Raw genomic sequence first — 143,267 nt, 5'->3', positions numbered from 1 at the left:
GTCGGTGCCAGGACGGAAGGTACCGTCGTCCTGAGGGAGCGACCCATTAGTAGCTGCGCTGGCGAGAGGCCCGTGGATAACGGGGCCGATCGATAGGCCAGCAAGGCAAGGTTAAAGTCCGATCCGGCATCAGCCGCCTTGCACAGGAGCCGCTTTGCGATGTGGACACCCTTTTCAGCCTTCCCGTTCGATTGTGGATGCAGAGGGCTGGATGTCACATGAGTGAAACCATATGCTGCGGCAAAGGACGACCATTCACGGCTGGCAAAACAAGGTCCATTGTCTGACATGACAGTCCTTGGAATGCCATGGCGAGCAAACGTTTCCTTGCAGGCCCCAATGACTGCGGACGACGTCAGATCATGGAGAGGCATGACTTCCGGGTAGTTTGAGAAGTAGTCTATAATAACAATGTAATCTCTGCCGAGCGCGTGAAATAGGTCAACACCCACCTTCGCCCAGGGGGACGTCACCATCTCGTGTGGTAGAAGTGTTTCCGGAGGTTGCGCCGGCTGAAACCTCTGACAGGTTGTGCAGTTGAGCACCATGTTGGCTATGTCTTCATTAATACCCGGCCAATATACCGCCGCCCGGGCCCTTCGTCTGCATTTTTCGACACCCAAGTGGCCTTCGTGTAGTTGACGAAGAATCATCTGGCGCACACTGTGTGGAATGACGATCCTATGCGATTTCATAAGGACCCCGTCTATATTGGTGAGATCATCTCGCACATTATAAAACTGGGGGCACTGCCCTTTTAGCCACCCTTCCGTCATGTGGCGCATCACTCGCTGCAGCAGAGGGTCAGTCGCCGTCTCTGCGCGTATGTGGGCCAGACAAGGATCATCAGCTGGCATATTTGCTGCTGTCAGAGTCACGTGTGCCTCAATTTGACGCACGAACCCCTCCGCATCTGGTGGTGTGCTCACTGCTCGGGAAAGAGTGTCCGCCACTATGAGTTCCTTCCCCGGAGTGTAGATCAGTTCAAAATCGTACCTCCTGAGTTTGAGTAAGATGCGCTGGAGGCGAGGAGTCATGTCGTTCAGGTCTTTGTTAATGATGTTGACCAGGGGGCGGTGGTCAGTTTCGACCGTGAATCGTGGCAGGCCATACACATAGTCGTGGAACTTGTCCAGTCCAGTTAACAAGCCCAGGCATTCTTTTTCGATTTGCGCGTAGCGCTGTTCGGTAGGGGTCATGGCTCGTGAGGCATACGCAACCGGGGCCCATGATGACGTGCTGTCTTTTTGCAGGAGTACCGCTCCAATACCAGATTGGCTGGCGTCTGTTGAGATCTTTGTAGGGCGAGTCGCGTCAAAGAAGGCCAGCACTGGTGCCGTGACCAGTTTGTGCTTGAGCTCCTCCCATTCCTGCTGATGCGACTGGTGCCAGTTGAATTCCGTCGATTTTTTTACGAGATGGCGCATGTTTGTTGTATGAGAAGCCAGGTTGGGAATGAACTTCCCAAGGAAGTTGACCATGCCCAGGAATCTTAAGACAGCCTTCTTGTCAGCCGGTCGTGGCATGGCTGTGATGGCGCTAACCTTGTCTGCATCGGGACGGACCCCGGACCTTGAGATGTGGTCCCCGAGGAATTTCAGCTCCGTCTGGCCGAAAGCACACTTCGCACGGTTGAGACGCAGGCCATTTTGCCGTATGCGGGTGAAGACACGTCGAAGACGATGCATGTGTTCCTGCGGAGTGGTGGACCAAATGATGATATCGTCCACATATACACGTACCCCTTCGATGCCTTCCATCATCTGCTCCATAATGCGGTGGAATACTTCAGATGCCGAAATGATGCCGAATGGCATCCGGTTGTAGCAGAATCTGCCAAAAGGGGTGTTGAATGTGCATAGTCTTCGGCTGGCCGGGTCCAGTTGGATCTGCCAGAATCCTTTGGACGCATCCAATTTAGTGAATATGTTGGCTCGCGCCATCTCGCTGGTGAGGTCTTCTCGTTTCGGGATGGGATAGTGTTCCCGCATGATGTTGTTGTTCAGATCTTTTGGATCTATACATATACGGAGCTCGCCAGAGGGCTTCTTTACACAGACCATGGAGCTGACCCATGGCGTGGGCTCCGTGACCTTGGATAGGACCCCTTGGTCCTGAAGAATCTGCAGTTGTGCCTTGAGGCGGTCTTTGAGAGGCGCAGGAACCCTGCGAGGTGCGTGAACGACAGGGATGGCGTCCGGTCTGAGTCGAATCTTGTACGTGTGTGGCAATGTCCCCATGCCTTCAAAAACCTCCTGGTTGTGAGCGAGGAGGGAATGGAGATTCGCGTGGAACTCAGCATCCGGGAAGTCGGATATCTCATCTGGAGAGAGAGACATGATGCGCTGTACCAGGTGAAGGACCTTACACGCTTGTGCGCCCAGTAACGAGTCCTTTGATGAGCCCACAACTTCGAAGGGGAGTGTGGCCGTGTACCTCTTGTGAGTCACCTGTAGCTGGCAAGATCCTACGGACGGGATAACGTTCCCGTTATAGTCAACCATCTTAAGCCGGGATGGTGTGATGAGTGGTTTGACCTTCATGGCCTGGACTGCAGAGTAAGCAATCAGGTTGGCGGATGCGCCGGTGTCCAGACGGAAGGCGACGCGCGATCGGTTGACCGTCAGGGTGGCACACCACTCATCGTCTGGATTGATGGCATTGACCTTGTTGACATCAATGACGGCAACTCTGAAGTCATCCTGGTCATCTGCATCACTTAACTGGAAGTCTTGATGCGTGGGCTGGACGGTCCTGACTCGTGTGCGAGGTTGTCGAGGATGCGCCGGATCCATGGGTTGAGCCGCACGACAGCGGGCTGCGTAGTGGCCTATCATGGCACATCTGTTGCACTGTTGGTATTTTGCAGGACATTGCCCTTTTAAGTGTAGACCTCCACACTTGCTGCACGTCATGACGTCACGGCGTTCGTTGCGCCACTGCGCATGCGCAGTGCGATCTTGCGGTGGGCGCGCCTGCGCAGTGCGTCCCTCGTTGTGGCCGTTATTCTTGGCGCGCACCTGCGCGGGAGACCGCGAAAAGCGCGGGAAGCGGCCGCTGTCGTCCGGGCCGTGGGGCGGGAAGAAATCGACGGCCTGGATGCGTTCAACGTCGTGGGCGGCCTGGCTTGCCGATTCGACGGCTGGGGACCCCCTCCGTGCCAACTCGGACGCCTGAAATCGGGCAAAACGGCAGGCAGCATTCTCATGGAGGACACAGGCTTCCACAGCAGACGCTAAGGTGAGGCTCTTTATTTTAAGAAGCTGCTGGCGTAGGCCACTGGAGGCAACGCCAAAAACAATCTGGTCCCTGATCATGGACTCTGTGGTGGTGCCGTAACCGCAGGACTGCGCCAGAATCCGGAGGTGCGTCAAAAAGGGTTGAAAAAGCTCCTCCTTACCTTGCAGGCGTTGCTGAAAGAGGTATCTTTCGAAAGTTTCGTTTACTTCAGTTTGAAAGTGCTGGTCCATTTTGAGGATGACCGTGTCATATTTGGCCTGGTTTTCGCCTTCCTCGAACACCAGTGAATTAAAGACATCATTTGGGTGGGGGCCTGCGTAGAAGAGGAGCATTGCAATCTTCGAATCATCCGAGACATTCTGTTTTTCGGTGGCACGGATGTACAGGTCAAATCGCTGCCTGTAGAGCTTCCAGTTGGTGCCTAGGTTCCCCGTGACTTGCATCGGCTGCGGTTTGCCGGTGTGGTCCATGTCCAGAATGGCAGGTTAGTAGGCAGGTATCGATCCACTCCTGTACCATGTGGTGTTGGGTGTTCTAACACACAGAAGAGCCAACACAGTTGCATATGGTACAACGCTTGTTTATTTAAACTCACTATTTACAACTTGGTCTTTGCACTCTGCACGTGGGGGGCTCCCTGCTTGTGGTGTTTCAACAGCTCTTTCATGCTTCCTTCTCCCCAGACCTACTGACCTCCAGGTGTCGTGCTCGTGCTTTTTATGTGGTTGGTGTTCTTGTCTGTGATTGGTTGTGGTGTTGTGTGCTCTGATTTGCCTGTTAGTGTGTCCATCATGATGTGTGTGTTTGAATATCATGACAGTCTAGTTGTCCCTTAAATGCCGCTCTCGTACCTGCTCCCACCCCCTCCCCAGGCAGCACGTTCCCTCTATCACCCTCTGTGTAAAAAACTTGCCTCACACATCTGTTCTAAACTTTCCCCCACGCGCTTCAAACCTATGTCCCCATTGAGTCTCCTACCCGAGGAAAGAGCGTCTGACTGTCCACTCTGTCCATGCCACTCAATCTTGTCGACCTCTATCAGGTGGCCTCACAACCTCCGTCTTTGCAGTGAGAACAGGCCGAGTTTATCTCAGGCAACATCCTACTAAACCGCTTCTGTACCCTCTCCACAGCATCCACATCCTTCTGGTAGTGTGGCGACCAGAATTGTCCACAATATTCCAAATGACATGAGGCCTAACTAAGGCCCTCCGTTCCACGATACTCCCTACGGTCCTACCATTCACCATGAAAGTCCTACCTTGATTTGACTTTCCAGAATGCAACACCTCACCCTGATCTGCATTGAACTCCATTCGCCACTTCTCGGCCCACTTCCCCAGCTGATCAAGATCCTGTGCAATTTTTGATAACCTTCCTCACTATCTACAATACCATCTCTTTTAGTGTCACCCGCAAACGTTTTCCCTTCTTGTGACCCCCCCCCCTGCTTCTCGCTGTTTCTTTAGTCTCTGGTTTGGTGGTGGGATGAGTTAGCTCTCCCAGACTTCTCCTCATTCCTCTTCTTGTACTGCCAATGGGTTTATAAAGTGTGTTTGAGATGAGGTTTGGCAGCCTCTGGTTTAGTGTTGGTCAGCACGCTGTGTTCGGAGGTTTGCTGCTAGTCAGCACCCTGTGTTCGGAGGTTTGGTGCTAGTCAGCACCCTGCGTTCGGAGGTTTGGTGCTAGTCAGCACTCTGTGTTCGGAGGTTTGGTGCTAGTCAGCACCTTGTGTTCGGAGGTTTGGTGCTAGTCAGCACCCTGTGTTCGGAGGTTTGGTGCTAGTCAGCGCCCTGTGTTCGGAGGTTTGGTGCTAGTCAGCACCCTGTGTTTGGAGGTTTGGTGCTAGTCAGCACCCTGTGTTCGGAGGTTTGGTGCTAGTCAGCACCCTGTGTTCGGAGGTTTAGTGCTAGTCAGCACCCTGTGTTCGGAGGTTTGGTGCTAGTCAGCACCCTGTGTTCGGAGGTTTGGTGCTAGTCAGCACCCTGTGTTCGGAGGTTTGGTGCTAGTCAGCACCCTGTGTTCGGAGGTTTGGTGCTAGTCAGCACCCTGTGTTCGGAGGTTTGGTGCTAGTCAGCACCCTGTGTTCGGAGGTTTGGTGCTAGTCAGCACCCTGTGTTCGGAGGTTTGGTGCTAGTCAGCACCCTGTGTTCGGAGGTTTGGTGCTAGTCAGCACCCTGTGTTCGGAGGTTTAGTGCTAGTCAGCACCCTGTGTTCGGAGGTTTGGCGCTAGTCAGCACCCTGTGTTCGGAGGTTTGGTGCTAGTCAGCACCCTGTGTTTGGAGGTTTAGTGCTAGTCAGCACCCTGTGTTCGGAGGTTTAGTGCTAGTCAGCGCCCTGTGTTCGGAGGTTTGGTGCTAGTCAACGCCCTGTGTTCGGAGGTTTAGTGCTAGTCAGCACCCTGTGTTCGGAGGTTTGGCGCTAGTCAGCACCCTGCGTTCGGAGGTTTAGTGCTAGTCAGCACCCTGTGTTCGGAGGTTTGGTGCTAGTCAGCACCCTGTGTTTGGGGGTTTGGTGCTAGTCAGCACCCTGTGTTCGGAGGTTTGGTGCTAGTCAACGCCCTGTGTTCAGAGGTTTGGTGCTAGTCAGCACCCTGTGTTCGGGGGTTTGGTGCTAGTCAGCACGCTGTGTTCGGAGGTTTGGTGCTAGTCAGCACCCTGTGTTCGGAGGTTTGGTGCTAGTCAGCGCCCTGTATTCGGAGGTTTAGTGCTAGTCAGCACCCTGTGTTCGGCGGTTTGGTGCTAGTCAGCACCCTGCGTTCGGAGGTTTGGTGCTAGTTAGCACCCTATGTTCGGAGGTTTAGTGCTAGTCAACGCCCTGTGTTCGGAGGTTTTGTGCTAGTCAGCACCCTGTGTTCGGAGGTTTAGCGCTAGTCAGCACTATGTGTTCGGAGGTTTAGCGCTAGTCAGCACCCTGTGTTCGGAGGTTTAGTGCTAGTCAGCACCTTGTGTTCAGAGGTTTGGTGCTAGTCAGCACCCTGTGTTCAGAGGTTTAGTGCTAGTCAGCGCTCTGTGTTCGGAGGTTTGGTGCTAGTCAGCACCCTGTGTTCGGAGGTTTGGTGCTAGTCAGCACTCTGTGTTCGGAGGTTTAGTGCTAGTCAGCACCCTGTGTTCAGAGGTTTGGTTCTAGTCAACACCCTCTGTTCGGAGGTTTGGTGCTAGTCAGCACCCTGTGTTCGGAGGTTTGGTGCTAGTCAGCACCCTGTGTTCGGAGGTTTGGTGCTAGTCAGCACCCTGTGTACGGAGGTTTGGTGCTAGTCAGCACTCTGTGTACGGAGGTTTGGTGCTAGTCAGCACTCTGTGTTCGGAGGTTTGGTGCTAGTCAGCACTCTGTGTTTGGAGGTTTAGTGCTAGTCAGCACCCTGTGTTCAGAGGTTTGGTGCTAGTCAGCACCTTGTGTTCGGAGGTTTGGTGCTAGTCAGCACTCTGTGTTCGGAGGTTTGGTGCTAGTCAGCACCCTGTGATCGGAGGTTTGGTGCTAGTCAGCACCCCGTGATCGGAGGTTTGGTGCTAGTCAGCACCCTGTGATCGGAGGTTTAGTGCTAGTCAGCACCCTGTGTTCGGAGGTTTAGTGCTAGTCAGCACCCTGTGTTCGGAGGTTTGGTGCTAGTCAGCACCTTGAGTTCGGAGGTTTAGTGCTAGTCACCACCCTGTGTTTGGAGGTTTAGTGCTAGTCAGTACCCTGTGTTCGGAGGTTTAGTGCTAGTCAGCACCCTGTGTTCGGAGGTTTGGTGCTAGTCAGCACCTTGAGTTCGGAGGTTTAGTGCTAGTCACCACCCTGTGTTTGGAGGTTTAGTGCTAGTCAGCACCCTGTGTTCGGAGGTTTGGTGCTAGTCAGCACCTTGAGTTCGGAGGTTTAGTGCTAGTCATCACCCTGTGTTCGGAGGTTTGGTGCTAGTCAGCACCCTGTGGTGTGGGTGTGAGGGTGAGGGTGTTGTGGGGTGAGGGTGGTGTGGGGGTGAGGGTGGGGTGCGGGTGAGGGTGGGGGTGAGGATGAGGGGGTGAGGGTGGTGTGGGGGTGAGGGTGGTGTGGGGGTGAGGGTGGTGAGGGTGTGAGGGTGGTGTGGGCATGAGGGTGGTGTGAGGGTGGGGGGGTGAGGGTGGTGTGGGGTGAGGGTGAGGGAGTGAGGGTGGTGTGGGGTGAGGGTGAGGGGGTGAGGTTGGTGTGGGGGTGAGGGTGGGGGTGAGGGTGAGGGGGTGAGGGTGGGGGTGAGGGTGAGGGTGGTGCGGGGGTGAGAGTGGTGAGGGGGTGAGGGCGGTGTGAGGGTGAGGGGGTGAGGGTGGTGTGAGGGTGAGGGGGGAGGGGGAGGGTGGTGTGAGGGTGAGGGGTGGTGTGAGGGTGAAGGTGGTGTGGGGGTGAGGGTGGTGTGGGGTGTGGGGGTGAGGGTGGTGAGGGTGTGAGGGTGGTGTGGGCATGAGGGTGGTGTGAGGGTGGGGGGGTGAGGGTGGTGTGGGGTGAGGGTGAGGGAGTGAGGGTGGTGTGGGGTGAGGGTGAGGGGGTGAGGCTGGTGTGGGGGTGAGGGTGGGGGTGAGGGTGAGGGGGTGAGGGTGGGGGTGAGGGTGAGGGTGGTGCGGGGGTGAGAGTGGTGAGGGGGTGAGGGCGGTATGAGGGTGAGGGGGTGAGGGTGGTGTGAGGGTGAGGGGGGAGGGGGAGGGTGGTGTGAGGGTGAGGGTGGTGTGAGGGTGAAGGTGGTGTGGGGGTGAGGTTGGTGTGGGGTGCGGGTGGTGTGTGTGGGTCAAGGTGATGGGGAGTGTTGGGGCGGGGGGGAATCACGCGTAACTGGAAACCTCAACTCAGCGGGATCTCACTTACTAACCCAATGCCGATGTCCGCTCCGGTAACTGCCCTTTCCTCGGGCCCGCTAACCACACCCAGGGCCTTCTTGCCACACTCAGGGCCCGCTCTACACACCCAGGGCCCACTCACCACAGCCAGGGCCAGCTGACAACACCCAGGGCTCTCTCGCCACACCCAGGGCCCGCTGGCCACACAACGGCCTGCTGACCTCACCCAGGGCCCACTCACCAAACCCGAGGCCTGCTGACCACACCCAGGGGCCACTCACTACAGCCAGGGCCTGCTGACCTCACCCAGGGCCCTCTCGCCACACCCAGGGCTCGCTCTCCACACACAGGGCCCGCTCATCACACACAGGGCCCACTCATCACACACAGGGCCCGCTCGCCACACCCAGGGCCCGCTGACAACACCCAGGGCCCGCTGACCACACCCAAGTCCCACTGACCATACCCAGGGCCCGCTGACCATACCCAGGGCCCGCTCGCCACGCCCAGGGCCCGCTCGCCACGCCCAGGGCCCGCTGACCACGCCCAGAGCCCACTGACCACACCCATGGCCCGCTCACCACACCCAGGGCCCACTGACCACACCCAGGGCCCGCTCACCACACCCAGGGCCAGCTCACAACACCCAGGGCCCGCTCACCACACCCAGGGCCAGCTGACCACACCCAGGGCCAGCTGACCACACCCAGGGCCCGCTGACCACACCCCGGGCCCGCTCACCACACCCAGGGCCCGCTCGCCACACCCAGGGCCCGCTCGCCACACCCAGGGCCCGCTCACCACACCCAGAGCCCGCTCACCACACCCAGGACCCGCTGACCACACCCAGGGCCCGCTGACCACACCCAGGGCCCGCTGACCACAACCCGGGCCCGCTGACCACACCCAGGGCCCGCTGACCACACCCAGGTCCCGCTGGCCACACCCAGGCCCCGCTCGCCACACCCAGGGCCCGCTGACCACAGCCAGGTCCCGCTGACCACAGCCAGGGCCCGCTGACCACAGCCAGGGCCCGCTGACCACAGCCAGGGCCCGCTGACCACACCCAGGGCCCGCTCGCCACACCCAGGGCCCGCTCGCCACACCCAGGGCCCGCTCGCCACACCCAGGGCCCGCTGACCACACCCAGGGCCCGCTGACCACACCCAGGGCCCGCTCCCCACACCCAGGCCCTGCTGACCACACCCAGCGCCCGCTGACCACACCCAGGGCCCGCTCTCCACACCCAGGGCCCGCTGACCACACCCAGGGCCCGCTCTCCACACCCAGGGCCCGCTGACTACACCCAGGGCCCGCTGGCCACACCCAGCACCCGCTGACCACACCCAGGGCCCACTCCCCACAGCCAGGGCCTGCTGACCACACCTAGGGCCCGCTCGCCACACCCAGGGCCCGCTCGCCACACCCAGGGCCCGCGCGCCACACCCAGGGCCCGCTGACCACACCCAGGGCCGGCTCGCCACACCCAGGGCCCGCTGACCACTCCCAGGGCCCGCTCTCCACACCCAGGGCCCGCTGACCACACCCAGGGCCCGCTCCCCACACCCAGGGCCCGCTGACCACACCCAGGGCCCGCTGACCACTCCCAGGGCCCGCTCTCCACACCCAGGGCCCGCTGACCACACCCAGGACCCGCTCTCCACACCCAGCACCCGCTGACCACACCCAGGGCCCGCTCTCCACACACAGGGCCCGCTGACCACAGCCAGGGCCTGCTGGCCACACCCAGGGCCCGCTCTCCACACCCAGGGCCCGCTCACCACACCCAGGGCCCACTGACCACACCCAGGGCCTGCTGGCCACACCCAGGGCCCGCTCTCCACACCCAGGGCCCGCTCGCCACACCCAGGGCCCGCTGACCACACCCAGGTCCTGTTGACCACAGCCAGGGCCCGCTCTCCACACCCAGGGCCCGCTCGCCACACCCAGGGCCCGCTGGCCACACCCAGGTCCTGTTGACCACAGCCAGGGCCCGCTCACCACAGCCAGGGCCCGCTCACCACACCCAGGGCCCGCTGACCACAACCCGGGCCCGCTGACCACACCCAGGGCCCGCTGACCACACCCAGGTCCCGCTGGCCACACCCAGGCCCCGCTCGCCACACCCAGGGCCCGCTGACCACAGCCAGGTCCCGCTGACCACAGCCAGGGCCCGCTGACCACAGCCAGGGCCCGCTGACCACAGCCAGGGCCCGCTGACCACACCCAGGGCCCGCTCGCCACACCCAGGGCCCGCTCGCCACACCCAGGGCCCGCTCGCCACACCCAGGGCCCGCTGACCACACCCAGGGCCCGCTGACCACACCCAGGGCCCGCTCCCCACACCCAGGCCCTGCTGACCACACCCAGCGCCCGCTGACCACACCCAGGGCCCGCTCTCCACACCCAGGGCCCGCTGACCACACCCAGGGCCCGCTCTCCACACCCAGGGCCCGCTGACTACACCCAGGGCCCGCTGGCCACACCCAGCACCCGCTGACCACACCCAGGGCCCACTCCCCACAGCCAGGGCCTGCTGACCACACCTAGGGCCCGCTCGCCACACCCAGGGCCCGCTCGCCACACCCAGGGCCCGCGCGCCACACCCAGGGCCCGCTGACCACACCCAGGGCCGGCTCGCCACACCCAGGGCCCGCTGACCACTCCCAGGGCCCGCTCTCCACACCCAGGGCCCGCTGACCACACCCAGGGCCCGCTCCCCACACCCAGGGCCCGCTGACCACACCCAGGGCCCGCTGACCACTCCCAGGGCCCGCTCTCCACACCCAGGGCCCGCTGACCACACCCAGGGCCCGCTCTCCACACCCAGCACCCGCTGACCACACCCAGGGCCCGCTCTCCACACACAGGGCCCGCTGACCACAGCCAGGGCCTGCTGGCCACACCCAGGGCCCGCTCTCCACACCCAGGGCCCGCTCACCACACCCAGGGCCCGCTGACCACACCCAGGGCCTGCTGGCCACACCCAGGGCCCGCTCTCCACACCCAGGGCCCGCTCGCCACACCCAGGGCCCGCTGACCACACCCAGGTCCTGTTGACCACAGCCAGGGCCCGCTCTCCACACCCAGGGCCCGCTCGCCACACCCAGGGCCCGCTGGCCACACCCAGGTCCTGTTGACCACAGCCAGGGCCCGCTCACCACAGCCAGGGCCCGCTCACCACACCCAGGGCCCGCTGACCACAGCCAGGGCCCGCTGACCACAGCCAGGGCCCGCTCTCCACACCCAGGGCCCGCTGACCACACCCAGGGCCCGCTCTCCACAGCCAGGGCCCGCTCACCACACCCAGGGCCCGCTGACCACAGCCAGGGCCCGCTCTCCACACCCAGGGCCCGCTGGCCACACCCGAGGCCTTCTGACTGCGCCCGGTGCCCACTTCTCTGCCCCGATGTGGGGCTGCAGGACCGGCAGTTCCCTCCGGTCTTTCCCCGCTCCTGCCAGCCGGGATGGCTGCCGGTATGTGGTGCAGGGTGGGGGTAATGCCACCCTCCGGGTGGGAGCGTAGGAGGGACGGGGGTTGGTACCAGGAGCACAGCGCTGCCTTCTCACCCTGGCCACCCTGAGGAGGTCGTACAGTTTCCTATGCCATTGCTGGCTGGTCCAGATGGTGTTGCCCACGGGGCTGACGGCCTCTGCCACCTGCGACCAGGCACGGTGAATGGCTGGCAACCTCCTTCTCAGGCCGGGGTGTCGGGTCACCTATCTCTCCTCCATGGCACCCGGTTGGGTCTCCGGTTGGGAGAGAGAGAGAGAAAGGGGAGTGGAGGGAGAGAGAGATAGGGGAGTGCGGGGTAGAGAGAGAGAGAGAAAGGGGAGTGTGGGGGAGAGAGAGAAAGGGGAGTGCGGGGGAGAGAGAGAGAGAGAAAGGGGAGTGGGGGGAGAGAGAGAGAAAGGGGAGTGGGGGAGAGAGAGAGAAAGGGGAGTGGGGGGAGAGAGAGAGATAGGGGAGTGGGGGGGAGAGAGGGAAAGGGGAGTGGGGGGAGAGAGAGATAGGGGAGTGGGGGGGAGAGAGAGAAAGGGGAGTGGGGGGAGAGAGAGGGACAGAAAGACAGAGTAAGAGAGAGAGAGACAGGGGAATGGGAGAGAGAGAGAGAGAAACACTGGGGAGCGTGGGACAGAGAGAGGGAGAGCGGGGAGTGGGGGGGGAGAGATTGAGAGACAGAGAGAGGGAGAGAGAGTCAGAGAGAGAAAGACAGAGAGAGGGAGAGAGAGACAGAGAGGAGTGGGGGAGAGAGCGAGGCAGAGAGCGAGAGAGAGAGACAGAGAGAGACAGAGAGAGGGGGAGAGAGAGAGGGAGAGAGGGAGGGAGAGAGAGGGAGAGAGGGAGAGAGAGGGAGAGAGAGAGAGAGGGAGAGAGTGAGAGAGAGAGACAGAGAGAGAGAAAGAGAGAGACAGAGAGAGAGACAGAGAGAGTGGGAGAGAGAGACAGAGAGAGGGAGAGACAGAGAGAGAGAGACAGAGAGAGGGAGAGAGAGACAGAGAGAGGGAGAAAGAGACAGAGAGAGGGAGAAAGAGCCAAAGACAGAGGCAGAGAGAGAGAGAGAGAGAGAGAGAGACAGAGAGGAGTGGGGAAGAGAGAGAGAGAGACCGAAAGACAGAGAGAGTGAGAGAGAGGGGGAAGGGGGAGAGAGTGAGAGACAGAGAGCGGGAGAAAGAGACAGAGGAGGGGGAGAGAGACAGAGAGATAGAGACAGAGAGACACACAGAGGAGAGTGCGACAGAGAAAGAGAGAGAGAGAGAGAGAGAAGTGGGGAGGAGAGAGAAAGGGGAGTGGGGGAGAGAGAGAGAGAGAGAAAGGGGAGTGGGGGGGGGGGAGAGAGAGAAAGGGGAGTGGGGGAGAGAGAGAAAGGGGAGTGGGGGGGAGAGAGAGAAAGGGGAGTGAGGGGGAGAGAGAGGGACAGAAAGACAGAGAGTGAGAGAGAGAGAGACAGGGGAATGGGAGAGAGAGAGAGAGAGACAGGGGAGCGTGGGACAGAGTGAAGGAGAGCGGGGAGTGGGGGGGGGAAGAGAAGGAGAGACAGAGAGAGGGAGAGAGAGTCAGAGAGACGAAGACAGAGAGAGGGAGAGAGAGACAGAGAGGAGTGGAGGAGAGAGCGAGAGACAGAGAGAGGGAGAGACAGAGAGAGAAAGAGAGGGAGAGAGAGAGAGACAGAGAGAGAGAGAGAGAGAGAGAGGGAGAGAGACAGAGAGAGAGACAGAGAGAGTGGGAGAGAGACAGAGAGAGAGGGAGAGAGACAGAGAGAGAGAGAGAGAGAGACAGACAGAGAGAGAGAGTGAGAGAGTGGGAGAGAGAGACAGAGAGGAGTGGGGGATAGAGAGCGAGGCAGAGAGCGAGAGAGAGAGAGAGAGAGAGACAGAGAGAGGGGGAGAGAGACAGAGAGAGGGAGAAAGAGACAGAGAGAGGGAGAAAGAGACAGAGAGAGTGAGAAAGAGCCAAAGACAGAGGCAGAGAGAGAGAGAGAGAGAGAGACAGAGAGGAGTGGGGAAGAGAGAGAGATAGAGGGAAGGGGGGAGCGAGTGAGAGACAGAGAGCGGAAGAAAGAGACAGAGAGGAGTGGGAGAGAGACAGAGAGATAGAGACAGAGAGACACACAGAGGAGAGTGCGACAGAGAACGAGAGAGAGAGAGGGGAGTGGGGGAGAGAGAGCGAGAGAGAAAGCGAGAGCAAGAGAGAGAAAGCGAGAGAGTGGGGGGGGAGAGAGGGGGGAAAAGAGTGGGGGTGGGGGAGAGAGTGGGGGTGGGGGAGAGAGAGTGGGGGTGGGGGAGAGAGAGAGGGGGTGGGGCAGAGAGAGGGGGTGGGGCAGAGAGAGGGGGTGGGGCAGAGAGTGGGGGTGGGGCAGAGAGTGGGGGCGGGGGGGAGAGAGTGGGGGCGGGGAGAGAGAGTGTGGGCAGGAGGAGAGAGAGTGGGGGCGGGGGGAGAGAGAGTGGGGGCGGGGGAGAGAGAGTGGGGGCGGGGGGAGAGAGAGTGGGGGCGGGGGGAGAGAGAGTGGGGGTGGGGGAGAGAGAGTGGGGGCGGGGAGAGAGAGAGAGTGGGGGTGGGGGGAGAGAGAGTGGGGGCGGGGGAGAGAGAGTGGGGGCGGGGGAGAGTGAGCGGGGGAGAGAGAGTGGGGGCGGGGGAGAGAGAGTGGGGGCGGGGGAGAGAGAGTGGATGTGGGGGAGAGAGAGTGGGGGTGGGGGAGAGAGAGTGGGGGTGGGGGAGAGAGCGTGGGGGTGGGGGAGAGAGAGTGTGGCCGGGGGAGCGAGAGTGGGCTTGGGAGTGGGGGTGGGGGAGAGAGAGTGGGGGTGGGGAGAGAGAGTGGGGGTGGGGAGAGAGAGTGGGGGTGGGGGAGAGAGTGGGGGTGGGGGGGATAGGGGGGAGAGAGTGGGGGGGGAGAAAGTGGGGGTGGGGCAGACAGAGGGGGGTGGGGGGGAGAGAGTGGGGGTGGGGGGAGAGAGAGTGGGGGCGGGGGAGAGAGAGTGGGGGCGGGGGAGAGAGAGTGGATGTGGGGGAGAGAGAGTGGGGGTGGGGGAGAGAGAGTGGGGGTGGGGGAGAGAGCGTGGGGGTGGGGGAGAGAGAGTGTGGCCGGGGGAGCGAGAGTGGGCTTGGGAGTGGGGGTGGGGGAGAGAGTGGGGGTGGGGAGAGAGAGTGGGGGTGGGGAGAGAGAGTGGGGGTGGGGGAGAGAGTGGGGGTGGGGGGGATAGGGGGGAGAGAGTGGGGGGGGAGAGAGTGGGGGTGGGGCAGACAGAGGGGGGTGGGGGGGAGAGCGTGGGGGTGGGGGGAGAGCGTTGGCGGTGGGGGGAGAGCGTGGGGGTGGGGGAGAGGGTGGGGGTGGGTGAGTGTTATAACCTGCCTACTTACCATTGGCTGGGGACTAATGACTATCCCACAATCCTGTGGGAGTATGAGCTTCCCCAATCAGGGGGGTGGAGAAACCATTAGTAAACTCCCTGTACAAATAAAGCTGGCCAGTTCAGGAACCAGCAGGAAGGAGTATGTAGCAAGGGAAGTTACTGCTACTGTTATGTGTATATGTTATTGTAAATAAATGTTATTACTTTGTATCTTTAAAACTCATGCTGGATTCTTCGTGGCCCTCACAAAACTGGCGACGAGGGTTAAAGTGAATAGCTGTCTACACTGCTGAAGCCACCTCCCTGGATTTTTGTTGGATACAGGTTGGAAGTTTTCTATTACACCATGCCTCTGTACGGACGTTTGGATGTTTTTGATGCTGCGCTGGGAAGCTGGAACCAGTACGCACAACGGATGCGTTACTATTTCCGGGCAAACAATATCACCGAAAATGAGCGCCAGGTGGTCATATTGCTCACCGCCTGCGGGCCGCATACGTTTGGGGTGATTAGGAGCCTTACGTACCCAGCTGCGCCGGACACCAAAACGTTTGATGAACTTGTGAATATAGTGGGGCAACATTTTAACCCAACCCCGTCCACAATAGTCCAGCGTTACCAGTTTAATACCGCTGAGAGGACCCCTGGAGAATCCCTTGCCGATTTTCTATCCAGGTACGCAGGATTGCGGAGTACTGTGACGATGGTGAGACCTTGTCAGAAATGTTACGCGACCGTTTGGTTTGCGTTATTAACAATGCGGCCACCCAGAGAAAGTTGTTAGCGGAGCCAACATTGACTTTTCAACAGGCCATTCAAATAGTATTGTCCCGAGAGAGCGCAGAATGAGGAGTACAGGAGCTACAGGGAATGGAAGTGCATGCCTTGGGGCGCAACCCCTTGCGTCCGAAAACGTCCCCCCCCGCACTCCTGCGGTACCTTGGGTGAGGCAACGTCCGGACCGACGTCAGTTGCCGTCGAACATTCCTCCCCGAAGGGAGCCTTCTCCAGAGCCAATGGATGAGGAGCCAAGTCCGTGTCAGACTTGTAGGCGCTGACCCCGTCGCGGACGGCGGTCCTGGGGGCGGCCGTCATTCCGACCGAAATTGTGACCAGCCCAGTGGCCGTAACTGGGACCAGCCCAGAGGCCGTAACTGGGACCAGCCCAGGGGCCGTAACTGGGACCAGCCCAGGGGCCGTACCTTCCATGTGGATGAACCTGCGGCGACTATTCCTGAGGACGTGGAGACGGAGGACGATTGCCTGCAGCTGCATTGTGTGGCAGCTCCCCGTGTGGCCCCCATTAAGGTGACAGTATGGGTCAATGGCCACCCGCTTGAGATGGAGTTGGACACTGGCGCAGCGGTCTCCGTGATCGCCCAGAGGACATTCAACCGCATCAAGCAAGGTATACAGACCCTTACATTAACCGACTCACTGGCCAGGTTGGCCACCTACACGGGGGAACCACTGGACATTGCAGGAACTACAATGACCCTTGTTGTTTATGGACGCCAGGAGGGGCGTTTCCCACTTATCGTGGTGCGCGGCCATGGGCCCAGCCTGTTGGGTCGGGACTGGTTGCGCCATTTGCGGTTGTAATGGCAGCACATCCTCCAAACAGTTTCTGAAGGGTTGACTGAGGTGCTAGGACGATACCCAGATGTATTCCAGCCTGGTTTGGGGAAAATAGAAGGGGCCATAGCCCATATCCAAGTCGAACCAGGAGCCACACCGCGCTATTTCCGGGCGCACCCAGTGCCTTACGCCTTGCTCGAGAAGGTAGAAGGGGAGCTCACTCGTTTGGAGAGTTTGGGTATTATCAGGCCCGTCCGTTTTGCTGACTGGGCAGCACCAATTGTACCTGTAATGAAGCCAGATGCTACAGTTCGCTTGTGTGGCGACTATAAACTTACAGTGAATACGGTTTCCCGACTCGACCGATATCCAATGCCTCACATAGAGGATCTCTACGCGAAACTTGCAGGTGGACTCTCGTTCACAAAATTAGATATGAGTCACGCCTACCTGCAGTTGGAGCTGGACCCTGCCTCCCGACCATATGTAACGATTAATACACACCGGGGCCTGTATGAATATACACGGTTGCCCTTTGGAGTATCCTCTGCCTGCGCAATTTTTCAACGTGTTATGGAGGGCATTTTGAGAGGTTTACCACGTGTGGCTGTCTACCTAGATGACGTTTTGATTACATGGACGTCGGAGCAGGAACATTTGGAAAATCTGGAGGCTGTCCTTAGACGCCTTTCGGAGGCTGGAGTCCGTTTACGTCGCACAAAGTGCGTATTTCAGGTAAAGGAAGTAGTCTACCTAGGTTATCGGGTGGACCGCGAAGGTTTGCACCCCGTCGCAGAGAAGGTGCGTGCAATTCCACATGCCCCCGCCCCGACTGACACTTCGCACCTTTGTTCTTTTCTCGGTCTCGTAAACTATTACGGGAAGTTCCTCCCCAATCTGGCAACTACGCTGGCCCCTTTGCACCTTCTGCTAAAGAAAAATCACACCTGGGTTTGGGGTCAGCCGCAAGAAGCCGCTTTCCGGCGGGTAAAGCAACAATTGTCGTCGTCTGGGTTACTAACCCACTATGATCCTGGAAAGCCTTTGCTCGTCACATGTGATGCATCCCCGTATGGTATTGGGGCTGTCCTGTCCCACAAGATGGAGAACGGGGCCGAGCGACCGATAGCTTTCGCCTCCCGCACATTGACTGCAGCGGAGAAAAAGTACGCGCAGATCGAGAAGGAGGGCCTGGCAGTGGTTTTTGCGGTGAAACGCTTCCACCAGTACGTGTATAGCCGTCATTTCGCTATCGTGACTGATCATAAGCCTCTGCTAGGACTTTTCAGAGAGGATAAGCCAATACCGCCCATTGCTTCCGCACGGATCCAGCGCTGGGCTTTGTTGCTTGCTGCATACGAGTATTCTCTGGAGCACAAACCAGGTACGCAGATAGCAAATGCCGACGCACTGAGCCGATTGCCTTTATCGACCGGCCCCATGTCGACCCCCACGACCGGTGAGGTGGTTGCAACCCTAAATTTTCTGGACACCTTGCCTGTCACGGCATCACAGATCCGTGAGTGGAACCAGACGGAGCCAGTCCTGTCAAAGGTTCGGCACATAGTCCTGTATGGTGGGCAGCATAGACAGCTCCCAGGTGAGTTGCGGGCATTTTCCTCCAAGCTGTCAGAATTCAGCGTGGAAGACAGCATCCTCTTGTGGGGGACGCGTGTGATTGTCCCGGAAAAAGGCCAGGAGCTGATACTAACAGACTTGCACAATGGGCATCCAGGCGTGACCAAAATGAAAATGTTGGCCCGGAGTTATGTCTGGTGGCCAGGCCTCGACACCGACATTGAGAATGTGGCCCAAAACTGCTCCATTTGCCAGGAGCATCAGAAGCTTCCGCCGGCCGCGCCCCTACATCACTGGGAATGGCCAGGGCGGCCTTGGGCACGCTTGCATGCAGATTTCGCAGGCCCTTTTCAAGGATCCATGTTCCTTCTACTAATTGACGCCCAGTCTAAATGGCTAGAGGTGCATAAGATGCAGGGGACAACGTCCTGCGCAACAATTGAAAAGATGCGTTTATCGTTTCGTACGCATGGCCTCCCCGAGGTGCTGGTCACGGATAACGGCACTCCATTCACGAGTGAGGAGTTTGCGAGGTTCACGAAGATGAACAGCATCCGCCATATCCGCACTGCCCCTTACCACCCGGCTTCAAATGGGTTGGCAGAGCGTGCAGTGCAAACATTCAAAAGAGGCCTAAAGAAGCAGTCTTCCGGATCAATGGACACGAGACCGGCTCGCTTTTTGTTTACGTACAGGACCACCCCCCCATACAGTGACTGGGGTAGCTCCCGCAGAACTCCTAATGGGCCGGAGACTTCGCACCCGCCTTAGTATGGTTTTCCCGGACATTGGCGCAAAAGTACGCCGCACACAGGAACGGCAGGGTCAGGGATTTTCTCGGCATCGGCCGATTCGGCAGTTTGCGCCCGGTGACCCAGTGCTCGTTCGGAATTTTGCTGGTGGTGCCCAATGGGTTCCTGGTGTAATCTTTTGCCAAACGGGCCTTGTATCATACCAGGTGCAAGCCCAGGGTCGTCTCCAGCGAAAACATGTAGACCACGTTTGGTCCAGAAGACTATCCCCTCAAAAGACTCCCCGCCCCCGGAGCTCATTTCTACAGCCGCAGAGACCAGAAACAAGGGAAGGTAGTCCTCACAATCTTCCCCTGGTGCCTCACTCGAAGCCTGCGCAGGTCATTACGGAACCGAATGGAGATAGAGACGCTGACATGACGGAGGCAACAGACTCTGACTCCGAGATGGAGACACAGGATGCATCAGAGGGGGAATCCTCGGGTCCACGGGCCGTGGATGTACAACCGTTGCGCCGTTCATCACGGAAGCGCCGGTCTCCGTCTCGATACACGCCACCTGATCCAGCGCCGCATGCAAATGGTGTCCGGCCTGCGGCCAAACGAGTCCGACGCCCTCCTTCGCCAGGGTCTTCAGTGGATTCCTTGGACTTTGGGGGGGAGGGATGTTATAACCTGCCTACTTAACATTGGCTGGGGACTAATGACTATCCCACAATCCTGTGGGAGTATGAGCTTCCCCAATGAGGGGGGCGGAGAAACCATTAGTAAACTCCTAGTATAAATAAAGCTGGTCAGTTCAGGAACCAGCAGGAAGGAGTATGTAGCAAGGGAAGTTACTGCTACTGTTATGTAGAAATGTTATTGTAAATAAATGTTATTGCTTAGTATCCTTAAAACCCGTGCTGGATTCTTCGTGGCCCTCACAAAAGTGAAAGAGTGCGGGTTTGCGAGAGAGAAGAGAGAGCGCGGGGTTGCGGGAGGGAGAGAGCGCGGGGTTGCGGGAGGGAAGAGAGAGCGCGGGGTTGCGGGAGGGAAGTGAGAGAGAGGGGTTGCGGGAGGGAAGAGAGAGCGCGGGGTTGCGGGAGGGAAGAGAGAGAGCGGGGTTGCGGGAGGGAAGAGATAGCGTGGGGTTGCGGGAGGGAAGAGAGAGCACGGGGTTGCGGGAGGGAGAGAGCGCGGGTGCGGGAGGGAAGAGAGAGCGCGGGGTTGCGGGAGGGAAGAGAGAGAGAGGGGTTGCGGGAGAGCGGGGGTGCGGGAGGGAGAGCGGGTGTGCGGGAGGGAGAGCGCGGGTGCGGGAGGGAGAGTGGGTGTGCGGGAGGGAGAGGGGGTGGGGGATGTCATAATATACACCAGTATATCATGGTGCAGTCACACACTGATGGACACACAGTGGGACCAATCAACACACACAAAACCGAAGCCAATCACCAGTTAGAGCACACACACTATAAAGACAGGGGGCATCAGAGTTCCCGCTCATTCGAGCTGCAGCTTCCTAGTAGGACAGAGCTCACAGCCCGCAGCACAGACATTCACCATATGCTGAGTCCGTCGACTGGTTAGGACAAGGCAAATGTCTTTAGTTAAAGCTAGTATCGTGTTAACCCACAGTGAGAGTACGTTAAACTGTTAATGACTCAATAAAATAGTGTTGCACTATTTCAAGTGTTGTTGACCTGTATGTGTTCCACGGATTTCGGCGGGAGCGGTGCGCAAGGGACTTCTGGGAGGTAAGTTTTTACTTTAAAAACACTTACCTGGTCCCGTTACTGTTCTTCTTTTCTGTTTTATTTGTTAAAAAATATAAGGCGGGAACCGAAAGTTCGACCCGTGGACTTCTGGGAAGGTTCCCTCCCCCCGCCCCCCCCCCCAACCAATAAATTCTGGTGGAGAGGAAACCCGAGACACTACATGTGTAGTGTCTCCCACCCGCCCTCCTCCTCCTCTAACCTAATAATAAGATCCATTGGTGTGAGGTAAGTGCCATATTATTATTTATTATTAGCATTATTATATTATAAGCATTGCGCAGGTCAAGGAGACCCAGACTGAGTGAGAGAGATACAGAAAGTGAGAATTTGGTAGTTTGGTGCAGTGAGGTAACCAGGAAAGGTAAGTGGTTAATCTAATTGTGCTGTTTTTCAGTTAAAAGAGCAGTGTAGATTAGTGTCTGATTGGCTGAAGCTGCCCCCCACCATAAACTTAAATTAAACTAATTAATTAATTAGTGATGGCTGGTCAGGTGATGTGCTTGAGCTGCTAGATGTGGGAGCTGGCAGATCCCATTGCGAGCTGCAGCGACCACATCTGCAGTAAGTGTTGGCTGCTCGAAGAACTCCGGCTCAGAGTTGATGAGCTGGAGTCTGAGCTTCAAACACTGAGGCACATCCGGGAGGGGGAGACTTACCTGGACACTGTGTTTCAGGAGGCAGTCACACCTGTCAGAGTAAGTAGTTTAAATCCTGCCAGTGGCCAGGGACAGCAGGGTGTGACTGCAAGTCAGGCAGGTAAAGGGAACCAGCAGTCAGGAACTCAGGAGCCTCAGCCCTTGACTCTGTCCAACAGGTATGAGGCACTTGCTCCCTGTGTGGATGGCGAACAGGGTTGCAAGAAGGATGAGTCAGCTGACCAAGGCACCATGGTTCAGCAGGCCATTCAAGGGGAGGGAGTAAATAGGCAAGTTGTAGTTGTAGGGGATTCTATTATCAGGGGGATAGATAGTATCCTTTGTGAGCAGGATAAAGAGTCCCCGCATGGTATGTTGCCTGTCCCGGTGCTAGGGTGCGGGACATCTCTGACCGGCTTGAAAGGATACTGGAGAGGGAGGGGGAGGATCCAGTTGTTGTGGTCCATGTCGGTACCAACAACATAGGCAAGTCTAGGAAAGAGGACCTGTTTAGAGATTATAAAGAGCTAGGATTCAAATTAAAAAAACAGGTCCTCAAGGGTCATAATCTCCGGATTATTGCCCGAGCCACTTGCAAATTGGCATAGGGAGGCAAGAATAAGGGAAGTTAACACGTGGCTGAAAGAGTGGTGTGGGAATGAGGGGTTCCTTTTCATGGGATACTGGCATCAGTTTTGGGGACAGGGGGGACCTATACCGTTGGGATGGTCTCCACCTGAACCAAGCTGGGACCAGTGTTCTGGCGAAAAGAGTAAATAGGGTGGTCAATAGGACTTTAAACTAAAGATTGGGGGGGAAGGGAAAGTCAGGGAACCAAGAGGTGAAGGAATCAGTGGGAAGCGTAGCTGCTTTGGAATACAAAAAAAAGCACGAAAAGACAGAACTCAGGAGAGGTTACGATAGTCACAATCCCACAAAATATGACACCGTGTATGGAAAGGCTCAGTAAACCAAGGTCCACCACACCAAAAAGGGACGGTCAATAGAGAATTAAAGGTGCTATATTTAAATGCGCGCAGTGTACGGAACAAGGTAGATGAGCTTGTGGCCCAGATTGTGACTGGCAGGTATGATGTGGTAGGCATCACAAAGACATGGTTGCAGGGGGTTCAGGACTGGCATTTAAACATCCAGGGATTCACAACCTATCGAAAAGACAGAGAGGTGGGCAGAGGGGGCGGGGCTTGCCTTGTTGATTAGGAATGAAATTAAATCAATAGAACTAAACGACATAGGGTCAGATGATGTGGAGTCTGTGTGGGTAGAATTGAGGAACCACAAAGGCAAAAAAACCATAATGGGAGTTATGTACAGACCTCCTAACAGTGGTCAGGACCAGGGGCACAAGATGCACCACGAAATAGAAAGTGCATGTCAGAAAAGGCAAGGTCACAGTGATCATGGGTGACTTTAATATGCAGGTGGACTGGGTAAATAATACTGCCAGTGGACCCAAGGAAAGGGAATTCATTGAATGTTGACAGGAGGGCTTTTTGGAACAGCTTGTGATGGAGCCCACGAGGGAACAGGCCATTCTGGACTTAGTGTTATGTAATGAGCCAGACTTGATTAAAGATCTTAAAGTAAGGGAACACTTAGGAGGCAGTGATCATAATATGGTAGAATTCAATCTCCAATTTGAAAGAAAGAAGGTAGAATCAGATGTAAAGGTGTTACAGTTAAATAAAGGTAACTACAGGGGCATGAGGGAGGAACTGACGAAAATCGACTGGGAGCAGAGCCTAGTGGGAAAGACAGTAGAACAGCAATGGCAGGAGTTTCTGGGAGTAATTGACGGACACAGTACAGAGGTTCATTCCAAAGAAAAGAAAGGTTATCAGAGGGGGGATTAGGCAGCAATGGCTGACAAAGGAAGTTAGGGAATGCATCAAAGCAAAAGAGAAAGCCTTTCATGTGGCAAAGAGTAGTGGGAAGTCAGAAGATTGGGAAGGCTACAAAAACAAACAGAGGATAACAAAGAGAGAAATAAGGAAAGAGAGTATCAATTATGAAGGTAGGTTAGCCAGTAACATTAGGAATGGTAGTAAAAGTTTCTTTAAATACATTAAAAACAAACGGGAGGCAAAAGTAGACATTGGGCCGCTCCAAATGACGCTGGTAATCTAGTGATGGGAGACAAGGAAATAGCTGAGGAACTAAATAAGTACTTTGCGTCAGTCTTCACAGTAGAAGACATGAGTAATATCCCAACAATTTAGGAGAGTCAGGGGGCAGAGTTGAATATGGTAGCCATCACAAAGGAGAAAGTGCTAGAGAAACTAAGAGGTCTAAAATTGATAAATCTCAGGGCCCAGATGGGCTACATCCTAGAGTTCTAAAGGGAGATAGCTGAAGAAATAGTGGAGGCGTTAGTTATGATCTTTCAAAAGTCACTGGAGTCAAGGAAAGTCCCAGAGGATTGGAAAATCGCTGTTGTAACCCCCCTGTCCAAGAAGGGAACAAGGAAAAAGATGGAAAATTATAGGCCAATTAGCCTAACCTCGGTTGTTGGCAAGATTCTAGAATCCATTGTTAAGGATGAGATTTCTAAATTCTTAAAAGTGCAGGGTCGGATTAGGACAAGTCAGCATGGATTTAGTAAGGGGAGGTCATGCCTGACAAACCTGTTAGAGTTCTTTGAAGAGATAACAAATAGGTTAGACCAGGGAGAGCCAATGGATGTTATCTATCTTGACTTCCAAAAGGCCTTTGATAAGGTGTCTCACGGGAGACTGCTGAGTAAAATAAGGGCCCATGGTATTTGAGGCAAGGTACTAACATGGATTGACGATTGGCTGTCAGGCAGAAGGCAGAGAGTTGGGATAAAAGGTTCTTTTTCGGAATGGCAACCGGTGACGAGTGGTGTCCCGCAGGGTTCAGTGTTGGGGCCACAGCTGTTCTCTTTATATATTAACGATCTAGATGGGGGCATTCTGGCTAAGTTTGCCGATGATACAAAGATAGGTGGAGGGGCAGGTAGTATGGAGGAGGTGGGGAGGCTGCAGAAAGATTGAGACAGTTTAGGAGAGTGGTCCAAGAAATGGCTGATGAAATTCAACGTGGGCAAGTGCGAGGTCTTGCACTTTGGAAAATAGAATAGATGCATGGACTATTTTCTAAACGGTGACAAAATTCATAATGCTAAAGTGCAAAGGGACTTGGGAGTCCTAGTCCAGGATTCTCTAAAGGTAAACTTGCAGGTTGAGTCCGTAATTAATAAAGCAAATGCAATGTTGTCATTTATCTCAAGAGGCTTGGAATATAAAAGCAGGGATGTACTTCTGAAGCTTTATAAAGCATTAGTTAGGCCCCATTTAGAATACTGTGAGAAATTTTGGGCCCCACACCTCAGGAAGGACATACTGGCACTGGAGCGGGTCCAGCGGAGATTCACACGGATGATCCCAGGAATTGTAGGCCTAACATACGATGAACGTCTGAGGATCCTGGGATTATATTCATTGGAGTTTAGGAGGTTGAGGGGAGATCTAATAGAAACTTACAAGATAATAAATGGCTTTGATAGGGTGGACGTAGGGAAGTTGTTTCCATTAGCAGGGGAGACTAGGACCCGGGAGCACAGCCTTAGAATAAAAGGGAGTCACTTTAGAACAGAGATGAGGAGAAATTTCTTCAGCCAGAGAGTGGTAGGTCTGTGGAATTCATTGCCACAGAGGTCGGTGGAGGCCGGGACGTTGAGTGTCTTTAAGACAGAAGTTGATAAATTCTTGATTTCTCGAGGAATTAAGGGCTATGGAGAGAGAGCGGGTAAATGGAGTTGAAATCAGCCATGATTGAATGGTGGAGTGCACTCGATGGGCCGAATGGCCTTACTTCCGCTCCTATGTCTTATGGTCTTATGGTCTTATAGGCTTCAAATGAAGTTATTGTGAAAATCCCCTAGTCGCCACATTCCGGCGCCTGTTCGGGGAGGCTTGTACGGGAATTGAACCGTGCTGCTAGCCTGCCTTGGTCTGTTTTAAATATATATACAACAGCCATACATGGATCACCACATAGGACGAGGGCTTTTGCACATTTTAAAGAGTCTGGGGGCCGATGTGGGGCTGATGTGGTGTTTTTCCAAAAGACTCACATGTGGGAACGGGACCCCTCTAGGCTCCGGAAATCCTGGGCGAGCCAGGTGTTTCACTCGGACTTTGATAGACGGGCCCGGGAGGTGGTGATCTTAATTAATAAGAGAGTTTGGTTCCGGGGGAGAGGGTTATAGCTGATCGGGGTGGACGGTACGTGATGGTAGCAGGGGCATTAGAGAAGATGGCGGTGGTTGTAGTGAATGTGAGCGCCCTGAATTGGGACGATGGATCGTTTATGAAACGGCTGCTGGCTACAGTGCCGGATATGGACACCCACCAATTGATTTTAGGGGGGATCTAAACTGTGTGTTGGACCCGAAGGTGCATCGCTCCAGGCCGAAATCCTTGGACCCGGCAGGGATGGTGAAGGTATTATCTGCATTTATAGAGGAGATGGGGGGGTGGAGGATGCAGATCTGTGGCAGTTTACACGCCCTGGGGAGAAGGAGTTCTCATTTTTTTCTTTGGTCGACAAGGGGCTGGATTCTCCCGTCGCCGACGGCAAAATCGGGTTCGGCGATCGGCCGGAGAATCAAAGTCCCCGACCGAATCGGGGGCGGCGCAGCTTTGGCAATGCTCCGCCCTAAAGCGGCCTATCGACAGCCTCAGGACATTGCCTGAAGCCCACCCCCCGATGCTCCGCCCCGACCGGCCGAGTTCCCGACGCTGTTGGTCGATGTTGTCTCATCCGTCGGGAACGCAGCGTGGCGGCTGCGGACTCAGTCCAGCGGCGCCAAGGTCAGGGGAGGGCCGATCCGCGGGCAGGGGGGGACTTCATCAGGTGGGGGGAGTGGTCCGGGGCGCGCAAGCCGGCCACAGTGGGGGCACTATTTCGTGGTCCGGGTCCGCGAGCGGCCCCCCGCCATGTAGCACGGCGGGGCGGTTGCAGCCGCCGCCCTGCGTAAGCGCGGCCACAGACCGGGCAATTCTCCGGGCCGTATCGGCAGATCGAGCCGGGTGCTCTGTGCTGCCGGAATGCCGGCCCCCAGCCAAACGCAGGGTCGGTGGCTGTTTTACACCATTCTTTCTGCCGTTGCCACGTTGTCGTGGGGACAGAGCCTCAGAATCGGAGAATCCAGCCCAAGGTGTATCCGGGGCCTGATTATTTTATGCTGAGTTGGACTCTTCTCGCTGGGGTGAGGAAGGCTGAGTACTCGGCGGGGGTTATTTCACATCAGGCCCCACATTGGGTGGACCTGGTGTTTGATGTCGGTCGGGAGGGTCGTAGGGGGGGTGGAGGTTAGACGTAGGGTGCTGTCGGACTTGGGGTTCTGTGTGAGGATTCCGAGGGCCATACGGGAGTCTGTGGAACATAATGATAATGAGGAGGTCTCTCCCTCGAATTTGTGGGAGGGGCTGAAGGTGGTGATCAGGGGAGAGATCAGAGTGTTTAAGGCACATGTGGACAGGGAGGCGAGGGAGGAGCGACAGAAACAGGTGGATGAGATTCTCGGGGTGGGTCGTAGGTGAGTGAGGGTCACGACCCCGGAGTTTTTGGCGTGCAGGAAAAATCTGCAAATGCAGTTTGACTTGCTGTCCACGGACAGGGCTTTGCGGCAATTGAGGCGGGTGAATGGGGCGGTGTAGAGTATGGGGAGAAGGCCAGCCCTCTCTTGGCTCACCAATTAACCTGGCAGGATGCGGCCAGGGAGATTGTTCAGGTTAGGGATTTGGAGGGGAGGCTGGACTCAGCCCCGGATAAGGTGAATGGAGTGTTTATTTTATGTGAGCCTGTATAGGTCAGAGCCTCCGCAGGACGAACGGGGTCTGGCAGAGTTCCTGGGTGGGTTTGGAGTTTCCCAAGGTGGGGGAGGAATTGTGGGTGGAACTGGAGGCACCACTGGGCCTGGAGGAGATTCAGATCGCGTTGAAACACATGCAGGCAGGGAAGGCACCGGGACCGGATGGGTTTCCAATGGAATTTTAAAAGAAGTTTTCAGATCAGTTGGATCGCTGTTGCTGGGCATGTTTAGGGACTCTTTGGCACGGGACACCCTCTCAGAGACGTTGGAGCAGGGGTCTATCTCGCTGCCTCTGAAAAAGTATAAGGACCCCACAGAGTGTGGCCGTATTGCCCGATCTTCCTGTTAGCCTCGTACCCGATGTAACCAAAAAGACCTCAAGCTCCTGGTGTTGGTGCAAATACTGGAAAACGGGGCCGCACCCACGACACAAACCCAGGTCCAAACCCAAACTTCTCCAACTCCGGGAAAAGGTGCCCCCACTCCACCCGGTCAAACACCTTCTCCGTGACCAATGATACAATTATCTCCGGTCCCGGCCTGGCCGCAGGGTCAGCGCCACATTCAACAACCGCCGCACATTAGAAACAGACAGAGAAAATAGAAGCAGGAGGAGGCCATTCGGCCCTTCGAGCCTGCTCCACCATTCATTATGATCATGGCTGATCATCACGTTCAATACCCTGATCCGCCCGCCCCCCCCCACACCCCTTGATCCCTTTAGCCCCAAGAGCGATATCGAATTCCTCCTTGAAATTACACAATGTTTTTGCCGCGACTACTTCCTGTGGGAGTGAATTCCACAGATTCACCGCTCTCTGGGTGAAGACATTTCTCCTCACCTCAGTTTGAAAATATTTTCCCCTCATCCTCAAACTACAGCCCCCTGTTCTGGACTCCCCCACCATCGGGAACATTCTTTCTGAATCCACCCTGTCTAATCCTGTTAGAATTTTATAAGTTTCTTTGAGATCCCCTCTCACTCTTCTAAACTCGAATGAGTAAAATCTTAACCAATTTAGTCTCTCCTCGTTTGACAGTCCCGCCATCCCGGGAATCAGCCGGGTAAACCTTCGCTGTCCTCCCTCCATAGCAAGAACATCCTTCCTCAGATAAGGTCACCAAAACTGCCCACAATACTCCAGGTGTGACCTCACCAATGCCGATACAATTGTGGTAAAATATCCCTATTCCTATTCCCAAACCCTCTCGCCATGAAGGCCAACACACCATTTGCCTTCTTTACTGCCGGCTGTACCTGCGCGCTTACTTTCAGCGACTGATGCTCGAGGACACCAAGGTCTCGCTGAGTATCCACCTCTCCCAATTTACACCTAATTGTGTTCCCAACTCCATTTGACCTGCCCAAGCCTCCCTTCTGCCATTGAATCTCTCCTGCACTCCTCCCTTTCAGAGATACCCATTTGTTCTTTTCTCCCTCGCCTCTCCCTGCCTCTGTACTTGCTTCAAACCTATTACATCTCTAACCTTTCCCAGTTCTGGTGAATGGTCGTCAACCTGAAATGTTGACTGTCTCCCCCCCCCCCCTCAGATGCTGCCTGATCTGCTGAGGATTTGCAGCATCTTGTTTTATTTCAGCTTTCAAACATTGTTTTGATATTAGTGTTAATTGGTAATTATTAATGACACTGGCTGGAGGGTGTGATTGGAGCACGACAAATTCACAAAAGTTGTTTGCATTATAAAAGTGGGCAGAGATCTATAATAGAAATAGAGAGATAACAGGATGTATGACCTTAAACAAAGGTTGGAATTACAGCTGAGGTCCGGGCCCAATATCCCCTCAACCTGCTTCACCCAAAACTTATACTTGGCCATGACTCTCTCGGTTAAATCCCACAGGGAAAACAATCAAACAATGAATAGAAAAACTTATCTTTTTTCAAAGAAGTTAAACATTCCATTTGTTTGAATCTTGAAGATAACATATGGCAACATTTTAACACACTGTATATGCAAGAAAACCGAAAATGTTCAATTACCCCAAATGCTGGACTCCACCGGTCTGCAAAACAACCTGCTCGTTCTTTTTCAGTCAAAACAGTAGGAAAATTTCACACACCCATCGTACACTTTACTGACATCATTCAATATGTTTACATTGGAACTTCGATCTATTTTCTACGAAGCTGAATTACTTCCTAACCACTCAATTCAATGACTTGAGAATATACCCAGGAGTTCTTTTAATAATCTAACTCGATTCCAGTTCTTTGGTTCCCTGTGCAATCATGTCACAAATGCCAGCTGGAGTTCACACAACCCAAAAATACAGACAATTCTGGAAATACAAACTCAGCAATGTCTGCATTTGCACTGTTAGAAAATACTCGGAATGGGAAGAAAATCGTCACGTCGGGCTTCAGGCTTCCTGACTTTTGCTGGGGTCCAGACACACTTGGAGCAGACCTTCCCCAAGCACCAGTTATTTTTACACGCAAATGAGAGTTATGCAACCTGGAGGGCATCACAACTGAGACCAACCTTGTTCTCATCCAACACATTGAGTGTTGCTGCACATTTAACTAGTTTTCTTATTCCAGATTTATTAGTTAATTGAATTTAAACTCCCCCAAGCTGCTATGGTGGAAATTGAACTTGAGTCTCTGGAGCATTAGTCCAGACGTCTGGGTTACTTGTCTGATAACAGTAATTACTGTGCAACTGTCCCCATTGGCCAGTCACTGCTGTTAACGACCATCCCCTTCCCAACTCTAAATGGGCGACATGGTAGCACAGTGGTTAGCACTGTTGCTTCGCATCGTCAAGAATATGGGTTCAATTCTAGCTTGGGTCACTATCTGTGCGGAGTCTGCACGTTCTCCCCGTGTCTGCATGGATTTCCTCCGGGTGCTCCAGTTTCCTCCCACAAGTCCCGAAAACTCAGCTGTTAGGTGAATTGGACATTCTGAATTCTCCCTCTCTGTACCCGAACAGGCGCCGGAATGTGGCGACGAGGGGATTTTCACAGTAACTTCCCTGCAGGGTTAATGCAAGCCTACTCGTGACAATATTGATGATTATTATTATTGTATTACCATGGTAGCTTTCATTTTCACCTGAGAGTGGACAGGACCTCAGTCCAACACCTCGTCTGAAAGACAACACCTCAGGCAGCGCAGCACCACATTCGGAGACAACTTCCGCCCCATCACAAACCCCGTCTGATCTTCCCCTACCACCTCCGGAAGGAAAGACTCCAACCTTAAAGCCGATTCCTTGGCGAATAACTTGGCACCTACATTTAACAGGAAGATCGGCCAATACGGCCACACTCTGTGAGGTCCTTATCCTTTTTCAGAAACAACGAGATAGACCCCTGCTCCAACGTCTCTGAGAGGGTGTCCCGTGCCAAAGAGTCCCTAAACATGCCCAGCAACAGAGGACCCAACGGATCCGAAAACTTCTTTCAAAATTCCATCGGAAACCCATCCGGTGCCTTTCCTGCCTGCATGTGTTTCAACGCTATCTGAATCTCCTCCAGGCCCAGTGGTGCCTCCAGTTCCACCCACAATTCCTCCCCACCTTGGGAAACTCCAAACCCACCCAGGAACTCTGCCATCCCTCGTACGTCCTGCGGAGGCTCTGACCTACACAGGCTCACATAAAATAAACACTCCATTCACCTTATCCGGGGCTGAGTCCAGCCTCCCCTCCAACTCCCTAACCTGAACAATCTCCATGGCCACATCCTGACACGTTAATTGGTGAGCCAAGAGAGGGCTGGCCTTCTCCCCATACTCTACACCGTCCCAGTCACCCGCCTCAATTGCCGCAAAGCCCTGTCCGTGGACAGCAAGTCAAACTGTATTTGCAGATTTTTCCTGCACGCCTAAAACTCCGGGGTCGTGTCCCTCACTCACCTACGACCCTCCCCGAGAATCTCATCCACCTGTTTCTGTAGCTCCTCCCTCGCCACCCTGTCCACATGTGCCTTAAACACTCTGATCTCTCCCCTGATCACCACCTTCCGCCCCTCCCACAAATTCGAGGGAGAGACCTCCTCATTATCATTATGTTCCACAGACTCCCGTATGGCCCTCGGAATCCTCACACAGAACCCCAAGTCCGACAGCACCCTACGTCTAACCCCCCCCCCCCCCCCACGACCCTCCCGACCGACATCAAACACCAGGTCCACCCAATGTGGGGCCTGATGTGAAATAACCCCCGCCGAGTACTCAGCCTTCCTCACCCCAGCGAGAAGAGTCCGACTCAGCATAAAATAATCAGGCCCCGGATACACCTTGGGCTGGATTCTCCGATTCTGAGGCTCTGTCCCCACGGCAACGTGGCAACGGCAGAAAGAATGGTGTAAAACAGCCACCGACCCTGCGTCTGGCTGGGGGCCGGCATTCCGGCAGCACAGAGCACCCGGCTCGATCTGCCGATACGGCCGGAGAATTGCCTGGTCTGTGGCCGCGCTTACGCAGGGCGGCGGCTGCAACCGCCCCGCCGTGCTACATGGCGGAGGCCGCTCGCGGACCCGGCCCACGAAATAGTGCCCCCACTGTGGTCGGCTTGCACACCCCGGACCACTCCCCTCCCCCCTCCCCTGACTGTGACGCCGCTGGACTGAGTCCGCAGCCGCCGCTGCGTTCCCGACGGCTGAGACAACATCGACCAACGGCGTCGGGACCTCGGCCGGTCGGGGCGGAGCATCGGGGGGTGGGCCTCAGGCAATGTCCTGAGGCTGTCGATACGCCGCTTTAGGGCGGAGCATCGCGAAAGCTGCGCCGGCCCCGAATTCGGTCGGGGACTTTGATTCTCCGGCCGATCGCCGAACCCGATTTTGCCGTCGGCGACGGGAGAATCCAGCCCCTTGTGTACCAAATAAATAAATGAGAACTCCTTCTCCCCAGGGCGTGTAAACTGCTACAGATCTGCCCCCCCACCGACATTCTCCCCCCTCTCCACCACCTTCATAAATGCAGACAATACCTTCACCATCCCTGCCGGGACCAAGGATTTCGGCCTGGAGCGATGCACCTTCGGGTCCAACACACAGTTTAAATCCCCCCTAAAATCAATTGGTGGGTGTCCATGTCCGGCACTGTAGCCAGCAGCCGTTTCATAAACGATCCATCGTCCCAATTCAGGGCGCTCACATTCACCAGAACCACCGACATCTCCTCTAATGCCCCTGCTACCATCCCGTACCGTCCACCCCGATCAGCTGTAACCCTCTCCCCCGGAACCAAACTCTCTTATTAATTCAGATCACCACCTCCCGGGCCCGTCTATCACAGCCCGAGTGAAATACCTGGCTCGCCCGGGCTTTCCGGAGCCTAGAGGGGTCCCGTACCCACATGTGAGCCTCTTGTAAAAACACCACATCGGCCCCCAGACTCTTTAAATGTGCAAAAGCCCTCATCCCATTTACTGGTGCCCCCCCCCCCCGCCCCCCCCGCCCCAGGCCTCGCACATTCCAGGTGACTAACCCTGTCGGAGGCCTCTCACCCCCCTTCACACTCAAGTCAGCCATTACCACCGCAATGCATCATACCGTCATCACCGGTTCCTTAGGCCTCAGGCCCACCTAAGATGGCCACCTGCCCCACCCAATGGTTGAGACAAAGAAAATCACCTGATCCCGGTTCGCTCCCTACCCCTTTCCCGCCCCCTTCATACCGACTGCCTACCCCCCTGATGCACAATCAATTAACTCAAAGACGAGGTTGTAAGATAACTGAAGGCTTTAGTAGACTAGATCTGTTCCCCAGCAGCTTCGGTACAGAATGAGGGCTGCTGGGACAGCACCGGTTCTTATACCCCGCCTGTCAGGGCGGAGCTTCATACCAAACAGCCAATGGTAAACTCCTAGATTTACCCAATAGTCTACAGCCTCTCGGGTACTACAATCCCTAATAATACCACACACCCCAAGCCAGCAAACTGCCTCCTGCCTCAGCTAACCCCCTGCCCCTCCCAAAAATAACATTCTAGACTGATCGATCCTCAGCAGACTGGTCCAACAAATCGCAGCTGTAGATAAATTTATCTATTTAATAGATTTATCACTACTGTAGATAAACGTAGCAGGTCATCATTCACAAAAAACAGAATAAAAAACCCAAATATAAAAAAAGTAAAAAAATAACAAAAAATTTTTCTTTTTTGCATTTTTGGCCTTATTAAATTACAGTAGTTAGACCCGATAAAAGGTCTAAACCAGCAGCATTAATCCAGAATGCAGCCTCGTGTTAAACAACTTTAAGTCCAGCCTCCGGTTACTTCTCCCACTTACTTTACAAGTCAATCCATTCATTTATTTTTGAAACATTCTCATTCACGTTTCTGTCCCCCTCCCTCTCTCGCTCTTTCTCTCTTCAAAATAAACCTTCTTGGGGACTTGAGGGTCTTGAATTCAGGCCTAGTCAGAGAGGCTGAATTAAACCTCAGGAGTTAATGATACACAGGCCACAATACACAGCTCCCGGTAAGACCCAGCCGGGTCTTAACAGGTCGGTGCTGAACTGGCCGACCTTATATCCAACATAGATTGAGTTTCCCCCACCCCCGTAACGAGTCTGATGGTCGCGCTCCAGCTCGAGGGCGGGGTTGGGGAGGGGACGGGGGGAGGCTGGTGGGTGGGGGGGGAGCTGAGTCTACCCCACCCCACCATCTCCCCAAACATCTTCGTAGAAAATGGGAGTTGGCCATCCATCCCCTCTGACACCCCCACAATTCGGGTATTTTGGCTCCTGGAACAATTCTCCAAATCGTTCACTTTGTCCTTCAGCACTTTATTCAGATCGGCCATCAGAGACGTCTCCGCTTCCAGAGAGGAGATCTGGGGCGGGATTCTCTGACCCCCCGCCGGGTCGGAAAATCGCCGGGGAGCGGCGTAAATCCCGCCCCGCGGCTCCGACGGGGGCTGCCGAATTCTCCAGCGTTGGGTTTTTGGCGGGGGCGGGGATCGCGCTGCGCCGGTCGGGGACCGTTGGCAGTGGTGCCCCGCCGGCGATTCTCAGGTCCCCGATGGGCCGAGCGGCCGCACGTTTTTGGCCAGTCCCGCCGGCGTGGATTAGACCAGGTCCGTACCGGCGAGACCTTTCTCTGAGTGCGGCCTGAGGAGTCCTCGGGGGGCCGCGGGGGGATCCGGCCCTGGGGGGGAGGCCCCCTATAGTGGCCTGGCCCGCGATCGGGGCCCACTCTGCGGGCAGGCCTGTGCCGTGGGGGCACTCTTTCCCTCCGCGCCGGCCTCTGTAAAGTTCCACCATGGCCGGCGCGGAGAAGAAACCCCCTGTCCATGCGCAGGAATCACGCCAGTGGTTCTGGGAACACGCTGGCGCTCCTGCACATGCGCCAACTCCCGCTGGCCGGAGGATTCCGCACCTTCCGGGCGGCCCACGCCGGAGTGGTTCACGCCGCTCTTTGGCTCCGGTACGGCCCGCCCGCCGGATACCGGAGAATCCCGGCCCTGGTCACTGAGCCTCGAGAGGGCCACCTCCGTGCCTCGCTCTGTGTCACCGTGCACCGTTACCGTTTCGATGGTCCTCTCCAGCGCCAAACAAATGGGAGCCAAGGCCTCTTCCATCGATTTGTGGAGGTTCCGCGACACAAGCCGCCAGTGTTTGTCACATTCCGCTGCCAAGGTGCGAGGAGGCATCTCGGCCGTTAGTGGAGGAGCCGGAGTCACAGAGGCTGCTTCCGCCATTTTCTCCACCGACGAGCCCCGAGAGGGTCCGATTCATTCGATGAACTTCTACTTTCAGCCTTTTCCCCCCTGGGTTTTCTGGGCATTTCACCTGTGTAGGTTCCTTATTCCATCAAACAAGTGGGTTTTTAAACAAAGATACCCCCTGAAACTAAGGGGAAAAAATAAAATAAATGGAGAGAAAACTTGTTGGAGCCACCTCGTGCCTGCCTCAGAACCAGAGAATTCCTCAGTGCACAGGGGGCCATTCAGCCCATCGAGTTTGCAACCCTCTGAAAGGTCACTCTACTTAGGCCCATTCCCTGTGCCTATCCCTATCACCCCATAACCTCGCCTAACCGATACATCCCTGGACACTAAGGGACAATTTATCACGGCCAATCCACTTAACCTGCCCGACTTTGAGCTGTGGGAGGAAACTGGAGCACCCGGAGGTAACCCACGCAGACACGGGGAGAAAGTGCAAACTCCACACAGACAGTCACCCAAGGCTGGAATTGAACCCTCGGCCCTGGCGCTGTGAGGCAGCAGTGCTAACCACTGTGCCACCGTGCTGTCCCCTACATAACCTACATCTTCCCCCTACATAACGCCACCGGAAGTCAACCTGTCACAAAGCTGACCAAATCCAACAACCCTACACATGTTTTCCCAGGAATCTAACTCGAGTAAAATAGGGACCTTTCCTGGGACACATTTACTGGGACGCAGAGCGACACAACTCGGTCAGTAAATTCACACTCCGATAGATGAGGGACATCATTAATCTGATCATTGTGACTGAATAAATTGGAGTGGGAATTGTGCTGGACTTACAGCTGAGTGACTCGGTCTGAGTGCTGATAGCTGAGTGCAACCTATAAAGTGACACTTTCCAGATGTCCTCACTTCTCAGTATTTTGCTCAGAGAATCCAAGCCTACAAGCCCCGCACCAGAATAACAGGTTCCTCAAACCTCTCACCTGTTGGACAACAGCAAAATATCTGAATCAGCAGGCAAGGATTCTTCACCCTATTTGCATTTGCTGAGCTAATCTGGGTTGTAACCACCCCGAGAGCCGAATAAAAGAGGCAGAGCCACGGAGAGACAAACATCGATCACTCGGAGGAAACGAGAAGTCATGGAGTCCCCGAAACTCACTGCCATCCTCATCGTGCTCGGAGGTAAGTGATCAACTGGAGACCTCAGGGATGTGCTGTAGGAGTGGGGGGAACTGCAAGTGAGGCAGCACCCAAAACTGGGGTAATTCAGAACAGAGAATTGTCAATGAGAAAGAAGTTAAAAGAAATGTGAATACCTGTCCTGGGAGTGTTTGATGGGGACAGTGTAGAGGGAGCTTCACTCTGTATCTAACCCCGTGCTGTACCTGTCCTGAGAGTGTTTGATGGGGACAGTGTAGAGGGTGCTTTACTCTGTATCTAACCCCGTGCTGTACCTGCCCTGGGTGTTTGATGGGGACAGTGTCGAGGGAGCTTTACTCTGTATCTAACCCCGTGCTGTACCTGTCCTGGGAGTGTTTGATGGGGATAGTTTTAGGGAGCTTTACTCTGTATCTAACCCCGTGCTGTACCTGTCCTGGGAGTGTTTGATGGGGACAGTGGAGAGGGAGCTTTACTCTGTATCTAACCCCGTGCTGTACCTGTCCTGGGAGTGTTTGTTGGGGACAGTGTCGAGGGAGCTTTACTCTGTATCTAACCCTGTGCTGTACCTGTCCTGGGAGTGTTTGATGGGGACAGTGTAGAGGGACCTTTACTCTGTATCTAACTCAGTTCTGTACCTGTCCTGGGAGTGTTTGATGGGGACAGTGTAGAGGGAGCTTTACTCTGTATCTAACCCCGTGCTATACCTGTCCTGGGAGTGTTTGATGGGGACAGTGTAGAGGGAGCTTTACTCTGTATCTAACCCCGTGCTGTACCTGTCCTGGGAGTGTTTGATGGGGACAGTGTAGAGGGAGCTTTACTCTGTATCTAACCCCGTGCTGTACCTGTCCTGGGAGTGTTTGATGGGGACAGTGTAGAGGGAGCTTCACTCTGTATCTAACCCCGTGCTGTACCTGTCCTGAGAGTGTTTGATGGGGACAGTGTAGAGGGTGCTTTACTCTGTATCTAATCCCGTGCTGTACATGCCCTGGGAGTGTTTGATGGGGACAGTGTAGAGGGAGCTTTACTCTGTATCTAACCCCGTGCTGTACCTGTCCTGGGAGTGTTTGATGGGGATAGTTTTAGGGAGCTTTACTCTGTATCTAACCCCGTGCAGTACCTGTCCTGGGAGTGTTTGATGGGGACAGTGTAGAGGGAGCTTTACTTTGTATCTAACCCCGTGCTGTACCTGTCCTGGGAGTGTTTGTTGGGGACAGTGTAGAGGGAGCTTTACTCTGTATCTAACCCTGTGATGTAACTGTCCTGGGAGTGTTTGATGGGGACAGTGTAGAGGGAGCTTTACTCTGTATCTAACCCCGTGCTGTACCTGTCCTGGGAGTGTTTGATTGGGACAGTGTAGAGGGAGCTTTACTCTGTATCTAACCCCGTGCTGTACCTGTCCTGGGAGTGTTTGATGGGGACAGTGTAGAGGGAGCTTTACTCTGTATCTAACCCCGTGCTGTACCTGTCCTGGGAGTGTTTGATGGGGACAGTGTAGAGGGAGCTTTACTCTGTATCTAACCCCGTGCTGTGCCTGTCCTGGGAGTGTTTGATGGGAACAGTGTAGAGGGAGCTTTACTCTGTATCTAACCCCGTGCTGTACCTGTCCTGGGAGTGTTTGATGGGGATAGTTTTAGGGAGCTTTGCTCTGTATCTAAACCCGTGCTGTCCCTGTCCTGGGGGTGTTGATGGGGACAGCGTAGAGGGATATTTACTCTGTATCTAACCCCGTGCTGTCCTTATCCTGGGAGTGTTTGGTGGGGACAGTGTAGAGGGAGCTTTACTCTGTATCTGACCCCGTGCTGTACCTGTCGTGGGAATGTTTGATGGTCAGATAGTGAAACTCACTACCACAGGGAATGTTTGATGTGAATATTATTGACGGCTTTGAGGGGAAGCTCAGTAAGTACATGAGGGCGAAAGGAATGGAAAGTTACGCTGCAAGTGTGAGAGGAAGAGGGATGGGAGGAGCCTGGTGTGGAACAGATCCGGACAGGCAGCGAGATGGGTGACCACCAGAAGGGGCAGGCAGTTAGTGCAGGAATCCCCTGTGGTTGTCCCCCTCTTGAACAGGTATACTGCTTTGGATACTGTTGGGGGGAATAGCCTATCAGGGGAAAACAGCAGCAGCCAGAGCAGTGGCATCACGGCTGGCTCTGATGTTCAGCAGGGAGGGTCAAAGCGCAGAAGAGCAATAGTCATAGGGGACTCGATAGTCAGGGGCACAGATAGAAGCTTCTGTGGACGTGAAAGAGACTCCAGGATGGAATGTTGCCTCCCTGGTGCCAGGGTCCAGGATGTCTCAGAATGGGTAGAGGGCATCCTGAAAGGGGAGGGCAAACAGATAGAGGTTGCGGTACATATTGGTACTAACGACATAGGCAGAAAAGGGGATGAGGTCCTGCAGCAGGGGTTCAGGGAGCTGGGCAGAAAGTTAAAAGACAGGACCTCTAGGGTTGTAATCTCGGGATTACTCCCTGTACCACGTGCCAGTGAGGCTAGAAATAGGAAGATAGAGCAGCTAAACAAGTGGCTAAACAGCTGGTGTAGGAGGGAGGGTTTCCGTTATCTGGACCACTGGGAGCTCTTCTGGGGCAGGTGTGACCTGTATAAGAAGGACGGGTTGCATCTAAACTGGAGAGGCATAAATATCCTGGCCGCGAGGTTTGCTAGTGTCACACCGGAGGGTTTAAACTAGTATGGCAGGCGGGTGGGTATCGGAGCAATAGATCAGAAGGTTCAAACATTGAAGGAGAACTAGGGAATAGGGCCAGTTTGGCTCTGAGGAAGAGCAGACAGGGAGATGTTGCTGAAAACAGTGGGACTGGTGGCCTGAAGGACATATGTTTTAATGCAATAAGTATGAATTTAGAGCTTGGATTAGTACATGGAACTATGATGTTGTTGCCATTGCAGAGACCTGGTTGAGGGAAGGACAGGATTGGCAGCTAAAGGTTCCAGGATTTAGATGTTTCAGGTGGGCTAGAGGGGGATGTAACAGGGGTGGAGGGGTTCCGCTACTTGTCATGTGAGAGTACCTTTAAGAAATGGGTGTTTATAAATGTGTGTGTATAAAAATATCTATCGTGAGAGTACATTTAAGAAATGGGTGTTCACTACTGCAGTGATGTCAGAGTGTGGGTGGAGCTGGGCTGTCTGTCAGCTTTTTACTTTTGTTTTTGAGCAGACTGCAGGGAGTGTTTTAGTTTCGTTTTCAGTGTTGGAGCTGAAGCCAGACAGGGCAGGTGTACTGCTGTTCTCTCTGCCATCAAAAGTCTATCTCTTGATCATTTGGTGAATTCAGAATTATAAATGTTTTCAGTAGTGACTTTAACCTGATGTGCTTCTGATAAAGGTTTTGTTTTTAAGTCGTATGGATGTTAAAAAGGAAAGCTTAATGGTTTACTTAGTGTTGTAGGCTTTGGCAGTTGTATTTGAATTAATGGTTGAATTAATATCCAGCAGAGGGCAGTAGAGCGGAGTTGCTGATTGGCTGTTGCGGGGGAAATTTGCATATGTCCGTGTGCTCACCCTAACTTGAAGGTGTGCCTGAGCAAGAGACCCTAGCTGTTCAAGTGAAGACAAGCATCCAGCAGAGGGCAGTGGGGTGGAGCTGCTGATTGGCTGTTGCAGGAGAAATTTGCATATGTCCGTGTGCTCACCCTAACTTGACGTGTACCTGGGCATCAGACCCGAGCTGTTCAGGTGAAGACAAGCATCCAGAAGAGGGCAGTAGAGTGGAGATGCTGATTGGCTGTTGTAGGGGAAATTTGCATATATCCAAACTTGAAGGTGGTTTGTGGAGGAGCTGTTGTCAAGTGACACTTAAACGCGAAACTTCTTCAGTGTATCCCTCCCTTCCCCCTCCTCTAACCAAAAATAAAACAACCGCCGTAATGATCAAGAAGAAATCTCGAGGGCAGGTAGAGCACAGGGCTAAATTGTTGGCTTTGAAAGCAGACCGAGGCAGGCCAGCAGCATGGTTCGATTTCCATAACAGCCTCCCTGAACAGGCGCCGGAATGTGACGACTAGGGGCTTTTCACAGTAACTTCATTTGAAGCCTACTTGTGACAATAAGCGATTTTCATTTCATTTCATTAGAAGTAAAAATAAGTTGAACCGTGACGTTACAGCCTGCAGGTAAGGGATTGGCTGGTGACTGGTAAGTATTTTTTCTTTTATTTTCCCTCAGGTGTTATCGTGCGGGGCGTAGAGGTTGCTGAGTGAGTGCTTGCTGAGAAGGGGAGTGAATAACAGGTAAGCTCTTTCTTTTTCTTTTTTTTTATCCAGAGGGGACGGCAGGGAAGGCAGTGCAATGTTCCTCCTGCAGAATGTTTGAGGTGAGGGACACCGTCAGTGTCCCTGCTGTTTTCATCTGTGGGAAGTGCACCCATCTCCAGCTCCTCAGAAACCGCGTTAGGGAACTGGAGCTGGAGTTGGATGAACTTCGGATCATTCGGGAGGCAGAGTTAGTCATAGATAGAAGCTTCAGGGATGTAGTTACTCCGAAGAATAAAGATAGATGGGTGATGGTGAGAGGGGCTGGGAGGAAGCAGTCAGTACAGGGATCCCCTGTGGCCGTTCCCCTTAGTAACAAGTATACCGCTTTGGATACTGTTGCGGGGGGGGGGGGGAACTTACCAGGGTTAAGCCATGGGGTACAGGTCTCTGGCACAGAGTCTGTCCCTGTTGCTCAGAAGGGAAGGGGGGCGAGGAGTAGAGAATTAGTCATTGGAGACTCCATAGTTAGGGGGATAGATAGGAGATTTTGTGGGAACGAGAGAGACTCGCGGTTGGTGTGTTGCCTCCCAGGTGCCAGGGTGCGTGATGTATCGGATCGTGTTTTCGGGATCCTTAAGGGCGAGGGGGAGCAGCCCCAAGTCGTGGTCCACATAGGTACCAACGACATAGGTAGGAAAAGGGATAGAGATGTAAGGCAGGAATTCAGGGTGAAAACTTAGACGATGAACAACAGAGTTATTATCTCTGGGTTGTTACCCGTGCCACGCGATAGCGAGATGGGGAATAGGGAGAGAGAGGAGTTGAACACGTGGCTACAGGGATGGTGCAGGAGGGAGGGTTTCAGATTTCTGGATAATTGGGGCTCATTCTGGGGTCAGTGAGACCTCTACAAACGGGATGGTCTACACCTGGACTAGAGGGGTACCAATATCCTGGGGGGGAAATTTGCTAATGCTCTTCGGGAGGGTTTAAACTAGTTCAGCAGGGGCTTGGGAACCTGAATTGTTGCTCCAGTATACAGGAGGTTGAGAGTAGTGAGGTCATGAGTAAGGTTACAAAGTTGCAGGAGTGTACCGGCAGGCAGGAAGGTGGTTTAAAGTGTGTCTTCTTCAATGCCAGGAGCATCCGGAATAAGGTGAGTGAACTTGCGACATGGGTTGGTACCTGGGACTTCGATGTCGTGGCCATTTCGGAGACATGGATAGAGCAGGGACAGGAATGGCTGTTGCAGGTGCCGGGGTTTAGATATTTCAGTAAGCTCAGGGAAGGTGGTAAAAGACGGGGAGGGGTGGCATTGTTAGTCAAGGACAGTATTACGGTGGCAGAAAGGACGTTTGATGAGGACTCGTCTACTGAGGTAGTATGGGCTGAGGTTAGAAACAGGAAAGGGGTTTTCTATAGACCTCCGAAAAGTTCCAGAGATGTAGAGGAAAGGATTGCAAAGATGATACTGGATAGGAGCAAAAGCAACATGGTAGTTGTTATGGGGGACTTTAACTTCCCAACTATTGACTGGAAACGCTATAGTTCGAATACTTTAGATGGGTCCGTTTTTGTCCAATGTGTGCAGGAGGGTTTCCTGACACAGTATGTAGATAGGCCAATGAGAGGCGAGCCATATTGGATTTGGTACTGGGTAATGAACCAGGACAGGTGTTAGATTTGGAGGTAGGTGAGCACTTTGGTGATAGTGACCACAATTTGATTATGTTTACTTCAGTGATGGAAAGGGGTAGGTATATACCGCAGGACAAGAGTTATATCTTGGGGAAAGGCAATTATGATGCGATGAGGCAAGACTTAGGCTGCATCAGATGGAGAGGAAAACTGCAGGGGATGGGCACAATGGAAATGTCGAGCTTGTTCAAGGAACAACTACTGCGTGTCCTTGACAAGTAACATGTCAGGCAGGGAGGAAGTGGTCGAGCAAGGGAACCGTGGTTTACTAAAGCAGTCAAAACACTTGTCAAGAGGACGAAGGAGGCTTATGTAAAGATGAGACATGAAGGTTCAGTTAGGGCGCTCAAGAGTTACAAGTTAGCTAGGGAGGACCTAAAGAGAGAGCTAAGAAGAGCCAGGAGGGGACATGAGAAGTCTTTGGCAGGTAGGATCAAGGATAACCCTAAACCTTTCTATAGATATGTCAGGAATAAACGAATGACGAGGGAAAGAGTCGGGCCAGTCAAGGACAGTAGTGGGAAGCTGTGCTTGGAGTCCGAGGAGATAGGAGACGTGCTAAATGAATATTTTTCATCAGTATTCACACAGGAAAAAGACAATGTTGTCGAGGAGACTACTGAGATTCAGACTACTAGACTAGAATGAAAAATGAAAATCGCTTATTGTCACAAGTCGGCTTCAAATGAAGTTACTGTGAAAAGCCCCTAGTCGCCACACTCTGGCGCCTGTTCGGGGAGGCTGTTACGTTCATAAGGAGGAGGTGTTAGCAATTCTGGAAAGTGTAAAAATAGATAAATCCCCTGAGCCAGATGGGATTTATCCTAGGATTCTCTGGGAAACTAGGGAGGAGATTGCTGAGCCTTTGTCTTTGATCTTAAAATCATCTTTGTCTCCAGGAATAATGCCAGAAGACTGGAGGATAGCAAATGTAGTCCCCGTGTTCAAGAAGGGGAGTAGAGACAACCCGGTAACTATAGACCAGTGAGCCTTACTTCTGTCGTGGGCAAAATCTTGGAAAGGTTTATCAGAGATAGGATGTATAATCATCTGGAAAGGAATAATTTGATTAGAGATAGTCAACACGGTTTTGTGAAGGGTAGGTCGTGCCTCACAAACCTTATTGAGTTCTTTGAGAAGGTGACCAAACAGGTGGATGAGGGTAAAGCAGTTGATATGGTGTAAATGGACTTCAGTAAAGCATTTGATAAGGTTCCCCACGGTAGGCTACTGCAGAAAATACAGAGGCATGTGATTCAGGATGATTTAGCAGTTTGGATCAGAAATTGGCTAGCTGGAAGAAGACAAAGTGTGGTGGTTGATGGGAAATGTTCAGACTGGAGTCCAGTTACTATTGGTGTACCACAAGGATCTGTTTTGGGGCCACTGCTGTTTGTCATTTTTATAAATGACCTGGAGGGGGGCGGAGAAGGATGGGTGAGTAAATTTGCAGATGACACTAAAGTCGTTGGAGTTGTGGACAGTGCGGAAGGATGTACAAGTTACAGAGGGACATAGATAAGCTGCAGCGCTGGGCTGAGAGGTGGTAAATGGAGTTTAATGCAGAAAAGTGTGAGGTGATTCATTTTGGAAGGAATAACAGGAAGACAGAGTACTGGGCTAATGGTAAGATTCTTGGCAGTGTGGATGAGCAGAGAGATCTCGGTGTCCATGTATATAGATACCTGAAAGTTGCCACCCAGGTTGAGAGGGTTGTTAAGAAGGCGTACGGTGTGTTAGCTTTTATTGGTAGAGGGATTGAGTTTCGGAGCCATGAGGTCATGTTGCAGCTATACAACACTCTGGTGCGGCCGAATTTGGAGTCTTGCGTGCAATTCTGGTCGCCGAATTATAGGAAGGATGTGGAAGCATCGGAAAGGGTGCAGAGGAGATTTACCAGAATGTTGCCTGGTATGGAGGGAAGATCTTATGAGGAAAGTCTGAGGGACTTGAGGCTGTTTTCGTTAGAGAGAAGAATGTTAAGAGGTGACTTAATTGAGGCATACAAGATGATCAGAGGATTGGATAGGGTGGACAGTGAGAGCCTTTTTCCTCTCCATGGTGATGTCTAGCACGAGGGGACATAGCTTTAAGTTGAGGGGGAGATAGATATAGGACAGATGCCAGAGGTAGGTTCTTTACTCAGAGAGTAGTAAGGGCGTGGAATGCCCTGCCTTTAACAGAAGTGGACTTGCCAACACTAAGGGCATTCAAATGGTCATTGGATAGACATATGGACGATAAGGGAATAATGTAGATGGGCTATAGAGTGGTTTCACAGGTCGGCGCAACATTGAGGGTCGAAGCGCCTGTCCTGCGCTGTAATGTTCTATGTTCTGTGTTGCTCAGATGTTCACTGTATGTTTTAAAAGGTTTAACTTGAGTTCATAGAATAAACATTGTTTTGCTTTAAGAAATACTTTTCCATTTAGAACATAGAACATAGAACGATACAGTGCAGTCCAGGCCCTTTGGCCCACGATGTTGCACCGACATGGGAAGTCAAAAAACAAAAGCCATCTAACCTACACTATGCCATTAGCATCCATATGCTTATCCAATAAACTTTTAAATGCCCTCAATGTTGGTGAGTTCACTACTGTTGCAGGTAGGGCATTCCACGGCCTCACCACTCTTTGCGTAAAGAATCTACATCTGACCTCTGTCCTATATCTATTACCCCTCAGTTTAAAGCTATGTCCCCTCGTGCTAGCCATTTCCATCCGCGGGAGAAGGCTCTCACTGTCCACCCTATCTAACCCTCTGATCATTTTGTATGCCTCCATTAAGTCTCCTCTTAACCTTCTTCTCTCTAACGAAAACAACCTCAAGTCCATCAGCCTTTCCTCATAAGATTTTCCCTCCATACCAGGCAACATCCTGGTAAATCTCCTCTGCATCCATTCCAAAGCTTCCACGTCCTTCCTATAATGAGGTGACCAGAACTGCACGCAATACTCCAAATGCGGCCGTACCAGAGTTTTGTACAGCTGCAACATGACCTCATGACTCTGGAACTCAATCCCGCTACCAATAAAGGCCAACACACCATAGGCCTTCTTCACAACCCTATCAACCTGGGTGGCAACTTTCAGGGATCTATGTATCCCTCTGCTCATCCACACTTCCAAGAATTTTACCATTAGCCAAATATTCCGCATTCCTGTTATTCCTTCCAAAGTGAATCACCTCACACTTCTCTACATTAAACTCCATTTGCCACCTCTCAGCCCAGCTCTGCAGCTTATCTATGTCCCTCTGTAACCTGCAACATCCTTCCGCACTGTCGACAACACCACCGACTTTAGTGTCGTCTGCAAATTTACTCACCCACCCTTCTGCGCCTTCCTCTTGGTCATTGATAAAAATGACAAACAGCAACGGCCCCAGAACAGATCCTTGTGGTACACCACTTGTAACTGAACTCCATTCTGAACATTTCCCATCAACCACCACCCTCTGTCTTCTTTCAGCTAGCCAATTTCTGATCCACATCTCTAAATCACCCTCAATCCCCAGCCTCCGTATTTTATGCAATAGCCTACCATGGGGAACCTTATCAAACGCTTTACTGAAATCCATATACACCACATCAACTGCTCTACCTCGTCTACCTGTTCAGTCACCTTCTCAAAGAACTCGATAAGGTTTGTGAGGCATGACCTACCCTTCACAAAGCCATGCTGACTATCTCTAATCATATTATTCCTATCTAGATGATTATAAATCTTGTCTCTTATAATCCCCTCCAAGACTTTACCCACAACAGACGCGAGGCTCACCGGTCTATAGTTGCCTGGGTTGTCTCTACTCCCCTTCTTGAACAAAGGGACCACATTTGCTATCCTCCAGTCCTCTGGCACTATTCCTGTAGCCAATGATGACATAAAACTCAAAGCCAAAGGCTCAGCAATCTCTTCCCTGGCTTCCCAGAGAATCCTAGGATAAATCCCATCAGGCCCCGGGGACTTATCTATTTTCAGCCTGTCCAGAATTGCCAACACCTCTTCCCTACGTACCTCAATGCCATCTATTCTAATAGCCTGGGTATCAGCATTCTCCTCCACAACATTCTCTTTATCCTGAGTGAATACTGACGAAAAATATTCATTTAGTATCTCGCCTATCTCTTCAGACTCCACACACAACTTCCCATCCCTGTCCTTGACTGGCCCTACTCTTACCCGAGTCATTCTTTTATTCCTGACATACCTATAGAAAGCTTTTGGGTTTTCCTTGATCTTACCTGCCAAATACTTCTCATGTCCCCTCCTTGCTCGTCTTAGCTCTCTCTTTAGATCCTTCCTCGCTACCTTGTAACTATCCATCGTCCCAACTGAAACTTCACACCTCAACTTCACATAGGCCTCCTTCTTCCTCTTAACAAGAGATTCCACTTCTTTGGTAAACCACGGTTCCAACAAAACAAAGAACAAAGAAATGTACAGCACAGGAACAGGCCCTTCGGCCCTCCAAGCCCGTGCCGACCATACTGCCCGACTAAACTACAATCTTCTACACTTCCTGGGTCCGTATCCTTCTATTCCCATCCTATTCATATATTTGTCAAGATGCCCCTTAAATGTCCCTATCGTCCCTGCCTCCACTACCTCCTCCGGTAGTGAGTTCCAGGCACCCACTACCCTCTGCGTAAAAAACTTGCCTCGTACATCTACTCTAAACTTTGCCCCTCTCACCTTAAACCTATGCCCCCTAGTAATTGACCCCTCTACCCTGGGGAAAAGCCTCTGACTATCCACTCTGTCTATGCCCCTCATAATTTTGTATACCTCTATCAGGTCGCCCCTCAACCTCCTTCGTTCCAGTGAGAACAAACCGAGTTTATTCAATCGCTCCTCATAGCTTATGCCCTCCATACCAGGCAACATTCTGGTAAATCTCTTCTGCACCCTCTCTAAAGCCTCCACATCCTTCTGGTAGTGTGGCGACCAGAATTGAACACTATACTCCAAGTGTGGCCTAACTAAGGTTATATACAGCTGCAACATGACTTGCCAATTCTTATACTCAATGCCCCGGCCAATGAAGGCAAGCATGCCGTATGCCTTCTTGACTACCTTCTCCACCTGTGTAGCCCCTTTCAGTGATCTGTGGACCTGTACTCCTAGATCTCTTTGACTTTCAATACTCTTGAGGGTTCTACCATTCACTGTATATTCCCTACCTGCATTAGCCCTTCCAAAATGCATTACCTCACATTTGTCCAGGTTAAACTCCATCTGCCATCTCTCCGCCCAAGTCTCCAGACAATCTAAATCCTGCTGTATCCTCAGACAGTCCTCATCGCTATCCGCAATTCCACCAACCTTTGTGTCGTCTGCAAACTTACTAATCAGACCAGTTACATTTTCCTCCAAATCATTTATATATACTACAAAGAGCAAAGGTCCCAGCACTGATCCCTGTGGAACACCACTGGTCACAGCCCTCCAATTAGAAAAGCATCCCTCCATTGCTACCCTCTGCCTTCTATGGCCTAGCCAGTTCTGTATCCACCTTGCCAGTTCACCCCTGATCCCGTGTGACTTCACCTTTTGTACTAGTCTACCATGAGGGACCTTGTCAAAGGCCTTACTGAAGTCCATATAGACAACATCTACTGCCCTACCTGCATCAATCATCTTAGTGACCTCCTCGAAAAACTCGATCAAGTTAGTGAGACACGACCTCCCCTTCACAAAACCGTGCTGCCTCTCACTAATACGTCCATTTGCTTCCAAATGGGAGTAGATCCTGTCTCGAAGAATTCTCTCCAGTAATTTCTCTACCACTGAAGTAAGGCTCACCGGCCTGTAGTTCCCGGGATTATCCCTGCCACCCTTCTTAAACAGAGGAACAACATTGGCTATTCTCCAGTCCTCCGGGACATCCCCTGAAGACAGCGAGGATCCAAAGATTTCTGTCAAGGCCTCAGCAATTTCCTCTCCAGCCTCCTTCAGTATTCTGGGGTAGATCCCATCCGGCCCTGGGGACTTATCTACCTTAATATTTTTTAAGACACCCAACACCTCGTCTTTTTGGATCACAATGTGACCCAGGCTATCTACACCCCCTTCTCCAGACTCAACATCTACCAATTCCTTCTCTTTGGTGAATACTGATGCAAAGTATTCATTTAGTACCTCGCCCATTTCCTCTGGCTCCACACATAGATTCCCTTGCCTATCCTTCAGTGGGCCAACCCTTTCCCTGGCTACCCTCTTGCTTTTTATGTAAGTGTAAAAAGCCTTGGGATTTTCCTTAACCCTATTTGCCAATGACTTTTCATGACCCCTTCTAGCCCTCCTGACTCCCTGCTTAAGTTCCTTCCTACTTTCCTTATATGCCACACAGGCTTCGTCTGTTCCCAGCCTTTTAGCCCTGACAAATGCCTCCTTTTTCTTTTTGACGAGGCCTACAATATCATTCGTCATCCAAGGTTCCCGAAAATTGCCGTATTTGTCTTTCTTCCTCACAGGAACATGCCTGTCCTGTATTCCTATCAACTGACACTTGAAAGCCTCCCACATGTCAGATGTTGATTTGCCCTCAAACATCCGCCCCCAATCTATGCTCTTCAGTTCCCGCCTAATATTGTTATAATTAGCCTTCCCCCAATTTAGCACATTCATCCTCGGACCACTCTTATCCTTGTCCACCAGTACTTTAAAACTTACTGAATTGTGGTCACTGTTACCGAAATGCTCCCCTACTGAAACATCTACCACCTGGCCGGGCTCATTCCCCAATACCAGGTCCAGTACCGCCTCTTCCCTAGTTGGACTGTTTGCATATTGTTTTAAGAAGCCCTCCTGGATGCTCCTTACAAACTCTGCCCCGTCTAAGCCCCTGGCACTAAGTGAGTCCCAGTCAATATTGGGGAAGTTGAAGTCTCCCATCACCACAACCCTGTTGTTTTTACTCTTTTCCAAAATCTGTCTACCTATCTGCTCCTCTATCTCCCGCTGGCTGTTGGGAGGCCTGTAGTATACCCCCAACATTGTGACTGCACCCTTCTTATTCCTGATCTCTACCCATATAGCCTCACTGCCCTCTGAGGTGTTCCCTCGCTCGATGCCTTCCTCCCTGCCTGACCGGTACGTACTTATCAAGAACACGCAGTAGCTTTTCCTTGAACAAGCTCCACATATCCAGTGTGCCCAACACTTGCAGCCTAATTCTCCAACCTACCCCACCCAAGTCATGTCTAATGGCATCATAATTGCCCTTCCCCCAGCTATAACACTTGCCCTGCGGGGTATACTTATCCCTTTCCATCACTAACGTAAACGTCACCGAATTGTGGTCACTGTCCCCAAAGTGCTCACCTACCTCCAAATCTAACACCTGGCCTGGTTCATTAGCCAAAATCAAATCCAATGTGGCCTCGCCTCTTGTTGGCCTGTCAACATATTGTGTCAGGAAACCCTCCTGCACACATTGTACAAAAAACGACCCATCTAATGTACTCGAACTATATCTTTTCCAGTCAATATTTGGAAAGTTAAAGTCTCCCATAATAACTACCCTGTTACTTTCGCTCTTATCCAGAATCATCTTCGCCATCCTTTCATCTACATCCCTAGATCTATTAGGAGGCCGATAGAAAACTCCCAGAAGGGTGACCTCTCTATTCCTGTTTCTAACCTCAGCCCATACGACCTCGGAAGAAGAGTCCCCATCTAGCATCATCTCCGCCACCGTAATACTGTTCTTGACTAGCAGCGCCACACCTCCCCCTCTTTTGCCTCCTTCTCTGAGCTTACTAAAACACCTAAACCCCGGAACCTGCAACAACCATTCCTGTCCCTGCTCTACCCATGTCTCCGAAATGGCCACAACATCGAAGTCCCAGGTACCAACCCATGCTGCCAGTTCCCCTACCTTATTTCGTATACTCCTGGCATTGAAGTAGACACACTTCAAACCACCTACCTGAACACTGGCCCCCTCCTGCGAAGTCAAATCTGTGCTCCTGACCTCTATACTCTCAATCTCCCGTACCCTAAAACTACAATCCAGGTTCCCATGCCCCTGCTGCATTAGTTTAAACCCCCCCAAAGAGCACTAACAAATCTCCCCCCTAGGATATTTGTGCCCCTCAGGTTCAGATGTAGACCATCCTGTCTGTAGAGGTCCCACCTTCCCCAGAAAGAGCCCCAGTTATCCAGAAATCTGAATCTCTCCCGCCTGCACCATCCCTGTAGCCACCTGTTTAATTGCTCTCTCTCCCTATTCCTCATCTCACTATCACGTGGCACTGGCAACAACCCAGAGATCACAACTCTGTTTGTTCTCGTTCTGAGCTTCCATCCTAGCTCCCTGAAAGCCTGCCTGACATCCTTGTCCCCTTTCCTACCTATGTCGTTAGTGCCAATGTGGACCACGACTTGGGGCTGCTCCCCCTCCCCCTTAAGGACCCGGAAAACACGATCCGAGACATCACGTACCCTTGCACCTGGGAGGCAACATACCAAACGTGAGTCTCTCTCGCTCCCACAAAATCTCCTATCTGTGCCTCTGACTATCGAGTCCCCAATTACTAATGCTCTGCTCCTCTCCCCCCTTTCCTTCTGAGCAACAGGGACAGACTCCGTGCCAGAGGCCCGTACCCCATGGCTTACCCCTGGTAAGTCGTCCCCCCCACAAGTATCCAAAGCGGTATACTTGTTACTCAGGGGAACGACCGCAGGGGATCCCTGCACTGACTGCTTCTTCCCAGTCCCTCTTACAGTTACCCATCTATCTCCAATCTTTGGTGTAACTAATTGCCTGAAGCTGCTATCTATGACCCCCTCTGCCTCCCGAATGATCCAAACTTCATCCAACTCCAGCTCCAGTTCCCTAACTCGGTCTTGGAGGAGCTGGAGATGGCAGCACTTCCTGCAGGTAAAATCAGCAGGGACACTAACGGCATCCCTCACCTCAAACATCCTGCAGGAGGAACATTGCACTCCCTTCCCTGACATCCCTCTAACTTCCAGCCAAGTTCTGGTTAATAAATACATTTTTTAAAAAAAATAATATAATATGGCACTTACCTCACACCAATGGGTCTTATTATTAGGTTAGAGGAGGAGGGCGGGTGGGAGACACTACACGTGGAGTGTCTTGGGTTTCCTCTCCACCAGAATTTATTGCGGGGGGGGGGGGGGCGGGGGGGTACCTTCCCAGAAGTCCGCGGGTCGAACTTCCGGTTCCCGCCTAATATCAAAAAAAATAAAAAATAAAGCAGAAAAGAAGAACAGAATCGGGACCAGGTAAGTATTTTTTAATTAAATACTCACCTCCCGACAGGCCCCTGCACTCTGCTCCCGTGAAATTCTAAGGACTGCTCTTCCGAAATTCTAAGGACTGCTCCTGCAAGGTAAGTATTTTTAAATCAAAAACTCACCTCCCGACAGGCCCCTGCACTCTGCTCTCGCCGAAATTCTAAGGACTGCTCCTGTAAGGTAAGTGTTTTTAAATCAAAAACTCACCTCCCGACAGGCCCCTGCACTCTGCTCCCGCTGAAATGTCTGCTGTACCACACCTGTAGAGTGGGCCGTGTGCTCCCCATACCACAATCTATTAAAAGTTGTGGGTCAGGTGAACTCCATGATACACTTTGGGTTTCTCTAAACCCTGGCCCATAACATACTGGTTAGGGAGAATATCACAGCTGTACTGTGGGAGGACACCTCAGAGGGCAGCGAGGCTTTCTGGGAGATCAGGAATAAGGAGGGTGCAGTCACAATGTTGGGGGTTTACTACAGGCCACCCAACAGCCAATGGGAGATAGAGGAGCAGATAGGTAGACAGATTTTTGAAAGGATTAAAGGCAACAGGGTTGTTGTGATGGGAGACTTTAACTTCCCCAAAATTGACTGGGACTCACTTAGTGCGAGGGACTTGGGCGGGACAGAGTTTGTAAGGAGCATCCAGGAGGGCTTCTTAAAGCAATATGTAGATCGTCCAACAAGGGGCTGTACTGGACCTGGTATTGGGGAATGAGCCCGGCCAGGTGGTAGAAGTTTCAGTAGGGGAGCATTTCGGGAACAGTGACCACAATTCAGTAAGTTTTAAAGGGCTGGTGGACAAGGATAAGAGTGGTCTTGGGATGAAAGTGCTAAATTGGGGGAAGGCTATTTATAACAATATTAGGCGGGAACTGAAGAACCTAGATTGTGGGCAGATGTTTGAGGGTAAATCAACATCTGACATGTGGGAGGCTTTCAAATGTCAGTTGAAAGGAATTCAGGACTGGCATGTTCCTGTGAGGAAGAAGGATAAATACGGCAAACTTCAGGAACCTTGGATAACAAGAGATATTGTAGGCCTCGTCAAAAAGAAAAAGGGGGCATTTGTCAGGGACAGAAGGTTGGGAACAGACGAAGCCTGTGTGGAATATAAGGAAAGTAGGAAGGAACTTAAGCAAGGAGTCAGGAGGGCTAAAAGGGGTCACAAAAAGGCATTGGCAAATAGGGTTCAGGAAAATCCCAAGGATTTTTACATGTTGTGGTAAACCACAGTGTTCTGATATTAGAGGTTGTACGGTAGATCCTGCACTACAGGTTCACCTGTGGCCCCTGCATGCTAGCTCCGCCCAGGAGGTGGGTTATAAATATGCGTGTCCTCCAGCCCGCAGCCATTTCGCCAGCTGCTGTGGGAGGCCGCACATCAGATACTAATAAAGCCTCAGTTTGGATTCAACTTCGTCTCCAGTCAAATTGATCGTGCCTCACACGTACATAAAAAGCAAGAGGGTAGCCAGGGAAAGGGTTAGGCCACTAAAAGACAGGGGAGGGAACCTATGTGTGGAGCCAGAGGAAATGGGCGAGGTACTAAATGAATACTTTGCATCAGTAGTCACCAAAGAGAAGGAATTGGTGGGTGTTGAGTCTGGAGAAGAGTGTGTAGATAGCCTGGGTCACATTGAGATCCAAAAAGACGAGGTGTTGGGGGTCTTGAAAAATATTAAGGGAGACAAGTCCCCAGGGCCTGACGGGATCTACCCCAGAATACTGAAGAAGACAAGAGAGGAAATTGCTGAGGCCTTGACAGAAATCTTTGGATCCTCACTGTCTTCAGGTGATGTCCCGGAGGATTGGAGAATAGCCAATGTTGTTCCTTTGTTTAAGAAAGGTAGCAAGGATAATCCAGGGAACTACAGGCCGATGAGCCTTCGGTCAGTGGTAGGGAAATTATTGGAGAGAATTCTTCGAGACAGGATCCACTCCCATTTGGAAGCAAATGGGCGTATTAGTGAGAGGCAGCACGGTTTTGTGAAGGGGAGATCGTGTCTCACAAACTTGATAGAGTTTTTCGAGGAGGTGACAAAGATGATTGATACCGGTAAGGCAGTGGATGTTGTCGATATGAACTTCAGTAAGGCCTTTGACAAGGTCCCACATGGCAGACTGGTACAAAAGGTGAAGTCACACGGGATCAGAAGTGAGCTGGCAAGATGGATACAGAACTGGCTCGGTCATAGAGGCAGAGAGTAGCAATGGAAGGATGCTTTTCTGATTGGAGGTCTGTTTCTAGTGGTGTTCCGCAGGGGTCGGTGCTGGGACCTTTGCTGTTCGTCGTCTATATAAATGATTTGGAGGAAAATGTAACTGGTCTGATTAGTAAGTTTGCGGACGACACAAAGGTTGGAGGAATTGCGGATAGCAATGAGGACTGTCAGAGGATATAGCAGGATTTAGATTGTTTGGACACTTGGGCAGAGCGATGGCAGATGGAGTTTAATCAAACAACTATGAGGTAATGCATTTTGGAAGGTCTTATGTCGGTAGGTAATATATAGTGAACGGTAGAACCCTCAAGAGTATTGAAAGTCAAAGAGATCTAGGTGTACAGGTCCACAGGTCACTGAAAGGGGCAACACAGGTGGAGAAGGTAGTCAAGAAGGCATACGGCATGCTTGCCTTCATTGGCCGGGGCATTGAGTATAAGAATTGGCAAGTCATGTTGCAGCTGTATAGAACCTTAGTTAGGTCACACTTGGAGTATAGTGTTCAATTCTGGTCGCCACACTACCAGAAGGATGTGGAGGCTTTAGAGAGGGTGCAGAAGAGGTTTACCAGGATGTTGCCTGGTATGGAGGGCATTAGCTATGTGGAGCGGTTGATTAAACTCGGTTTGTTCTCACTGGAACGATGGAGGTTGAGGGGCGACCTGATCGAGGTCTACAAAATTATGGGGGACATAGACAGGGTGGATAGTCAGAGACTTTTTCCCAGGGTAGAGGGGTCAATTACTAGGGGGCATAGGTTTAAAGTGCGAGGGGCAAGGTTTAGAGGAGATAGTGACCACAATTCTGTGACTTTCACTTTAGTAATGGAGAGGGATAGGTGCGTTCAACAGGGCAAGGTTTACAATTGGGGGAAGGGTAAATACGATGTTATCAGACAAGAATTGAAGTGCATAAGTTGGGAACATAGGCTGTCAGGGAAGGACACAAGTGAAATGTGGAACTTGTTCAAGGAACAGGTACTACGTGTCCTTGATATGTATGTCCCTGTCAGGCAGGGAAGAGATGGTCGAGTGAGGGAACCATGGTTGACAAGAGAGGTTGAATGTCTTGTTAAGAGGAAAAAGGAGACTTATGTAAGGCTGAGGAAACAAGGTTCAGACAGGGTGCTGGAGGGATACAAGATAGTCAGGAGGGAACTGAAGAAAGGGATTAGGAGAGCTAAGAGAGGGCATGAACAATCTTTGGCGGGTAGGATCAAAGAAAACCCCAAGGCCTTTTACACATATGTGAGAAATATGAGAATGACTAGAGCGAGGGTAGGTCCGATCAAGGACAGTAGCGGGAGATTGTGTATTGAGTCTGAAGAGATAGGAGAGGTCTTGAACGAATACTTTTCTTCTGTATTTACAAATGAGAGGGGCAATATTGTTGGAGAGGACAGTGTGAAACAGACTGGTAAGCTCGAGGAAATACTTGTTAGGAAGGAAGATGTGTTGGGCATTTTGAAAAACTTGAGGATAGAAAAGTCCCCCGGGCCTGACGGGATATATCCAAGGATTCTATGGGAAGCTAGAGATGAAATTGCAGAGCCGTTGGCAATTATCTTTTCGTCCTCACTGTCAACAGGGGTGGTACCAGGGGATTGGAGAGTGGCGAATGTCGTGCCCCTGTTCAAAAAAGGGACTAGGGATAACCCTGGGAATTACAGGCCAGTTAGTCTTACTTTGGTGGTAGGCAAAGTCATGGAAAGGGTACTGAAAGATAGGATTTCTGAGCATCTGGAAAGACACTGCTTGATTAGGGATAGTCAGCACGGATTTGGGAGGGGTAGGTCTTGCCTTACAAGTCTTATTGAATTTTTTGAGGAGGTGACCAAGCATGTGGATGAAGGTAAAGCAGTGGATGTAGTGTACATGGATTTTAGTAAGGCATTTGATAAGGTTCCCCATGGTAGGCTTCTGCAGAAAGTAAGGAGGCATGGGATAGTGGGAAATTTGACCAGTTGGATAACGAACTGGCTAACCGATAGAAGTCAGAGAGTGGTGGTGGGTGGCAAATATTCAGCCTGGATCCCAGTTACCAGTGGCGTACCACAGGGATCAGTTCTGGGTCCTCTGCTGTTTGTGATTTTCATTAATGACTTGGATGAGGGAGTTGAAGGGTGGGTCAGTAAATTTGCAGACGATACGAAGATTGGTGGAGTTGTGGATAGTGAGGAGGGCTGTTGTCGGCTGCAAAGAGACATAGGTAGGATGCAGAGCTGGGCTGAGAAGTGGCAGATGGAGTTTAACCCTGAAAAGTGTGAGGTTGTCCATTTTGGAAGGACAAATATGAATGCGGAATACAGGGTTAACGGTAGAGTTCTTGGTAATGTGGAGGAGCAGAGAGATCTTGGGGTCTATGTTCATACATTTTTGAAAGTTGCCACTCAAGTGGATAGAGCTGTGAAGAAGGCCTATGGTGTGCTCGCGTTCATTAACAGAGGGATTGAATTTAAGAGCCTTGAGGTGATGATGCAGCTGTACAAAACTTTGGTAAGGCCACATTTGGAGTACTGTGTATAGTTCTGGTCGCCTCATTTTAGGAAGGATGTGGAAGCTTTGGAAAAGGTGCAAAGAAGATTTAGCAGGATGTTGCCTGGAATGGAGAGTAGGTCTTACGAGGAAAGGTTGAGGGTGCTAGGCCTTTTCTCATTAGAACGGAGAAGGATGAGGGGCGACTTGATAGAGGTTTATAAGATGATCAGGGGAGTAGATAGAGTAGACAGTCAGAGACTTTTTCCCCGGGTGGAACAAACCATTACAAGGGGACATAAATTTAAGGTGTAGAGGGTTCCATCTCTGCTACTCCACTACTGGGCCGATATCTGGGTTTTGAGTATCTGTGTGTGTCTCTCTCCAGCTGGCACTGAAACTTCAGAGGCCAGGGGATGCCGCACTGGGGCACCTCCACGGAAGAGAGCACTGAATCAAGCCTGCCGTTTATCCCTAACCGGAAGCCTGAGGCTTATATCACACAGATATCCAGACCCCCACCAATGTCCAGGTGATTCTCTCTCTTGCCGGTGGTGCAACACCCACCCGGTTCCTACTTCGCTGGAGTAGCTTTCCCAAGAGAGAGAATAGGACACTGCTGTTTATTACATAACCAGCAGCCTGTCCTGAGTGAACGGGTTCGAATCGTTCAAGATGACCCGAGATTCTCGACCGCGGAATTAAGGTGAGGAATATCTTAACAATGACTTGGTCAGAGATCGCTGGTGAGAGATTGAAGAATTGAAACGACTCCAATTATCAGCAAATCGAGGTTTATTGCAAAACTCAGGTCAAAATCATCAAACAGAAGAAATTATAATAAAATCTTAAACTCTAACACAAACTAAGTCTATTCAAGAAGTACTATAACGGACACAACGTAAAATCTTATCGTTACACAAGTTTAGCAATGGTACAAAACACAAATCAAGCCCCCTGCCCCAAAGCCTCAACCACTATCAAAGTCCCGGGAGTTTCGCAAGCTGCTGCAGGGTACTTACGGTCACAGGCTGCGAGAGGTCAAGTCGAAGGTGGAGAGGTCAAGCCAAGAGACCCTCAATCGCAACACAGCCCCTTTTATATCCGTTTTACCTGGCTTTTTCCTGTGTTCAGCCAGCCCCTTTTGCATTGAATCGGTAAGGTTTAAAGTTCCCGCTGGTCCCGCCCCCTTTGAGCCGGTCAGACCTGTCGACTTCCGGGTTCTCCTCGCAGGTCCGCTCCTTCCAGCCAGGCAGACCTGCCGCGATTTGAATTTGGCACCGACTCCGCCCCCTCCACCCAGTGAGTTCCTGCCGGTGGCTTCTGTCAGGATTGGAGTACCTCCCCCAGGTCCGCCTCCAACTTGGTTTTTTCTACCGTTTATCTTCAAGGGGCTTTTCCAGCGCAATATACTGAGCCCAGACAGTCTGCTTTTTTAGATAACAAGGTTAAGCTCTCTTGTGAAGATTTTCAAAGTCTTCCATCTGCTCCGGAGATCGCTGCTATTCTCCCCTCGCTATGTTGATGGGGTGTTGATTGGATTCTGCTCTGGTGGAGGCCAAGTCATTTACATCTGCATGGGGCTATGACCATCCCATTGTCCTGCTTGCAGGCAGGCCCCCTGTGTATTCCCGTGCCCCTTTGTCTGTGTTTTAATCTTATCTAGTTGTCTGGCTCCTTCTTCCTTGTAGCTCCTGGGGGGGGGGGTTTGTAAATACCTATGCCCCTACTCGGCTCAGCGGACCAAGCCTGCTGGGAAATTTGGTTACGTTCTTTTGGCTGAAAAAGTGTCCAGTTTACAGTCTCTGGGTTTTATTCCTGGGCAGTCCAAAAAGGGCCGGATTGCCCGAAAACCTTACAGATGCCCCTTCGATACGTCCCTACCTGCTTGGACCGTATCGACACAGGTAAAGGGCAATCATTTCCTTTTGTGTGGACCGTAGGCCCCCCCTCAACAACATGCGAAACTACAAGTCCCAAGACAGTTCCCTTAATCTAGGCTTTCAATTTCATTGAAAGGGAAAGACAAGACCATACTTAATTTAAACACACAGTAACATACACACATTTCACCGGAACCCCAAACGTAAGGGTCCCTGTACATATATCACAGTCAAGTAACTGAAACCCGCGAATCCATACAACTATTTACATTTGAATCCTTTTATTACACTACGGATCCTCTTTTGTGGGCTGCACTTCGCTTCTTCCCAAAAGCCCGTTGAAGGCTCTTCATTTTCCTCCGTCGTTGATACCTGCAGCTGAGAGGTTCAGTACAACTGAGGCGACAGCATAATGTACCCCCTGGTACAACATTTTCTTTGTGGGGACAAACACTAAACCATTCTCAGGCCCCCTGGTGGTGATCGGACAGTTGTGAGGGTCGATTGGTTGGGCTGTGGGCAGGGGTCTCTTTACCTGAACCAGCAGTTCGGTAGCTTTTACAGTCATCCCTTCCCTGGGCGTTACACATCCCTCCCCACTGCGGTCAATTCATCCCATTCCCTGGGTTCTGCCACCACCTTACAAAAGTGATTGATGCCCCTTGTGGACATGCCTTGGTAGACCCCCATAAACACAAATAAATGCCCTGGTCAGAAGCCCACCACTTATCCCAGTAAACGGTGATCTTACCCGGTGACCCCGTGATGGTCCGGTAGGTGTTGTCCAGGCGTTCCCAGTCCGAGGACCGATCCCTCATGTCCAGGCTCAGCTTCCTGAGCCACCACCATCTCCCCAAAGGAACGTCCCCCTCACAGGTTAAACACACCCGCCTGCCCTCAGTCACCCTAACCCGGTCAGTCGCCACCTGTATCTCCTCGCAGAGTACAGAGGCCTCTCCATAGGTGAAGCTCTGGTGGCTGGAGTACCTGGTCGAGTTCGACCCCAGCCACCCAGGCCACCTCCCCAGGTGGGAGTAGCGGGTCTGCTCTGTGGCCACCTGGTCTCCCTGTCCGGTAGTGACAAGAGGGGCTCTGCCGCCAGAGCACCCATAGACAAAGGACTCTTCTGTCTCGCCTCTGCGGAGTTCTCCCGGTCCCACCATCGCCAAGATCATCAGCAAGCTCCACATCTGTAAAACAGACAAAACACACCCTTGACTCTACAGAACTACCTACCTGAAAGTGCATGGCTTCTATCCAGCGGCAGCAGCAGCTCCCGCTTTGAAGTTGTGAAATCAGCATGAAATTGCCGCAGCCTGTCTGTGGTTCTGTGTCCACAGCCCGGCTCCACTAGGGTCCTAGTGCCTGCATGCACATTCATTATATCACTGCATTATACGCTTCTGTGATCCCACGATCCTAAATAAGCCACACACCACTACACACTAATTAGAACTAACAGGGGGGGAATGCTATGTACAATGCCACCCGTCTCCGGGTGGCCTAATTAAAACTGGACCCCGCTATACTGGGGCTGTTCACCTGTTTGGACCAACGGCTCGGGCCAGACCTCCCCCTCCCGGGGGTCCGGACTGCCCCTTGCCTGTCCTTCCCAAAGTGGTTTGGGGATCCCTTTCTGCTCCCTCCGGAGACCGGGCTACCTGTGGCAGCACTGGGTCTCCCTCCGGAGACCGGGCTACCTGTGGCAGCACTGGGTCTCCCTCCGGAGACTGGGCTACCTGTGGCAGCACTGGGTCTCCCTCCGGAGTCTGGGCTACCTGTGGCAGCACTGGGTCTCCCTCCGGAGACTGGGCTACCTGTGGCAGCACTGGGTCTCCCTCCGGAGTCTGGGCTACCTGTGGCAGCACTGGGTCTCCCTCCGGAGACTGCGCTACCTGTGGCAGCACTGGGTCTCCCTCCGGAGACTGCGCTACCTGTGGCAGCACTGGGTAATGTCCTACATCCCTCACCGTTCCCTTCTACTGGGGACCATCTTACCGGGGGCTTGGGGACCCGATTGCTCCTTCGTCCCCTGGATGGTTCCCACGCCCAAGGTGATACCTCCCTCTCCTCTGCCTCCCTAGCCTCTATACTAAGGCAGGCCACCTGACCCACAGGTAATGGCTTGGGAATCGTTACTGTCCCTGGGCTGGGTGCTTGCAGCACTGTCGGTTTCTTTGGGACTGCCCCTTCGGGACAGCACCTTGTCACCGGTTGTGTGACCGTGGAGTCAGGGACCTCCCCCACCGTCGTTAATTCTACGGGGGGTTTCTCCACTACCACCCCCAGTCTTCCCCCCACCTTGCTCTTTCTTGCCCTTATGGGGTGGAACAATTTAAATTGACTGATGTGGCGTTCGCATGGGTCCCACTGTAGCGCACAAAGGCTCCATGAGACGAATAGAGTGAAGTCGATGAGGCTTTATTAAGCGTGTCTGTTCCCCCGCAGCTCGATAGTAAACTGGCCTGCGGGGGAAGACTCCGGATTCTTATACTCCGCCTTCAGGGCGGAGCTTGAGGTTAACGGCCAACCAGGACCCGGGATCTGTCAGCCAATGACATTAGGGCTTCCAGTCCCACATGACCCCCAATACATACTACCACATTCATCCCTTGTCAAAAATGAACCCGGCGGGGTGATGCTTCGTATGGTGGTAAGGGTTTACAGGGCTGGTCCTGGGAGGATAAAACATTCACATGGCAATACAGTATTGGACAATTTCGTCCTGTTGCAACTATTTACAGAGGGTATAGGAAGAAAAGCAAAATGTTCTTGTGAACAGTCCATATTTGTTTTACATCGACGCCACGAGTCGGTCGGGCGGTCTGGTCGTCCGTGTCGATCGCCTCGGCCCCGGCGGTGGTGGTGGTGCTTGTACCAGTGTTGTCGCCTCCAGGAGCCGCACGGTTTCAGCTGTCGGTGCAAAGGGGAGGGGGACCGATCCTCCTGGGAAGGGGGCGGTCGCGGGGTGCGGCGGTGGCAGGAAGGGGGGGGGTTGGGTTGATGGCGTCGGGGGGGTGTGCGTGTTGCCGGCGGGCGCCAGATCCCGCAGGGAGACCGTGTCCTGTCGGCCGTCGGGGTACTCCACGTAGGCGTACTGGGGGTTTGCGTGGAGGAGGTGAACCCTTTCGACCAACGTGTCCGCCTTATGTGCCCGCACGTGCTTTCGGAGCAGGATGGGTCCTGGGGCCGCCAGCCAGGTCGGCAGCGACGTTCCAGAGGAGGACCTCCTAGGGAAGACAAGGAGACGCTCGTGAGGCGTTTGATTAGTGCTTGTACATAATAATGACCGGATGGAATGGAGAGCGTCCGGGAGGACCTCCTGCCACCGTGCAACTGGGAGGTCCCTGGACTGTAGGGCCAGTAGGACGGCCTTCCAGACCGCGCCGTTCTCCCTTTCTACTTGCCCGTTCCCCCGGGGGTTGTAGCTGGTCGTCCTGCTCGAGGCTATGCCCTTGCTGAGCAGGAACTGGCGCAGCTCGTCACTCATGAAAGAGGACCCCCTGTTGCTGTGGACGTATGCGGGGTAACCGAACAGCGTGAAGATGCTGTTCAGGGCTTTAATGACTGTGGCTGCGGTCATGTCAGAGCAGGGAATGGCAAAAGGGAAGCGGGAGTATTCGTCCACTACATTAAGAAAATATGCGTTGCGGTCGGTGGAGGGGAGGGGCCCTTTGAAATCGAGACTGAGGCGTTCAAAGGGGCGGGAAGCCTTAATCAGGTGCGCTCCATCTGGCCTGAAAAAATGCGGCTTGCATTCCGCGCAGATGTGGCAGTCCCTTGTGACTGTACGGACCTCCTCTAAAGAGTATGGGAGATTGCGGGACTTGATGAAGTGGTAAAACCGAGAAACCCCCGGGTGGCAGAGGTCCTCGTGGAGGGTTTGGAGGCGGTTAATTTGTGCATTGGGACATGTGCCGCGGGATAGGGCATCGGACGGCTCGTTCAGCTTTCCGGGACGGTACAAGATCTCATAGTTGAAGGTGGAGAGCTCGATCCTCCACCTTAAGATCCTGTCATTTTTAATTTTGCCCCGCTGTGCATTATCGAACATGAAAGCTACCGACCGTTGGTCAGTGAGGAGAGTGAATCTCCTGCCGGCCAGGTAATGCCTCCAATGTCGCACAGCTTCCACTATGGCTTGGGCTTCCTTTTCCACTGAGGAGTGGCGGATTTCTGAGGCGTGGAGGGTTCGGGAGAAAAAGGCCACGGGTCTGCCCGCTTAGTTAAGGGTGGCCGCTAGAGCTACGTCGGAGGCGTCGCTCTCGACCTGGAAGGGGAGGGACTCGTCGATGGCGCGCATCGTGGCCTTTGCGATATCCGCTTTGATGCGGCTGAAGGCCTGGCAAGCCTCTGTCGACAGAGGGAAGGTCGTGGTCTGTATTAGGGGGCGGGCCTTGTCTGCGTACTGGGGGACCCACTGGGCGTAGTACGAAAAGAACCCCAAGCAGCGTTTCAGGGCTTTTGGGCAGTGCGGGAGGGGAAATTCCATGAGTGCGCGCATACGTTCGGGGTCGGGGCCTATTATCCCATTGCGCACTACGTAGCCCAGAATGGCTAGCCGGTCGGTGCTAAAAACGCACTTGTCCTCGTTGTACGTGAGGTTCAAGGCTTTGGCGGTCTGGAGGAATTTCTGGAGGTTGGCGTCGTGGTCCTGCTGATCGTGGCCGCAGATGGTTACATTGTCGAGATACGGGAACGTGGCCCGCAACCCATGTTGATCAACCATTCGGTCCATCTCCCGTTGGAAGACCGAGACCCCGTTTGTGACGCCAAAAGGGACCCGTAGGAAATGGTATAATCGCCCGACTGCCTCGAAGGCTGTGTACATGCGGTCACTTGGGCGGATGGGGAGCTGATGGTAGGCGGACTTGAGGTCCACGGTGGAGAAGACTTTATATTGGGCAATCCGATTGACCATGTCGGATATGCGGGGGAGAGGGTACGCGTCTAGTTGTGTGTACCTGTTGATGGTCTGGCTATAGTCAATGACCATCCTTTGTTTCTCCCCTGTCTTCACTACTACCACCTGCGCTCTCCAGGGACTATTGCTGGCCTGGATTATGCCCTCCTTTAGTAGCCGCTGGACTTCGGACCGAATGAAGGTCCGGTCCTGGGCGCTGTACCGTCTGCTCCTAGTGGTGACGGGTTTGCAATCCGGGGTGAGGTTCGCAAACAAGGACGGGGGTTGCACTTTGAGGGTTGCGAGGCCGCAGATAGTGAGTGGGGGTATGGGGCCGCCGAATTTGAACGTAAGGCTGTGTAGATTACATTGGAAATCTAATCCCAGCAAGGTTGGGGCACAGAGTTGGGGAAGGACGTTAAGTTTGTAGTTTTTGAACTCCCTCCCCTGCACCGTAAGGGTAACTATCCAGAATCCCTGGATCTGTACGGAGTGGGATCCTGCAGCTAGGCAAATCTTTTGTGCGCTGGGATAGCTGGTCAATGAACAGCGTCTTACCGTGTCGGGGTGTATAAAGCTTTCCGTGCTCCCGGAGTCGACTGGGCATGGCGTCTCGTGGCCGTTTATTTGGACCGTTGTCGTCGTCGTCTGGAGTGTCCGGGGCCGAGCCTGATCGAGCGTAATCGAAGCGAGCCATGGTTGTAGTAGTGGAGTGGGGTCCGTTGTTGCCGTCCAAGATGGCGTCGGGGATGAACAAAATGGCCGCCCCCATACATCGCACGTGGCTGGGGGTCACAAGATGGCGGCGGGGGTGGACAAAATGGCCGCCCCATGCGTCGTACAGGTCTGGGGCGGTCCAAGATGGCGGCGCCCTTCCTCCCCTCGTGGTGGTCGGGACCCAAAATGGCGGCGTCTGCGGGTCGCACATGGTGTGCTGGGGGTGCTGGGGAGCGCTAGGACCGCGTGCGCTAGGACCGCGAGCGCTAGGACCGCGTGGAGCTCCCTCACCGCGAGCACTGGGACCGCGAGCGCTAGGACCGCGCGGAGCTCCCTCACCGGGGACAGCGGTGGTCCGGGCCCAAGTCGGCGGCGCCGGCGGGTCAGGCGTGGGGCCGCGAGCGCAAGGACCGCGCGGAGCTCCCTCACCGGGGACAGCGGTGGTCGGGGTCTAAGTAGGTGGCACCGGCGGGTCAGGCGTGGGGCGCGGGACGGGGGTTAGGGTGGCGTTGGGGACGCGAAAAACTCCCTCCTCTCCGTGGAGAGTGTTGGCCGGGGCCCAAAGCGGTAGCGCCGGCGGTGGGTCATACATGGGCTGCGGAGAGGGGGGTTGGGGAGCGTAGGCGGCGTGCAGCGCTCCCAGTTCTCCCGGGGCCGCGGTGGTCGGGACCCAGAGCGGCTGCGCCTGCGGGTCGTACATGGCGTGCTGGGGGGGTTGGGGCGCATAGACTGCCTGTAGGGCTCCCTGTGCTCCCGGGACAGCGGCGACCTCGCGGGACCGGCACACAACCGCATAATGGCCCTTTTTCCCGCAGCTTTTGCAGATAGCTGCGCGGGCCGGACAGCGCTGTCGGGGGTGTTTCGCCTGGCCGCAGAAATAACAGCGGGCGCCCCCGGTGCGACTCGGCGTTTGGACCGCGCAAGCCTGTGGGGTGTCCGGGGGGTGGGGTAGGGGGTTTGTCGCGACGGGTACGTATGGGGCCCAATGTCCTGCCGCGCGGTCGGGGCCGTAGGCGCGGGTATTACGCGCGGCCACGTCTAGGGAGGCTGCTAGGGCCTGTGCCTCTGAGAGTCCTAGCAACTCTTTTTCTAGAAGTCTTTGGCGGATTTGGGAGGATTGCATACCTGCCACAAAAGCGTCGCGCATTAACATGTCCGTGTGTTCGTTTGCGTTCACCGACGGGCAGCTGCAGGCTCGTCCCAAAATCAGCAGCGCGGCGTAGAACTCGTCCATCGATTCTCCGGGAGCTTGCCGTCTCGTCGCGAGCTGGTAGCGAGCGTAGATTTGGTTAACTGGACCAACGTAGAGATTTCTCAGTGCTGTGAACGCCGTCTGGAAATCGTCGGTGTCTTCGATGAGGGAGAAAATCTCCGTGCTCACCCTCGAGTGCAGGACCTGCAGTTTTTGTTCGTCTGAGACTCGGCCGGTGGTCGTTCTGAGTTAGGCCTCGAAGCAAGTCTGCCAGTGTTTGAAGGCTGCTGCCACGTTCACTGCGTGGGGGCTGATCCTCAGGCATTCTGGAATGATCCTGAGCTCCATAGTCCTTTTTAGGCATGCTTAATAAATTGTAGCGCACAAAGACTCCATGAGACGAATAGAGTGAAGTCGATGAGGCTTTATTAAGCGTGTCTGTTCCCCCGCAGCTCGATAGTAAACTGGCCTGCGGGGGAAGACTCTGGCTTCTTATACTCCGCTTTCAGGGCGGAGCTTGAGGTCAACGGCCAACCAGGACCCGGGATCTGTCAGCCAATGACATTCGGGCTTCCAGTCCCACATGACCCCCAATACATACTACCACAAGTACCCTGCAGCAGCTTGCGAAACTCCCTTGACTTTGATAGTGGTTGAGGCTTTGGGGAAGGGGACTTGATTTGTGTTTTGTGCCATTGCTAAACTTGTGTAACAATACGATTTTACGTTGTGTCCGTTATAGTACTTCTTGAATAGACTTAGTTTGTGTTAGAGTTTCAGATTTTATTATAATTTCTTCTGTTTGATGATTTTGACCTGGGTTTTGCAATAAACCTCGATTTGCTGATAATTGGAGTCGTTTCAATTCTTCAATCTCTCACCAGCGATCTCTGACCAAGTCATTGTTAAGATATTCTTCACCTTAATTCCGGGGTCGAGAATCTCGGGTCATCTTGAACGATTCGAACCCGTTCACTCAGGACAGGCTGCTGGTTATGTAATAAACAGCAGTGTCCTATTCTCTCTCTTGGGAAAGCTACTCCAGCGAAGTAGGAACCGGGTGGGTGTTTTACCACCGGCAAGAGAGAGAATCACCTGGGCATTGGTGGGGGTCTGGATATCTGTGTGATATAAGCCTCAGGCTTCCGGTTAGGGATAAACGGCAGGCTTGATTCAGTGCTCTCTCCCGCAGAGGTGTCCCAGTGCGGCATCCCCTGGTCTCTGAAGTTTCAGTGCCAGCTGGAGAGAGACACACACAGATACTCAAACCCCAGATATCGGCCCAGTAGTGGGGTAGCAAAGATGGAACCCTCTACAATGGTGACCGCGGCAGGACCCCGGTGGATTGGAGTAATGGCAGAGGGGGTGAGGGAACGAAGTAAAATGGAGGAGAGAATCTCCTCGTATAAGTGGCAAAAGGTCAACCTCACCAAACCTTGGGTCTCAGAATTAATCAATGCGGAGCGACCTGTAATGGCGGCGGCCGCATGGACAGAAAGTAAGGCACACAAAAGGCACTTGGAGAAGGCAGTGTGGCTGGTCTGCTTGTCCCAGCAGGTAGCCAAAACAGAGCGAAGGGTCGAAGAATTAGAGCAGGAGTTGGGAGAAGTTAGGGCCAGCGCAGGGGACAGCGCTAGCGCAGCGGAACGACTGCGGGAGGAATTGGCAGAAATGAAACAGGACAGCCTACAGGAAAGCGAGTCTAACCGGTACGAGAAGGAGTATCTCCACTGCCAGATAGTGGAGGGTAAGACAAAGGAATGGAGGCTCCAGGAACTCTATGCTCGGAGTACAGAGCAGTGTAGGAAGCTGGAGGGGAAGTCCCGGGACATCCAGGCAGTGTACCGAGTGGCTCGTGAGGAAGTAGGGGACTGTGCTCACGGGCCGTGCCAGGTACAGATAACGGAGTTGGAGGAGACCTTGTCCAAGGTCAGGGGACAGGTACACCTGGTAGGTCCAGGGGGGTTCCCAAGGGGCAAGGGGCTCCTCGCAGCGGATGATTCCCCAAAGGCCAAGGGGAATAGACCACCTCCTGAGGCGCCGGGATTGTGTCCGGGTCGGCAGGGGGGGATCGGACTGCACATTCAGGGGCAAGTCCAAGGGGGGTCGGCAGTGTACCCCCAGCTGGCGGCGTGTCCATCTGGTTTCGTATGTGGGTCCCCATGGGATGGGGACAGACCGCTGCCTGGGATGCCGGTGATGGGGCCGGGTCAGCAGGTAGGGTTCGGACCGCCCGGTCAGGGGCAGGTCCAAGGGGGGTCAGTGGTGAATCCCCAGATAGCGGCGTCTCCTATATGGGTAGTTAGCCCGGGGACAGGGGGGCTACCCAACGGGGCAGGAGAGCTGGACGCCGGGGAGGCGGAGGAGCAGGAACCCCAGGTAGGGCAGATGTGCCCTGTCAGGCAGAGAAGGTATGGTCCCCCGGCGGGGCTGGCGAATAGGGGACCGGTTGAGGGCGACATTATCATTATCATTCCCGCGAGGTCGCCGCCGTCCCGGGGCCACAGGGAGCCCTACAAGCAGTCTATGCCTCCCAACCCCCCCAGCACGCCATGTGCGACCCGCAGGCGCAGCCGCTCTGGGTCCCAACCACCGCGGCCCCGGGAGAACTGGGAGCCCTGCACGCCGCCTACGCTCCCCAACCCCCCTCCCCGCAGCCCATGTACGACCCGCCGCCGACGCTCCCGATTTGGGTGCCGGCCAACACTCTCCACGGAGAGGAAGGGGTTTTTCGCGTCCCGAACGCCACCCCCACCCCCGTCCCGTGCCCCACGCCTGACCCGCCGGCGCCACCTACCTGGACCCGACCACCGCTGTCCCCGGTGAGGGAGCTCCTCGCGCTCGAGGCCCCACGCCTGACCCGCCGGCGCCGCCGACTTGGGCCCCGACCACCGCTGTCCCAGGCGAGGGAGCTCCGCGCGGTCCTAGCGCCCGCGGCCCTGGCGCTCGCAGTGAAGGAACTCCGCGCGGTCCTAGCGCCCGCGGCCCTGGCGCTCGCAGTGAAGGAACTCCGCGCGGTCCTAGCGCTCCCCAGACCCCCCAGCACACCATGTGCGACCCGCAGACGCCGCCATTTTGGGTCCCGACCACCACGAGGGGAGGAGGGGCGCCGCCATCTTGGACCGCCCCCGACCTGTACGACGCATGGGGGCGGCCATTTTGTTCACCCCCGACACCATCTTGTGACCCCTCAGCCACGTGCGATGTATGGGGGCGGCCATTTTGTCCATCCCCGATGCCATCTTGGACGGCAACAACGGACCCCACCCCACTACTACAACCACGGCTCGCTTCGGTTACGCTCGATCAGGCTCGGCCCCGGACTCTCCAGACGACGACGACAACGGTCCTAATTAACGGCCACGAGACGCCATGCCTAGTCAACTCCGGGAGCACGGAAAGTTTTATACATCCCGACACGGTAAGACGCTGTTCCCTAACTACCTACCCCAGCGCACAAAAGATTTTCCTAGCTGCAGGATCCCACTCCGTACAGATCTAGGGATTCTGCATAGTTACCCTAACGGTACAGGGGAGGGAATTCAAAAACTACAAACTTAACGTCCTTCCCCAACTCTGTGCCCCCACCTTGCTGGGCTTAGATTTCCAATGTAACCTACAGAGCCTTACGTTTAAATTCGGCGGCCCCATACCCCCACTCACTATCTGCGGCCTCGCCACCCTCAAGGTGCAATCCCCGTTCTTGTTTGCAAACCTCACCCCGGATTGCAAACCCGTCGCCACTAGGAGCAGACGGTACAGCGCCCAGGACCGGACCTTCATTCGCTCCGAAGTCCAGCGGCTACTAAAGGAGGGCATAATCCAGGACAGCAATAGTCCCTGGAGAGCGCAGGCGGTAGTAGTGAAGACAGGGGAGAAACAAAGGATGGTCATTGACTATAGCCAGACCATCAACAGGTACACACAACTAGACGCGTACCCTCTCCCCCGCATATCCGACATGGTCAATCGGATTGCCCAGTACAAAGTCTTCTCCACCGTGGACCTCAAGTCCGCCTACCATCAGCTCCCCATCCGCCCAAGTGACCGCAAGTACACAGCCTTCGAGGCAGACGGGCGATTATACCATTTCCTACGGGTCCCTTTTGGCGTCACAAACGGGGTCTCGGTCTTCCAACGGGAGATGGACCATTTGGTTGATCAACATGGGTTACGGGCCACGTTCCCGTACCTCGACAATGTAACCATCTGCGGCCACGATCAGAAGGACCACGACGCCAACCTCCAAAAATTCCTCCAGACCGCCAAAGCCTTGAACCTCACGTACAACGAGAACAAGTGCGTTTTTAGCACCGAACGGCTAGCCATTCTGGGCTACATAGTGCGCAATGGGATAATAGGCCCCGACCCCGAACGTATGCGCGCACTCATGAAATTTCCCCTCCCGCACTGCCCAAATGCCCTGAAACGCTGCCTGGGGTTCTTTTCGTACTACGCCCAGTGGGTCCCCAGTACGCAGACAAGGCCCGCCCCCTAATACAGACCACGACCTTCCCTCTGTCGACAGAGGCTTGCCAGGCCTTCAGCCGCATCAAAGCGGACATCGCAAAGGCCACGATGCGCGCCTTCGATGAGTCCCTCCCCTTCCAGGTCGAGAGCGACGCCTCCGACGTAGCTCTAGCGGCTACCCTTAACCAAGCGGGCAGACCCGTGGCCTTTTTCTCCCGAACCCTCCACGCCTCAGAAATCCGCCACTCCTCAGAGGAAAAGTAAGACCAAGCCATCGTGGAAGCTGTGCGACATTGGAGGCGTTACCTAGCCGGCAGGAGATTCACTCTCCTCACTGACCAACGGTCGGTAGCCTTCATGTTCGATAATGCACAGCGGGGCAAGATTAAAAATGACAAGATCTTAAGGTGGAGGATCGAGCTCTCCACCTTCAACTATGAGATCTTGTACCGGCCCGGAAAGCTGAACGAGCCGTCCGATGCCCTATCCCGCGGCACATGTGCCAACGCACAAATTGACTGCCTCCAAACCCTCCACGAGGACCTCTGCCACCTGGGGGTCACTCGGTTTTACCACTTCATCAAGTCCCGCAATCTCCCATACTCTTTAGAGGAGGTCCGTACAGTCACAAGGGACTGCCACATCTGCGCAGAATGCAAACCGCATTTTTTCAGGCCAGATGGAGCGCACCTGATTAAGGCTTCCCGCCCCTTTGAACGCCTCAGTCTCGATTTCAAAGGGCCCCTCCCCTCCACCGACCGCAACGCGTATTTCCTTAATGTAGAGGACGAATACTCCCGCTTCCCTTTTGCCATTCCCTGCTCCGACATGACCGCGGCCACAGTCATTAAAGCCCTGAAAACCATCTTCACACTGTTCGGTTGCCCCGCATACGTCCACAGCGACAGGGGGTCCTCTTTCATGAGTGACGAGCTGCGCCAGTTCCTGCTCAGCAAGGGCACAGCTTTAAGCAGGACGACCAGCTACAACCCCCGGGGGAACGGGCAAGTAGAAAGGGAGAACGGCACGGTCTGGAAGGCCGTCCTACTGGCCCTACGGCCCAGGGATCTCCCAGTTTCACGGTGGCAGGAGGTCCTCCCGGACGCTCTCCATTCCATCCGGTCATTATTATGTACAAGCACTAATCAAACGCCTCACGAGCGTCTCCTTGTCTTCCCTAGGAGGTCCTCCTCTGGAACGTCGCTGCCGACCTGGCTGGCGGCCCCAGGACCCATCCTGCTCCGAAAGCACATGCGGGCACATAAGGCGGACCCGTTGGTCGAAAGGGTTCACCTCCTCCATGCAAACCCCCAGTACGCCTACGTGGAGTACCCCGACGGCCGACAGGACACGGTCTCCCTGCGGGATCTGGCGCCCGCCGGCACCACGCACACCCCCCCGACACCATCAACCCAACCGCCCCCCCTTCCTGCCACCGCCGCACCCCGCGACCGCCCCCTTCCCAGGAGGATCAGTCCCCCTCCCCTTTGCACCGACAGCTGAAACCGTGCGGCTCCCGGAGGTGACAACACTGGTACAAGCACCACCACCACCGCCGGGGCCGAGGCGATCGACACGGACGACCAGACCGCCCGACCGACTCGTGGCGTCGATGTAAAACAAAGATGTACTGTCCAATGAACATTTTGTTTTTCCTATACCCTCTGTAAATAGTTGTAACAGGACGATACTGTCCAATACTGTACTACCATGTAACTGTTCTATCCTCCCAGGACCAGCCCTGTAAACCCTTACCACCATACGAAGCATCACCCCGCCGTGTTCATTTTTGACAAGGGGTGAATGTGGTAGTATGTATTGGGGGTCATGTAGGACTGGAAGCCCTAATGTCATTGGCTGACAGATCCCGGGTCCTGGTTGGCCGTTGACCTCAAGCTCCACCCTGAAGGCGAAGTATAAGAAGCCGGTGCCTTCCCCCGCAGGCCAGTTTACTATCGGGCTGCTGGGGAACAGACACGCTTAATAAAGCCTCATCGACTTCACTCTATTCGTCTCACGGAGTCTTTGTGCGCTACAGTACTTACGGTCACAGGCTGCGAGAGGTCAAGTCGAAGGTGGAGAGGTCAAGCCAAGAGACCCTCAATCGCAACACAGCCCCTTTTATATCCGTTTTACCTGGCTTTTTCCTGTGTTCAGCCAGCCCCTTTTGCATTGAATCGGTAAGGTTTAAAGTTCCCGCTGGTCCCGCCCCCTTTGAGCCAGTCAGACCTGTCGACTTCCAGGTTTTCCTCCCCTTTGCGTTGTATCGGTCCACGTTTAAAGTTCCCGCTGGTCCCGCCCCCTTTGAGCCGGGCAGACCTGTCGACTTCCGGGTTCTCCTCGCAGGTCCGCTCCTTCCAGCCAGGCAGACCTGCCGCGATTTGAATTTGGCACCGACTCCGCCCCCTCCACCCAGTGAGTTCCTGCCGGTGGCTTCTGTCAGGATTGGAGTACCTCCCCCAGGTCCGCCTCCAACTTGGTTTTTTCTACCGTTTATCTTCAAGGGGCTTTTCCAGCGCAATATACTGAGCCCAGACAGTCTGCTTTTTTAGGTAACAAGGTTAAGCTCTCTTGTGAAGATTTTCAAAGTCTTCCATCTGCTCCGGAGATCGCTGCTATGTTGATGGGGTGTCGATTGGATTCTGCTCTGGTGGAGGCCAAGTCATTTACATCTGCATGGGGCTATGACCATTCCATTGTCCTGCTTGCAGGCAGGCCCCCTGTGTATTCCCGTGCCCCTTTGTTTGTGTTTTAATCTTATCTAGTTGTCTGGCTCCTTCTTCCTTGTAGCTCCTGGGGGGGGGTTTGTAAATACCTATGCCCCTACTCGGCTCAGCGGACCAAGCCTGCAGGGAAATTTGGTTACGTTCTTTTGGCTGAAAAAGTGTCCAGTTTACAGTCTCTGGGTTTTATTCCTGGGCAGTCCAAAAAGGGCCGGATTGCCCGAAAACCTTACAAAGGTGAAAGGTGGAAGATATAGGAGGGATATCAGAGGTAGGTTCTTTACCCAGAGAGTAGTGGGGGCATGGAATGCACTGCCTGTGGAAGTAGTTGAGTCGGAAACATTACGGACCTTCAAGCAGCTATTGGATAGGTACATGGATTACGGTAAAATGATATAGTGTAGATTTATTTGTTCTTAAGGGCAGCACGGTAGCATTGTGGATCGCATAATTGCTTCACAGCTCCAGGGTCCCAGGTTCGATTCCGGCTTGGGTCACTGTCTGTGCGGAGTCTGCATATCCTCCCCATGTCTGCGTGGGTTTCCTCCGGGTGCTCCGGTTTCCTCCCACAGTCCAAAGATGGGCAGGTTAGGTGGATTGGCCATGATAAATTGCCCTTAGTGTAAAAAATTGCCCTTAGTGTCCAAAATTGCCCTTGGTGTTGGGTGGAGGTGTTGAGTTTGGGTAGGGTGCTTTTTCCAAGAGCCGGTGCAGACTCAAAGGGCCGAGTGGCCTCCTTCTGCACTGTAAATTCAATGATAATCTATAATTAATCTCGGACAAATGTTCGGCACAACATCGTGGGCCGAAGGGCCTGTTCTGTGCTGTATTTTCTATGTTCTATGTTCTATGTACGAGGCACGTTTTTTACACAGAGGGTAGTGGGTGCCTGGAACTCGTTACCGGAGGAGGTGGTGGAAGCAGGGACGATAGTGGCGTTTAAGGGCATCTTGACAAATACATGAATAGGATGGGATACGGACTCCGGAAGTGTAGAGGATTTTAGTTTAGATGGGCAGCATGGTCGGCACAGGCTTGGAGGGCCTGTTCTTTGATCTTTGTTGGATTCTCCATGCGGGCGACCAAGATTTCCCGCTGGACTAGAATCTCTCCGGGTCTGCGCTGGCACCAGGAGCAGTGCCCAGGAGCGATTCCCTCTCCCTCGCTATGTAAATGTATGCATGGCGTGAATCCTGTGGGATGCGGTCGGAACCCGGCTAGCAGGCTGCCCAAGTGCTTTGACTTCCTCTGTTTCACAGCAGGAAGCACTTAGCTGCGTTTGGTGTGGCGAGGGGCTGTTACTCACTGTGGTAGTATGTATTGGGGGTCATGTGGGACTGGAAGCCCTAATGTCATTGGCTGACAGATCCCGGGTCCTGGTTGGCCGTTGACCTCATACTCCGCCCTGAAGGCGAAGTATAAGAAGCCGGTGCCTTCCCCCGCAGGCCAGTTTACTATTGGGCTGCTGGGGAACGGACACGCTTAATAAAGCCTCATAGACTTCACTCTATTCGTCTCATGGAGTCTTTGTGCGCCACAATTTATTAAGCGTGCCTAAAAAGGACTATGGAGCTCAGGATCATTCCAGAATGCCTGAGGATCAGCCCCCACGCAGTGAATGCGGCAGCAGCCTTCAAACACTGGCAGACTTGCTTTGAGGCCTACATCACATCGACCACAGGCCGAGTCTCAGACGAACAAAAACTGCAGGTCCTGCACTCGAGGGTGAGCACGGAGATTTTCACCCTCATTGAAGACACCCACGATTTCCAGACGGCGTTCACAGCACTGAGAAATCTCTACGTTCGCCCAGTTAACCAAATCTACGCTCGCTACCAGCTCGCGACAAGACGGCAAGCTCCCGGAGAATCGATGGACGAGTTCTACGCCGCGCTGCTGATTTTGGGAAGAGCCTGCAGCTGCCCGTCGGTGAATGCAAACGAACATACGGACATGTTAATGCGCGATGCTTTTGTGGCAGGTATGCAATCCTCCCAAATCCGCCAAAGACTTCTAGAAAAAGAGTCGCTAGGACTCTCAGAGGCACGGGCACTGGCAGCCTCGCTGCACGTAGCCGCGCGTAATACCCGCGCCTACGGCCCCGACCGCGCGGCAGGCCATTGGGCCCCGTACGTACCCGCCGCGGCAAACCCCCTACCCCCCCCCGGACACCCCACAGGCCTGCGCGGTCCAAACGCCGAGTCGCACCGGGGGCGCCCGCTGTTATTTCTGCGGCCAGACGAAGCACCCCCGACAACGCTGTCCGGCCCGCGCAGCCATCTGCAAAAGCTGCGGGAAAAAGGGCCATTATGCGGTGGTGTGCCGATCCTGCGAGGTCGCCGCCGTCCCGGGGCCACAGGGAGCCCTACAGGCAGTCTATGCCTCCCAACCCCCCCAGCACGCCATGTGCGACCCGCAGGCGCAGCCGCTCTGGGTCTCGGCCACCGCGGTCCCGGGAGAACTGGGAGCCCTGCACGCCGCCTACGCTCCCCAACCCCCCTCCCCGCAGTCCATGTACGACCCGCCGCCGGCGCTCCCGATTTGGGTGCCGGCCAACACTCTCCACGGAGAGGAGGGGGTTTTTCGCGTCCCTAACGCCACCCTAACCCCCGTCCCGCGCCCCACGCCTGACCCGCCGGCGCCGCCTACCTGGACCCCGACCACCGCTGTCCCCGGCGAAGGAGCTCCGCACGTCCCAGCGCTCGCGGCCCCACGACTGACCCGCCGGAGCCGCCGACCTGGGCCCTCACCCCCGTCCCGTGCCCCATGCCTGACCCGCCAGCGCGGCCGACCTGGGCCCTCACCCCCGTCCCGCGCCCCACGCCTGACCCGCCGGCGCCGCCGACCTGGGCCCTCACCCCCGTCCCGCGCCCCACGACTGACCCGCCGGCGCCGCCGACCTGGGCCCTCACCCCCGTCCCGCGCCCCACGCCTGACCCGCTGGCGCCGCCGACCTGGGCCCTCACCCCCGTCCCGCGCCCCACGCCTGACCCGCCGGCGCAACTTACCTGGACCCCGATCACCGCTGTCCCCGGCGAGGGAGCTCCGCGCGGTCCCAGCGCTCGCGGTACTGACCCGCCGGCCTGGGCCCCGACCACCGCTGTCCCCGGCGAGGGAGCTCCGCGCGGTCCTAGCGCCCCCCAGACCCCCCAGCACACCATGTGCGACCCTCAGACGCCGCCATTTTGGGTCCCGACCACCACGAGGGGAGGAGGGGCGCCGCCATCTTGGACCGCCCCCGACCTGTACGACGCATGGGGGCGGCCATTTTGTCAACCCCCGACGCCATCTTGTGACCCCCCAGCCACGGGCGATGTATGGGGGTGGCCATTTTGTCCACCCCCGACGCCATCTTGGACGGCAACAACGGACCCCACCCCACTACTACAACCACGGCTCGCTTCGGTTACACTCGATCAGGCTCGGCCCCGGACTCTCCAGACGACGACGACAATGGTCCTAATTAACGTCCACGAGACGCCATGCCTAGTCGACTCCGGGAGCACGGAAAGTTTTATACATCCCGACATGGTAAGACGCTGTTCCTTAACTACCTTCCCCAGCGCACAAAAGATTTGCCTAGCTGCAGGATCCCACTCCGTACAGATCCAGGGATTCTGCATAGTTACCCTAACGGTACAGGGGAGGGAATTCAAAAACTACAAACTTAACGTCCTTCCCCAACTCTGTGCCCCCACCTTGCTGGGCTTAGATTTTCAATGTAACCTACAGAGCCTTACGTTTAAATTCGGCGGCCCCATACCCCCACTCACTATCTGCGGCCTCGCCACCCTCAAGGTGCAACCCCCGTCCTTGTTTGCGAACCTCACGCCGGATTGCAAACCCGTCGCCACTAGGAGCAGACGGTACAGCGCCCAGGACCGGACCTTCATTCGCTCCGAAGTCCAGCGGCTACTAAAGGAGGGCATAATCCAGGACAGCAATAGTCCCTGGAGAGCGCAGGTGGTAGTAGTGAAGACAGGGGAGAAACAAAGGATGGTCATTGACTATAGCCAGACCATCAACAGGTACACACAACTAGACGCGTACCCTCTCGCCCGCATATCCGACATGGTCAATCGGATTGCCCAGTATAAAGTCTTCTCCACCGTGGACCTCAAGTCCTCCTACCATCAGCTCCCCATCCGCCCAAGTGACCGCAAGTACACAGCCTTCGAGGCAGACAGGCGGTTATACCATTTACTACGGGTCCCTTTTGGCGTCACAAACGGCGTCTCGGTCTTCCAACGGGAAATGGACCGAATGGTTGATCAACATGGGTTACGGGCCACGTTCCCGTACCTCGACAATGTAACCATCTGCGGCCACGATCAGCAGGACCACGACGCCAACCTCCAAAAATTCCTCCAGACTGCCAAAGCCTTGAACCTCACATACAACGAGGACAAGTGCGTTTTTAGCACCGATCGGCTAGCCATTCTGGGCTACATAGTGCGCAATGGGATAATAGGCCCCGACCCCGAACGTATGCGCGCACTCATGGAATTTCCCCTCCCGCACTGCCCAAAAGCCCTGAAATGCTGCCTGGGTTTTTTTTCATACTACGCCCAGTGGGTCCCCCAGTACGCAGACAAGGCCCGCCCCCTAATACAGACCACGACTTTCCGCGGTCGACAGAGGCTTGCCAGGCCTTCAGCCGCATCAAAGCGGACATCGCAAAGGCCACGATGCGCGCCATCGACGAGTCCCTCCCCTTCCAGGTCGAGAGCGACGCCTCTGACGTAGCTCTAGCGGCCAACCTTAACCAAGCGGGCAGACCCGTGGCCTTCTTCTCCCGAACCCTCCACGCCTCAGAAATCCACCACTCCTCAGTGGAAAAGGAAGCCCAAGCCATAGTGGAAGCTGTGCGACATTGAAGGCATTACCTAGCCGGCAGGAGATTCACTCTCCTCACTGACCAACGGTCGGTAGCCTTCATGTTCGATAATGCACAGCGGGGCAAGATCAAGAACGACAAGATCTTGCGGCGGAGGATCGAACTCTCCACCTTCAACTATGAGATCTTGTACCGGCCCGGAAAGCTGAACGAGCCGTCCGATGCCCTATCCCGCGGGACATGTGCCAACGCACAAATTGACCGCCTCCAAGCCCTCCACGAGGACCTCTGCCACCCGGGGGTCACTCGGTTTTTCCACTTCATCAAGTCCCGCAATCTCCCATACTCCTTAGAGGAGGTCCGTACAGTCACAAGAGACTGCCACATCTGCGCAGAATGCAAACCGCAATTTTTCAGGCCAGATGGAGCGCACCTGATTAAGGCTTCCCGCCCCTTTGAACGCCTCAGTCTCGATTTCAAAGGGCCCCTCCCCTCCACCGACCGCAACGCGTATTTCCTTAATGTAGTGGACGAATACTCCCGCTTCCCTTTTGCCATTCCCTGCTCCGACATGACCGCGGCCACAGTCATTAAAGCCCTGAACAGCATCTTCACGCTGTTCGGTTACCCCGCATACGTCCACAGCGACAGGGGGTCCTCTTTCATGAGTGACGAGCTGCGCCAGTTCCTGCTCAGCAAGGGCATAGCTTCAAGCAGGACGACCAGCTACAACCCCCGGGGGAACGGGCAAGTAGAAAGGGAGAACGGCACGGTCTGGAAGGCCGTCCTACTGGCCCTACAGTCCAGGGATCTCCCAGTTTCACGGTGGCAGGAGGTCCTCCCGGACGCTCTCCATTCCGGTCGTTATTATGTACAAGCACTAATCAAACGCCTCACGAGCGTCTCCTTGTCTTCCCTAGGAGGTCCTCCTCTGGAACGTCGCTGCCGACCTGGCTGGCGGCCCCAGGACCCATCCTGCTCCGAAAGCACGTGCGGGCACATAAGGCGGACCCGTTGGTCGAAAGGGTTCACCTCCTCCACGCAAACCCCCAGTACGCCTACGTGGAGTACCCCGATGGCCGACAGGACACGGTCTCCCTGCGGGATCTGGCGCCCGCCGGCACCACGCACACCCCCCCGACACCATCAACCCAACCGCCCCCCTTCCTGCCACCACCGCACCCCGCGACCGCCCCCTTCCCAGGAGGATCAGTCCCCCTCCCCTTTGCACCGACAGCTGAAACCGTGCGACTCCCGGAGGCGACAACGCTGGTACAAGCACCACCACCACCGCCGGGGCTGAGGCGATCGACACGGACGACCAGACCGCCCGACCGACTCGTGGCGTCGATGTAAAACAAAGATGGACTGTCCAATGAACATTTTGTTTTTCCTATACCCTCTGTAAATAGTTGTAACAGGACGATACTGTCCAATACTGTACTACCATGTAACTGTTCTATCCTTCCAGGACCAGCCCTGTAAACCCTTACCACCATACGAAGCATCACCCCGCCGGGTTCATTTTTGACAAGGGGTGAATGTGGTCGTATGTATTGGGGGTCATGTGGGACTGGACGCCCTAATGTCATTGGCTGACAGATCCCGGGTCCTGGTTGGCCGTTGACCTCAAGCTCCGCCCTGAAGGCGAAGTATAAGAAGCCGGTGCCTTCCCCCGCAGGCCAGTTTACTATCAGGATGCTGGGGAACAGACACGCTTAATAAAGCCTCATCGACTTCACTCTATTCGTCTCACGGAGTCTTTGTGCGCCACACTCACACCATGAGGATTTGTGTTGTGGGGGGCTGGGCACCATCCATGGACTTTGGGGGGCACGTTCGTTACATACTTACCGCCTCGACCCACCGCGGGGTGCACAGCTTCAGGGTAACGCTTGAAAATACCCTCGCCAATCCACGCCCGCCTGAATCCCGGCTGAGAGGCCTGGAGCATCCCGGGGGGAGCAGGAAAATCGGGTTTCCAGCCTGTTAATCAGGTTTTACTGGATGCTCATGACCCAGCGTGTAGCTCACTGCCGCTGTGGGCGGGGGTTGGAACATCGGGCTGGAGTCTCCGATTTTGAGGCTGTGTCCGGAGAACGTGTCCAGTATTACGGCCAAAAAGTCTTCGCCGCCTCCGCACCGATGCTCCACCCAGTGGGGCGCGAGCAGCCGCACCACGTAAACCCCCGGCTTCCCCTGCAGATACAGACGGAGAATTGCCGGGTCCGTGTGGCCGCGCATTGCGCACGGTGACGACCGACAGCTGTCACGCCGGACAACATGGTGCCGGCCACGCGGACAAGGCCTGCCAGATAGTGACCCTCTGTGACCCTGCAGCCCCCGCCGAAGCTCCCGTCACCAGAGGAGCGTCCCCCTGCACCCCCACCCCCCAGCCCGCCCACCACCCCCGACTGTGGGGCCACTGGACACAGTCCGCAGCTCTCAACTCTGGTCCGAGTTGACAAATCTCAGACCACAAGTGATCCACGCTGTCCATCGGGGGGGGGGGGGGATCGGGGGAGGGCTTTCAGGTGTCGTCCTGAGGCCGTCCCAACGGCGAGCGGCGTCCTCACCGATGATGCCGTTTTGGTGGGCGGAGCATCGGAAGACAGGCGCAGCCCCCGAGTTCGGCGTTAAAAGGGTGATTTTGGCGTTGGCAATCGGAGAATCCCGCCCATCGTGCGCTGATCCCGCTTTTCGCCCGGCGCGCGATTCTCCGCTGGATCAGGAACCCCGTTACTGGTGGCGGGTGACAGAGAATCTAGCCCATGGAATTGTTGGGCCGAATGGCCTGGTTCCGAGGCGCAGGGCAGGATTCTCCGATTGCCGACGCCGGAATCGCGTTCAGCGATTGGCCGGAGAATCCGTTTCGACACCGAAATCGGGGGCGGAGCCATTTTTCAGATGCTCCGCCCCCTGAAAATCAGCGTAATCACTGATACGCCGCCGCACACCATTGGGACGTCCTCAGGACGTAGCCCGAGGCCCTCCCCCGATGCTCCGCTCCCGATTGGCCGACATTCCAACGGCGTCGGTCGCGTGTGCTCACAGTTTTCTGGGACCTCGCGTGGGGTCTGCGGACTGTGTCCAGCGCCCCCACAGTCGGGGGGGATAGTCGTTCCACTGGCCGGGGGGCTTTGGCGGGGGCTGGGGGGACTGGTGGGGGGCTGGGCCAGGGGTGGGGAGGGGTTACAGTGGGGCACTATCTGGCAGGCCGGGTCCGCGGGTGCTGCAGGATCCACCGTGCACAATGCGCGGCCACGGACTCGGCAATCCTCCATCCGTAGCTGCAGGGGAGGCCGGGGGCTTTACGTGGCGTGGCTCCTAGCCCCTCCCACCAGGCGGAGCATCGGTGCAGGGGCGGCGCCGACTTTTTCATTGTAAAACTAGACACATGTTCCGGACATAGCCGCAAAATCGGAGAATCCAGCCCGAAATTTCTGCTGAATTCAGGAATATTCTTTTGCCGTACTTCTGCTTTCTAAATCGGCGTGTTGTTAAATTGTCTCCCTGCTCACTCTGTACCAGGGCTTTCCTGACACAATGATTCATTTTGTTTTCCTCTTGTAGCAATTTGGATCCCTGCTCAGGGAGTCACAAATCGGCAAAACATGATAAACTTCCTAAACGTTGTTCACTGCGTCAATCCCACTCTCCCGTACCAGCGCTACAGGAACTACGGCTGTTTCTGTGGGATTGGAGGAAGTGGAAACCAGCCAGTGGATGGCTTGGACAGGTAAAATGAGACGATACTTGTGTAAAAACTCTCTCCGTGAAGATGTGGGTGTTTGCGCTGGCTGAGAATCAGCAAGGTTTTACTCTGGTACGAAGCAGAGAGCAGACATTCCTCAGAGAGACAGAGCTTGTTTCTCTATCGTCCTTATCACTGCCTCCAGGTAGAACGCAATTTGTACACAGCAAGATCCCACAGTAGCTATGATATAATGACCAGGTTGATCTATTTTCCTGATGTTGGTTTAGGGATAAATACACCTCGTGCTGTTTGTCACTGACACCCTGAGTTCCAGTTCAGTCAAGCAGAGCTGCTAAGAGTAATTTCTCAAAGTTACTTGAGGTAATTTGGGGAGTTACTGGGGGTAATTTACAGGAGTTACTGGTGTAATTTATAGACCATAAGACCATGAGACATTGGAGCAGAATTAGGCCACTCGGCCCATCGAGTCTGCTCCAAAATTCAATCATGGCTGAGATTTTCTCATCCCCATTCTCCTGCCTTTATTAATCAAGAACCTATCTATCTCCGTCTTAAAGACACTCAGTGATTTGGCCTCCACAGCCTTCTGCGGCAAAGAGTTCCACAGATTCACCACCCTCTGGCTGAAGAAATTCCTCCTCATCTCTGTTTTAAAGGATCGCCCCTTTAGTCTGAGATTGTGCCCTCTGGTTCTAGTTTTTTCTGCTCGTGGAAACATTCTCTCAACGTCCACTCTATCCAGGCCTCGCAGTATCCTGTACGTTTCAATAAGATCCCCCCTCATCCTTCTAAACTCCAACGAGTACAGACCCAGAGTCCTCAACCATTCCTCAGACAACAAGCTCTTCATTCCAGGGATCATTCTTGTGAACTTCCTGTGGACACTTTCTAAGGCCAGCTCATCCTTCCTTAGAGACGGGGCCGAACACTGCTCACAATACTCCAAATGGGGTCTGACCAGATCCTTATACAGCCTGAGAAGTACATCCCTGGTCTTGTATTCTAGCCCTCTTGACATGAATGCTAATGTTGCATTTGCCTTCCTAACTGCCGACTGAACCTGTACGTTAACCTGAAGAGAATCGTGAACAAGGACTCCCAAGTCCCTTTGTACTTCTCCATTCCTCCATCTAAGTTGTATAACCTCACACTTTTCCACATTATATTCCATCTGCCACTTCTTTGCTCACTCTCATAGCCTGGCCAAGTCCTTCTGCAGCCCCCCTGCTTCCTCAATACTACAGACCTTTGTTTCATCTGCAAACTTAGCAACAGTGCCTTCAGTTCATTCTTCCAAATCGTTAATGTATATTGTGAAAAGTTGTGGTCCCAGCACCGACCCCTGAGGCACACCACTAGTCACCGGCTGCCATCCTGAAAAAGACCCCTTTAGCCCCACTCTCTGCCTTCTGCCAGTCAGCCAATCCTCGATCCATGTCAGGATCTTACCCTGAACACCATGTTAAGGAATGGGTGAAGAGACATTCCAATTAGATGTCTCATTTATGTTAAGTATCCAATAATTGAGACTGACATGTAAAGAGGCTTCAGGTGATCTTTGATGTGGTGATCGAGTTTTGTCCAGAGTCTGTTAAAGGAAAATAAAGGTGTTTGTGAAAAGGAGCAGAACTCTTGACTCTTTCCACAACAGCTGCCAAGGTTACCATTGGTAACACAGGAAGGTTGCTGTGCAAATGTGAAGGGCTGAAAGATACAACGTTTCCAGACTCAACCAAGCAGTGAGTGAGAAGACTAAAAAAAAAACATATATATATATGGCTGAACCTCGGACAAAGGTGGCCGGATATGACTATCCACCATTATTTTCTGAAAGGGGATCGTATGACCAATGGAGAAGTGCAGTTGTTATGTGGACTAAGGTAACTGCCTTGGGAAAGAGGAAACAAGGTATGTCATTGGCTCTTTCTCTACCTTATGAGAGTTAAATCCGAAGCAAAGTGTTTTCGGAACTGGAATTGGAAGAATTAAATTCAGGAGAAGGTCTGGAGACTCGATTACGTTTCATGGATAAGATTTATCAAAAGGATAAGTCATAAGTGTGTATGAAGCTTGGTCAGAATTTACTAGATTCCAGAAAACAGAGGACATTTCTATTGAGGATTATATAATGGAATTTAGCAGATTATACAGGAGGCTGCACAAACACCGCCTGGAATTTCCACAGTCTGTGTTGGCATTAAAGTCACTCGACTTGCTAGAGTGACCAATCTGGATAGGCTCCTGGTTTTGGCAGGAGTTAAGGTTGTGGATAATGATACCTTGTTCAATCAGATGATAGAGGCCTTAAAGAAGTTTCTGGGGAAACATTAAATTCCTATGGCTCTTACGACACAAATGGGTCAGTCAGCAATTAAGCAGACTATGGAAGATACACTACTACAGGATGGTGAGATCATATGGCTACGAACAGGTTACGAGAGTCTGGAAGGAGATCTGGACCCGGACATTATGAGGACAGAAACCCATTTAGAACCTCTAATCGGAGGAGGGGCATGGAGAATGGGAATAGGAAGATGAACCCCAGAAATGCCCGGGGTACAATAAATCGATGTTTTCGGTATGACTTTCAATACCATTATGCTTTCAACTGTCCAACACGCTATAATAAGCTACGCATGACACGGAAGAGTCAGAAGGGAAAAACGATAGTGACCAGAAAGAAGGCATTGTCCTGGTAACAAGCAGTTTTACTCTGATAATGAGGGTGTTGGTTGCAGAATCCTTCAGTTGTGCTGTATTGGACAGTGGCTGCACATCTACTGTGTGTGGAATTGACTGGTTAAAATGTTACCTGGACTCTTTGAATGCAGAAAATCGTAACAAGGTAAAGGAATTTGAAAGTTCCACAAGTTTCAGGTTTGGGGATGATAATACTCTGAAGTTTCTGAAAAGAGTGGTGATCCCTTGCAATATTGCCGGAGTGAATCATTCCAACAGCACGGATGTTGTATCAAGTCAGATACCTTTGTTTCTGAGCAGACCGTCGATGAAGAAAGCACACATGAAACTGGATATGGAACAGGATAAGGCAACAGTTTTTGGAAAGATGGTGGACTTACAATTTACACAGTCGGGACACTATTGTATTCCATTACTGACAAATAATATTTCAGGTGCAGTTGTTAAGGATGTGTTATTATCAGTTGGAAATCACTTTAGCTGCTAGAAAGCTTGTTGTATTAAAACTGCATTGGCAATTTGCGCATGCGTCTCCTCGGAGGCTGAAAAATTATTAAAGGATGCAGGGGTAAGGGATGAAGTCTATACTAAGCTGATAGAACAGGTTAGTGATCGCTGTGAGGTTTATAGGAAGTACAGAAGGACACCATCACAATATATTTATTTGGCATTTTGTCGATTTAGCCATTTAGTCAATCAACCATTTTACAAAGTCAAGAAAAGAGATTAATCCTGGATCAGATGGTGGGAAAATGGTAGGGACAGGACTGGGGTCCCTGGAAAATTCCTTACAGACAACGGGGGAGAATTTGCTAATGATGAGTTTCGGGATATGTGTGAAAATGTGAATATCACTGTGATGAATACAGCTGCAGAAAGCCCATCTAGTAAGGGTGTGTGTGAAAGAAACCATGCAGTAATAAATGGCATGCTCCAGAAAATGTTGGCAGATAGACCAAATTGCAAGTTAAATTCAGCTTTAGCAGGGACGGTACATGCAAAGAATTTGTTGCAGATGGTTGGGGCGAATGTCCCTATCAATTAGTGTTTAGTAGAAATCCTTAAATTCCGTCCATTTTGGATGACCAGCCTCCAGCTTGTGAAGAGACTACAATTAGCTCTGCCTTTGCTGAGCATTTAAATGCATTTCATAGCAGCAGAAAATCTCTTTTGGAAGCGGAAGTCTCTGAAAGAATTCGCAGAGCTTTGAGGCGCAATGTACAGCGATCAAATACCATTTTTCAGCAAGGAGACACAGTATACTATAAGAGAGACAACTTTAATGAATGGAAAGGCCCAGGAAAGATCATAGGCATAGATGGCAAAACAATTATTTTGCAACATGGCAATCAAAGAGTTAGGGTACAATCATCAAGGATAATGGGTACAGATTACAAATTTTCAAATTTAGACAGAGCAAACAGACATGATGAAGAACCAGGGTCATATGATACATGTGTTACAGAACTACGAGGACCAGTTAACTGATATGGACAGGGTTTCTGTAGAGGAACACAATACTTCTGATGAATTAGAACAGGTAATTTTTCCGAAAGGACAACTGCCAAAAGTTGGTACAAAGTGACATTCTTGCCTGAAGGATCTAGTCAATGGAAGGATGCAACTATTATTAGTATGGCAGGGAATGCCACTGGAAAGTATGAACACTGGTTGAATGTACAGAATACATGGGAGGGTGTCAAGACAATGGATTGGAAACATGAAGTTCAAAAATGGAGGACCAGAAACCAAGTGCCAGTTCAGATAATACATCGGATAGTGAACAGGTTCACAGGAAAAAGTCGAGAATTATTGGAAGGACATCCCACAACAGAAGGAAAAGATCAAGCAGTAGCAGTACTGAACGAGATACCAGGCGGGAGAGGGGACATAGTTTGTCAAGGTCTCGGAACATGGGTAAGACTATGAATGCTACTAGGAGTAGAAGCCCACATGAACGTGAGATTTTGGTGGCCTCCAATAAGTTTAATGAAGTTATCAAAGACGCCAAACAGCAAGAACTGCATAGTTGGAGTGAATTTGGGGTATACACGGAAGTACCAGATAGGGGACAAAGAGCTCTATCCACAGATGGATATGCATGGAAAAGGTTCTTCCAGATGGAACTTATGAGGCCAAGGCCATGCTTGTGGCAAGGGGATTTGAAGAAAACTTAGAAGATCAGGATTAAGGGTAGATTCACCGACGGAGGCAAAGGTTATTTTAAAGATCTTCTCGGCTCTATTAGCCACAAAGGCATGGGAATGCAAATCTATAGATATAAAAGCTGCCTTTTTGCAGGGGCATCAGCTCCAGAGAGACATTTTTCTCCGTCCTCCTAAAGAAGCAGCTAACACAGAAGGGGTACTCTGGAAGTTGAACAAATGTGTATATGGATTAAATTTGCATCTAGAGTCTGGTAGTTTTTGGTGAGGTCAGTTTTGTTAAAGTTAGGCTGTTGCCAGTTGAAAGCAGATCCGACAATGTTTTACTGGCACTATAAAGGAAATCTTTCTGGCATCTTTATGATGCATGTCGATGATTTTTTTGTGGGGTGGGACTCGTGATTTTGAAGCTATTGTAATCTCTGGTTTGAGGAAAGAATTCAGGGTTGAAAGTCAGGCTTCTGGTGCATTTAAATATGTTGAACTGGAAATCGGACAGACTAAGTTAGGGGCAACTTTACGTCAGCAATCTTATTTGCACAGCATCAGCCCAATAGCAATTAGTCGTGGTCGGGTTTAACAAAAAGACGCAGTGGTTTGAAAGTTGGAAAAAAAGCAACTGCGAAGTTTAATTGGGCACTGAATTGGTTAGGTAGACAGACTAGACCAGACATTAGTTTTGATGTCTTAAAGTTGAGTACAAAAATGAATGATCCCAAAGTGGAAGACATAATGAGAGCAAATAAAGCATTGGTCAAACTAAAAATGCAAGAGCATGTTTTGAGGTTCCCAGTTTTAGGTGACCTTAGGCACTTGAAACTCATAATTTATAGTGATGCATCCTATGCAAATTTATATGATGGGGTTTCAAGCGCAGGAATTTTCATAATTTTCCTTTGTTGCCCTCTTGTGTGGGTAACAAAGAAAATAAGGAGAGTGGCCAAAAGCACTTTGGCTGCTGAGATGACAAGCCTTGTAGAGGTGGTGGATATGGCCTTTTATATATCTCAGATATTGACAGATATTTTGGGATTAGGTGATTTGGGAAACATACCCATTGAGTGTCACATTGATAGTAAATCCCTGTGGGAAAATGTGCACTCTACAAAACGTGTCAATGAGAAAAGGTTAAGGATAGGCATCGCAAGTTTGAAGCAGATACAGAGATACATAGAAGATCGGGGCAGGAGGAGGCCTTTAGGCCCTTCGAGCCTGCTCTGCGATTCATCGCGATCATGGCTGATCATCCAACTCAATAGCCTAATCCTGCTTTCTCCCCATAGCCTTTGATCCCATTCTCCCCGAGCGCTATATCCAGCTGCCTCTTGAATATATTCAAAGTTTTAGCATCGACTACTTCCTGTGGGAATGAATTCCACAGGATCACCAATCTTTGCGTGAAGAAATGTCTCCTTATCTCTGTCTGAAATAGTTTACCCAGAATCCTCAGGCTGTGACCCCTGGTTCTGGACACACCCATCATTGGCAACATCTTCCCTGCATCTACCTTGTCTAGTCCTGTTAGAATTTTATAAGTCTCTATGAGATCCCCCCTCATTCTTCTGAACTCCAGCGAGAACAATGCCAACCGAGTCAATCTCTCCTCACCTGACAGTCCCGCCATCCCTGGAATCAGTCTGGTAAACCTTCGCTGCACTCGCTCGAGAGCAAGAACATCTTCCCTCAGAGAAGGAGACCAAAACTGCCCACAATACTCCAGGTGTGGCCTCACCAAGGCCCTGTATAATTGCAGCAACACATTCCCGCTTCTATACGCGAAACCTCTCGCAATGAAGGCCAACATACCATTTACCTTCTTTACCGCCTGCTGCACCTGCATGCTTACCTTCAGCGAATGATGCACAAGGACACCCAGGTCCCGTTGCACACTCCCCTCTCCCAATTTACAAACATTCGGGTAGTAATCTGTCTTCCTGTTTCTGTTCCAAAATGAAAACCTCACACTTATCCAAATAATACTGCAACTGCCATTGGTTTGCCCACTCGCCCAACCTGTCCAGATCTTGCTGTAGGATCCCTGCATCCTCGCCGCAATTTACCCTCCCAATTAATTTAGTATCATCTGCCAACTTTGAGATGTTACATTTTGTTCCCTCATCCAAATCATTAATATATATTGTGAATCGCTGGGGTCCCAGCATCGATTCCTGTGGTACCCCACTGGTTACTGCCTGCCAATTTGAAAAGGACCCATTAATCCCTAGTTGTACAGTTACTGGAGGTAATTTATCGGAGTTGCTGGGGGTAATTTATAGGGGTTACTGGCGGTTAATTTATAGGAATTACTGGGGTAATTTATGGGAGTTACTGGGGTAATTTATAGGGGTTCCTGGGGGTTAATATTTAGGAGTTACTAGGGTAATGTATAGGAGTTACTGGGGGTAATTTATAGGGGTTACTAGGGGTTAATTTATAGGAGTTACTGGGGGTAATTTATACGAGTTACTGGGGTAATTTATAGGAGTTACTGGGGGTAATTTATAGGAGTTACTGGAGGTAATTTATAGGGGTTACTGGGGGTAATTTATAGGGGTTACTAGGCGTAATTTATAGGAGTTACTGGGGGTAATTTACAGGGGTTACGAGGGGTAATTTATAGGGGTTACTGGGGGTAATTTATAGGAGTTACTGGGGGCAATTTATAGGAGTTATTGGGATAATTTACAGGAGTTACTGGGGGTAATTTATAGGAGTTACTGGGGGTAATTTATAGGAGATACTGGGGGTAATTATAGGAGTTACTGGGGGTAATTTATAGGAGTTATTGGGATAATTTACAGGAGTTACTGGGGTAATTTATAGGGGTTACTGGGGTAATTTATAGGAGTTATTGGGGTAATTTACAGGAGTTACTGGGGGTAATTTATAGGAGTTACTGGGGGTAATGTATCGGAGTTACTGGGGGTAATTATAGGAGTTACTGGGGGTAATTTATAGGAGTTATTGGGATAATTTACAGGAGTTACTGGGGTAATTTATAGGAGTTACTGGGGGTAATTTACAGGGGTTACTGGGGGTAATTTATAGGAGTTACTGGGGGTAATTTATCGGAGTTATTGGGGTAATTTACAGGAGTTACTGGGGGTAATCTATAGGAGTTACTGGGGGTAATTTACAGGAGTTACTGGGGGTAATTTATAGGAGTTACTGGGTGTAATTTATAAGAGTTACTGGGGGTAATGTATAGGCGTTACTGAGGTAATTTAGAGGGTTTGCTGGGGGTAATTTACAGGGGCTACTCAGGGTAACTACCCCATTGTTCCTGCTCTGTGAGGCACCGACTCCAGGAGCAGTTATGCTCAGTATTTCCCGGGAGACCCTGTTCAGAGATCCAGCTGAGAAAAATTGAGCTCCTGTTCAAGCTAATTGAAAAAGGTAAAGTCGCCATAATCCCGGATGGCCATAGACTGCTTTCCCCTTTGAGGGAGAGAGTTGACTGTTGGTGATTTAACCTGAGAGTCACCACATCTCAGGAGAGGGTCAAGCTTGAGAAGGCGGGGCCTTCATGGATAATCTCAGTCGGTACAGGAATTGAACCCACTCTGTTGGCATCTCTCCACATCACAGACCAGCAGCGAGGGAAGTAAGTGTGAGAGGAGTGGCAATCCGATGATCAGTGATCGTCATTCCTCGGAAGATTGGGTCCATTGAAATAGAAGTCTGTCGCTCATAACCGCTGCCTTCAATAATTGGGAGTCTTTAAAGGGTTAAGCTAATCTGATTGGACATAGTCTGGTAGATTTCATCACATGATCTCCTAATCTGAACTGCCCCTTCCCCAGACTCCTACCATTGGTCACTCAACATGAGCATCATCTCGGACCTCCCCAAGGATTCTCAATGTGTCTGACTTTTGACTTTTGAAAAGCTGGTCACCTGAATGAATGACCCAATTTAACTGGACACCTGCTGTTACTTAGAAATCCTGGGAATCTCCCACTATCAGAATACAAAGCAGCAAGTTAAAACAGACGTACAATTTTGGTTTTTAAGTGTAAATGAGCAAATACATCAGACAGCAGTGTCAGTAATTGGGAGCCTCTATATTTGTCATGGGCAGGTTATTGCCACGTTTCTTGTGGGCAGTGCTCCATCTTTGATGAGGGATGTTCTCCATGTTTATTGTGGACAGTGCTCCATATTTATTGTGGGCAGGGCTCCATGTTTATTGTGGACAGTGCTCCATGTTTCTTGTGGGCTGTGCTCCATGTTTATTGTGGGCAGTGCTCCATGTTTATTGTGGGCAGTGCTCCATGTTTATTGTGGGCAGTGCTCCATGTTTATTGTGGGCAGTGCTCCATGTTTATTGTGGACAGTGCTCCATGTTTATTGTGGGCAGGGCTCCATGTTTATTGTGGGCAGCGCTCCATGTTTATTGTGGGCAGTGCTCCATGTTTATTGTGGGCAGTGCTCCATGTTTATTGTGGGCAGCGCTCCATGTTTATTGTGGGCAGGGCTCCATGTTTATTGTGGGCAGTGCTCCATGTTTATTGTGGGCAGCGCTCCATGTTTATTGTGGGCAGTGCTCCATGTTTATTGTGGGCAGTGCTCCATGTTTATTGTGGGATGTGCTCCATGTTTATTGTGGGCAGGGCTCCATGTTTATTGTGGACAGTGCTCCATGTTTATTGTGGGCAGTGCTCCATGGTTATTGTGGGCAGTGCTCCATGTTTATTGTGGGCAGTGCTCCATGTTTATTGTGGACAGTGCTCCATGTTTATTGTGGGCAGTGCTCCGTGTTTATTGTGGACAGTGCTCCATGTTTATTGTGGGCAGTGCTCCATGTTTATTGTGGGCAGTGCTCCATGTTTATTGTGGGCAGTGCTCCATGTTTATTGTGGACAGTGCTCCATGTTTGTTGTGGGCAGTGCTCCATGTTTATTGTGGACAGTGCTCCATGTTTGTTGTGGGCAGTGCTCCATGTTTATTGTGGGCAGTGCTCCATGGTTATTGTGGGCAGTGCTCCATGTTTATTGTGGGCAGTGCTCCATGTTTATTGTGGGCAGTGCTCCATGTTTATTGTGGACAGTGCTCCATGTTTATTGTGGGCAGTGCTCCATGTTTATTGTGGGCTGGGCTCCATGTTTATTGTGGGCAGGGCTCCATGTTTATTGTGGACAGTGCTCCATGTTTATTGTGGGCAGTGCTCCATGGTTATTGTGGGCAGTGCTCCATGTTTATTGTGGGCAGTGCTCCATGTTTATTGAGGACAGTGCTCCATGTTTATTGTGGGCAGTGCTCCATGTTTATTGTGGACAGTGCTCCATGTTTGTTGTGGGCAGTGCTCCATGTTTATTGTGGGCAGCGCTCCATGTTTATTGTGGGAAGTGCTCCATGTTTATTGTGTGCAGTGCTCCATGTTTATTGTGGACAGGGCTCCATGTTTATTGTGGACAGTGCTCCGTGTTAATTGTGGGCAATGCTCCATGTTTATTGTGGGCAGTGCTCCATGTTTGTTGTGGACAGTGCTCCATGTTTATTGTGGGCAGTGCTCCATGTTTGTTGTGGGCAGTGCTCCATGTTTATTGTGGACAGTGCTCCGTGTTAATTGTGGGCAATGCTCCATGTTTATTGTGGGCAGTGCTCCATGTTTGTTGTGGACAGCGCTCCATGTTTATTGTGGGCTGGGCTCCATGTTTATTGTGGACAGCGCTCCATGTTTATTGTGGGCTGGGCTCCATGTTTATTGTGGACAGCGCTCCATGTTTATTGTGGGCAGGGCTCCATGTTTATTGTGGGCTGGGCTCCATGTTTATTGTGGACAGGGCTCCATGTTTATTGTGGGCAGTGCTCCATGTTTATTGTGGGCACTGCTCCATGTTTATTGTGGGCAGTGCTCCATGTTTATTGTGGGCAGTGCTCCATGTTTATTGTGGGCAGTGCTCCATGTTTATTGTGGGCAGCGCTCCATGTTTATTGTGGGCAGTGCTCCATGTTTGTTGTGGACAGTGCTCCATGTTTATTGTGGACAGTGCTCCATGTTTATTGTGGGCAGTGCTCCATGTTTATTGTGGGCAGTGCTCCATGTTTATTGTGGGCAGCGCTCCATGTTTATTGTGGGCAGTGCTCCATGTTTATTGTGGACAGTGCTCCATGTTTATTGTGGGCAGTGCTCCATGGTTATTGTGGGCAGTGCTCCATGTTTATTGTGGGCAGTGCTCCATGTTTATTGTGGGCAGTGCTCCATGTTTATTGTGGACAGTGCTCCATGTTTATTGTGGGCAGTGCTCCATGTTTATTGTGGGCTGGGCTCCATGTTTATTGTGGGCAGGGCTCCATGTTTATTGTGGACAGTGCTCCATGTTTATTGTGGGCAGTGCTCCATGGTTATTGTGGGCAGTGCTCCATGTTTATTGTGGGCAGTGCTCCATGTTTATTGTGGACAGTGCTCCATGTTTATTGTGGGCAGTGCTCCATGTTTATTGTGGACAGTGCTCCATGTTTGTTGTGGGCAGTGCTCCATGTTTATTGTGGGCAGCGCTCCATGTTTATTGTGGACAGTGCTCCATGTTTGTTGTGGGCAGTGCTCCATGTTTATTGTGGACAGTGCTCCATGTTTGTTGTGGGCAGTGCTCCATGTTTATTGTGGGCAGTGCTCCATGGTTATTGTGGGCAGTGCTCCATGTTTATTGTGGGCAGTGCTCCATGTTTATTGTGGGCAGTGCTCCATGTTTATTGTGGACAGTGCTCCATGTTTATTGTGGGCAGTGCTCCATGTTTATTGTGGGCTGGGCTCCATGTTTATTGTGGGCAGGGCTCCATGTTTATTGTGGACAGTGCTCCATGTTTATTGTGGGCAGTGCTCCATGGTTATTGTGGGCAGTGCTCCATGTTTATTGTGGGCAGTGCTCCATGTTTATTGAGGACAGTGCTCCATGTTTATTGTGGGCAGTGCTCCATGTTTATTGTGGACAGTGCTCCATGTTTGTTGTGGGCAGTGCTCCATGTTTATTGTGGGCAGCGCTCCATGTTTATTGTGGGAAGTGCTCCATGTTTATTGTGTGCAGTGCTCCATGTTTATTGTGGACAGGGCTCCATGTTTATTGTGGACAGTGCTCCGTGTTAATTGTGGGCAATGCTCCATGTTTATTGTGGGCAGTGCTCCATGTTTGTTGTGGACAGTGCTCCATGTTTATTGTGGGCAGTGCTCCATGTTTGTTGTGGGCAGTGCTCCATGTTTATTGTGGACAGTGCTCCGTGTTAATTGTGGGCAATGCTCCATGTTTATTGTGGGCAGTGCTCCATGTTTGTTGTGGACAGCGCTCCATGTTTATTGTGGGCTGGGCTCCATGTTTATTGTGGACAGCGCTCCATGTTTATTGTGGGCTGGGCTCCATGTTTATTGTGGACAGCGCTCCATGTTTATTGTGGGCAGGGCTCCATGTTTATTGTGGGCTGGGCTCCATGTTTATTGTGGACAGGGCTCCATGTTTATTGTGGGCAGTGCTCCATGTTTATTGTGGGCAGTGCTCCATGTTTATTGTGGGCAGTGCTCCATGTTTATTGTGGGCAGTGCTCCATGTTTATTGTGGGCAGTGCTCCATGTTTATTGTGGGCAGCGCTCCATGTTTATTGTGGGCAGTGCTCCATGTTTGTTGTGGACAGTGCTCCATGTTTATTGTGGACAGTGCTCCATGTTTATTGTGGGCAGTGCTCCATGTTTATTGTGGGCAGTGCTCCATGTTTATTGTGGGCAGCGCTCCATGTTTATTGTGGGCAGTGCTCCATGTTTATTGTGGACAGTGCTCCATGTTTATTGTGGGCAGTGCTCCATGGTTATTGTGGGCAGTGCTCCATGTTTATTGTGGGCAGTGCTCCATGTTTATTGTGGGCAGTGCTCCATGTTTATTGTGGACAGTGCTCCATGTTTATTGTGGGCAGTGCTCCATGTTTATTGTGGGCTGGGCTCCATGTTTATTGTGGGCAGGGCTCCATGTTTATTGTGGACAGTGCTCCATGTTTATTGTGGGCAGTGCTCCATGGTTATTGTGGGCAGTGCTCCATGTTTATTGTGGGCAGTGCTCCATGTTTATTGTGGACAGTGCTCCATGTTTATTGTGGGCAGTGCTCCATGTTTATTGTGGACAGTGCTCCATGTTTGTTGTGGGCAGTGCTCCATGTTTATTGTGGGCAGCGCTCCATGTTTATTGTGGGAAGTGCTCCATGTTTATTGTGTGCAGTGCTCCATGTTTATTGTGGACAGGGCTCCATGTTTATTGTGGACAGTGCTCCGTGTTAATTGTGGGCAATGCTCCATGTTTATTGTGGGCAGTGCTCCATGTTTGTTGTGGACAGTGCTCCATGTTTATTGTGGGCAGTGCTCCATGTTTGTTGTGGGCAGTGCTCCATGTTTATTGTGGACAGTGCTCCGTGTTAATTGTGGGCAATGCTCCATGTTTATTGTGGGCAGTGCTCCATGTTTGTTGTGGACAGCGCTCCATGTTTATTGTGGGCTGGGCTCCATGTTTATTGTGGACAGCGCTTCATGTTTATTGTGGGCTGGGCTCCATGTTTATTGTGGACAGCGCTCCATGTTTATTGTGGGCAGGGCTCCATGTTTATTGTGGGCTGGGCTCCATGTTTATTGTGGACAGGGCTCCATGTTTATTGTGGGCAGTGCTCCATGTTTATTGTGGGCAGTGCTCCATGTTTATTGTGGGCAGTGCTCCATGTTTATTGTGGGCAGTGCTCCATGTTTATTGTGGGCAGTGCTCCATGTTTATTGTGGGCAGCGCTCCATGTTTATTGTGGGCAGTGCTCCATGTTTGTTGTGGACAGTGCTCCATGTTTGTTGTGGACAGTGCTCCATGTTTGTTGTGGACAGTGCTCCATGTTTGTTGTGCCAGTGCTCCATGTTTGTTGTGGACAGTGCTCCATGTTTATTGTGGGCAGTGCTCCATGTTTATTGTGGGCAGTGCTCCATGTTTATTGTGGGCAGTGCTCCATGTTTATTGTGGGCAGTGCTCCATGTTTATTGTGGGCAGCGCTCCATGTTTATTGTGGGCAGTGCTCCATGTTTGTTGTGGACAGTGCTCCATGTTTATTGTGGCAGCGCTCCATGTTTGTTGTGGACAGTGCTCCATGTTTATTGTGGGCAGTGCTCCATGTCGGTTGAAGGTCCTGTGCGGTAAGTAGGTCCTGTTCAAACTTGTCTTATACAACCGACGTTATACACCAGATACATTGAAGACATTTTTTTCCTTTGGACCTACGGCGAAGAATCACTGAAACGACTACACGATGACATTAATAAGTTCCATCCAACCATCAGACTCCCCATGGACTACTCTCCAAAATCAGTTGCATTCTTGGACACACTCGTCTCCGTCAAGGACGGTCACCCTGGCACTTCGCTTTACCGCAAACCCACGGATAACCTCATGATGCTCCACTTCTCCAGCTTCCATCCTAAACACATTAAAGAAGCCATCCCCTATGGACAAGCGCTCCGTATACACAGGATCTGCTCAGACGAGGAGGAGCGTAACAGCCATCTACAGACGTTGAAAGATGCCCTCGTACGAACGGGATATGGCGCTCGACTCATCGATCGGCAGTTCCAACGCACCACAGCGAAAAACCGGACCGACCTCCTCAGAAGACAAACATGGGACACAACCGACAGAATACCCTTCGTCGTCCAGTACTTCCCCGGAGCGGAGAAACTACGTCATCTTCTTCACAGCCTTCAACACGTCATTGATGACGATGAACATCTTGACAAGGTCATCCCCAAACCCCCACTACTTGCCTTCAAACAACCGCGCAACCTCAAACGAACCATTGTTTGCAGCAAACTACCCAGTCTTCAGAACAGTGACCACGACACCACACAACCCTGCCATGGCAATCTCTGCAAGACGTGCCAGATCATCGACATGGATACCACTATTACACGTGAGAACACCACCCACCAGGTACGCGGTACATACTCGTGCGACTCGGCCAATGTTGTCTACCTCATACGCTGCAGGAAAGGATGTCCCGAAGCGTGGTACATTGGCGAGACCATGCAGATGCTGCGACAACAAATGAACGGCCATCGCGCAACAATCACCAGGCAGGAATGTTCCCTTCCAGTCGGGGAACACTTCAGCAGTTAAGGGCATTCAGCCTCTGATCTCCGGGTAAGCGTTCTCCAAGGCGGCCTTCAGGACGTGCGACAACGCAGAATTGCCGAGCAGAAACTCATAGCCAAGTTCCACACACATGAGTGCGGCCTCAACCGGGACCTGGGATTCATGTCGCATTACATTCATCCCCCACCATCTGGCCTGCAAAATCCTACCAACTGTCCTGGCTTGATGCAATTCACACCTCTTTAACCTGGGGTTACCCCACCTCTGGATCTGTAAAGATTTAATCACCTGCTAATGGTCGCATTCCTAGCATTGTTTGGCATCTTTGAATTTGTCTATATATGTGTTTCTGGAACATACCTCTTCATTCACCTGAGGAAGGAGCAGCGCTCCGATAGCTAGTGACATCGAAACAAACCTGTTGGACTTTAACCTGGTGTTGTAAGACTTCTTACTGTGCTCACCCCAGTCCAACGCCGGCATCTCCACATCATTAACAATACAATAAAGTTACTGTGAAAAGCCAATAGTCGCACATTCCGGCACCTGTGAGGTACGCAGAGGGAGAATTCAGAATGTCAAAATTACCTAACAGCACGTCTTTCAGGACTTCTGGGAGGAAACCGGAGCAGCCGGTGGAAACCCACACGGGGAAAACATGTAGACTCCGCTGTTATGGGCGAGGCCTCTCTCTATTTCTCTTTCTTTTTCCTCTCTCTCACTCCCGTATTCCAGCCGCTTTAATTCTTTCTGATGTTCCATTTGTTTATTTTGCAACTGAAGTTTTGCCATTTCCAATGAGTCAAACTCGATCTCAGTCAACTTTAAATGCTGAACCACCACCCTAATTTCCTCATCTTTTCACATTTTGTCAGGTAATGTTAACTGCAATGTTCTTGCCAAATCTAACAGTCTGCTTTTCTCATGTTCCTGGAGTGTCACCTCAAACATCCCACCTCCATGCTGCCATTAGTCAGACATGTCCACTCTCGGGGTGCCCACCTTTCCAAACCAATTGGAAAGTGAACAGACTCTTTGTCATCTGATTGGGTGTTTTTTCAGAAACAGCTTTTCCCTCCCACCCCCAGTTTCTCTCCAATGATCAAATGCGTTGAAATAAAATCGGAGAAGACCATGTTGTTAAAGTGCTGCAGTGACCTTATCCCCTCAGTTATGTGAAATGAGTTCCCTGAGGATTCATCTTTACTTCCTGAAAACTCCAGGACAATTCTTCAGAGTTGGGAACCCAATCTGAGGCTTGTTTGGAATCATTAAGCCCCTGACTGAGTTTCAGTCTCTCCGTGAAAAACTTACATCTGAAATGATACCTCTTGTTTGTCACCCACTCAGATGCTGTCAAGTTCACGAAGACTGTTCTGGAGAAGCTGAAATGATGGGATGTCCTGTACACTTGTGGTACCCTTCAACTTGTGAAAATGGAATTCCCAAGTGCGGTAAGTTAACACCAAACAAAACCGATGTTGACCTCGGGAAGTTGCTCTGACCCCCTGACCTCTCCCTTCCCTCAATAGTTCTACATCAGTAAAGTACAACAACAACTTATATTTATGTGGTGCCTTCAGAGTAATGAAACATCCAAAGTGACTGACCAAAAGCTTTTGTTAAAGATGTTTTAAGGAATGTCTCAATAGAGGCGGAAAGGTGGAGGGAGGGGATTTCGGAGCTTGGGGCCCAGACACCTGAAGTCACGGCCACCAATGGTGAACCGATTAAAATTGGGAATGCTCAAGAGACCAGGCCCGGAACTTTCCGTTTGGGTGACGAAGGGCCGGATTCTCCGTCGCATCGGGAAATCCGCTACCAGCGGCGGGCAGCGGAGAATCCAGCGCGGGCAGAAAACGGGATCGCCGACGGGCACCAGCGGGAGAATGTGAATGGGTCATTAAGATTTATTTGCCCCATATTCTCCGAATCGTCGGGATTCTCCGGTGCTCTGGGCCGGGAATCACGGGGGCAGGAATTAGTGCAGGTCTTGACCAGCGTGGCCCTGATGTGGTGGGCCTCACGGTGGGCCAAGGGGGTCACTCTTTCCGGGAGTTACCCCCAAAGTCCAATGGAGGGTCACCCTCCCCACCCCCCACAATGCAAGACCTGCCCACTCCACCCCCACCAGACACCCCTCACCAGAGGCCCCCTAATGAAAGAGACCCGCACCAGACACCCCTCACCAGAGGCCCCCTAATGAAAGAGACCCCTGCTGCCTGTGTCCTTTAAACACTCAGAAGGCCTATGGTCATCTGGGAGCCCCCCCAGGCCGCCCCCTCCCCCCGGACACCCTCATACCTCAGCTGCATCATCAAGGGGATACAGATATAGGAGCTGAATTAGGCCATTCGGCCCATCGAGTCTGCTCCGCCATTCAATCATGGCTGAGATGTTTCTCATCCCCATTCTCCTGCCTTCTCCCCATTGCCCCTTATAAATCCCCTTGTTAATCAATGGGCGTGGCCAAGATAAATCCGATACCCACCAGGTGTTGGCACTCCTCAGAAGCGCTACCCCACTGCAGAGAGCAGGTAATCAGCCGAGCTTACCCCACCCAGAGGACACCTGCACCGTGGCCTTTGGAGGCCTCCCTGGTTCTCTGCCCCTGTCAGGGCAGAGGCCTCACAGCGTGGGTCCCGAAGGTGGGCTGGTGTGGGTCCCGAAGGTCGCTCGGTGTGGGTCCTGAAGGTCGCTCGGTGTGGGTCGTGAAGGTCGCTCGGTGTGGGTCCCGAAGGTCGCTCGGTGTGGGTCGCGAAGGTCGCTCGGTGTGGGTCGCGAAGGTCACTCGGTGTGGGTCGCGAAGGTCGCTCGGTGTGGGTCGCGAAGGTCGCTCGGTGTGGGTCGCGAAGGTCGCTCGGTGTGGGTCCCGAAGGTCGCTCGGTGTGGGTCGCGAAGGTCGCTCGGTGTGGGTCGCGAAGGTCGCTCGGTGTGGGTCGCGAAGGTCGCTCGGTGTGGGTCCCGAAGGTCGCTCGGTGTGGGTCGCGAAGGTCGCTCGGTGTGGGTCCCGAAGGGCGCTCGGTGTGGGTCGCGAAGGTCGCTCGGTGTGGGTCGCGAAGGTCGCTCGGTATGGGTCGCGAAGGTCGCTCGGTGTGGGTCGCGAAGGTCGCTCGGTGTGGGTCGCGAAGGTTGGTCGGTGTGGGTCGCGAATCCTCTGCATTTCCGGGGTCTCGGTCGACGCCGGAAGGTTTGGCGCTGCGCCAACTGGTGGCGAAGGGCCAGCGCGAGTTGACGAATGTGCAGAACTGCCTGCGTGGTTCCGCGCCTGCGCAGACTGGCCGGTGTGTTCCTGCACAGGCGCAGGGAGGTTCCTCTCCGCGCCGACAATGCCGAGCCCTACAGGGGCAGGCACGGAAGGAAGGAGCGCCCCCACGGCACAGGCCCGCCCGCAGATGGGTGGGACCCGATCACTGGCCAGGCCACCTTGAGGGACCCCCCGGGTCGGATCCTCCTGCGCCCCCCCACCCTCTCAAGGACTCACCTAGCCGGCCTCCAAGCCGGGTCCCACCGTGATGGACCATGTCCATTTCACACCGCGGGACAGGCCAGGAAATGACGGCCGCTCGACCCATCAGGGCCCGGAGAATTGCTGGGGGGGCCGCTGCCAATGGCTCCCGACTCGCGGGCCGTAAACCCAGCCGCCACCCGAAAACCGGCGCCGGAGAATCCGACAGCCGGTGTCGGAGCGGCGGGTCGGGATTCACGCCACCCCCTGGGGATTCTCCCATCCGACGGGCGGTCGGAGAATCTGCCCAAGATTTCACTTCTGGGGCGGAATTCTCCACCAACGGCGCGATGTCCGCCGACTGGCGCCAAAAACGGCGCCAATCAGACGGGCATCGCGCCGGCCCAAAGGTGCGGAATGCTCCGCATCTTTGGCGGCCTAGCCCCAACATTGACGCTGGAGGGATTTCCGCCCTGCCAGCTGGCGGAATTGGCATTTGTTGCCCCGCCAGCTGGCGCGGAAAAGCGGTGCATGCGCGGGAGCGTCAGCGGCCGCTGTCAGTTTCCCGGCGCATGCGCAGTGGGGAGAGTCTCTTCCGCCTCCGCCATGGTGGAGGCCGTGGCGGAGGCGGAAGGGAAAGAGTGCCCCCACGGCACAGGCCCGCCCGCGGATCGGTGGGCCCCGATCGCGGGCCAGGCCACCGTGGGGGCACCTCCCGGGGTCAGATCGCCCCGCGCCCCCCCCAGGACCCCGGAGCCCGCCCACGCCGCCTGGTCCCGCCGGTAAATAGGTACTCGCGGGACAGGCAATTTATCGGTGGGACTTCAGCCCACCCGGGCCGGAGAATCGAGCGGGGGGGCCCGCCAACCGGCGCGGCCTGATTCCCGCCCCCGCCGAATATCCGGTGCCGGAGACTTCGGCAACCGGCGGGGGCGGGATTCACAGCAGCCCCCGGCGATTCCCCAACCCAGCGGGGGGTCGGAGAATGACGCCCACTGTCTGTGCAGAGTCTGCACGTTCTCCCCGGGTGTGCATGGGTTTCCTCCGGGTGCTCCGGTTTCCTCCCACAGTCCAAAGATGTGCGGGTTAGGTGGATTGGCCGTGATAAATTGCCCTTAGTGACCAAAAAGGTTAATTGGGGTTACTGGGTTAAGGGGATGGGGTGGAGGAGGTGTGTGCTTGAGTGATGTACTTGTAGTGATCTCTATGGGTGCATGAACACAAGGGGTTAATAGAATTTTCATAGAATTTACAGTGCAGAAGGAGGCCATTCGGCCCATCGAGTCTGCAGCGGCTCTTGGAAAGAGCACCCCACCTAAGGTCAACACCTCCACTATCCCCATAACCCAGTAACCCCACTCAACACTAAGGGCAATTTTGGACACTAATGGCAATTTATCATGGCCAATCCACCTACCCTGCACATCTTTGGACTGTGGGAGGAATGTGTCATTAATGTGTCATCAGTAGCACCACATGATCACTAGAGGGCCGGACCAACAGGGGTATAAAAGGCAGCCACATTGTCTCTCTCTCTCTCTCTTGGGTGCACTGTGATCAAAGCAACAGCAGACTAGTTCCAGTGGAGTTATGTATAGTTACCATAGTTAGATCTTGTTAACCTTATCACTAGTATCAAAGTTAAAGTAAAGAACTCATGGAAATATTGCTGTAGTTACTCAATAAACCTTTTGTTACTACTGGAAGAGTTTGAATCTTCTTCTCTGGATTCAGAATACCTCATCACTAACCAAGGATTGTGTAGCACATGTTACCTACCACACTGCGAACAAAACATGGTTCCAGTTGAGTGGTTTTAACAGAACTAGTTAAATAAGGTTAGACAAAAAGCGAAGAAAAAGAGAAGACTGGACATTCGACTGTGGAAGACTTCGCAGCAAATGGATCCTCGCCGACTAACTATGGGACTCATTGGACCTCTAGGGCAGCTGGAAACAACCGGTAATTTAAGTTATGACTGGAAAAGATTTGAACAGATATTCCAAATATTTATCACAGCTAATGGTTTAAGCACGGTCTCTAACGCAACGAAAATAGCACTACTGCTCTCAATAGGAGGGCATGAAGCTAGAGATATCTAGAATTGCATTAATTAGTTAGAAGGTGAAGACGACACCAAAATAGAAGTAATACTCAAAAAATGTGATGAACACTGTAAGAGTCAGTCTGGTGAGATGCTGGAAAGATTTAACAATTATCATAAATGCCAGAGAAACAGAGGGCCCATCAGTGATTTTATTACAAATCTCAAGTTAATACCACAAGGCTGTGATTATGTTGATTTCAGAGACACTGTGATAATGAATCAATTAATTTCTGGACTATCTGATAAAAATTTGAGGAAAGAACTATCACAAAATAAGGATCTAACTCTAGAAACTGCTATACAAAAATGCCTTGCTTATGAACAAAAACAAAATCAATACTGTGAGTCTTTACAAACACAGAACCAGTGTCTAGAAAACAAAATCGGTAAAAATGGTGCCAAAACGTACCACGAGGCAGAGTTGAAACAGAAGAAGATGGAAGTTCTGAGCGGCAGCCATCTTGAGAAAGGAACCGCACATGCGCAGTTGTGCAAAGAGCGCACAGTAAAGGAAACACAAATTGCGTATGTGCAACCGAGTCCGACGCATGATGTCACGAGCGTCATGACGTCAGAGGACCAGGGCCACGCCCACTTAAAAGGGAAATGGTCAAAAATGAACAAAAAGAAATTTAAAGCTGCAAAACCCAATTTTTTTTATCTCAAAAGACAGAACAATGCTCGAACTTACACCAGCAGATGAAAATAACTTTCACAACACCTTGGAACAAGCAGCCTGCACCACCCAAAGTGAAGAGCATAATGAAAAATCCGAAACCAAAGAAGATGATTTGTTCACTGAACATGAAGAGAACGATCACAACTCCCAAACAAAAAGCGATGATTTGTCTCTCGAACAATACACACAATACTGCTCAGACATGGCTGAGTTATTCGGATATGCTGATCACAGCATCAGCAACACGGTTGAAAAGCTCAACACGACTCTTCTCATGGTGGATGAATCCAATACCATGGTGCCATGGCAGATCGTCGATACATTGGATGACAGCAATACCCAAGAAGACGACGACGGCACACAGAGAGCACAGAACGACTCGGCTGATAGAGCACACATCGACTCTACAGCGCAAACACTGCACAACTCCACAAAGAGAGCGATGAAAGACTCCACAGAGCGAGCGACGCAAGCCTCCACAAAGAGAGCGACGCAAGCCTCCACAGACAGCTCGGTGACAGACTCAAAAATGGAAGCAAGCAAACACTCCATAGCGAATGCTATGCATGAACAAGACCATGAAGATCTATCAAGCTTATTTGAGCCACCAGAAGACTATGACAGTCTACCCAGCTCATTCAACCAACAAGAAGACACTGAATGTCTACCCACTGTATGTGAGACAAGTGACGAAGAAATCACAATTCCCATACCGGATCTGCAGAATCACAGCGAGACTGACAGATCTCAGCTCGTCTGCACAGAAGCACTCAATAATCAGAGGAGGGCTACTCATGAGTCCAGAGAGACCACGTCAATTGAAATCGTGAAGATTTTGACCCCAGAAGAGGAGCACAAAGAGATCACAGATGATTCAAGTGAACCAGAATTGACTCTAGCAGAGGAGTACCAAGGAAGCAAAGAAGAGGAATCAAACCCACCACAAATGACTGATGTCACCAACATCATCGCAACATCAGATCATTCTCACAATTCTCAAGAAGAAACGCTCAATGTAACAGATGCCACAAAGGACATTGACACCAATAACTGTGACAATGACTCATGTCATCCACACGGAACACTCATTGAGCGCAACAGGAACAACAACAATCGCAAGAAGCACAACAGAAACAAGAACAACGTCAGCAACATCAAAAACTACAAGCACAACAAAAACTACAAGAACAACAACAAACACAACAAGAAGCGTAACAAAAACAGAAACAACAAAATCAGGAGCAACAAAATCAGGAACAACAAAATCAGGAACAACAAAATCAGAAACAACAAAATCAGAAACAACAAAATCAGGAACAACAAAATCAGGAAGAACAAAATCAGGAACAACAAAATCAGGAACAACAAGCATGATGAAAACAACAACAACGAAAACGACCAAAACAGAAATGACAACAATGAAACAACGACCTGTACAACATGGGACAACTCTGCACATGAAGGACAATGCCACAGCACACTGCAAAACAATGGCAAGAGTACAAACATGCCATGGCATGGCAACAAATCTCACAAATTCACATTTGCTCCACAACAAACAAGTAAACCAGCTGTCAAGAAAGATGACATGAAGAATCAATACCACAAACACAGGAAAAGGTCCAGGTCAGACAACAAAGATGTAACACAGAATCGCGACCACAAGCATAGAAAGAAAAAGCATAAATCAGACAACAAAGAGATTCGACCATTCAAATACCTCATTGATGACTTCTTGGTTACTTAAACACAGGAACACTGGTGACGTTCACAAAGAAATAACAACACCAACATCACCACTTCAACAACAGAAGACGAAAGCAACTCGACCGAACAAACTCATAAAGTTTGGACTCACAATTTTTTTTTATTAACACTGGACTCATAAATATTAATTGACTTTGTATAATCGCCAAGATCATCACAACTTGTACATAACATCAGTTGTCGACCTATTTCACGCAAGCAAAAAAAAACCTTAAGAGACTGAATGTATCAACATTTGACGGACTAACTCGTTGATTTTATGTCATGCATTTGCAAACTGCATCCATTATGTTTTGTTCAATTTATTCAATAAACCTTTTGTTACTACTGGAAGAGTTTGAATCTTCTTCATCAGGATTCAGAATACCTCATTACTAACCAAGGATTGAGTAGCACATGTTACCTACCACACTGGGAACAAAACAGTGCTCTTTCTAAGGGCCGGTGCAGACTCGATGGGCCGAATGGCCTCCTTCTGCACTGTAAATTCGATTAAAATTCTATGAAATCTATTACTAATCCCCCTCCCACCATTTTGTTTAAAGTCTGCTCCACAGCCCTGGTCATGTGATTTGCCAGGACCCAGCTCCCAGCGCCGTGCAAGTGAAACCCACCCCAACGGGACAGCTCTCTCTGTCCTCAGTACTGATGCCAGTGCCTCATGAATGGTGACCCATTGCTCCCACACCAATCTCTGAGCCATGCACTCAACTCCCTGATCTTATTTACCCAATGTCAATTTGTCTGTGGCTCAGAGATTCTTACCTTTGTGGTTCTGCTCTTTAATTGAGTCCTGAGCTGCTCATCCTCCCTGATCAGAACCTCTTTCTTAGTCCTATCTGTGCGGCTGGTACCCACCGATACAACAACAACTGAATTCTTCCCCCAGGAGTTATTAACCCTGGCACCGGGCTGGCAACACGGCCCTCGGGGCTCACACTCTCTCGATGCTGAGAACACTGTCTATCCTCTAACAACACTGTCCCCTGCTACAATCCCATTCCTTTACATTCCTCCCACTTGTCTGTGTCCCTGTCCCCAGGTGCGGTGGTCAGTCTGCTCATCCTCCCTACAGCCCTCGCTCTCGTCCACACAGGCTGCAAAAACCTCCAATCTCTCGGACAAGTGCAAGGGCTGAGTGTCTTCCATTACTACCTCCTGGATCCTCACGTGTAGTCATACTGTCTGTCCCTGATCCCGAACCCAATGAAGCAGCTGAGCGAAGGGGTGTGACAAAGTCTCCAGGGAGCATTCTCTCTCCCTGATGCCATTGCCCTGTCTGAAGCTCCGAGTCCAGCTCATTCACTCTGAGCCGCAGTTCCTCGAGCTGTGGACACTTACTGAAGATGTGGTTGCTGTGGATCAGACATCACCTGTGTGGTGATATGCATCACTGTAAATACTCAAGTGATTAATGTAGGTACACTGCAACTAGGTAAACACTAGAGGGAGCACCAGAGACATCATGACACACAGACATTCAACCAATAGGTCAGTAAGATAGGACACGACCAATTGGGCAGTCAAGGCACACCCCAGAGGTTACGCTACCACAAGGGGGCTACCCATATAAAAGGACAGGGCACACGTGCTCTTTCTCTTTCGATAGGCGACGCTCAGAGAGACAGGGGCAGATCAGGAAGCATCACACCCCCCGCATGGATGAGAGCAGACTGGTTAGTTAGATTGAGTTACTATAGCAAGATCAGCAGGAGAGTCAAACACAAGTAGGAGAATTGTTAACTGTTCAATCAATGTGTTAAACCTCTCTCCAAGTCTGAACCTTCCTTTGTCAGAGCTTACATCAAGGAAGCAGCTTAAGCTACGTGAAGAATCATAACACAACAACTTGCCTCGTAGCGAATTTTCTTTAACGAATTTGGTTTCAATTAGGAAATATCGCTCAGTGAGATTTCACAATTCCCCAGATTCGAGGTGGGGAACATTTGTGGCAATATCGAGGTTTGAGATAGTTTGCTGCTTCTCGCTGTGGTGGGACTCTCATTATGTCACCCATAGAAATCACCATGTTAGGGACCACCCAATACATTAAAGGAACGCAGCCCACATCACTGACAGCATTAGGGAGTTTCACAATATTGGGGAATCCTGACAACATCAAGGACAGAATCCACAGCAGACAATTCCAGGCCACCCCTTCCTCACCCACGTTAAAGACTCTCCACAGCTTTGGACTCTGTTTTGTTATGCTCTTGTCGTAGCATAAGCTGGTTCCTTAATGTGCACTCTGACAAAGGAAGGTTCAGACTTGGAAATAGCTTTAACATGTTTATTAAACTATTAACAATTCTCCTACTTGGATTCGACTCTACTGTTCATCCTTCTATAGCTACTCAGACTGACGAACCAGTCTGCTACAATCCACGTGGTGGATGTGATGTTCAATCAACCCTGTGTCTGTACTCACTGAGAGTCTCCACTGGAAAGAGACTGAGCATGTGTGCTGTGTCTTTATATATGGGCTGGTGTAATGCCCTCCTGTGGTAGTGTCACCTCTGTGTGTATCATGACTGCCCATTGGTTGTGTCCTATCTTACTGACCTATTCGTTGACTGTCTGTGTGTCATGTCTCTGGTGCTCCCTCTAGTGTCTAGCTAGGTGTAGTGTATGTACATTAACCCTTTGTGTACTTACAGTGATGTATATCACCACATTCCCCCTTTTTTCGTGTTACATATTTTCTGTACAGTGTTAAAGAAAATTTAACAAAATAGGCAGATAAGTGATGCTATGTCAAGTTATGATGACCGTGATGACTGTACAATAATACACAAGACCAAATAATAGTTGCGATGACTTTGAGGATAAGACAATGCAAAATAAAAGTTGAGTCCAAAGTTCATTAATTATTATGGTCTGGTGTAGAAGTGTCAATGGTGACGTTGTCATTCCCTTGTGAATGCCGTCAGTGTCCTGGTGTTTGGTCATCAGGAGGTGTCCAATTGTTCAAATCACCTCATTAACTGATTTGGAGTCTGTTGTTTTTTTTTCCGATGCTTGTGGTGGCAATTCTTGATGGCATCTGTCCTGAATGCCAGGTTGCCAGTTGGTAGGGCAGCAAATGTGAACTGGTAAGATGCATCGTCCTGCCACGGTCTGTCATTGTACTGAGCTGAGCAGTAACAGTGTTCCTCATGGGCAGAGTCGTACCAGTCGTAGTTCCATTGGTGTTTGTGTCGTGCTTGTTGTCGACGTTGTTGCCTCTGGTGCGCTTCTTGTTGATGTCTTTGATGTTGTTGTTGTGGTGGGGTTGGTTTTGTTGTCGTGTTTGCTGCGCTCAAGGACCTCACTGTGTATAATACGAGTCCTTCACACAGTTACTCGTGTCAGCGTGCTTTGTGGCATCTGCTGTCTGCTTGAGCGTGCTGTCACTGAGTTCGCGGCGCTCCCCGTCTGGAGTCATGTCCGGCTTAATTGTATCAGCTTTGGCTTGTCGATGCTCCCCGTCCGGAGTCTGGGCTGTTTCACCCGAGTCAGTTTTGGCTTCTTGATGCTCCCCGTCCGGAATCGTTTCAGGTTCACTTGCATCTTCTGAGGTCTCTTGATGCTCCCCGTCCGGAGTCAAAACAGTCAGGAATGCATTTGCTTGTGGAGAGGCTCAAGCGAATGAGGTTTGACGTAACGTGGTGTCACCGGAGTCACCAGTAGTCTCACTGTGATTGTTGAGTGCCTCGGTACATTCGAGCTGAGGTCTGTCACGTTGCACATCTTGCATGGGAAGTTGCACATACAGTGGGTAGAGCCTGAGTGTGTTCTTGTCGTTCACTTGAGCTGGGTAGACTGTCAGAGTCTTCTTCTTGGTCACTGGAGCGTGGCAGACTGTCAGAGTCTGTTTGCTGTACACTTGAGCGTAGCAGAATTGCATCGTCTGCTGCTGGTTGTCAGAGGAGGTTGCTAGACCCTCATGGTCTTGTTCCTGCAAGGACTGCGCTCTGGAGTCTTGCATTGCTTCTGTCGCGGAGGCTGTCCACGAGCTTGCTGTGGAGGCTTGTGTCACTCGAGTCACTTCTTGTTCATGTAAGGACTGCGCTTTGGAGTCTTGCGTTGCTTCTATCGTGGAGGCTGTCCACGAGCTCGCTGTGGAGGCTTGTGTCACTGGAGACACTTTCTGTGTGGAGACGTACATTTGTCTCGTTGTGGAGTCTTTCATCGCTTTCTGTGTGGAGGCTGGGACCCTTTGTGGTGCGTGGACCACTCTCTGTGTGGAGTCGGGGACTCAGCGCGGTGCGTGGACCACTCTCTGTGTGGAGTCGGGGACTCAGCGCGGTGCGTGGACCACTCTGTGTGTGGAGTCAGGGACTCAGCGCGGTGCGTGGACCACTCTCTGTGTGGAGTCGGGGACCCTTTGCGGGGCGTGGACCACTCTCTGTGTGGAGTCGGGGACCCTTCGCGGTGCATGGACCACTCTCTGTGTGGAGTCAGGGACTCAGCGCGGTGCGTGGACCACTCTCTGTGTGGAGTCGGGGACCCTTTGCGGGGCGTGGACCACTCTCTGTGTGGCAGCAGGCCGCTCTCTGTGGGCTTGTACCGCTCTCTGTCTCTTGGTGTCAGGCCGCAGCATAATCCTGCTCTCACGAGTCGGGATGTCATATGTGCTGGACTGAAGATCCTCAAATCCGAAGAACACATTCGCGTCTGTGTCGGATTCTTCACTGTAGAACACATCTCGTTGCGGTTCGGATTTGGTACTGGGGTCGCCATCGCCAATGATGAATTCATCATCTGAGTCGCAGTTTTCTGGGACCATATCATCACATTTTGTGCCGGAGCTGGCATTGGGCTCGCGATGTCCAAAGAAGAGTTCAACGCCTGAGTCATAGTCTTCAGGGACTGTATCATCTCTTTGGGTGGTGCTAACTGCTTGCTGCAGGGTTCTGCGGAGGTTACTTTCAGCTACTGGTCGAATTTCAGGCATTGTGCTGTCATTCCAGGTGAAAGAATCTTGTTTTGAGGCTTTAAACATTTTTTTTCTTGTTTTGGGACATTTCTCCTTTAAGTGGGTGTGGTCCGGGGCCTCTGATGTCACAAAGCATGTGACGTAGTGCGTAGGAAGCGATTGCGCATGCGCAGATTGCTGTTCCTTTACTTTGCGCATTTCTCTCAACTGCACATGTGCAGTACCTTTTCCAAAATGGCCACCGATCCAAATTGTCGTTCGTTGCTCCGGGACCTCGTGGTGAGTATTGGCGCCTCTCTGACCATTTTCTGTTGGTTTGTTTGTGTTTTCCTCGCAGCATTGTTCGAATTTGTCCAGGACTGCCTGGAAGTCTCTCTTTGCTTGTCCTCTGGTGTACTTGAAGGTTTTAACGATTTGTTCTGCATTTGCACCGCGATTGTGAGCAGAAGCTCTGTCTTTTCAGCATCGGCCACGTCTTGTAGGTCGGCTGCTACCTGGAAGATCTCAAACCTTTGCCTGAATGCTCGCCAGTTTGCACTGAGATTGCACCTGAGCTGCTGTGGAACTGGAATCTCGATCATCTTGCCTGGGTGTTGTTGCTGGCTGTCACTGTTTGCTGAGTTGTAACTATATGGATTTAAACAGTTACTCACTGGTACCATGTTTTGTTCTGCTCTTGTCGTAGCAGAAGCTGCTTCCTTGATGTGCACTCTGACAAAGGAAGGTTCAGACATGGAGATAGCTTTAACACGTTTATTAAACTATTAACAGACCCCACCCACCCCCTCAACACCAAAGTATTAGATTAAAAATTAATGACCATCCAGAATTTGAGGACGGCCATTCGCACCTCAGAGACATTCTGAGACGTTAGCTGCCCCGTCGTTCAGGAAACTTCAAGAACATTATTGGGCCCCAACCATTGTGAATCACCCACAACATTAAGAACCTAGATCACTGTCCATGTGGAGTTTGCACATTCTTCCCGTGTCTGCGTGGGTTTCGCCCCCACAACCCAAAGGATGTGCCGGATTGGTGGATTGGCCACAGTAAATTGCCCCTTTATTGGAACAAAATAATAATTGGGTACTCTAAATTTATTGAAAAAATGTTTTTTAAATGGACCAAAAAACAATGAAGATTTTACAACGTTGCAGAATCTCACATTCTTAACCCCACCCAGCACATCAGTGTGTCCATTAATGTGTGTATATTCCAGTGTCTGTTTCCATGTGTACATTACAGCGCATATTTTACACTGTGTATATTTAGTTGTTCTCTCCTCTTTTTCAGTTGATTATCCGGTGACGTCTCACTACGCAGAGTGTGCTATGACGTTGTGTGACTGTGACATTGCAGTTGCCCTGTGCCTCAAGGAGAATAACGACAAGCGTAACCCAAAGTTTGTGTATTATGACCGAACCCTGTGTAAGACTGTCTAATAGCTCCAGCTCGCAATGAAGCGATGGAGATGTGACCGAGAGTCACACTGACAAGAATCTGTCCAATAGAATATTTCGGGTGTGATTGATGGGATTTCTCTCTCGCCGTCTCCCTGATTTCTAATTGCTCACTGAGTCTCTCTCAGATCTCGCTTTTGTTGCTGTTTTACCTTTAATTCATTTCAAATGTACTTTACAATTCTGGTGAAATAAAATACACTGATTGAAGCATGCAATGCTGGGAGTGGGAGTGTTTATTCATTATTGATACAGGGGGCGTGTCCAATTAGTTTCTGCACAGACATTCTGACCTTTCACAGACAGTGTGGGATCCTGCTGTTCTCTTTGTACTTTGTGGTGCGACACTGCCACCTGCTGGTGTGACAGCAGCAGCAGCCGTCACGTCTCTGCTCTCTGGGGTCACAGTCTGAAACTGCCAAATTCATAGAGCCAAACACTGCAACACGTGCGGTAATTTCGACATTGTGTCAATAAAAATTGGGAGAGATATGGGGCGGGATTCTCCGACGCTCCGTGGCGGAAACGCGGCCAGCGCGGGGGCGGAAAATAGCTGTTCACACCGGAAATCCGGAGCGACGGCGATCATAGATCATAGAATTTACAGAGCAGAAGGAGGCCATTCGGCCCATGTAGTCTGCACCGGCTGTTGGAAAGAGCACCCTACCCAAGGTCAACACCTCCACCCTATCCCCATAACCCAGTAACCCCACTAGTAACAATTTTGGATACTAAGGGCAATTTATCATGGCCAATCCACCTACCCTGCACATCTTTGGACTGTGGTAGGAAACCGGAGCACCCGGAGGAAACCCACGCAGACACGGGGAGAACGTGCTGACTCCGCACAGACAGTGACCCAAGCTGGAATCGAACCTGGGGCCCTGGAGCTGTGAAGCAATTGTGCTATCCACAATGCTACCGTGCTGCCCGATTCTCCGCGGACCCGCCAGTCCCCCGCGCGCGCGGTCGACGCCGCGCCGGTCGGGGCCATTGGAACAGGCCCCCGCGGCGATTCTCCATGGTCGACCGACCGAACTCCCGCCGGTGTGGTTTACATGTGGAACCACCCCGCGGGAGAGGGGACCCACGGTCTTGGTGGGGGGCGGGGGGTATCTGACTCCGGCGGAGACCTCAGCGGTGGCCAGGCCCGCGATCGGGGGCCACCGATCGCTGGGCCATCGCGATCTGGGACCTACCTTCCTCCGTGCGGGCTCACTGTGTGGCTCTGCCATGTCGGCGGTGCCCGTGCCCGAGGTGGGTCGCCACACGCAAGCGCGGACCAGCTTGTGGCTGCCGTGCACGTGCGCGGCCGCGCGGTCTGGCTAGCAGTGTCCCGCCGGCAGACAGAGCAGCGGGACGCACACCGGGGCGCTGTTAGCTCCCTGAAAAACGGAGAATCACCCCGGACCTGCGAGGAGTGATGTTCGCCCGTTTTCCGGCGGGCGTGGGGACTTAGTTATAAGATCATCAGAACTCGGAGCAGGAGTCGGCCATCTGGCCCCTCGAGCCTGCTCCGCCATTCAATGAGATCATGGCTGATCTTTTGTGGACTCAGCTCCACTTTCCGGCCCGAACACCATAACCCTTAATCCCTTTATTCTTCAAAAAACTATCTATCTTTATCTTAAAAACATTTAATGAAGGAGCCTCAACTACTTCACTGGGCAAGGAATTCCATAGATTCACAACTCTTTGGGAGAAGAAGTTCCTCCTAAACTCAGTCCTAAGCCTACTTCCCCTTATTTTGAGGCTATGCCCCCTAGTTCTGCTTTCACCCGCCAGTGGAAACAACCTGCCCGCATCTATCCTATCTATTCCCTTCATAATTTTATATGTTTCTATAAGTCCCCTCAGCAGCCTTCTAAATTCCAACGAGTACAGTCCCAGTCTACTCAACCTCTCCTCGTAATCCAACCCTCTCAACTCTGGGATTAAGCGAGTGAATCTCCTCTGCACACCCTCCACTGCCAGTACGTCCTTTCTCAGGTAATGTTTCTCATTCAATATGTTTACATTGGAACTTCGATCTATTTTCTCCGAAGCTGAATTACTTCCTAACCACTCAATTCAATTACTTGAGAATATACCCAGGAGTTCTTTTAAAAATCTAACTCGATTCCAGTTCTTTGGTTCCCTGGGCAATCATGTCACAAATTCCAGCTGGAGTTCACACAACCCAAAAATACAGACAATTCTGGAAATACAAACTCAGCAATGTCTGCATTTGCACTGTTAGAAAATACTCGGAATGGGAAGAAAATCGTCACATCGGGCTTGCCTTGTACATCTACTCTAAACCTTGCCCCTCTCACCTTAAACCTATGCCCCCTAGTAATTGACCCCTCTACCCTGGGAAAAAGCCTCTGACTCTCCACTCTGTCTATGCCCCTCATACTTTTGTAGACCTCTATCAGGTCGCCTCTCAACCTCCGTCGTTCTAGTGAGAACAAACCGAGTTTATTCGACCTCTCCTCATAGCGAACATCCTCCATACCAGGCAACATTCTGGTAAATCTCTTCTGCACCCTCTCTAAAGCCTCCACATCCTTCTGGTAGTGTGGCGACCAGAATTGAACACTCTCCTCCAAGTGTGGCCTAAGGTTCTATACAATTGCAACATGACTTGCCAATTCTTATACTCAATGCCCCGGCCAATGAAGGCAAGCATGCCGTATGCCTTCTTGACTACCTTCTCCACCTGTGTTGCCCCTTTCAGTGACCTGTGGACCTGTACTCCTAGATCTCTTTGACTTTCAATACTCTTGAGGGTTCTACCGTTCACTGTATATTCCCTACCTGCATTAGACCTTCCAAAGTGCATTACCTCACATTTGTCCAGATTAAACTCCATCTGTCATCTCTCCGCCCAAGTCTCCAAACAATTTAAATCCTGCTGTATCCTCTGACAGTCCTCATCGCTATCCGCAATTCCACCAACCTTTGTTTCGTCTGCAAACTTACTAATCAGACATAGGTTTAAGGGGCATAGGTTTAAGGTGAGAGGGGCAAGGTTTAGAGTAGATGTACGAGGCAAGTTTTTTACACAGAGGGTAGTGGGTGCCTGGAACTCGCTGCCGGAGGAGGTGGTGGAAGCAGGGACGATAGTGACATTTAAGGGGCATCTTGACAAATACATGAATAGGATGGGAATAGAGGGATACGGACCCCGGATGTGCAGAAGATTCTAGTTTAGACGGGCAGCATGGCCGGCACAGGCTTGGAGGGCCGAAGGGCCTGTTCCTGTGCTGTACTGTTCTTTGTTCTTTGTTCGGACCGGTTACATTTTCCCCAAATCATTTATATGTACTACGAACACTGATCCCAGCACTGATCCCTGAGGAACACTACTCGTCAAAGCCCTCCAATCAGAAAAGAACCCTTCCATTGCTACTCTCTGCCTTCTATGACCTAGCCAGTTCTGTATCCATCTTGCCAGCTCACCCCTGATCCCGTGTGACTTCACCTTTTGTAGCAGTCCGCCATGAGGGACCTTGTCAAAGGCCTTACTGAAGTCCATATAGACAACATCCACTGCCCTACCTGCATCAATCATCTTTGTGACCTCCTTGAAAAACTCCATCAAGTTAGTGAGACACGGCCTCTCCTTCATGAGTAGATCCTGTGGGAAGAATTCTCTCCAGTAATTTCCCTACCACTGACGTAAGGCCTGTAGTTCCCTGGATTATCCTTGCTACCCTTCTTAAACAGAGGAACAACATTGGCTATTCTCCAGTCCTCCGGGACATCACCTGAAGACAGTGAGGATCCAAAGATTTCTGTCAAGGCCTCAGCAATTTCCTCTCTAGCCTCCTTCAGTATTCTGGGGTAGATCCCATCAGGCCTTGGGGACTTATCTACCTTAATATTTTTCAAGACGCCCAACACCTCGTCTTTTTGGATCTCAATGTGACCCAGGCTATCTACACACCCTTCTCCAGACTCAACATCTACCAATTCCTTCTCTTTGGTGAATACTGATGCAAAGTATTCATTTAGTACCTCGCCCATTTCCTCTGGCTCCACGCATAGATTCCCTTGCCTATCCTTCAGTGGGCCAACCCTTTCCCTCGCTACCCTCTTGCTTTTTATGTACCTGTAAAACGCCTTGGGATTTTCCTTAACCCTATTTGCCAATGACTTTCATGACCCCTTCTAGCCGTCCTGACTCCTTGCTTAAGTTCCTTCCTACTTTCCTTATATTCCATACAGGCTTCGTCTGTTCCCAGCCTTCTAGCCCTGACAAATGCCGCCTTTTTCTTTTTGACGAGGCCTACAATATCTCTCGTTATCCAAGGTTCCTGAAATTTGCTGTATTTATCCTTCTTCCTCACAGGAACATGCCAGTCCTGAATTCCTTTCAACTGACACTTGAAACACTCCCACATGTCAGGTGTTTATTTACCCTCAAACATCCGCCCCCAATCTAGTTTCTTCAGTTCCCACCTAAGATTGTTATAATTAGCCTTCCCTCAATTTAGCACATTCACCCTAAGACCACTCTTATCCTTGTCCACCAGCTCTTCAAAACTTACTGAATTGTGGTCACTGTTCCCGAAATGCTCCCCTACTGAAACTTCTACCACCTGGCCAGGCTCATTCCCCAATACCAGGTTCAGTACAGCCCCTTCCCTAGTTGGACTGTCTACATATTGTTTTAAGAAGCCCTCCTGGATGCTCCTTCCAAACTCTGCCCTGTCCAAGCCCCTAGCACTAAGTGAGTCCCAGTCAATATTGGGGAAGTTGAAGTCTCACATCACCACAACCCTGTTATTTTTACTCTTTTCCAAAATCTGTCCACCTATCTGCTCCTCTATCTCCCGCTGGCTGTTGGGTGGCCTGTAGTAAACCCCCAACATTGTGACTGCACCCTTATTATTCCTGATCTCTACGCATATAGCCTCACTGCCCTCTGAGGTGTCCTCCCGCAGTACAGCTGTGATATTCTCCTGAACCAGTATGCTTGCCTTCATTGGCCGGGGCATTGAGTATAAGAATTGGCAAGTCATGTTTCAGCTGTACAGAACCTTAGTTCGGCCATACTTGGAGTATAGTGTTCAATTCTGGTCGCCACACTACCAGAAGGATGTGGAGGCTTTAGAGAGGGTGCAGAAGAGATTTACCAGAATGTTGCCTGGTATGGAGGGCATTAGCTATGAGGAGCGGTTGAACAAACTCGGTTTGTTCTCACTGGAACGAAGGAGGTTGAGGGGCGACCTGATAGAGGTCTACAAAATTATGAGGGGCATAGACAGAGTGGATAGTCAGAGGCTTTTCCCCATGGTAGAGGGGTCAATTACTAGGGGGCATAGGTTTAAGGTGAGAGGGGCAAGGTTTAGAGTAGATGTACGAGGCAAGTTTTTTACGCAGAGGGTAGTGGGTGCCTGGAACTCGCTACCGGAGGAGGTGGTGGAAGCAGGGACGATAGTGACATTTAAGGGGCATCTTGACAAATACATGAATAGGATGGGAATAGAGGGATACGGACCCAGGAAGTGTAGAAGATTGTACTTTAGTCGGGCAGCATGGTCGGCACGGGCTTGGAGGGCCGAAGGGCCTGTTCCTGTGCTGTACATTTCTTTGTTCTTTGTTGTTCTTTGTTCAGTAGCGCAACTCCTCCACCCCTTTTTACATCCCCCTCTATCCCGCCTGAAACATCTAAATGCTGGAACGTTTAGTTGCCAATCCTGTCCTTCCCTCAACCAGGTCTCTGTAATGGCAACAACATCATAGTTCCAAGTACTAATCCAAGCTCTAAATTCATCTGTTATACTTCTTGCATTGAAACATATGTCCTTCAGGCCACTAGTCCCGCTGTTTTCAGCAACATCGCCCTGTCTGCTCTTCCTCAGAGCCATACTGGCCCTATTCCCTAGTTTTCCCTCAATTGTTTCACCTTCTGACCTATTGCTCCGGTACCCAGGCCCCTGCCATACTAGTTTAAACCCTCCCGTGTGACACTAGCAAACCTCACGGCCAGGATATTTTTGCCTCTCCAGTTTAGATGCAACCCGTCCTTCTTATTAAGGTCACACCTGCCCCGGAAGAGCTCCCAGTGGTCCAGATAACGGAAACCTTCCCTCCTACACCAGCTGTTTAGCCACGTGTTTAGCTGTTCTATCTTCCTATTTCTAACCTCACTGGCACGTGGCCCAGGGAGTAATCCTGAGATGCCCGCTACCCATTCAGAGACATCCTGGACCCTGGCACCAGGGAGGCAATATACCATCCTGGAGTCTCTTTCACATCCACAGAAGTGCCTATCTGTGCCCCTGACTATAGAGTCCCCTATGACTATTGCTCTTCTGCGCTTTGACCCTCCCTGCTGATCAGAGCCAGCCGTGGTACCACTGCTCTGGCTGCTGCTGTTTTCCCCTGATAGGCTATTCCCTCCAAAAGTATTTAAAGGGGTATACCTGTTCGAGAGGGGGACAACCACAGGGGATCCCTGCACTGACTGCCTGCTCCTTCTGCTGTTCACCCATCTCTCTGCCTGCACCTTGGGTGTGACCACATTTATATAACTGCGATCTATGACGCTTTCCGCCACCGGCATGCTCCTCAGTGCATCCAACTGCTGCTCCAACCGAACCATGCGGTCTGTGAGAAGCTGCCATTGGTTATATTTGCTGCAGATGTAGTCGACCGGAACGCTGGAAGGGGCCCAGATCTGCCACATCTCACAGTTGGAGCACTGCACCCCGCTGAGTGACATTTAAGCACTAGTTAATTAATTTAAAATAAACACTTGAATTATTGCTGGATTGAGTTACAATTAACTAAATGGCCTTAACGCTAGATGAATTTTCTGTAAAATTAAATGCTAAATACTGATCTCTGCCCTCAGGTTTAGTTACTCCACTATCTAGTTAATCAATTAGATTTTTTTTGCAATATTATTTTTTATACAGCTCTATCATAACCTCCCTGTTCCTGTACTCTATGCCTCGGTTAATAAAGGCAAGAATCCCATCGGCCCTCTGAACCACATTGTCTACTTGTCCTGCTGTCTTCACAGATCTGTGACCCTGCACAGCAAGGTCACTCTGATCCTCTGATCCTGAGACTGTGTCCCGTGGTTTAGATTCCGAGACCAATGGAACCAATTTCTCAGTGTCCACTTTGTCAACGCCTCTCGGAATATTGTATGTTTCATTCTCTGAACTCATGGTGATTGTAGGAAAAGCAGTGTTTACCCCACTGACGGTGATGATGGGAAAAGCCGTGTTTACCCCACTGACGGTGATGGTGGGAAAAGCCGTGTTTATCCCGAGTCGGAGCATTTTCATTAACTAAGTGTTAAGCTGCCTCTGACGTGAGGGATTTCACTTCTTGTTTTCGGCTCAGCTGACACAAAGACTCATGGAGACAGCACTCCAGTGCAATCACCTCCTTCCTATCATGTGGCAACCAGAATGGCACACAGTGCTCCCGCTGTAGCCGCACCAAAGTTCGATGCAACTCCAACATGACTTCCATGCTTTTGTAATCTATGCCTCGATTGATAAAGACAAGTGATCCATGTGCCTTTTTCACCACCCTGTTAATCTGCCCCACTGCCTTCAGATATCTCCGGCCCAGGTATTTCTGAATCGCAGGTAATACATATAAGCTGCCCTGCATGAATGTGTGAAGTCCCATTGGTACATGCATCCTGGGTACTGCAATAATAAAAACCTGTATAACTCCTCCCCTTATGTCTCTCATTATATTTACAGTGTCCTGACACACATGGTGACATTAGTAAACATGCGATCATTGATGTCCGTGTCAGCGATGTCCGGCTCCTTCTTTGTCGGCGATGAGGTTGATGTCAGTGGTTGCAACCAGAGATGGAATGGGGGCCCAAAGCGAGCTAGCAATAGAATTCTGTGGTATAAACAGTCTTCCAGCTCCTGGGCATTGGACTGCGGTGTGAGGATTGTGGAGGACTATCTTTCCCATCAATGTAATGGATCCTGACACGTTTATCGCCCGTGAGGCGCACGCTAAGGCCCCACACATCGGTGCTGCCTCTTGCAACAGAATCCATTTGTGCCGAGTAATATCCCACTGCCCTGAATCTGTCTCCATGTCTTTGGGCTACTACAGCATCTGGAATCCCATTATCCACAGTGATGTCACCCAGCCTCGGGGCGGGGTTTAGTGAGGTCACCCAGCCACAGGGCGGAACTTAGTGAGGTCACCCAGCCTTAGGGTGGGGCTTAGTGATGTCACCCAGCCTCGGGGCGGGGCTTAGTGAGGTCACCCAGCCCCAATGCGGGACTTAGTGAGGTCACCCAGCCCCAGGTCGGTACCTGGGAAATAGTACATCCTTTCCTTTGCCCCGATTGGACCCGTCTAAGGGGATTATGTCGGGTTATAGAAGCTGCCTTTGCATCAATGACAGCTCCCAATTGTTCCAGTAAGTCTATTCCCAGGATGCTCCGTTTCCCCTGCTGATTTGGACCTGCTCCGTGTGGTCACCTATTCCTAACGTTGTAGCTGCACTTAGTGCCCCTGTTCCTGTTCCTCCCGTTACTCCCTGTAACTGTACGGTATGGTGGTGTCTGTAATGGTTAATCTCTTATAGATCTGGCTGCCGCAGTTAACATTGTGCAATGCCGACCCCCTAACATAGCTGCCACGTGCACCCAGGGGTCTCTTCTGGGGTTCCGAGGGTCACTGGCTGTCATTTCTGTCCCAATAACCTCGGCACCTCAGTCGTGGTTATATGGATCACCGGCTGGTGTGGTATCGATGCAGGGCCATTGGGAAGAGGGTCTGGTCAGGTCTTGGCAGCTTTGGGCCCTGTTCCCCCCCCCTCAGGGGGGGCTGCTTTTGACCAGCAATCCTGTCTTCCATGTGATATGGGCCAGGGATTAGAAACTCCAAAGTGTATTCTGCAGTTCACCTGACCGATAACCGTTATGTTGAATTTGGCTTGGATGAGCACAAAAGCCTTCACTTCAGGTGTGATTCATCAGAGTCCGAGGCACTTCAATCCCAACAACGTTAATTCGGAGATGTAGTTACCATATGTAGCGCACAATGACTTACGAGAGAGACGAATAGAGATGAAGTCGATGAGGCTTTATTAAGCGTGACTTGTTCCCAGCAGTTCAGCAACAGACTGGAGCTGCGGGGAAAAACCCAGGTTCTTATACTCCGCCTTCAGGGCGGAGCTAGGGATCAACAGCCAACCAGGACCCAGGATCTGTCAGCCAATAGCATCATGGCTTCACAGTCCCACATGACCCCTCATGCATACTACCACATTCACCCCTTGTTAAAAATGAACCCGGCGGGGTGGTGCTTCGCATGGTGGTAGGGGTTTACAAGGCTGGTCCTGGGAGGAGAACATTTTTGGCATGTCCTTTCAATGCTCTACACTTTGCCCTACATTGGGCTATGTACAGGGTTTGTGAACTATTTACAATATTCGTAAGAGGAAAAAGAACATTCTCGTTAAAGTCCACAACATTCTTGTGTTACACCGATGCCACGAGTCGAGCGGGCGGTCTGGTCTTCCTTTTCGATCGCCTCGGCCCCGGTGGTGGTGCAGGTGCTTGTTCCCGCGTTGTCGTCTCCGGGAGCTTTTCGGTGTCTGCTTCTGTTTCACTCCTGGTCGGACATGGGAGGAGGACCGATCCTCCCGGGAAGGGGGCGGTCGCGGGGTGGACCGGTGGCAGGGAGGGGGTGATCGGTGTCGGGGGTGTGTGCGTGTTGCCGGCGGGCGGCAGGTCTCGCAGGGAGACTGTGTCCTGTCGGCCGTCGGGGTACGCCACGTAGGCGTACTGCGGGTTCGCGTGGAGGAGATGAACCCTCTCGACCAACGGGTCCGACTTGTGCGCCCGCACATGTTTCCGGAGCAAGGTGGGTCCTGGGGCCGCCAGCCAGGTCGGCAGCGACGTTCCGGAGGAGGACTTCCTGGGGGAGACAAGGAGGCGCTCATGAGGCGTTTGGTTAGTGGTGGTACACAGCAGCGACCGGATGGAGTGGAGAGCGTCCGGGAGGACCTCCTGCCACCGGGAAACAGGGAGATCCCTGGACCGTAGGGCCAGTAGGACGGTCTTCCAGACCGTGCCGTTCTCCCTCTCGACTTGCCCGTTCCCCCAGGGGTTGTAGCTGGTTGTCCTGCTCGAGGCTATGCCCTTGCTGAGCAGGAACTGGCGCAGTTCGTCACTCATAAAGGAGGACCCCCTGTTGCTATGGATATATGCGGGGCAACCGAACAGTGTGAATATAGTGCTGAGGGCTTTAATAACTGTGGCCGCTGTCATTTCGGGGCAGGGGATGGCGAAAGGGAAACGGGAGTGCTCGTCCACCACGTTCAGGAAGTATGTGTTTCGATCGGTGGAGGGGAGGGGCCCTTTGAAATCCAGACTGAGGCGTTCAAAGGGGCGGGAAGCCTTGATCAGGTGCGCTCTATCTGGTCTGAAAAAATGCGGTTTGCACTTAGCGCAGATGTGGCAGTTCCTGGTGACAGTACGGACCTCCTCCACGGAGTAGGGGAGGTTGCGGGACTTTATAAAATGGTAGAACCGAGTGTCCCCCGGGTGGCAGAGGTCCTCGTGAAGGGTTTGGAGACGGTCTATTTGTGCGTTGGCACATGTGCCGCGGGATAGGGCATCGGACAGCTCGTTCAGCTTTCCGGGACGGTACAAAATCTCGTCGTTGAAGGTGGAGAGCTCGATCCTCCACCTTAAGATCTTGTCATTTTTAATTTTGCCCCGCTGTGCATTATCGAACATGAAAGCTACCGACCGTTGGTCAGTGATGAGAGTGAATCTCCTGCCGGCCAGGTAATGCCTCCAATGTCGCACAGCTTCCACTATGGCTTGGGCTTCCTTTTCCACTGAAGAGTGGTGGATTTCTGAGGCGTGGAGGGTTCGGGAGAAGAAGGCCACGGGTCTGCCCGCTTGGTTAAGGGTGGCCGCCAGAGCTACATCGGAGGCGTCGCTCTCGACCTGGAAGGGGAGGGACTCGTCGATGGCGCGCATCGTGGCCTTTGCGATATCCGCTTTGATGCGGCTGAAGGCCTGGCGAGCCTCTGTCGACAGGGGGAAGGTCGTAGTCTAAATTAGTGGGCGGGCCTTGTCTGCATACTGGGGGACCCATTGGGCGTAATATGAAAAAAAAACCCAGGCATCGTTTCAGGGCTTTGGAGCAGTGGGGAAGGGGAAATTCCATAAGGGGGCGCATGCGTTCGGGGTCGGGGCCGATTATCCCATTGCGCACTACGTATCCCAGGATGGCTAGCCGGTTTGTGCTAAACACGCACTTGTCCTCGTTGTATGTGAGGTTCAAGGCGTTTGCGGTCTGGAGGAATTTTTGGAGGTTGGCGTCGTGGTCCTGCTGATCGTGGCCGCAGATGGTTACGTTGTCGAGATACGGGAACGTGGCCTGTAACCCGTGTTGATCAACCATTCGGTCCATCTCCTGTTGGAAGACCGAGACCCCGTTTGTGATGCCAAATGGGACCCTTAGGAAGTGATATAGTCGCCCATCTGCCTCGAAGGCTGTGTACTTGCGGTCACTTGGGCGGATGGGGAGCTGGTGATAGGCGGACTTGAGGTCCACGGTGGAGAAGACCTTATATTGGGCAATCCGATTTACCATGTCGGATATGTGGGGGAGAGGGTACGCATCTAGCTGTGTGTACCTGTTGATGGTCTGGCTATAGTCTATGACCATCCTTTGCTTCTCCCCGGTCTTTACTACTACCACCTGTGCGCTCCAGGGACTATTGCTGGCCTGGATTATACCTTCCTTCAGCAACCGCTGGACTTCGGACCGGATAAATGTCCGGTCCTGGGCGCTGTACCATCTGCTCCTAGTGGCGACGGGTTTGCAATCCGGGGTGAGGTTTGCAAACAAGGATGGTGGTTCAACTTTGAGGGTTGCGAGGCCGCAGATAGTGAGTGGGGGTATTGGGCCGCCGAATTGAAACTTTAGGCTCTGCAGGTTGCACTGGAAATCTAATCCCAGTAATGTGGGTGCGCAGAGTAGGGGAAGGACGTAGAGCCTGTAGTTTTTAAACTCCCTTCCTTGCACCGTTAGGGTCACTATGCAGAACCCTTTGATCTCTACGGAGTGGGATCCTGCAGCTAGGGAAATCTTTTGCGTACTGGGGCGGATGGTCAAAAAACAGCGTCTTACCGTGTCGGGGTGGATGAAGCTTTCGGTGCTCCCGGAGTCGATCAGGCAAGGTGTCTCGTGTCCGTTGATCAGCACCGTTGTTGTCGTCGTCTGGAGTGTCATCAATAAAAAGAGTGCTTGATCCAGCGTCACCGAGGCCAGATGTGGTCGTGGTCTCTCAGCGTCTTCTTCAGACCCCGTGGAGCCGTCGATGCTGGGGTCATTTGTTGTCATCCAAGATGGCGGCATCCATGAATCGCACGCGGCCGGGGGTGGACAAGATGGCCGCCCCCACGGATCGCACGTGGTCGGGGGTGGACAAAATGGCCGCCCCCATGCATCACACATGGCTGGGGGGTCACAAGATGGCGGCACCCATCCTCCCCTCGTGGTGGCCGGGACCCAAAATGGCGGTGCCCGCGGGTCGCACATGGGGCGCTCGGGGGGGGGGGGGGGGGTTGGGGAGCGTTTGGGATGCGCTGGACTCTTTCTTCTCCAGGGACAGCGGCGACCCCCCGGGACCGGCACACAGCCGCGAAATGGCCCTTTTTCCCGCTGCTCTTGCAAGTCGCTGCGCGGGCCGGGCAGCGCTGCCGGGGGTGTTTCGCCTGCCCGCAGAAATAGCAGCGGGCCCCCCCGGGATGGTCTGGCGTCTTAACCGTGCAAGCCTGTGAGGGAGGGGGGGAGGGGGTTTGTCGCGACGGGGGTCCACGGAGCCCAAGGGGCTGCCGCGCGGTCGGGGCCGTAGGCCAGGGCGTTTTGCGAGGCCACATCTAGGGAAGCTGCAATGGCCCGTGCCTCTGAGAGTCCTAGCGACTCTTTTTCTAAAAGTCTTTGGCGGATTTGGGGAGAGTTCATACCTGCCACAAACGCATAGCGAATTAACATGTCCGTGTGTTCAATCGCGTTTACCGGCGGGCAGCCGCAGCCCCGTCCCAAAATTAGCAGCGCGGCGTAGACCTCCTCTAGCGATTCTCCGGGACTTTGCCGTCTCGTTGCGAGTTGGTAGCGTGCGTAGACCTGGTTCACTGGGCGAACGTAGATGCTCTTTAGTGCTGCGAGCGCCGTCGGGAAATCCTCTGCGTCTTCTATCGGGGGTAAATTTCCGGGCTTACCCTTGAGTGCAGGACCTGTAGTTTCTGGTCTTCTGTGATCCGGCCTGGGGCCGTTCGGAGGTAGCTTTCGAAACAAGCCTGCCAGTGTTTAAAAACTGCTGCCGCGTTCACTGCGTGGGGGTTGATCCGCAGGCATTCCGGGGCGATCCTGAGCTCCATAGTCCTTTAAGCACGCTTAATAAATTGTAGCGCACAATGACTTACGAGAGAGACGAATAGAGATGAAGTTGATGAGGCTTTATTAAGCGTAACTTGTTCCCAGCAGTTCAGCAACAGACTGGAGCTGCGGGGAGAAGCCCAGGTTCTTATACTCCGCCTTCAGGGCGGAGCTAGGGATCAACAGCCAACCAAGACCCGGGATCTGCCAGCCAATAGCATCACGGCTTCACAGTCCCACATGACCCCTAATGCATACTACCACACCATACATATATAAACACAGCAATCATTTTTTATCAATTAAAAACAAAACAACAACAGCAGCTGCAGTAATCTACACAGACAGCACTTAATGAATTCCCCATTAACTGTTCCAATTCAATAACAAAATCCAATAAACCAAAAACACGTTCAAGGGCGTGGCCCAGCACACTATATTCTCACTTGAATGAGGCTGGTCCTTTCCCTGAAAATCTGATCCAGTTCCAAACAGCCGATTAAAAGTCCTTCTGCAAAGCAACTCTATCTTTAACGTTACCAAGGCAGTTTCCCACACCGAACGTACTTTTCACTAAGAACAGCTTTCAAAATGAGAACAGAGGAAAACAGGGAAACACTCCTTTCTCACTCTGCAGTCCAAAGCAACCAAAATGGAAACCCCACCCAAAAAAAACTCTCACTTGACAGCCACAGCCCAGGTCCACCCACAAAATGGTGTCACAGAAGCCGTGCTACAAGTCACATGGGAAGAGAACAAACATTTCTAAAATGGACACTCACATGGCAGTGCTGGTTGAGTTTATCGATGCTGGTTTATTTTATTGATGACAGTTCAGTGTATTAGTGCTGGTTGTGTTTATCGATGCTGGTTTATTTTATTGATGTAGGTTCAGTGTATTAGTGCTGGTTGAGTTTATCGATGCTGGTTTATTTTATTGATGTTAGTTCAGTGTAATAGTGCTGGTTGAGTTTATCGATGCTGGTTTATTTTATTGATGACAGTTCAGTGTATTAGTGCTGGTTGAGTTTATCGATGCTGGTGTATTTTATTGATGTTAGTTCAGTGTAATAGTGCTGGTTGAGTTTATCGATGCTGGTTTATTTTATTGATGACAGTTCAGTGTATTAGTGCTGGTTGAGTTTATCGATGCTGGTTTATTTTATTGATGTAGGTTCAGTGTATTAGTGCTGGTTGAGTTTATCGATGCTGGTTTATTTTATTGATGTAGGTTCAGTGTATTAGTGCTGGTTGAGTTTATCGATGCTGGTTTATTTTATTGATGTAGGTTCAGTGTATTAGTGCTGGTTGAGTTTATCGATGCTGGTTTATTTTATTGATGACAGTTCAGTGTATTAGTGCTGGTTGAGTTTATCGATGGTGGTTTATTTTATTGATGTAGGTTCAGTGTATTAGTGCTGGTTGAGTTTATCGATGGTGGTTTATTTTATTGATGTCAGTTCAGTGTATTAGTGCTGGTTGAGTTTATCGATGCTGGTTTATTTTATTGATGTTAGTTCAGTGTATTAGTGCTGGTTGAGTTTATCGATGCTGGTTTATTTTATTGATGATAGTTCAGTGTATTAGTGCTGGTTGAGTTTATCGATGCTGGTTTATTTTATTGATGACAGTTCAGTGTATTAGTGCTGGTTGAGTTTATCGATGGTGGTTTATTTTATTGATGTTAGTTCAGTGTATGACTGCTGGTTGAGTTTATCGATGCTGGTTTATTTTATTGATGTTAGTTCAGTGTATTAGTGCTGGTTGAGTTTATCGATGCTGGTTTATTTTATTGATGTTAGTTCAGTGTATGACTGCTGGTTGAGGTTATCGATGCTGGTTTATTTTATTGATGTTAGTTCAGTGTATTAGTGCTGGTTGAGTTTATCGATGCTGGTTTATTTTATTGATGTTAGTTCAGTGTATGACTGCTGGTTGAGTTTATCGATGCTGGTTTATTTTATTGATGTAGGTTCAGTGTATTAGTGCTGGTTGAGTTTATCGATGCTGGTTTATTTTATTGATGTAGGTTCAGTGTATTAGTGCTGGTTGAGTTTATCGATGCTGGTTTATTTTATTGATGTCGGTTCAGTGTATTAGTGTTGGTTGAGTTTATCGATGCTGGTTTATTTTATTGATGTAGGTTCAGTGTATTAGTGCTGGTTGAGTTTATCGATGTTGGTTTATTTTATTGATGTTAGTTCAGTGTATTAGTGCTGGTTGAGTTTATCGATGCTGGTTTATTTTATTGATGTAGGTTCAGTGTATTAGTGCTGGTTGAGTTTATCGATGCTGGTTTATTTTATTGATGTCGGTTCAGTGTATTAGTGTTGGTTGAGTTTATCGATGCTGGTTTATTTTATTGATGTAGGTTCAGTGTATTAGTGCTGGTTGAGTTTATCGATGTTGGTTTATTTTATTGATGATAGTTCAGTGTATTAGTGCTGGTTGAGTTTAGCGATGCTGGTTTATTTTATTGATGTAGGTTCAGTGTATTAGTGCTGGTTGAGTTTATCGATGCTGGTTTATTTTATTGATGTAGGTTCAGTGTATTAGTGCTGGTTGTGTTTATCGATGCTGGTTTATTTTATTGATGTTAGTTCAGTGTATTAGTGCTGGTTGAGTTTATCGATGCTGGTTTATTTTATTGATGTTAGTTCAGTGTATTAGTGCTGGTTGAGTTTATCGATGCTGGTTTATTTTATTGATGTAGGTTCAGTGTATTAGTGCTGGTTGAGTTTATCGATGCTGGTTTATTTTATTGATGTTAGTTCAGTGTATTAGTGCTGGTTGAGTTTATCGATGCTGGTTTATTTCATTGATGTTAGTTCAGTGTATTAGTGCTGGTTGAGTTTATCGATGCTGGTTTATTTTATTGATGTAGGTTCAGTGTATTAGTGCTGGTTGAGTTTATCGATGCTGGTTTATTTTATTGATGTAGGTTCAGTGTATTAGTGCTGGTTGAGTTTATCGATGCTGGTTTATTTTATTGATGTTAGTTCAGTGTATTAGTGCTGGTTGAGTTTATCGATGCTGGTTTATTTTATTGATGTAGGTTCAGTGTATTAGTGCTGGTTGAGTTTATCGATGCTGGTTTATTTTATTGATGTTAGTTCAGTGTATTAGTGCTGGTTGAGTTTATCGATGCTGGTTTATTTTATTGATGTAGATTCAGTGTATTAGTGCTGGTTGAGTTTATCGATGCTGGTTTAGTTTATTGATGTTAGTTCAGTGTATTAGTGCTGGTTGAGTTTATCGATGCTGGTTTATTTTATTGATGTAGGTTCAGTGTATTAGTGCTGGTTGAGTTTATCGATGTTGGTTTATTTTATTGATGTTGGTTCAGTGTATTAGTGCTGGTTGAGTTTATCGATGCTGGTTTATTGTATTGATGTTAGTTAAGTGTATTAGTGCTGGTTGAGTTTATCGATGCTGGTTTATTTTATTGATGTTAGTTCAGTGTATTAGTGCTGGTTGAGTTTATCGATGCTGGTTTAGTTTATTGATGTTAGTTCAGTGTATTAGTGCTGGTTGAGTTTATCGATGCTGGTTTATTTTATTGATGTAGGTTCAGTGTATTAGTGCTGGTTGAGTTTATCGATGTTGGTTTATTTTATTGATGTTGGTTCAGTGTATTAGTGCTGGTTGAGTTTATCGATGCTGGTTTATTTTATTGATGTAGGTTCAGTGTATTAGTGCTGGTTGAGTTTATCGATGCTGGTTTATTTTATTGATGTTAGTTCAGTGTATTAGTGCTGGTTGAGTTTATCATTGCTGGTTTATTTTATTGATGTTAGTTCAGTGTATTAGTGCTGGTTGAGTTTATCGATGCTGGTTTATTTTATTGATGTCAGTTCAGTGTATGACTGCTGGTTGAGTTTATCGATGTTGGTTTATTTTATTGATGTTAGTTCAGTGTATTATTGCTGGTTAGGTTTATCGATGCTGGTTTATTTTATTGATGTTGGTTCAGTGTATTAGTGCTGGTTGAGTTTATCGATGCTGGTTTATTTTATTGATGTTAGTTCAGTGTATTAGTGCTGGTTGAGTTTATCGATGCTGGTTTATTTTATTGATGTTAGTTCAGTGTATTAGTGCTGGTTGAGTTTATCGATGCTGGTTTATTTTATTGATGTCAGTTCAGTGTATTATTGCTGGTTGAGTTTATCGATGCTGGTTTATTTTATTGATGATATTTCAGTGTATTAGTGCTAGTTGAGTTTATCGATGCTGGTTTATTTTATTGATGTCAGTTCAGTGTATGACTGCTGGTTGAGTTTATCGATGTTGGTTTATTTTATTGATGTTAGTTCAGTGTATTATTGCTGGTTAGGTTTATCGATGCTGGTTTATTTTATTGATGTTAGTTCAGTGTATTAGTGCAGGTTAGGTTTTTCGATGCTGGTTTATTTTATTGATGTTGGTTCAGTGTATTAGTGCTGGTTGAGTTTATCGATGCTGGTTTATTTTATTGATGTAGGTTCAGTGTATTAGTGCTGGTTGAGATTATCGATGCTGGTTTATTTTATTGATGTTAGTTCAGTGTATGAGTGCTGGTTGAGTTTATCGATGCTGGTTTATTTTATTGATGTAGGTTCAGTGTATTAGTGCTGGTTGAGTTTATCGATGCTGGTTTATTTTATTGATGTAGGTTCAGTGTATTAGTGCTGGTTGAGTCTATCGACGCTGGTTTATTTTATTGATCTAGGTTCAGTGTATTAGTGCTGGTTGAGTTTATCGATGCTGGTTTATTTTATTGATGTAAGTTCAGTGTATTAGTGCTGGTTGAGTTTATCGATGCTGGTTTATTTTATTGATGTTAGTTCAGTGTATTAGTGCTGGTTGAGTTTATCGATGCTGGTTTATTTTATTGATGTAGGTTCAGTGTATTAGTGCTGGTTGAGTCTATCGATGCTGGTTTATTTTATTGATCTAGGTTCAGTGTATTAGTGCTGGTTGAGTTTATCGATGCTGGTTTATTTCATTGATGTAAGTTCAGTGTATTAGTGCTGGTTGAGTTTATCGATGTTGGTTTATTTTATTGATGTAGGTTCAGTGTATTAGTGCTGGTTGAGTTTATCGATGCTGGTTTATTTTATTGATGTAAGTTCAGTGTATTAGTGCTGGTTGAGTTTATCGATGCTGGTTTATTTTATTGATCTAGGTTCAGAGTATTAGTGCTGGTTGAGTTTATCGATGCTGGTTTATTTTATTGATGGAGGTTCAGTGTATTAGTGCTGGTTGAGTTTATCGATGCTGGTTTATTTTATTGATGATAGTTCAGTGCATTAGTGCTGGTTTATTTTATCGATGCTGGTTTATTTTATTGATGTTAGTTCAGTGTATTAGTGCTGGTTGAGTTTATCGATGCTGGTTTATTTTATTGATGTAGGTTCAGTGTATTAGTGCTGGTTGAGTTTATCGATGGTGGTTTAGTTTATTGATGTTAGTTCAGTGTATTAGTGCTGGTTGAGTTTATCGATGCTGGTTTATTTTATTGAGTTTAGTTCAGTGTATTAGTGCTGGTTGAGTTTATCGATGCTGGTTTATTTTATTGATGTCGGTTCAGTGTATTAGTGCTGGTTTAGTTTATCGATGCTGGTTTATTTTATTGATGTTAGTTCAGTGTATTAGTTCTGGTTGAGTTTATCGATGCTGGTTTATTTTATTGATGTAGGTTCAGTGTATTAGTGCTGGTTGAGTTTATCGATGCTGGTTTATTTTATTGATGTTAGTTCAGTGTATTAGTGCTGGTTGAGTTTATCGATGCTGGTTTATTTTATTGATGTTAGTTTAGTGTATTAGTGCTGGTTGAGTTTATCGATGCTGGTTTATTTCATTGATGTAGGTTCAGTGTATTAGTGCTGGTTGAGTTTATCGATGCTGGTTTATTTTATTGATGTTAGTTCAGTGTATTAGTTCTGGTTGAGTTTATCGATGCTGGTTTATTTTATTGATGTAGGTTCAGTGTATTAGTGCTGGTTGAGTTTATCGATGCTGGTTTATTTTATTGATGTTAGTTCAGTGTATTAGTTCTGGTTGAGTTTATCGATGCTGGTTTATTTTATTGATGTTGGTTCAGTGTATTAGTGCTGGTTGAGTTTATCGATGCTGGTTTATTTTATTGATGATAGTTCAGTGTTTTAGTGCTGGTTGAGTTTATCGATGCTGGTTTATTTTATTGATGTTAGTTCAGTGTATTAGTGCTGGTTTAGATTGTCGATGCTGGTTTATTTTATTGATGATAGTTCAGTGTATTAGTGCTGGTTGAGTTTAGCGATGCTGGTTTATTTTATTGATGTTATTTCAGTGAATTAGTGCTGGTTGAGTTTAGCGATGCTGGTTTATTTTATTGATCTCGGTTCAGAGTATTAGTGCTGGTTGAGTTTATCGATGCTGGTTTATTTTATTGATGTTAGTTCAGTGTATTAGTGCTGGTTGAGTTTATCGATGCTGGTTTATTTTATTGATGTCGGTTCAGAGTATTAGTGCTGGTTGAGTTTATCGATGCTGGTTTATTTTATTGATGATAGTTCAGTGTATTAGTGCTGGTTGAGTTCATCGATGCTGGTTTATTTTATTGATGTCAATTCAGTGTATTAGTGCTGGTTGAGTTTATCGATGCTGGTTTGTTTTATTGATGTTGGTTCAGTGTATCAGTGCTGGTTTAGTTTATCGATGCTGGTTTATTTTATTAATGTTAGTTCAGTGTATTAGTGGTGGTTGAGTTTATCGATGTTGGTTTATTTTATTGATGTTAGTTCAGTGTATTAGTGCTGGTTGAGTTTATCGATGTTGGTTTATTTTATTAATGTTAGTTCAGAGTATTAGTGCTGGTTGAGTTTATCGATACTGGTTTATTTTATTGATGATGGTTCAGAGTATTAGTGCTGGTTGAGTTCATCGATGTTGGTTTATTTTATTGATGTAGGTTCAGTGTATTAGTGCTGGTTGAGTTCATCGATGCTGGTTTATTTTATTGATGTCAATTCAGTGTATTAGTGCTGGTTGAGTTTATCGATGCTGGTTTATTTTATTGACGTAGGTTCAGTGTATTAGTGCTGGTTGAGTTTATCGATGCTGGTTTATTTTATTGATGATAGTTCAGTGTATTAGTGCTGGTTGAGTTTATCGATACTGGTTTATTTTATTGATGATGGTTCAGAGTATTAGTGCTGGTTGAGTTCATCGTTGTTGGTTTATTTTATTGATGTAGGTTCAGTGTATTAGTGCTGGTTGAGTTCATCGATGTTGGTTTATTTTATTGATGTAGGTTCAGTGTATGAGTGCTGGTTGAGTTTATCGATGCTGGTTTATTTTATTGATGTAGGTTCAGTGTATTAGTGTTGGTTTAGTTTATCGATGCTGGTTTATTTTATTGATGATAGTTCAGTGTATTAGTGCTGGTTGAGTTTATCGATGCTGGTTTATTTTATTGATGTAGGTTCAGTGTATTAGTGCTGGTTGAGTTTATCGATGCTGGTTTATTTTATTAATGTTAGTTCAGTGTATTAGTGCTGGTTGAGTTTATCGATGCTGGTTTATTTTATTGATGTAGGTTCAGTGTATTAGTGCTGGTTGAGTTTATCGATGCTGGTTTATATTATTGATGTTAGTTCAGTGTATTAGTGCTGGTTGAGTTTATCGATGCTGGTTTATTTTATTGATGTAGGTTCAGTGTATTAGTGCTGGTTGAGTTTATCGATGCTGGTTTATATTATTGATGTTAGTTCAGTGTATTAGTGCTGGTTGAGTTTATCGATGCTGGTTTATTTTATTGATGTACTTTCAGTGTATTAGTGCTGGTTGAGTTTATCGATGTTGGTTTATTTTATTGATGATAGTTCAGTGTATTAGTGCTGGTTGAGTTTATTGATGCTGTTTTATTTTATTGATGTTAGTTCAGTGTATTAGTGCTGGTTGAGTTTATCGATGCTGGTTTATTTTATTGATGTAGGTTCAGTGTATTAGTGCTGGTTGAGTTTATCGATGCTGGTTTATATTATTGATGTTAGTTCAGTGTATTAGTGCTGGTTGAGTTTATCGATGCTGGTTTATTTTATTGATGTAGGTTCAGTGTATTAGTGCTGGTTGAGTTTATCGATGCTGGTTTATATTATTGATGTTAGTTCAGTGTATTAGTGCTGGTTGAGTTTATCGATGCTTGTTTATTTTATTGATGTACTTTCAGTGTATTAGTGCTGGTTGAGTTTATCGATGCTGGTTTATTTTATTGATGTTAGTTCAGTGTATTAGTGCTGGTTGAGTTTATCGATGCTGGTTTATTTTATTGATGATAGTTCAGTGTATGACTGCTGGTTGAGTTTATCGATGCTGGTTTATTTTATTGATGTTAGTTCAGTGTATTAGTGCTGGTTGAGTTTATTGATGCTGTTTTATTTTATTGATGTTAGTTCAGTGTATTAGTGCTGGTTGAGTTTATCGATGCTGGTTTATTTTATTGATGTCAGTTCAGTGTATTAGTGCTGGTTGAGTTTATCGATGCTGGTTTATTTTATTGATGTAGGTTCAGTGTATTAGTGCTGGTTGAGTTTATCGATGCTGGTTTATTTTATTAATGTTAGTTCAGTGTATTAGTGCTGGTTGAGTTTATCGATGCTGGTTTATTTTATTGATGTAGGTTCAGTGTATTAGTGCTGGTTGAGTTTATCGATGCTGGTTTATTTTATTGATGTAGGTTCAGTGTATTAGTGCTGGTTGAGTTTATCGATGCTGGTTTATTTTATTGATGTAGGTTCAGTGTATTAGTGGTGGTTGAGTTGATTGATGTTGGTTTATTTTATTGATGATAGTTCAGTGTATTAGTGCTGGTTGAGTTTATCGATGCTGGTTTATTTTATTGATGATAGTTCAGTGTATTAGTGCTGGTTGAGTTTATCGATGCTGGTTTATTTTATTGATGTAGGTTCAGTGTATTAGTGCTGGTTGAGTTTATCGATGCTGGTTTATTTTATTAATGTTAGTTCAGTGTATTAGTGCTGGTTGAGTTTATCGATGCTGGTTTATTTTATTGATGTAGGTTCAGTGTATTAGTGCTGGTTGAGTTTATCGATGCTGGTTTATTTTATTGATGTCAATTCAGTGTATTAGTGCTGGTTGAGTTTATCGATGCTGGTTTGTTTTATTGATGTTGGTTCAGTGTATCAGTGCTGGTTTAGTTTATCGATGCTGGTTTATTTTATTAATGTTAGTTCAGTGTATTAGTGGTGGTTGAGTTTATCGATGTTGGTTTATTTTATTGATGTTAGTTCAGTGTATTAGTGCTGGTTGAGTTTATCGATGCTGGTTTATTTTATTGATGTCAGTTCAGTGTATTAGTGCTGGTTGAGTTTATCGATGCTGGTTTATTTTATTGATGTTAGTTCAGAGTATGAGTGCTGGTTGAGTTTATCGATGTTGGTTTATTTTATTAATGTTAGTTCAGTGTATTAGTGGTGGTTGAGTTTATCGATGTTGGTTTATTTTATTGATGTAGGTTCAGTGTATTAGTGCTGGTTGAGTTCATCGATGCTGGTTTATTTTATTGATGTCAATTCAGTGTATTAGTGCTGGTTGAGTTTATCGATGCTGGTTTATTTTATTGACGTAGGTTCAGTGTATTAGTGCTGGTTGAGTTTATCGATGCTGGTTTATTTTATTGATGATAGTTCAGTGTATTAGTGCTGGTTGAGTTTATCGATACTGGTTTATTTTATTGATGATGGTTCAGAGTATTAGTGCTGGTTGAGTTCATCGTTGTTGGTTTATTTTATTGATGTAGGTTCAGTGTATTAGTGCTGGTTGAGTTCATCGATGTTGGTTTATTTTATTGATGTAGGTTCAGTGTATTAGTGCTGGTTTAGTTTATCGATGCTGGTTTATTTTATTAATGTTAGTTCAGTGTATTAGTGGTGGTTGAGTTTATCGATGTTGGTTTATTTTATTGATGTTAGTTCAGTGTATGAGTGCTGGTTGAGTTTATCGATGCTGGTTTATTTTATTGATGTAGGTTCAGTGTATTAGTGCTGGTTTAGTTTATCGATGCTGGTTTATTTTATTGATGATAGTTCAGTGTATTAGTGCTGGTTGAGTTTATCGATGCTGGTTTATTTTATTGATGTAGGTTCAGTGTATTAGTGCTGGTTGAGTTTATCGATGCTGGTTTATTTTATTAATGTTAGTTCAGTGTATTAGTGCTGGTTGAGTTTATCGATGCTGGTTTATTTTATTGATGTAGGTTCAGTGTATTAGTGCTGGTTGAGTTTATCGATGCTGGTTTATATTATTGATGTTAGTTCAGTGTATTAGTGCTGGTTGAGTTTATCGATGCTGGTTTATTTTATTGATGTAGGTTCAGTGTATTAGTGCTGGTTGAGTTTATCGATGCTGGTTTATATTATTGATGTTAGTTCAGTGTATTAGTGCTGGTTGAGTTTATCGATGCTGGTTTATTTTATTGATGTACTTTCAGTGTATTAGTGCTGGTTGAGTTTATCGATGTTGGTTTATTTTATTGATGATAGTTCAGTGTATTAGTGCTGGTTGAGTTTATTGATGCTGTTTTATTTTATTGATGTTAGTTCAGTGTATTAGTGCTGGTTGAGTTTATCGATGCTGGTTTATTTTATTGATGTAGGTTCAGTGTATTAGTGCTGGTTGAGTTTATCGATGCTGGTTTATATTATTGATGTTAGTTCAGTGTATTAGTGCTGGTTGAGTTTATCGATGCTGGTTTATTTTATTGATGTAGGTTCAGTGTATTAGTGCTGGTTGAGTTTATCGATGCTGGTTTATATTATTGATGTTAGTTCAGTGTATTAGTGCTGGTTGAGTTTATCGATGCTGGTTTATTTTATTGATGTACTTTCAGTGTATTAGTGCTGGTTGAGTTTATCGATGCTGGTTTATTTTATTGATGTTAGTTCAGTGTATTAGTGCTGGTTGAGTTTATCGATGCTGGTTTATTTTATTGATGATAGTTCAGTGTATGACTGCTGGTTGAGTTTATCGATGCTGGTTTATTTTATTGATGTTAGTTCAGTGTATTAGTGCTGGTTGAGTTTATTGATGCTGTTTTATTTTATTGATGTTAGTTCAGTGTATTAGTGCTGGTTGAGTTTATCGATGCTGGTTTATTTTATTGATGTCAGTTCAGTGTATTAGTGCTGGTTGAGTTTATCGATGCTGGTTTATTTTATTGATGTAGGTTCAGTGTATTAGTGCTGGTTGAGTTTATCGATGTTGGTTTATTTTATTGATGTTATTTCAGTGAATTAGTGCTGGTTGAGTTTATCGATGCTGGTTTATTTTATTGATGTCAGTTCAGTGTATTAGTGCTGGTTGAGTTTATCGATGTTGGTTTATTTTATTGATGTAGGTTCAGTGTATTAGTGTTGGTTGAGTTTATCGATGCTGGTTTATTTTATTGATGTCAGTTCAGTGTATTAGTGCTGGTTGAGTTTATCGATGCTGGTTTATTTTATTGATGTAGGTTCAGTGTATTAGTGCTGGTTGAGTTTATCGATGTTGGTTTATTTTATTGATGTAGGTTCAGTGTATTAGTGCTGGTTGAGTTTATCGATGTTGGTTTCTTTTATTGATGTAGGTTCAGTGTATTAGTGCTGGTTGAGTTTATCGATGTTGGTTTATTTTATTGATGTTAGTTCAGTGTATTAGTGGTTGAGTTTATCGATGCTGGTTTATTTTATTGATGTTAGTTCAGTGTATGACTGCTGGTTGAGTTTATCGATGCTGGTTTATTTTATTGATGATGCTTAACCACTTCCTTACCTCGCAGGTCAGCTGGTCGGGAGAGAGAGGGAGCCGGGACCTTGGAAACAGCGCGTGAGTTTCAAAAAGCGCGGGAGCTGCGAGGCAGAGGGGACAGTTTAAAAGGTCGCGCCGTGGGTGAGGTAATTACTGCTTAACCACTTCCTTACCTTGCAGGTCAGCTGTTCGGGAGAGAGATCAGTTTTGGGAGCAGGCCTATTGGCTGACTGTAAATCAGGAAGGATACAAAGGGTGTGGCTGAAGTGCCTATAGAAACAGAGTGCTGAAGGCAAACAGAGTGTATCTGAGCTTGGGTAAGGCTGAGTTCGGGTAAGAGGGGAGTGACAAAAAAAAAAAATCAAATTAATTAAGTAAATTAATTAACTCGTTCAGGGAATTTGGTGCTCACCTTCAGGAGGTGCAGAGAAGCAGACCTGTGAGGGAGTCTCTGGAGCAATTACATCACAGCCAGCAGGTAAGTGATTGGCTTGTAACTGGTAAGTGATTTCTCTCTCTTTGACTTTCTCTTAGCTGTGTAGTGTAGTTCAAATTTAACTTCAGGTTTAAGTCATGGCAGGAGAGCTCAGACCCGTGTCATGCTCCTCTCGTGAGATGTGGCAAGTCAGGGATCCTTCTGGTGTCTGCAAGAAGTGTGTCCAACTGCAGCTCCTGTTAGACCGCTTGACGGCTCTGGAGCTGCGGATGGACTCACTTTGGAGCATCCGCGATGCTGAGGAAGTTGTGGATAGCACATTCAGTGAGTTGGTCACACCGCAGATTAAAATTACTGAGGCAGATAGGGAATGGGTGACCAACAGACAGAGGAAGAGTAGGAAGGCAGTGCAGGGATCCCCTGCGGTCATCTCCCTCCAAAACAGATTTACCGTTTTGGAAACTGTTGGGGGAGATGGCTCACCAGGGGAAGGTGGCAGCAGCCAGGTTCATGGCACCGTGGCTGGCTCTGCTGCACAGAATGGCGGGAAAAAGAGTGGCAGAGCTATAGTGATAGGGGATTCAATTGTAAGGGGAATAGACAGGTGTTTCTGCGGACGCAAACGAGAATCCAGGTTGGTATGTTGCCTCCCTGGTGCAAGGGTCAAGGATGTCTCGGAGCGGCTGCAGGGCATTCTGGAGGGGGAGGGTGAACAGCCAGCTGTCGTGGTGCATATAGGCACCAACGATATAGGTAAAAAACAGGATGAGGTCCTACAAGCTGAATTTAGGGAGTTAGGAGTTAAACTAAAAAGTAGGACCTCAAAGGTAGTAATCTCAGGATTGCTACCAGTGCCACGTGATAGTCAGAGTAGGAATGACAGGATAGCTAGGATGAATACGTGGCTTGAGAGATGGTGCAAGAGGGAGGGTTTCAAATTCCTGGGACATTGGGACCGGTTCTGGGGGAGGTGGGACCTGTACAAATCGGACGGTCTGCATCTGGGTGGGACCGGAACCAATGTTCTCGGGGGTGTGTTTGCTAGTGCAGTTGGGGAGGGTTTAAACTAATGTGCCAGGTGGATGGGAACCGATGTAGGAAGTCAGTGGGGACAGAAACAAAATGCAGGAAGGGAGAGTGTGTAAAGCATGACCAGAGAAAGCAGGGCAGAGAGCAAGGAAGGTCTACATTAAACTGCATTTATTTCAATGCAAGGGGCCTGACGGGCAAAGCGGATGAACTCAGGGCATGGACGGGCACATGGGACTGGGATATTATAGCTATGACTGAAACATGGCTAAGGGAGGGGCAGGACTGGCAGCTCAATGTTCCGGGGTACAGATGCTATGGAAAGGATAGAACAGGAGGTAAGAGAGGAGGGGGAGTGCCGTTTTTGATTAGGGAGAACATCACGGCAATACTTAGAGGGGATATATCCGAGGGTTTGCCCACTGAGTCTATATGGGTGGAACTGAAAAATAAGAAGGGAGAGATCACCTTGGTAGGACTGTACTACAGGCCCCCAAATAGTCAGCGGGAAATTGAGGAGCAAATATGTAAGGAGATTACAGATAGCTGCAAGAATAATCGGGTGGTAGTAGTAGGGGACTTTAACTTTCCCAACATTGACTGGGACAGCCATAGCATTAGGGGCTTGGATGGAGGGAAATTTGTTGAGTGTATTCAGGAGGAATTTCTCATTCAGTATGTGGATGGACCGACTAGAGAGGGGGCAAAACTTGACCTTGTCTTGGGAAATAAGGAAGGGCAAGTGACAGAAGTGCTAGTGAGGGATCACTTTGGGACAAGTGACCATAATTCCATTAGTTTTAAGATAGCTATGGAGAATGATAGGTCTGGCCCAAGAGTTAAAATTCTTAATTGGGGCAAGGCCAATTTTGATGGTATCAGACAGGAACTTTCAGAGGTAGATTGGGGGAGACTGATGGCAGGCAAAGGGATGGCTGGTAAATGGGAGGCTTTTAAAAATGTGTTAACCAGGGTGCAGGGTAAGCACATTCCCTTTAGAGTGAAGGGCAAGGCTGGTAGAAGTAGGGAACCCTGGATGACTCGAGATATTGAGACTCTGGTCAAAAAGAAGAAGGAGGCATATGACGTACATAAGCAACTGGGATCAAGTGGATCCCTTGAAGAGTATAGAGATTGTCGAAATAGAGTTAAGAGGGAAATCAGGAGGGCAAAAAGGGGACATGAAATTGCTTTGGCAAATAATGCAAGGGAGAATCCAAAGAGATTCTACAGATACATAAAGGGGAAAAGAGTAACTAGGGACAGAGTAGGGCCTCTAAAGGATCAACAAGGACATCTATGTGCAGAGCCACAAGAGTTGGGTGAGATCCTGAATGAATATTTCTCATCGGTATCCACGGTGGAGAAAGGCATGGATGTTAGGAAACTAAGGGAAATAAATAGTGATGTCTTGAGAAGTGTGCATATTACAGAGGAGCAGGTGCTGGAAGTCTTAAAGCGCATCAAGGTAGATAAATCCCCGGGACCTGATGAAATGTATCCCAGGATGTTGTGGGAGGCTAGGGAGGAAACTGCGGGTCCCCTAACCGAGATATTTGAATCATCGGCAGCCACAGGTGAGGTGCCTGAAGATTGGAGAGTGGCGAATGTTGTGCCCTTATTTAAGAAGAGCAGCAGGGAAAAGCCTGTGAACTACAGACCGGTGAGCCTAACGTCTGTAGTAGGTAAGTTGCTAGAAGGTATTCTGAGAGACAGGATCTACAAGCATTTAGAGAGGCAAGGACTGATTCGGGGCAGTCAGCATGGCTTTGTGCGTGGAAAATCATGTCTCACAAATTTGATTGAGTTTTTTGAGGGGGTGACCAAGAAGGTAGATGAGGGCAGTGCAGTAGACGTTGTCTACATGGACTTTAGCAAAGCCTTTGACAAGGTACCGCATGGTAGGTTGTTGCAGAAGGTTAAAGCTCACGGGATCCAGGGTGAGGTTGCCAATTGGATTCAAAATTGGCTGGACGACAGAAGACAGAGGGTGGTTGTAGAGGGTTGTTTTTCAAACTGGAGGCCTGTGACCAGTGGTGTGCCTCAGGGATCGGTTCTGGGTCCACTGTTATTTGTGATTTATATTAATGATTTGGATGAGAATTTAGGAGGCATGGTTAGTAAGTTTGCAGATGACACCAAGATTGGTGGCACAGTGGATAGTGAAGAAGGTTATCTAGGATTGCAACGGGATCTTGATCAATTAGGCCAGTGGGCCGACGAATGGCAGATGGAGTTTAATTTAGATTAATGTGAGGTGATGCATTTTGGCAGATCGAATCAGGCCAGGACCTACTCAGTTAATGGTATGGCGTTGGGGAGAGTTATAGAACAAAGAGATCTAGGAGTACAGGTTCATAGCTCCTTGAAGGTGGAGTCGCAGGTGGACAGGGTGGTGAAGAAGGCATTCGGCATGCTTGGTTTCATTGGTCAGAACATTGAATACAGGAGTTCGGGAGTGAGAGCTGGGACCTTAGAATCAGCGCGGGAATTTTGAAAAAGCGCGGGGGCTGCGAGGCAGAGGGGACCATTTAAAAGGTCGCTGTCTGTGGTGAGGTGAGTACAGATTAACTTGCTTACCTTGCAGGTCAGCTGTTGAGTTCGGGAGTGAGAGCTGGGACCTTAGAATCAGGGCGGGAATTTTGAAAAAGCGCGGGGGCTGCGAGGCAGAGGGGTCCATTTAAAAGGTCGCTGTCTGTGGTGAGGTGAGTACAGATTAACAACTTACTTACCTTGCAGGTCAAGTCGATTTCAGCAGGAGTGGAGCAGGCTAGTCCATTTCAGCGGGGGCAGTGCGGAAGTGATTTCTGGGAGGTAAGTTTCTCCTTTAAATTTTTTTTAAAATTCTAGTGTTTAAGGTGGGAACAGGAAGTCGACCCGCGGACTTCTGGGAAGACCCTCACCAATAAATTCTGGTGGAGAGGAAACCCGAGACACTACACGTGTAGTGTCTCCCACCCGCCCTCCTCCTCTAACCTAATAATAAAACCCTTTGGTGTGAGGTAAGTACCATATTTTATTATTGTTAATAATAATTTTTTTTTTTTTAATATAAAAAATTTAATTTAGTTGTTAGCTAGATCTTGGTGGAAAGTTAGAGGAATGGCAGGGAAGGGAGTGCAATGTTCCTCCTGCAGGATGTTTGAGGTGAGGGATGCAGTTAGTGTCCCTGCTGATTTTACCTGCAGGAAGTGCTGCCATCTCCAGCTCCTCCAAGACCGAGTTAGGGAACTGGAGCTGGAGTTGGAAGAACTTCGGATCATTCGGGAGGCAGAGGGGGTCATAGATAGCAGCTTCAGGGAATTAGTTACACCAAAGATTGGAGATAGATGGGTAACTGTAAGAGGGACGGGGAAAAAACAGTCAGTGCAGGGATCCCCTGCGGTCGTTCCCCTGAGAAACAAGTATACCGCTTTGGATACTTGTGGGGACGACGACTTACCAGGGGTAAGCCATGGGGTACGGGCCTCTGGCACGGAGTCTGTCCCTGTTGCTCAGAAGGGAAGGGGGGAGAGGAGCAGAGCATTAGTAATTGGGGACTCTATAGTCAGGGGCACAGATAGGAGATTTTGTGGGAGCGTGAGAGACTCACGTTTGGTATGTTGCCTCCCAGGTGCAAGGGTACGTGATGTCTCGGATCGTGTTTTCCGGGTCCTTAAAGGGGAGGGGGAGCAGCCCCAAGTCATGGTCCACATTGGCACTAACGACATATGTAGGAAAGGGGATAAGGATGTCAGGCAGGCTTTCAGGGAGCTAGGATGGATGCTCAGAACTAGAACAAACAGAGTTGTTATCTCTGGGTTGTTGCCAGTGCCACGTGATAGTGAGATGAGGAATAGGGAGAGAGAGCAATTAAACACGTGGCTACAGGGATGGTGCAGGCGGGAGGGATTCAGATTTCTGGATAACTGGGGCTCTTTCTGGGGAAGATGGGACCTCTACAGACAGGATGGTCTACATCTGAACCTGCGGGGCACAAATATCCTGGGGGGGAGATTTGTTAGTGCTCTTTGGGGGGGTTTAAACTAATGCAGCAGGGGCATGGGAACCTGGATTGTAGTTTTAGGGTAAGGGAGAATGAGAGTATAGAGGTCAGGAGCTCAGATTTGACGTCGCAGGAGGGGGCCAGTGTTCAGGTAGGTGGTTTGAAGTGTGTATACTTCAATGCCAGGAGTATACGAAACAAGGTAGGGGAACTGGCAGCATGGGTTGGTACCTGGGACTTCGATGTTGTGGCCATTTCAGAGACATGGATAGAGCAGGGACAGGAATGGATGTTGCAAGTTCCGGGGTTTAGGTGTTTTAGTAAGCTCAGAGAAGGAGGCAAAAGAGGGGGAGGTGTGGCGCTGCTAGTCAAGAGCAGTATTACGGTGGCGGAGAGGATGCTAGATGGGGACTCATCTTCCGAGGTAGTATGGGCTGAGGTTAGAAACATGAAAGGAGGTCACACTGTTGGGAGTCTTCTATAGGCCTCCAAATAGTTCTAGGGATGTAGAGGAAAGGATGGCGAGGATGATCCTGGATAAGAGCGAAAGTAACAGGGTAGTTATTATGGGAGACTTTAACTTTCCAAATATTGACTGGAAAAGATATAGTTTGAGTACATTAGATGGGTCGTTTTTTTGTACAGTGTGTGCAGGAGGGTTTCCTGACACAATATGTTGACAGGCCAACAAGAGGCGAGGCCACATTGGATTTGGTTTTGGGTAATGAACCAGGCCAGGTGTTGGATTTGGAGGTAGGTGAGCACTTTGGGGACAGTGACCACAATTCGGTGACGTTTACGTTAAGGATGGAAAGGGATAAGTATACACCGCAGGGCAAGAGTTATAGCTGGGGGAAGGGAAATTATGATGCCATTAGACGTGACTTGGGGGGGATAAGGTGGATTAGTAGGCTGCAAGTGTTGGACACACTGGATAAGTGGAGCTTGTTCAAGGATCAGCTACTGCATGTTCTTGATAAGTATGTACCGGTCAGGCAGGGAGGAAGGTGCCGAGCGAGGGAACCGTGGTTTACCAAAGAAGTGGAATCTCTTGTTAAGAGGAAGAAGGAGGCCTATGTGAAGATGAGGTGTGAAGTTTCAGTTGGGGCGATGGATAGTTACAAGGTAGCGAGGAAGGATCTAAAGAGAGAGCTAAGACGAGCAAGGAGGGGACATGAGAAGTATTTGGCAGGAAGGATCAAGGAAAACCCAAAAGCTTTCTATAGGTATGTCAGGAATAAGCGAATGACTAGGGAAAGAGTAGGACCAGTCAAGGACAGGGATGGGAAGTTGTGTGTAGAGTCTGAAGAGATAGGCGAGATACTAAATGAATATTTTTCGTCAGTATTCACTCAGGAAAAAGATAATGTTGTGGAGGAGAATGCTGAGCTCCAGGTAAATAGATTAGATGGCATTGAGGTACGTAGGGAAGAGGTGTTGGCAATTCTGGACAGGCTGAAAATAGATAAGTCCCCGGGACCTGATGGGATTTATCCTAGGATTCTCTGGGAGGCCAGGGAAGAGATTGCTGGACCATTGGCTTTGATTTTTATGTCATCATTGGATACAGGAATAGTGCCAGAGGTATGGAGGATAGCAAATGTGGTCCCTTTGTTCAAAAAGGGGAGCAGAGACAACCCCGGCAACTATAGACCGGTGAGCCTCACGTCTGTAGTGGGTAAAGTCTTGGAGGGGATTATAAGAGACAAGATTTATAATCATCTAGATAGGAATAATATGATCAGGGATAGTCAGCATGGCTTTGTGAAGGGTAGGTCATGCCTCACAAACCTTATCGAGTTCTTTGAGAAGGTGACTGAACAGGTAGACGAGGGTAGAGCAGTTGATGTGGTGTATATGGATTTCAGCAAAGCGTTTGATAAGATTCCCCACGGTAGGCTATAGCAGAAAATAGGGAGGCTGGGGATTGAGGGTGATTTAGAGATGTGGATCAGAAATTGGCTAGCTGAAAGAAGACAGAGGGTGGTGGTTGATGGGAAATGTTCAGAATGGAGTTCTGTCACAAGTGGAGTACCACAAGGATCTGTTCTGGGGCCGTTGCTGTTTGTCATTTTTATCAATGACCTAGAGGAAGGCGCAGAAGGGTGGGTGAGTAAATTTGCAGACGATACTAAAGTCGGTGGTGTTGTCGATAGTGTGGAAGGAAGTAGCAGGTTACAGAGGGATATAGATAAGCTGCAGTGCTGGGCTGAGAGGTGGCAAATGGAGTTTAATGTAGAGAAGTGTGAGGTGATTCACTTTGGAAGGAAAAACAGGAATGTGGAATATTTGGCTAATGGAAAAGTTCTTGAAAGTGTGGATGAGCAGAGGGATCTAGGTGTCCATGTACATAGATCTCTGAAAGTTGCCACCCAGGTTGATAGGGTGGTGAAGAAGGCCTATGGAGTGTTGGCGTTTATTGGTAGAGGGATTGAGTTCCGGAGTCAGGAGGTCATGTTGCAGCTGTACAGAACTCTGGTACGGCCGCATTTGGAGTATTGCGTACAGTTCTGGTCACCGCATTATAGGAAGGACGTGGAGGCTTTGGAACGGGTGCAGAGGAGATTTACCAGGATGTTGCCTGGTATGGAGGGAAAATCTTATGAGGAAAGGCTGATGGACTTGAGGTTGTTTTCGTTAGAGAGAAGAAGGTTAAGAGGAGACTTAATAGAGGCATACAAAATGATCAGGGGGTTAGATAGGATGGACAGTGAGAGCCTTCTCCCGCGGATGGAAATGGCTAGCACGAGGGGACATAGCCTTAAACTGAGGGGTAATAGATATAGGCCAGAGGTCAGGGGTAAGTTCTTTACGCAAAGAGTAGTGAGGCCGTGGAATGCCCTACCTGCTAAAGTAGTGAACTCGCCAACATTGAGGGCATTTAAAAGTTTATTGGATAAACATATGGATGATAATGGTATAGTGTAGGTTAGATGGCTTTTGTTTCGGTGCAACATCGTGGGCCGAAGGGCCTGTACTGCGCTGTATTTTTCTATGTTCTATGTTCTATTGGTACGGCCACACTTGGAATACTGTGTGCAGTTCTGGTCACCCTATTATAGAAAGGATATTATTAAACTAGAAAGAGTGCAGAAAAGATTTACTAGGATGTTGCCGGGACTTG

The 143,267-nt window shown here is 50.7% G+C and overlaps 1 protein-coding gene across 1 annotated transcript; it reads left to right on the top strand.

The window, feature by feature from the left end:
• Window positions 1–35,724: 35,724 nt before the first annotated feature.
• On the top strand, window positions 35,725–109,753 carry LOC140402566 (acidic phospholipase A2 PA-1G-like). Its single transcript, XM_072490417.1, has 4 exons — window positions 35,725–35,877; window positions 80,047–80,212; window positions 96,507–96,610; window positions 109,369–109,753. Exons 1-4 carry the CDS (start codon window positions 35,835–35,837, stop codon window positions 109,515–109,517), a joined length of 462 nt encoding a protein of 153 aa, XP_072346518.1. The 5' UTR covers window positions 35,725–35,834; the 3' UTR covers window positions 109,518–109,753.
• Window positions 109,754–143,267: the final 33,514 nt, after the last annotated feature.

The sequence above is a fragment of the Scyliorhinus torazame genome, chromosome 25 (genome assembly GCF_047496885.1).
Source record: "Scyliorhinus torazame isolate Kashiwa2021f chromosome 25, sScyTor2.1, whole genome shotgun sequence".
In the NCBI taxonomy this organism is placed as follows: domain Eukaryota; kingdom Metazoa; phylum Chordata; class Chondrichthyes; order Carcharhiniformes; family Scyliorhinidae; genus Scyliorhinus; species Scyliorhinus torazame.
The sequence above is the reverse complement of the archived record's forward strand: the minus strand, read 5'-3'. Positions and strand labels throughout refer to the sequence as shown.

Excerpts from the sequence above, each read along its gene's own strand:
- LOC140402566 (XM_072490417.1), top strand. The coding sequence starts at position 35,835 with ATGGAGTCCCCGAAACTCACTGCCATCCTCATCGTGCTCGGAG. Across the intron at positions 35,878-80,046 it reads CATCCTCATCGTGCTCGGAG|CAATTTGGATCCCTGCTCAG; the intron begins GTAAGTGATCAA and ends TTCCTCTTGTAG. Across the intron at positions 96,611-109,368 it reads AAATGGAATTCCCAAGTGCG|TTGATTATCCGGTGACGTCT; the intron begins GTAAGTTAACAC and ends CCTCTTTTTCAG.